Source organism: Macaca nemestrina, chromosome 5 (genome assembly GCF_043159975.1).
Source record: "Macaca nemestrina isolate mMacNem1 chromosome 5, mMacNem.hap1, whole genome shotgun sequence".
NCBI lineage: Eukaryota > Metazoa > Chordata > Mammalia > Primates > Cercopithecidae > Macaca > Macaca nemestrina.
In genome coordinates this window covers 133,396,953-133,541,131 of record NC_092129.1, presented here as the reverse complement: position 1 = coordinate 133,541,131, position 144,179 = coordinate 133,396,953, and positions in this window count along the sequence as shown.

Genomic DNA, 144,179 nt, shown 5'->3' with positions numbered 1-144,179 from the left:
TTTATAAATTACTTAGTTTTGGGCATCCTGTTATAATCACACAAACAGACAAAGACAGCTCCTTAATTATAATAGGTTGCTTAAAGCCTAAACTGCTTAGGAACATGCTGATTTTTAAATTACATGGAAGAGATTAATTTTTATATATTATGTAGTAAGTGAGAAACTAAATGAAAAATAATTGGATTTTTTTATAAAAATAAATTGTGTTTATTTACCAAAATCATCTCTCCTAAGAAATAAAATAAGATACATTTTATAGCAAGTATGTTAACAACATCAATATCAACAACTATTAATACTTTTCTCAACATGTACCAAGAAATCTCCTAATCACATATTCATTTCCTCCTCTCGACAGCTCTAGGGGATAAGTGCTGTTACTACCCATGTTCCATATATGAGGAAACTGAGACACAGAGAAATTAATTTGTACCATGTCACTCAGTTAGTAAATGGTGTGGCATAATTTGATTTCACGTAGTTGGATTTGAGACATTATGTGCCACGTGGCACTGCCTCTTAGAAAAAAATGTGAACTAACAGACCTAGATGCTTATTAGTTTAAAAAATCAGTTGCTAAGGAAAACTGTGCAGCATTTCTTAATTGGAATTGTTATTCCTTGAGATAATTAAACTCTAAAGCCCTAAGTTAATGTTTATGTAATGAATTACCTTCTTTCCTATGCATTTAGAATGATACTAATTATGTATCATCTTTGGAATAAATTGAGAAAATAGACATCCAAATTACTTCCTGTGTTCTGTGACTCAGACAAATATTCCTCATTAAGAAAGTTAACAGGATCTTTTGAATCAACTTATAATTCCAATCCATCTTTTTGACTGACATGTGTCAGGAATCTTTCAGTTGCAAGTGACAAAAATCCAAAGGAAAATATGCAAAACTGGTAATTATTTGGTTCATATAGCAGGGATTAATATAGTAATTGATTACAGAATTAAATGTAGAAATACAACATCCAGAACTTTTGGGCCTGAAATGAGAAATGTAATTCAAAAGAAAATTAACTCTTTCCTACCATTTCTCATTCTCACTTGCCTCTGATCTCCTTTATATGGGCTTGGTAATTTACTATGTTGGTTCCACCACAACCTGAGATCAAGAAAAACATTTACAGCTTACTGTAGAGTATCAGTGTACTCACATTTTTGTAGACATTTTCAAAGGTCAGGTTTACTTTTACAATAAAACAATATATGTTTCCTTGTGAAAAAAAAATATGGGCATCAAAAGCAAATGGAAGAAGTTGTTTAGGAACATTCTATTTGCTGTGAATTTATAACCTCAATGAGGCCAGTACAGTTCCAAGTAATGATAATACTTCCATATAACTTCAGTACCTTCTTGCCTGTAGGTTCCAAAAATAATACTATTTCCACTGATAAAGGTTTATTTATTTATTATTTTTTACAAAATTTACTGTGTAAGTCTACATTCCTTGTAGACTTATACAATGTTCACTTTTGTAAGTTTAATATGCTGAGGTTCATATCTGAGACTATGGACAATAATGGTTGACTTAACATTTTAGAAACTGAGAATTTGTTTATGCTAAATGATTAAAAAGGGCTTAGTTTGATTAGTATCTGAATATATGTAATTGAATAAGTTTAAGATTGATTAGAAAAAAGTTATGTTGTCAAACCATCTACTTGTGTCTCTGGGGGGCTATGAATTTACAGAATAAAACATATGATATTAAAAAATCACAAGGAAACAGAGCAGATATAAAAGTAGGCTGCTATAATAGCATAGAGGCATTAGAGGTGAGGGATAGATGTAATCTTGGACCTCAAAGAAAATTGTTTTATTCTATCCAGCTCCAAAATATAACTCTAATTGGCTTGGTGTTAACTCTCTATGTTTGTTCATTTCAGTTCATATTAATAGTATTTAGGAGAAGCAATTCAGCATCTTAAATCTTTGTAAATTTAAAACAGTAAATAGAAGGTAAAATAGACCTTAAAAGTAGAAAGAGTAGAGTTCTTGTACAATGCCCCTGGTAGAACTAATATAAAAAAACTACAAAATAAACTAATGACAAGGAAATTTTATTACAAATTCCTTATAACAGTGTACTGCTATAGGTTTGAAATACAGGGTGGTAGCAAGTTAGAGAACTCTAAGTATAATGTATACTAGAAACAAGTTGAGGGAAGGAAGTACATGACAGGTAGGTTGTCTTCAGTTCTTTGTATTTTGTATTTTAAGCTGAATATGTATCAATTATAGTTAATGCCCTTTTCGAACAGCCATCTTTCAAAATCCACTCTAGTAATAAACAGATAATTTATTGTGACAAGCTTGCAATTTCCTTCTAAACAAAATGGTTCAGGTGCTCCAAAAACTACATTGTTCTAGGTAGAAGGTGTTCCACCCACAACAGCAACAGAAGCAACAACAATAACGATAAACGTGAAAAACAAAAAATAAAGCCTGGAGGTAGTGGAAACTTATTTCTGGAGTTACTACATTGTATTATTTAAAATGTCAAATATTCAACAGCAAGTTTGAGATACATGAACAGAAAATTATGGCCCATACACAAGAAAAAACTAGTCAGTAGAAATTGCCCTTAAGGAAACCAGTATGGTTCATTTTGGACTTACTAGACAAAGACTTCAAATTATTACAAACATGTTTAAAAAATCATGTCTACAGAAACGTTTTGAAGTATGAGGACAGGGTCACACCAAATGGCCTAATATTATTAAAAATAAATAAATACATATTATAAAATTGAAAAACACAATAATTGAAATGGAAAATTCATTGAAGGGTTTAATAGCAGATTATGAATTACAGATTTTAAAAACTCAGCAAACTTGAATATAGGTCAAAGTCTCAATTATTAGTATTTTACAATATAATTTAAATATAATTAAATCTCAATTGAGATTTTAACTTATACTCAAATTTGCTTTGTTGAGTCCAAGCAACAGAAAGAAAAAAAAAAAGAATTAAGAAAATTGAATGAAGTATCAGAAGTCTATGAGACACTATCAAGCATAACAACTATGCATAATGGGAATTCCAAAGGAAAGGAGAGAGAAGGAAGCAGAAGAATATTTCCCCCAAAAAGTGACCAAAAGCATTCTAAATTTAATGAAAAAATTAGTCTGTATATACAAAGAGCTCAACAAATTGCACATGAGATTCATACCTAAACACATCACAGAAAAACAGTCAAAAGTCAGTTACACAGAGTGAGTCTTGAATGCAGCAGAAAAAACAAAACAAAACAAAAAAACCCCTTACTTATCACATATAGGGACTTTCAATAAAATTAAAAGATGGCTTCTCAGCAGAAATCATGGATGACAGGAGTCAGTGGGATGACATAGTCTGTGTTCTGAAAGAAAGAAGAATGGCAAACAAGAATATTGTGTCCAGCAAAACTATCTTTCAAGAATGAAGTAGAAATTAAAATATTACCAGATGAACAAAAACAGAGAATTTGTCACTAGCAGACATACTTTGTAAGAAATACAAAAAGCAGTCCTTTAGTAGTCCCTGAAGTGAAAGTTACTACACAGTAACTGGAATCCACAGAAATAAAGAGTACTGAAAAGGCAAATATAAAAACCAGTACAAATGTATTTTCATCTATATAATTTTAAAACCAACTACATAAAACAATAATTATAAAACTTTATTGATAGGCTTATCATGTATAACTATAATGTAGATGTATTCTAACACAGTAAGAACTTTTCATAAATTCTTATAAAATCATTACACAAAGGATGGGGAGAGAACAGAGCTATACTGGAGTGCAGTTCTGATATAATATTGAAGTTAAGTTATTATTATCCAAACAAGATAGTCTGAAATTAAGATGGTAATTAAAATCTGAAAGGGAACTACTAAACAAACAGCTTTTAAAATATATTGTAAAATAAACAATAAGGGATTTAAAATGCTACTAGAATAATATCTATTTAAAAGAAGGCAGTAATGAAGAAATAGAAATATAAGACAAAAGACATGTAGAAAACAACTAATATGATTGATAGACATAATCTCTATCTTTTATAATTACATTGAACATAAAAAGATAAATATTTTATTCAAAAGACAGAAATAGGCTTAATGAGATTTTTTAAAAAGCATTATGCAACTTTGTACAGTCCACAAAATGAGGTACTTTTCATTCAAAGACAAAAATAAGTTGAAAGTAAAAGATGAAAATAATATACAAACTGAAAACAAAGAGAACTAGAGTGGTTATACTAACATCAGACAAATTAGAATGAAATACGTATGTTACTAGAGACAAAACACGATACTATGTTATGATAAAAAGGTCAATCTACCAAGAGAGCATATCAATGACAAATATATATGCACCTAGGAGTCCCAAGATACATAAAGCTAGAACTGACACAATTAGAGAAATAGCCAATTAGACAATAATAGTAGAAGATATTAAATAATAGTAGAAGATATTAAAATATCATTTTCAATCCTAGATAGTTTATCCTGACCATAAGAAAGCAGAATACTTAAAAAGCAGTATAAAAAACCTGGACCTTACAGACATGTGTAGAACATTCTATCCCCAAAATCAGAATAGACATTCATGTACACATGGAACATTCTTCAAGATAAACTACATATTAGACCATAAAGCAAACTTTATTCATTAAATTTAGTAATAGTGTATATACAGAGTATTTTCTGACTATAGTGAAATAAAATTAAAAATCAATAATTAAAGGAAGTTTGGAATATGTGAATATTAAACAGTCACTACTAAATAAAAAATGGATCTAAGAAAAAATAACATGGGAAATGAGAAAATATTGTGAATGAATGAAAACAAAACCACAACATACCAAAACTTATGGGATACAGAAAAAGTAGTGCTCACAGGGAAATTTATAGCAATGAACATGTACATTAAAGAAAGTTTTCAAATCAATAACCTATTTCCAGTTTAATAGCTAAAAAAGTAAAGGCATACTAAACTCAAAGTTAGCAGAAAGAAGGACATAATAAAGAATATAGCAGAATTAAATTTTTAAAAGAATAGAGAAAATTTTTGAAAACAAAAGTTGGTTCTGTGGAAGGCTTAAGAAAATTTTTAATTTTTAGCTAAACTGATGAGAAAAATAAGTGAAATTCAAATTACTGAAATCAAGAATAAAAGAGAGGACATTAATAGTGACCTTATAGAAATAAAAATAATTTTTAGAGAATATTATGGGAAATTGCACGTCAACAAATTAGACAACTTTGACATATTGACCAATTCCTAGGAAGACAAAAATTACCCAAACTAACTCGAGAAGGAATAGAAAAACTATCTATAACAATAACAAGTAAAAATATTGAATTAGTAGTTTAAACACTTTCCATAAATTAAAGCCAGAGTCCAGTTGGTTCACGGATAAATTCTACCAAATGCTTAAAGAAGAATTAATATCATCCTTTCTAAAAAGTTTCAAACAATAAAATAACAGCAGACATTCTAATTCAGTCTAATGCCTCATGCTGATCTCTGTCTTCACCTGGTGTTCCCTATGTGTGTCTGTCACTGTGTCTGAGTTTCCTCTTTTTGTAAGGACACAGTCATATTAGATTAGGCCCCATCCTAATGACTTCATCTTAATCTGATTTCAGCATCTTTTAGGGGGACACATTCAGCCCATAACATTAGATATTTACTTGACTACAAAAATCTAAACGTTTATTGTGAATATTTTCAAAGTCTATTTTTCAGAGACAAGTCCAGATTTAAAGAGTAGGGCACACTGCATTTTACTGCTGCTGTGCTTGCATCCAGCACTCACAGCAGTAAAGAGATTGGTAAATCAGTTTGTGACAACCTGCTAAGTCTTTCTTCTTGATTTTCTAATCAGATGCCCTATCTTATAACGGATTCCAAGCTAATCAAGGTCACAGCAGGTTAAACTTTTAATGGAATTTCTCTAGCATGAACTCAAGTACACTAAAATCTTTAGGCAGAAATGGTCACATTAACATTATATTTTCATGAGTGCATGTTTTACCCTGAGTATGAAATGTACACATAAGTACCCCAGAAGTTACTATAGCTGAGTATGTCTACTCATAAGATAGTTGAAAAATGAGTGACTTCAGAATTTAGGTGATTAAAATTCATGTGGCTATTTGCTTCAATCTGGAGTCATTTATTACAATACTAAGTAGGTTCACTTCTATTTAAAAAGAAAAACTGATCTTTCCACCTCTCCAAATAAGGATAGAAAAAGTATTCTTTTGTCAAATATTCACGAGAAGCTTACTCTTTAATCATTCTGAGATTTCCTTATTTAACTCTTATGTAGTAAATCCATGAAGCTCCCCATTTCAGAGGTTATTATAGGAATATGGCATTAATCTCCCATTCCTCCAACCAACATCTCCTGCAAGAAATGCTTAACTTGCACAGGAAATGTGGATGGGCAAATATACAAATCTGAAAAAAAATTATTTCAATTTGAATACTGATAAATGGCCCTAGCTTATTAATGGGTATGCATTTATAGTGCAAAGGGAAGAGAAATTATTGCCAAGGGAAGAGAAATATTATAATGCAAAGGGAAGAGAAATTATTCTTTTAAAACTGACTGCATTGTCCCAAAGATCACAAAATCCAGGAGATAGCTGAAATTTTTAAAAAGCTCTTAACCTTAATTATCTAGGAAAACTCGTTGTATTTGGTTTTTATGAGTTCAAGTATTTCCTGATTCTAGTCCTAAACTGTTCCTCTATGAATGTGTCTAGTAAGAAATTATCTTTTCTAAGTCAGAATGTTAAAAAATAGTCCCTATGTGTAGTCATACTGGGCTTGGAAATATTCATTATTCTTATGGGAAATTTTCTAATGCCAACTAGAACATTTTCGTTTTCTTACTAACATTTCTTTGTCCCCCCTGCCCCCCAAAGCCCCTAGTATTTAGAATAATGTAATACTGAAGCTGGAACTTGCATAAAAATTATCTGTCGCGGTATTTCTGTTCCATCAGGAAGTGTTCGCTCATTGTATAGTCAAAATCCATTTCCAACTTATGTCTATTAATTTAGCCAGGATATTTGACCACCCTTTCATTATTTTAAAATTGGGAGTGAGAGTGCAAAAGCAAACTACAAAAATGTAAGCTCATATATATTCACTCTAACAATGAGAAAAAGATCAGACGAACCCAAATTGATAGGCATTATACAAAATATGTAACCAGGACTCTTCAAAACTGTCAGAGTCATGAAAAACAAGGAAAGGTTAATAAACTATTAATAAGCTAACTAACAAGACATGATGACTAACATAAAGTAACATACTGGATTGGATCCCTGAGCAGAAGAAAAAGGATATTAGTGAAAAAAAAGAATGAAATCCAAATGAAGTCTTTAGTTAATATTATTGTACCAATGCTAATGTCTTAGTTCTGGCAATTGTATCATGGTCATGTACAATGTTAACATGGTGGAAATTGGATGAAGTATATATGAAAACTGTGTATTATTTCTGCAACATTCTAGAAATCTAAAAATATCCCAAATAAAAACTTAAAAAAAAAAAGAAGTCCAGACTCAAAGTTTCTTCAGAATCCTAAGAATGCCATTACTTTTTTTTTGCTCTGGATATTTATCCCCATAAAAAGTATCAGGTTGTTGCAGATCAAACAGGTGGACAGAAGATGGGATAATGAGCAAAAGGTAAGTGTTCAATCTTGTTTCTACTCTGCCCAAAAATGATACACTTATGTTTAGGCCTTTATTCTTATAATAATATGTTCTTTTTTGTAGAAAAGAGGAGATAAAAATTCTAGATAATTCAAAACTATCATTATTCCTAAAAAATAATGCAAAGTAAAATGTAAGCACTACTGATAATAGGCTTAGAATGTCATCTGTACACGGAAAACACAGCATCCATTCATAACATGAGACACGACACATTGGGAGAAATTTTAAAATACAATTCCCAAAAGGATAGGAAAAAATCTCAAAACACTAGAAACAAACCCATGAGCACATAACAGGATAGACCATCTTTATTGTTCACAATTATCTAACATAAGATTATTATTATCAATAATTATGGGAAGATGACAGCAATGGTTTTGTTTTTGAATCTTTCAGAATACTCGCACATTTTAAATTTAACAACTAGATTGTAAAACTAAAAAAACATGGACAACATTTACAACAATATTTGGTGACAACATCCTCATGAACACCAAACTGCAAGTGGGTGGGCCAAACTACCAATAGTGACAAGACCTGTGTCATATTGGAATCTGCTCAGATGAAAGCAAAGAGAAGAAACAAGAAGGAATGAATCTGAGAAAAACGGAAACAGGATGGAGGGGGAGCTTCTACCATTGAAGGAGACGTAAAAGAAATATCAAAAACCCAAAACTGGCAACACTAAATTATAATACTCAGGAATATATTTGTGTAATAAAACTATAAAGAAGCATATGGGAGTGATTACATGTGGATCAGCATAGGGTTTACTTTGAGAGAAAAACAATGGGACAGGGAGAGGAGTTGGGGTGGCTGGTAAACAGAATACAAACTGGGTGATAGAGATACTTAAGGTATAATTTATTTTGTGTGGTTTTTTATCTGTTTTATTTTACAGTAAAATTGTTTAAAATTTAATTCCTATTGATCTCCATTTAATTAAAAAATAAAATGTATAGAATGGAAATGATGGGTATTTTTTTGGACCCACCCAACTCCAGATTTTAGAAGAGTGACATAACAAACAAGACCCACAGTGTAAAAAGGTATGTGCAATGTTACATAGATAGATAAGAGCAGACACAAACCTTGTTTCCAGTTCTTGCTTCAGCGCTTTTCCACCTGCCCCATGTTTCTCCTCACTACAACCTTACCTTGATAGGGAAAGAAAGATTTTTCTCCTGGCTTGTATGTAAAAATGCCTCCAAGTTCAGGAAAGCACAATAGGCATCAAAATACCAAGGGCGGTCACCCACCACTTATCACACTGGCACAGTAGAAAACCCAAAGGGGTATTCTAATTCTGCAGAGCCCAAATCAGCTTTACAGACTAATAGAAAATGTGTAGCTGTTTTAATCTATGTAACCTCTGAAGCAGGACCGTACTATTTGTGCAAAATGGCAACTTTGCAGAGAAAGCTATTTCCACAGGTCAGTAGGGGAAAAAAAAATAGATAAATAGTCATCAGGGAAAACATGAGTGAAATAGGAAGTGAATGAGAAAATGCTAGATGGTTGCAGTTTAGCAGCTCTAAAACTTATTTTTTAATTTATTTTTATTTTTATTAAAGTTTTGATAAAAGAATAATCCCAATCCCCTAATGTGGTGATTTGAATTAGTCTCTAGATTCTCCATAATAATGTACAGATGCTCAATTGCTTCTGTCTTTTCTGAAATTACCTGTCCTTTGGAATTTATCAACTTTCCTCTATCCCTCTGTTTGTGTACCAAGAAGAGTACATATTTCTATGGTAACCCCTGAAAATCCACTCTGAGCCAGTAGACTATACACTTCTACCAAAACATAAACACTTATGGGGAGTAAACTCTGTTATATTTCTTATATTTCCTATGTTACCTTGCACTATTACTGGAAATTAGAAGGTGCCTCATGAATTTGTACTAGTTTTATTTCAGTAAATATTTAGGAAAAAGTGGACAACTCAAGAACTACTAAGACTAGAGCAATAACCCTTCTTTCCTGAGACAACTCCTGGTGATTCCATTCATATAAAGAACTAAATGGTTTCCACCAGAAGGTGCACAAGGGCCTGCTCCTGGTTGCCTTCAGCTATCCCCTCCTCCTAGAATAAATCAGCAGTTATGCATCAGTCACTTAAGCCTGGATCCTGATTTTCACTGCCATTCTAGTGCCTTCACTTCTAAACAAAAGTTATCTTTCCTATCCTAAAAAGCTTCATTTCTATTCATTGAATAAACTTTTTTTTTCATTCCTTTGGTGTAATTTTCTCTTTTTTCTTCTAAACCTTGCCAGATTAAATATATTTTATGTGGTTTATTTGATGCCTCTCACACTCTTTTAGCACTCTTACTGTCTTGACCCAAACTTGCAGTAACTCACACATAAACTTTTGTAAGTATGTTCTCAAGTACCCCTGCCTCCAGCGTCCCATTAAACCCCAAGACTTCCCAAATCATTCCACACAAAGTTGCCAGATTAATTGTCTTAAAATGTTTCAGTGTTACATTCTAATCTTGCTTAGAATATGAAAGCGGTTTCCTACAAAAGTCTTTGTAACTATGGAATATTTTAGAGTCTCCCATTGCTTACCTACAAATTGCCTTTTCATGTTTATTCTCTAGTACTCCCTTTTTCAATCTATCTGGTTCGTCACACTAATTTTCTCGTGGTCTCCAGGCACACTCTAGTCATTCTTATCTTTGCCCATGCCCCCTTTCTCCATCTCTGCCTATCAAAAGCTTTCTCTTCTTAATATTCTACAACGCAAGGTAGTCTATGTTAACCTCCTGGTTCAATGGGAAGTGTTTCATGATTCATTGAAAGTACAGAACAGAGACTAGTATCTTGCTTAAATGTGGACATTTAAAAATTTAAGTTTTGCTTTTCCATGGATGAACAAAAGGCTTTTTCCTACCATATTTATTCTAGATAAAGAATATAATTTACTTTTTTACAATGACCTAGAAATCTTGGGTGAGTATTATAGACAGGAAACATATAGCTCTGGAAACATATAGTCTCTTATCTGTAACTTAGTCCTCAGTTAATTGAAGCTGAAGAAATCATCCTATATGATAAAAATGATAATGTAAAACATGGAGAGAAGCAATGATTTGTTTAATTCAGCTGCTTATTCAAATTATTGCCATTGGAATCCATTCCTATAGATAGCCTTTAAGAAATAATATTCCCACACAGTCTACAATAATCAGTTGGATTATAATAATTCATAAACCTAATTTTTGATATCCTGAAAGCTTTTTAAAATGTATCTCTTCAGCTATTTAAGTCAATTCATAAAATAGCTGTCATGATTTTAAAAACTCTTCTCAGGTATGTATATATTCACCAATATTAATATTTATTTGAATGTGTGTACACTTCAAAGTAAAAGTGGGCATATATTCACAAACCATATACTTATGAGAACTGAAAGGGTGTAAAAAGTAATTTTCTCCTTCTTAAATAAATTATTCCAAAGGAACCAGAACATAAAACAGAACCAGAAGTGTGACCATCAAATTCAGTAACTACCACCAATGGGCTATTGGCTATTTTCTTATCCAAAGCACTAACATAATAGTTTGACCAAAATGATTGTTCTTAATTTCATGGGGATCAAGAATACTTTTGACAATCTACTGGAAATTAGGAGTCTTTCTGCCCAGGACATCGTATGCCTTCACTTATGCAACATTTACATGAAATTTCTGAGAATTACTGGAATTAGCTTAAAATTGTCTTCTCTGTTTTTTATTCTGCTATCTTATGACTAGTAGTGATATTTTCAGGTTATCTATGATGGCAGGAGTTCTATTCCCTAACAATATAAATTAATTAGGAGTTAGAGTCACTCAAATTGTCATATTTATCTTTTTAAAAAGGCAATTAGATCCTAGAAAATTGACCTCTGTGATCTACTCCTTTCCCCAGTTGTATTTAGTGATTCACCAACCATTGTTAATGGTAACCAGAAATAGCACTGAAGACTGCAAAATAAGAAAAAAAGAGAAGTTATTCTGAATATAAGCTAAGTATATTAAGGCCATGTTTTCTTTGCAACATAATGAGATTTGACGTATACTCATTGAGAGAATACACCAACAAGAAACACGAACCCACTAGGTGGCATGAAGGCAAATGTCACTATTGACGTTCAGAAAAAAATAGATTATATTACCCACTGTTAAGTATCTATTGCTTTTGAAAAACTAACAGCTGTTCCTGATGTTTTAGAAGATAAAATAAGTATACAGGAAGATAAAACCATCACTAATTCTAACAATAAAAAATGTAAAAATAATTTAAAAATGCAAACAATTTATCCAATGGAAGCTGGCTTACCAAAGAGACAAAATTCTAATGCCAGTGAGTCATATTTTGCAGACATATAATGAAATGTCAGCAAAATAGATTAATCATCCTCATTACAAAAATAGTATTAAAAGAGGATTGAGAAAGAAGATATGCTAGTGATTAAAGTAAAAGCACAATTAAAATGGCGAATGAGTCAGGACGTAACAACAAAAGCTCTGAAGAAGGGCAATGATTGAAAATTATGTTACCCTCACCACTCATTATACAAATGTTCTTGGTAATGAGTAAAGATTAGAAAAGCTAAATTAAAAAGAGCCAAAATTTTGCAAACCACTCACAACTATTTTTAAATAGAAGTCTTAAAAATGCACAGATTAGATATACAAGCGTGTTAATTCATCATCATTAATAGATAATTGAATGTTTGCAGAAAAAAAAAAACATGAGAGAGGGAAAAGGAAGGAAGGAGAGTTCAATTCAGTAAAAGGTTATGAAAATCTACCTTATTTTCAACAATGCTCTAGACAGGAGTATCATGTCTAACTTATTCCTGACTATCCTTATGCCTAGCATACTGGTGGGCTTAAATGTGTCCTTAATAATTCAGTGAATGAATGTACAAGTAAAAGGAGTTTAACAAAATGAAAAGCTATGTACTGTGCTCTCAAGTTGTTTACAGCCTTGGCATCGGAACACTTAATGTAACACACTGATAGATTTATTTGCACAGTCGGTGTCATTCCTATCTTTGACATTTTTCAAACTATGTGTTCATTTTTGTAGAGTTCTGAGCAGTTTAATTTTAGCTTTTCAGTTTTAAGTTGATTTCAAATTTTCTATTCAAATTTATCAGAATGCTTATATACATATACATTTTATATAATCATTGATGAAGAAATATTCATTGTTAAATTGTCTTGCTTCTTGGATGCTGTGAACACCGCGTGGTCTTAGGCAGATATCTACCTTGCATCTAGGGATGTGCTCACATTTCAGGCAGAACCAGCACTAATCTCAAGGAAATGGTTATCTGAAATATTTTGACAAATTGCTAGTGTTCTTAAAACTGCTTCTACTTTGGGTGATCAATAAATGAACACTGACTTGGTTGATTACTAGTGTTCAGAAAAATGCTGCTGTTTTGGGTGATCAGCAAATGCACATTGACAAGGATGTCCTACTAGTCCATTATCTCTTGTCCAGAAAGAGGATGATCTAAATGATTCTGATACCCACCTTCCCACGCTGAAAATCACCGGCTTACATGATGCCTAAAGTCCCTTCCTTGGAATGCGGGTTAAGAAGGCAGATATCCTAAAACTCAGTTTAACATATTTTACTTAATAACAAAGTTGTGACAGTTCCCAAAGTTTAGGACTTCCTAGATCAGTATAACTCCAGAGACAGAGAGAGAGGAGAGAGAGAGAGACACACACACACACAGAGAGAGAGAGAGAGAGAGAGAGAGAGAGAGAGAGAGAGAGCGCAATCTTTATATCATATTGAAAACACCTGCAAAGGATTTAGGAAATTTTCTTTTCAAAAAATAATAATAATAATAATAAGCTCAGTCTTTTTCATAGCTTCTCATAAACAGGTTTAGAACCCACAGAATGACGCAAATATTTCAAAAGGAATTGCTAGGATTAAATGAGAAAAATAATGGTAATCAAAACTGTATCTCCTGGTACCCAGATGCAGCACAGGACTACTCTGTCACTTCTCAGCTACAATACCTCTCTGACTCTTGACTTGTTTGTTCATTTTTGTTTCTGCCAATTCAAGTCCTCTGAAACTCTGAAACAAGGTAAATTGGAAACGGACATAAGAAGTGGGTAGAAACACATTATATTCAACAAAACGTTACTTATGCTCTCAAGTGTTATATTCAATATTTATAAGCTCTAGATCTTATTCTATTCTTTCTGGTAACAGAAAAAGAAACACATATGTAATTTATGTTTCTCATATGAAACAGTTTCCAGGTACAGAAGTATCATAACAATAATAAAATTAGATTATTTTGTTGCAGAGCCCAGTCTGGGGAATTTTAGCAAGGCTAACATTCTTCTAAACTAGCTCCAGAGGACTCTAAGAGTTACCTTCCAGGTGATCCTGGGCCTTATAGCTGTCCCAGAACATCTAACTTTTTCCTTTTTCTACTCCCCATGTTGTCTTCGTAGGAGCCTAGCCAAGAAGTTGTTATGCCTCTATCATTCTCACAATTCCTTTCTCTCTGTGATTCAAGACATATTCTGCTACTCCTCTATTCTACGTCTTAATTTATCGACTCATTTGAGGCACAGCAAATGCCATCCACCTCTACTTATGTAAGTGGCTGAGAAAGCAACATTGCCCAGATCACTCAGATCTTAAGAACATACCAACAAAGATGTGGCTCTTTTAGTCTTCTCTGAAGTACCCTCACCTGAGTGCTCAGGAGTAGCTCAGGGAGAGCTGGATTAGAAAGTAACTCAAGTAGCACACTCTATAGTCAACATCAGTTCTCCTCTTGGCTAATGGCCTATTGTTCCAGGCCAAGCTTATATGTTTCCATTCTGATTCAGAAGAAGTTTCTTCTAGAATTCTCATTCTTTCATAAAATAAATGAAATGTATTTCATTTATTTAGGAGATGTACCCTAAGAGTCTTCCAGATATCCTCGGAATTTACAGTGAGTGTAGCTTCCTCCCTTTAATATACTTCAACATACTTCTTTCAACATATTTACTCCATTGCATATACAGCTGACAGAGAAATAACACTGAAATAAGCCCATTGCCTAGTGATCCTCTAGATATTTAGATTACATAATTTACGTCCACAATATTATCCTAGCTGCATTAACCAGCTAAATCTAGAAAACTGAGCTCTGGTCCCATTCTAAATACTGATCTTCCATACATAATAAACAGAAAAAAGAAAACATATAAACTTAACTACAAAGCAAAATAAGCTCAATTTCTAAGAAAAAAAATCTATTTCTGACAAAAATTTAATGTAAATATAACTTAAATGCTCACAAATATTTGGATAACCAATATATCAATTTCAAAATAGCCCCTGGCCTGCATGAGATGAGATCAGATAAAGGACAGAGACAGATATTTTACAGAATGGTCAGAAAATATTTCTTATTGCCAGACAACTTAAGAATCAGAAAACACTAATATGTTTCAGCAGTGTGTGAGGGGAAACATCAAATTGTTTTATTTCTGTGGCAGAAATGGCACAAGATGTCAGATTTATTATTGAACATCCCTAAAAATAAATAATAGCACAAATTTCTGTAACAACTTGACAAGAAAGGAAGACAAAGCACAGTTTTAAGCTTATGACCCAATACCTCTGTGCTTTTAAATATCAATTATTGTGATAAAAACTTGGCCTTGTGCGTCCTTTGAATAGAATGTTTTTAGAAACCAAAATATTTTAGAACAACTGTTTTATAAAAGATATTTCTCTTTTCCTCCATCTTTTCTTCTTCCTTTCTTTCCTTTCTTCCTCCTTTTTTCTAATTTTTCTTGGTTCTTCCCTTTCCCCTTCCCTTCACTCTTTCCTTTTTTTCCTTTCTTGTTTCCATTTTTTCTACCTTGTTAGAGAAAGAATACAAAAATTATGCAAAGGGGACCAGATTGCATAATTGAAAATGCAGGAAAGATAAAGGAAAAAAAATAGATATAAGTTTCTGGCTCTGCATAATAGGTTGTACAAATGACCCTGCCTCTCCCAGTGGATGTGCAAACCAAAAAGTATGAGACAGGTCTCAATCAATTTAGAGGTTTATTTTGCCAAGATTGAGGAACTTCATAGAATAAAGGAACACAAAACCCATGCTTTTCCCAAAAAAAAGGATTTGGGGACTTCAGTATTTAAAGGGGAAAGAGTGGGCAGTAGGAGAAAGAAGAAAGAAAAAATGTGGAAAGGTAGATAAAGGAGTATGGGGTTGCATTCTTTTGAGGCTTTGACTAACATACACTGAATCCATATTTTACAAGTGAAAGGGGGGCAATAGAGGAATGGTTAATTAGATTTGTGTTCAATGAATCTGCATTTTTACATAAAATAAACATACAGTAGATGAAGCAATCAGATATGCATTTGTCTCAGGTGAGCCTTATCAAGGGATGACTCCCAGTTCCTTCTTTGTCCTATACCTGTGAAGATAAACTGTTAAACTATAATTATCAGGGTGAAATTCAACAGAACTGTTTTAGAATGAAAATCTTGGAGCTCACAACATATATCCTTGTAAGCAAATTGAGAGGGAGGTCCTCTGAGGAGATATGTAGCCTTCTATCTTTGTAGCTATTTATTTAGGAACAAACTGGGAGGCAGTTTTGTGTGACCCAGTTCCTAAGCTTTTCTCTTTGACTTAGTGGTTTGAGGTCCTGAGATTCTTATTTTACTTTCACAGATACAACCATAATAACCTTCAGATAATGCTTGAAGCAGCAAAGTGAGGACTGGAAAATAAATCATAGTAGGTAGATTGGTGAAGAGCAGAATTCTAGGTACCACAGTACCAGTGGTGTGTGTAGTGTTTTCCCTTCCCTTCCCTTCCCTTCCCTTCCCTTCCCTCCCCTCCCCTCCCCTCCCCTTCCTTTCCTTGTGTTCTGAGACTTCCACTCAACATGTGCTACAACCTCAAAGCAGACATCAGTGCCAACAGAGATCCTAGAGCAGCTTTTAGAGCTCATTTAAGCCCATTGCCTAGCGATCCTCTAGATATTTAGATTACATAATTTACGTCCACAATATTATCCTAGCTGTATTAACCAGCTAAATCTAGAAAACTGAGCTCTGGTCCCATTCTAAATACTGATCTTCCATACATAATAAACAGGAAAAAAAAAAAAAACAAAAAACATATAAACTCAACTACAAAGCAAAATAATAATAGAGAGTGGGGGAAATCTCTTTTTTTTTTTTTTTTTTTTTTTTTTTTGTTCCATTCCCTAGTGCCCCAGTCCCCAGTCAATCTTTTGGTGGTAGCAGCAGTGACAGCAGCAACAACAGAGATACACAGGTACATAAAACAATAATGAAGCGAGTGACTCCTTTCCTTCTGATTAGGACAACTGTAATCCCAGGAGAGTGGCCTGAAACCATATTGCCCCTGTCTATCTCTTTCTTTCTCTTTCTCTGCCTACCTCACTCTTTCTCTTCAAATGCTTCTCTCCAGCAAAAAGGCCTTTCACACTAGATAAGTTCTGCCTCAGCTTAAATACAGGTAGCATCACAAATGGGGTTTTCCAGGGAACCACTAGACAGATCAAGTGATTATAATTTTCTGGGAATGAGGCACTGAACTAGCTCAAGTTTGGTTCCTCTCCCTCCAGTGGCTTCAAGGCTGCTCATTTTCACCATGAATGTTGGCTGTTAGTATTTTAGGCTACTGAAAAATCTGAAAATGGGATGAAACCAGGGCTGGTTACAACCCCACAAAGCTCATTGTGCAATGATGCAATATGCTGACTATAACAACAGTAGGCAGCCAAATGCCTAGGCAGATAGGTGTGGGTACCAGGTGAAGCCACACCTCCAAGACAAGGACAGTTTACAGCCTGAAAGCCAAGCTACAAGTTAAATCTTTGGACCAGTTTGAGAACCTATCTTCCTGTTTGGCATGCTTTCCTCTGATTGATCCCCACCCTTCACCTATTTCACATATACGCACCTTTTTCTAATTAAGTTTTCTATACTGTCCTGCCCACCTTTGATTGGTGTCTTTGCTTTAACCTTTTGTGCATACTCACAAACCAATCAGCATGCATTCCCCATCCTGTGCTTATGAAGAACTCAGACTCATTCAGTAGAGGAGGAGATGGCCTGACTTCAGGGAAGAGACAACCTGACTTCAGGGAAGATGACCTGCCCTTTCCATCCTCTCTCCAGTTCCCCTCTCTGCTGACAGCCATTTTCATCACTCAATAAAATTCTACACCTTTACCATCCTTCAATTGTCCACATGACTTCACTCTTCTTGGACACGGGACAAGAACTTGGAACCCACTGAGTGCAAGTACTCAAAAAGGCTGTAACACCAGTCCTTTGCCCTTGTTGGGGGAAGGTAGCCACCCCACGTGATGAAGCAGCATTGAGCTGCTAAAGGAGCATTATAACTCGCCCTCTAGGGCTTCGGGGTCACAGGCACCCTCACCTGGACACCACTGCATTCCTCTCTAGGTGACACATCTAGACTGGCTGTGGGCCCTGCATGGAGTTTGCTGCAATGTAGGCACCCGGAGCAGCTGGCCAGAACCTCCTGAGAAAAATCCTACATCACTGAGGCAACCAGTTTTCTTGAACAGATTCTGCCTAAATTGTTGCAAGCTTTTGGTTAACTTCTAAAGCTCTGATAAAGTTTAATTTTATCATATTTGCAAGTTTTTGTTTTTGCTTTTATGGAGGAAGACATTTTTAGACATCCTTCTCTAACCATTTTCACTGATATCACATAACTAAAGATTTATATCTGCCATATAATTTAATGTTTTTATTTACTTTAATTTGTCTTTTTTTCCCTTTTCTCTCTTCCTTCTCCTTTTCCTTCTCTTCCTCTTTTTCTTTTCTAATTTCTGTTGCTTAGATTGAAATCTCTTCCAATAGCTCAAAATTTATATATATTTTTTTTCTTCTGGTGGTTACCCCTAATTTACCAAGAATCCACAATAGGACACTTTGTCCTGCCCTTTTCCTAAAATTTTTAAATGTTCATTTCTTTCACACACACACACACAAAAATGACAAATGTAACACAACTATATCAAACTACTCTTGTCAGTTGACTCTTGTCCCCAGATACTCCCATATAATGTTGTTCATCTGGTGGGACAATAACACTGACGACCTGATTAAAACTATGCCTATGCAGTCACAGGTATCACTGAAAGCTCTAGCCTAAGCCACCCTCTTTGCTGTTCTTTCCCACCACCCTCTTCTTTACTCATGGCACTTGATCACATTACTATTCCAATTTGATGGTCAAACACACTTAGTTCTTTACTTCCTCATGATTCTTGCACTTCTTTTTCTTTTTCTCTTCTTCTGTTCTTAAATATTTTCCACTATACCACTGTTGTCTTACTACATGATTCTGTTACCTATTTTAATCCTGAGGTCTGACAGTGTTTTTGGAAGGTGAAAATTTCCCCATTCGTTATACTTACGTAATAGCACTATGCAAACCATAAGATGTTCCATGAGATGTAACTGAACTCTGTGCATTTAGTTACATCCTGCATGAAATAGACTATTTCATAGTTACTTTGCTTAAAAGATTATTGTTATCAACATCATGTTTTCAATAAATTTTTGCTTAAAATTAAAATAATATATTTAATTTGTTCTGTATCACCAAGATGCATGTCTTGTCATGTAATAAATCTGATTTTAGCCTTCTAAAATTGGAATAAACATTTTTGTGACTTTTCTCCTTAAACTTCTATAAGAAATTGAAGCATGTATCTTTTTGGATGCAACTTGGTTTTAAATTCCAGACAATATAGATTATTTTCCTCTATTCATTTTTTAAAACTTGATTATGAAACTAGAAAAAAAATGCAACTGACTGATAGTCTTCTCTTGACAAATGTATACAAACAATAATTAACCTGAACAAGAGATATATAGCTACATCCAGAGAAGATAATTCTTTCTATATATCAGAGAAATACAAATCCTTCATTATTTAGAGTCATCTCTCTATTTTTTAAGGCCTGAAAACATTAATTTTAAACACTAATGGGAATTACTAGAATTCTCCTAGATACAGAATAAGTTCCAAATTTAGTCTTAGCAGCTGTAAGCAATCATCAAACTGAATTACCTGGAGGAAAATAGAAAGAGGGCAGATGCTGGCCAATTACCATAAACTAATTGTAGCAGGGCACCTGGTATGGAAAGAAGAGTAAAGCTTTTATTAGGCTGGAAAAAAAAAAAAAAAAAAAAAAAAGCTATTATGTGGGGGAAATTCAAGCTGTTTCTGTCTACCAGGGAGGAAACTAAAATTTGCTTTCAGGAAAGACTCTTCTATTATAAAAAGGACCCTTATAGTAATGCGAGCAAGTACCTACTTATTATTTGGGGGGAACCTTCATATACAGTGGAGAAGTCTAACTATGGATGCCTCTGAATGAGCTTAATAATATGAACTGAAAATCTTTGACAGAACTGTGACACATTAGAGTTATAGATTTGTTTTTTTCGAACCTGGATTATAACTTACAATTACCTTAGAATTATTACTTGCTCTTGATAGGTTTTTGATTCTTGTCCAAGAGAATTATTCACAAGAGATCAGAAATACAAATAGTGGAAGGAAATATAAAATATACTTGCCCTGACACTGAAAAGTCTAATTGCAATGTTGTCATTGAAGGCTGAATAACTAGGATCTGTGAAATGTACCTCAGTGATTATTCTGTCTGGGTCATTGGGAACTATCTCACAGTGATGGATGAGGTATAAGTTTCTCTGAGAAAGAACAGATATTTTATTGTCAGTCATCCTCAGAAAAGTTTGATTATAGGGCAGAAAATAAAGTGAACATTGAACTAAGAAAGAAATTAATTTCTTTTTTGTTATTGCTGCTTGGGAACATTTTAGCCAATACTCTTGGATGTAGACATGTTAGAAGCATTCCTGACTGTTGGGATTTCCTGACCCTCAACTGAAAGCAAATTAAGAAGAGAAAGGGATGTAAACTCTTAAAATATTCCAAGGTCAGTGTATTAGTCTATTTTCACTCTGCTGATAGACATACCCAGGACTGGGCAATTTACAAAAGAAAGAGTAGTTTAATGGACTTACAGTTCCACATGGCTGGGAACTGTAAGTTAACAGTTATGGCAGAAGGCAAGGAGGAGCAAGTCACATCTTACATGAATGGCAGCAGGCAAAAAAAAAAAGAGCTTGTGCAGAGAAACTCCCATTTTTAAAACCATCAGATCTCATGAGACCCATTCACTATCATGAGAACAGCACAGGAAAGACTGGCATCCATGATCCAATCATCCCTCTGTGTCCCTCCCACAACTCATGGGAATTATGGGAGCTACAAGATGAGATTTGGGTGAGGACACAGAGTCAAGCCATATCATTCCACCCCTGGCCCAAGTCATATATCTTCACATTTCAATCTTATATTTTATATCTTCACATTTCAAAACCAATCATGCCCTCACAACAGCCCCTCAAAGTCTTAACTCATTTCAGGATTAACTCAAAAGTCCACAGTACAAAGTCTGATCAAGACAAGGCAATACTGCCTATGAGCCTGTAAAATCAAAATCAAGTTAGTTACTTCCTGGTTAAAATGGGGGTACAGGCATTGGGTAAATACAGCCATTCCAAATTGGAGAAATTGGCCAAAATGAAGGGGTTACAGGCCCCATGCAAGTCTATAATCCAGCGGGTCAGTGAAATCTCAGTGCTCCAGAATGGTCTCCTTTGACTCCATTTTCCACTTCCAGGTCATGCTGATGCAGGAGGTGGGCTCCCATGGTCTTTGGCAGCACCGCCCCTGTGGCTTTGCAGGGTATACCCCCCTCTAGGCTGCTTTCACAGGCTAGCATTGAGTGTCTGTGGCTTTTCCAGACACATAGTGCAAAGTTGTCAGTGGATCTGCCATTCTGGGGTCTGGAGGATGGTGGCCCTCTTCTCACAGCTCTACTAGGTGGTGCCCCAGGGGCTCCCACCCAACATTTCCCTTCTGCATTGCCCTAGCACAGATTCTACACGACAGCCTCACCCCTACAGCAAATTTCTGCCTGGGCATTCAGGTGTTTCTATACATCTGAAATCTATGGAGTGGTAACAAAACCTCAGTTCTTGACTTCTGTGCACTTGCAGGCTCAACACCATATGGAAGCTGCCAAGACTTGAGGCTTGCATCCTCTGAAGTCATGGCCTGAGCTCTACATTGTCCCCTTTCAGTCATGGCTGGAGCAGCTGGGACTCAGGGCACCAAGTTCCTAAGCTGCACACAGCACAAGGACCCTTGGCCTGGACCATGAAACCACTTTTCCCCTGGGGCTGTGATGGGAGGGGCTGCTGCAGAGCTCTCTGACATGCCCTGGAGACATTTTTCTCATTGTCTTGGTGATTAGCATTCAATTCCTCATTAGTTATGCACATTTCTGCAGCCAGTTTGAATTTCTCTTCAGAAAATGGGATTTTCTTTTCTATTGTGTTGTCAGGCTGCAAATTTTCCAAACTTTTATGCTCTCCTTCCCTTATAAAACTGAAAGCCTTTAACAGCACCCAAGTCACATTTTGAATGCTTTGCTGCTTAGAAATTTCTTCCACCAGATACCCTAAGTTCAAGTTCTCTCTCAAGTTCAAGGTTCCACGGATCTCTAAGGCAAGGACAAAATACTGCCAGTCTCTTTGCTAAAACATAACACAAGTCACCTTTGGTCCAGTTCCCAACAATTTCTGCATTTCCATCTGAGACCACCTCAGCCTGGACATTACTGTTCATATCACTATCAGCATTTTGGTCAAAGCCATTCCACAAGTCTCTAGGAAATTCCAAACTTTCTCACATTTTCCTGTGTTCCTCTGAGCCTTCCAAAATGTTTCCACCTCTGCCTGTTACCCAGTTTCAAAGTCACTTCCACATTTTCAGGTATCTTTTCAGCAGCACTCCACTCTGCTGGCAACAATTTACTGTATTAGTTTGTTTTCATGCTGCTGATAAAGACATACCTGAGACTGGGCAATTTATAAAAGAACAGTTTATTGGATTTACAGTTCCACATGATTAGGGAGGCCTCACAATTATGGCAGAAGGCAAGGAGGAGCAAATCACATCTTACATGGATGGCAGCAGGCAAAAAGAGAACTTGTGCAGAGAAACTCCCATTTTTAAAACCACCAGATCTTGTGAGACCCATTCACTATCACAAGAACAGCATGGGAAAGACCTGCCCCCATGATTCAATCATCTCCCTCCAGGTCCGTCCCACAACATGTGGGAATTATGGGAGCTACAAGATGAGATTTGGGTGGGGACACAGAGTCAAACCATATCAGTTAGGTTTGGCCAAGAGGGCCTAAACATTCCCCTCAGCTTGGCTAAACCTTAGACAGGCTTCTTCCTGACTCTAAGTCACACTTCTCCCTTTTCTTAGAGCATTCTCTTTAGAAAATTTGTGATCATCAATTGTTTTTCTGCCTCTTTCTGAGTCTCTTAAAAGTCTCTTACCAGTTTTGTAACAAAGAACTGTATTTCTTAGGTCCTTGGGAGCCATTCCTTTGAAATGTAATCACCAAGAGAGATAGCCCCACTTTCTGCCAGTTAGTGTGGGAGAACACAAACCTGACTTAGATTAGCTCCTTGCTCATAGTTTTACAAGAACCTTCTGTCATGAAGACAAGAAAAAACGTTTACTTTTCCTTTGGGTAAGGTCAGTTAGCAAACACAGAAAGCCAGTGATCCTTCTCACTACCAGTCACACACACACACATACACTCCTCTTCTACCATTTGTTTCTGTGGAGCTGAGCTCAGACTGAGTTCTGGTGTTTCCATTTTATTGCAATAGCCTTGAAGAAAGTCTTCCTTACTTGTGTAACTTTGTCCACCGCAATTTTTGCTTTTGACACAGATAGTTGAAGAGGCAGGGATTTATATAAGTGCCTACCAGCGCCGAAAACACCTTTTATTCAAAATTAACAAAACAGAAATTGTTTCCCATTTTGCGGGGTTATTCTTCCTCTGTCCTCAATTGAATAAACAATTTTGTCTGCTATTATTAATTTCCTTTCTTTGTAACTGAAGGAAGTAATTTATAAAATAGGTCCATGTGTAGTAGTATGAGGGCTTTATGAATTTTGTTGATTCGGGGGCATACCTATAGTTTGATCATGGCTAAAATTTTCTTAGTAATGTCTTTTCATTTTGTAGGATGTAGTTAAAGGCATGATAGATGTCATTTTTAATTTCATATACTACTCTTATGTGTCTTTGATTATTTTCAGCAAGGCACGATATTCTCTGTATTTTTAAAAACTGAGATACAGAAATTTTAAACATTAGGAGGCTCAATGAAATTGCATCATTAAAAATACTTATACTTTTTATACAGATCAAAAGAAGGCTGCATTTTTTTATTTTGTTTGCAAATACATATAAAACTACCACATACTAATATATTTTGGAGAAAATATCGTACAATAGGATTTCAGGTTTGATGACTAAGTATTTAACTCCTCTCTACTGATATATGTAGAGAAAAAACATACGAATTTAAGAGTATAGCATAAGGTGTTAAATAAGATGCAACCAGAATATTGTGGGAACCATATATGAAAAACATTTGACAAAATTTGAAAGAAGAGAAGACATAGGAAGAGTGGACATAACAAAGAGACAAATTTGTTCAGTGTGAACACAGATGGTCGAATTAAAAGAAATGAGTTTAAGTTATAGGGGAACAGATGGCAGCTCAATCAAGGAAGAAGAAAGGAAGAGGAAGAAATTTTTAACAGAGTTGTCCAAAAATGGAAATGGCAGTCTTGAATGTTAGCAAATTTCCATACATTTGCTAATGAATTTGCCATAGGTAAAGGTGTTCAAGCAAAGTCTGTATTGCTGCTTATGGGGAAGATTGAAACTTTGAATTCTGAGTAAGAGTGTGTTAAACTTACTGTTAGCCTTCTAACAACCTCTCAGGCAGGGTTACCCATGCTCATTTGTGCAATTGCCCTGAAACATTTTCTCCCTGTCTTGGAGACCGTGATTAAAGATCTTTGGGCCTTGTGTATCATCTGAGAAAGAAGAAATAGCCTTGGGCAATATAAATGACAGCAGATTTACCATCTCTCTTCTCTGCTCTCAACTGCATAATTCCATGTCTCTTGTGATATTTTCCATCCCTTTCTAATTAAGGAGTGACCTGAAAATGAAAGTGCAGTGCCCATAGTTTGGCAATTAATCTAAAGAATAATTTAGATTATTCTTTTTAAATAGAATAAGTAGATATCGGTTTCCATATTAGCTGCAAGTGGCATGCGCTACCTTTAGAAATGACTATTGTTTGTACATAAGCTCAGTATATTTGATTGTCGGGTTCACCCAAACCTGATACTTAAACATGACCCAGTATCCTGTTGTGTTCCTCACTCATCACTCTCTATTGCAGTTCTCTTCCTTTCCTTTCTTTTTTTTTCTTTCCTTTCCTTTCTTTTCCTTTCCTTTCCTTTTCTTTCTTTTCCTTTCTTTTTTCTCTTTTCACCCTTTTACAAGTTCATAATTTAAACCAAGGAAAATATATAAGAGACATATTTCTTCCTACATAGTATTCCATTTCTGGCTCATTTGCTCCTTCTCTATTTATGTTTCTTCACAATTCCTTATAGCTTTTCCTATACTGGACCTTATTTCCTTTATTTCTGCCTTCCATTCTTGAACACTTACTACCACCTTTTAGATACTTAAGGCTACAAAGTGAAATAAAACATAGCTTCATCTCCCAGGAAGATCACAGTGCCTTTTTATTTTCTCTGTTTTCCTTCTGTGAAGAAATAGGTCAAAAAGTTTAGGATGTGAAGAAGCAAGCCTATGAGTAGCAAAGTTTGGACTGAGATTCTAGTACAACAAGCAGTGATTAGCCCCATGCCTGCCCTATAAAATAATCACTATTTTTCATAAAATCACCATTGTGTCTTTCCTCAGAGAAGTAAGTTCCATGTTGAAAGTACAAGATAATACATTCTGTGCTTAATTAAAAAATCATTTTAGGGTATAACAGATATGTTGACTTATGGCCTGCCCTGTCCTTAACTTTTAGATCTTTTTAAGATGACATTTATTTATTAAAATCACTAAGCTTCTTTTTCAACAAGATGGTAGATTGGCAGCTTTTAGCATGCATCAGCCACTTAGAAACATAAAAATGTTCAGAAAAATTAACTCTGAGAGTTTTAATTCAAGAAAGAAGATGAGAATTCACCAGAACAGCAAAGGACAACCAGACCCCAGAGAGGAGATGGTGGACAAACAGCCCCTATGACAACATTTGGCTCATAGAAGTAAGTGAAACACCAGTACATGAGAGGGGCAGTCAGTCTCTCTCTGTAAATCACCTATCCACTAAGAATCTGTGCAACCCAAGCAAAGGGAGAGCACCCTATCTCTCCCAAGCCCTGGAGCTAACTTAGGGAGAGGTGAAAAGAAGTCAAGAACTGGGGAAAGCTGCAGCCATTTTCCTAGACTCAGGAACAAGAGGAGGATGCCCTTTTTAATCTGGCCTCATACAACATCAGTCATTGTTTGGCGACCTGACAGTGGCAGCTAAGTAGGCATTTTAGTCTCAGGCCAGAGATTACAGAAAGCACGTGTAAGCACAGGCCTCATGGACTCTATTAAACAATTCCACAATCAAAGCTACAAAGTAAGTAGCTAGCAAAGCTGCAACAGGAACAAAACCTCACATATCAATATTAACCTTGAATGTAAATGGCCTAAATGCTCCACTTAAAAGACAGAATGACAAATTAGATGAAAATATAGCACCTTTCCTTCTGTTGTTTTCGAGACCCATCTCACATGTAATGACACTCATAGGCTCAAAGTAAAGGGGTGGAGAAAGACTGTCACTCAAATGGAAAGCAAAAAAGAGCAAGGGCTGCTATTCTTGTAACAGATAAAACAGACTTTAAACCAACAAAAGTGAAAAAGAACAAAGAAGGACATTAGATAATAATAAATGATTCAATTCAACAAGGTTGAAACATCCTAAAATTACACATACCCAAAATTAAAGCACTTGGATTTAAAAGAATAATAATTGCTTGAAGACCTAAGAAAAAGACTTAAATATCCACACAATAGTAGTGGTGGACTTCAACATCCCACTGACAGCATTAGAGAGATCATCAAGGCAGAAAACTAACAGAAATTCTGGACTTAAATTTGACACTTGATTGGACCTAATACACATGTAGATAATAGTCCACCCAACAACCACAAAATACACATCCTTCTCATCTGCACATGGAATGTACTCCAAGATTGGCCACAAGGTTGGTCATAAAGCCTTGATAAATTCAAAAAAATCAAAATCATACCAAGCATCTTCTTAGATCACAGTGAAATAAAAATAGAAATCAATACCAAAAGGAACTCTCAAAACTACGAAAATACATGGCAACTAAGCAACTTGCCCTTGAATGGCTTTTGGGTAAAGAGTGAAATTAAGGCAAAAAAAAAAAAAAAAAAAAATCTTTGAAACAAATGAAAACAGAGACATAACACACTGAAACTCTAGGATATGGAAAAAGCAGTGTTATGAGGAAAGTTGATAGCACAGAACACTTAAATCAAGATGGAAAAATCTCAAATTAACAACCTTCCCTGAAATTAATAGAAAGAAAATAGAAAAGAAAGTGGAAAAAACAAAAACAAACTAATCTCAAAGCAAGCAGAAGAAAAAAATAACTAAAATCAGAGCAAAATAAAATGAATTTGAGATTTAAAAAGCACAAAAACATACATAAATGAAATGAGAAGGTGGTTCTTTGAAATGATAAACAAGATTGATATACCACTAAATAGATTAACAAAGACGAAAAACGAAGATCCAAATAAGCCTAACCACAAATGGGAAAGGTGATATCACATCCCATCACACAGAAATACAAAAGATCCTCAGAAACTACTATGAACATATCCATGCACACAAACTAGAAACTCTAGGGGAAATGGACAACTCCTAGAAACACACAACCTCCCAAGATTGAACCAGGAAGATATAGAAAGCCTGAACAGACTAGTAACAAGTAATGAAATGGAATTAGTAATTTAAAAAAAACCTTCCAACCAGAAAAGCCATAGACCAGATAGTCACAGCCAAATTCTACTAGACATTACAAAAAACAGCAAATCCAGCAGCACATAAAAATATAATTCATGAGGATCAAGTGGGCTTTCTTCCAGGGATGCAAAGATTGTTCAACATATGCAAATCAATAAATGTGACTCACCAGATAAATAGAATTAAAAACAAAACTCATATGATTATCTCAATACATGAAGAAAAAGCATTCAGTAAAACTCAAAATTCCTTCATGATAAAAATCCTCAACAAACTGGGCATCAAAGGAACATAACCCAAAGTAATAAGAGCCATTTATGACAAAGCTATAGAAAACATTATACAGAACAAGCAAAAGTTGGGAACATGCTTTTTAAGAACTGGAACAATAAAAGAATGTCCACTCTCACCACTCATATACAACATATTTCTGGGAGTCCTAGCCAGAGCAATCAGGCAAGAGAGAGAGACAAAAGGCATGCAAAGAGGAAAACAAGAAGTCAAATTATCTCTCTTCTCTGATGATATGATTCTATGCCTAGAAAATCCTAAAGATTCTGCCAGAAGACTCCTAGACCTGGATAAATGACTTCAGCAATGTCTCAGTATGAAAAACCAACATACACAAAGAAATAGCATTTCTTTAAACCAATAACATTGATGCTGAAACCAAATCAAGAACACAAAATTAACAACAGCCACAAAAAAACTAAATAAATAACATACCTAGGAATATGTCTAATCAAGGAGGTGAAAGATCTCTACAAAAAGAACTACAAAACACTGATGAAAGAAATCATAGACAATACAAACAAAAGGAAAAGCATTCCATATTCATGGATTGGAAGAATCAATATTGTTAAAATGGCTATACTGCCCAAAACAATTTACAGATTCAGCACTATTCCCATCAAATTATTTATGTCATTTTTCACAGAATTAGAAAAAAAATTCTAAAATTCACATGGAACCAAAAAAAGAGCCCAAATAGTCAAAGCAATCCTAAACAAAAAGAACAAAGCTAGAGGCAAACCTGACTTCAAGCTATACTACAAAGTTACAGTAGCCAAAATGGTATGTTACTGGTACAAAAATAGGCACATAGATCAATGGAACAGAAAGAGAATGCTGAAATAAAGCCACACCACCTACAACCAACTGATCTTTGAGAATGTCAACAAAAATAAACAAAAATAAAAAATGATGCTGTGAAAACAATGCTGAAGAATGAAGCTGGACCCCATATACAAAAATTATCTCTAAATGGATGAAATACTTAAATGTAAGCCCTCCAACTATAAAAATCCCAGAAGAAAACCAAGAAAATACACTTGGGGGCATTGACCAGGGCAAAAAATTTATGACTAAGTTCTCAAAAGCAGACGCAACAAAAACAAAAATTGACAAGTAGAGCCTAATTAAACTAAAGAGCTTTTCCACGCAAAGGAAACTATCAACAGAGTAAACAAATAACCTAGAGAAAGGGAGAAAATATTTGTAAGCTAGGCACCCAACAAAAGAAAGATATACAGAATCTCTAAGGAACTTAAACAAATTTTTGAAAAAATAACCCCATTAAAATGTAGATGAAGAACATGAACAGACACTTTATAAAAGAAGACATACAAGTGATGAATAAACATATGAAAAAAACTAATCATCAGAGAGATGCAAATCAAAATCACAATGATATACTATCTCACAGCAGTCAGACTGATTATTATTAAAAGTCAAATAAATAACTAATGTTGGCAAGGTTGTGGAGAAAAAAGAATGCTTCAGACTGTTGGTAAGAATGTAAATTAGTTTAGCCACTGTGGAAAGCAGTTTGAAAATTTCTCAAGGAACTGAAAAAAAAATAATAATAATCACATTCGACCCAGAAATTCCATTACTGGCTATATACCCAAAGGAAAATAAGTAGTTCTACCAAAAATGCATACTCATATGTTTATAGCAGCATTATTCACAATAGCAAAGGCATTAAATCAACCCACATGCTCATCAACAGTGAGTTGGATAAAGAAAATGTGGCACATACACACCATGGAATACTATGCCAGCCATAAAAAAGAAAAAAAAATCTTGTTCTTTATGGCATCAAGGATTCAACTGAAGGCCATTACCCTATAGAAAACGAAATACTGCATGTTCTCACTTATAAATGGGAGCTAAACATTGGTCAAATATGGGCATAATATGGGAAAGAAAGGGATAAGAAAAAAGGGGGGTGTGCGTTGAAAAACTACCTATTGGGTACTGTATTTGTTGTTTGTTATTTTTAACGTGATCAATAGAAGCCCAAACCTCAGCATCATGCAACATACCCATGCAATAAATCTGCAAATGTATCACATTAATCTAAAACATAAAAATAATTAATAAAAATTTAAAAATTGCTAGGCAAGGTAGTTAAACTATTTTTATCCCATACCAAAGAAATAATTACATTATTAGACATAGCCTTGAGCAAAACAACAAGTGTTAAACTTCCCTAATTTTCTAGCTATTTTCCAGCAAAATGGAGGGTAAATAAAATCCCAAGACAGAGTTAAAGTTCATTAGGGAAAAACCTTCACTTTTATTAACTTCAGTATTTGTCATTTTCCTAGTTATGAAATATTTTGTTTACCTTCCACATTCAAAACTCACTAAATTATAGTACATTTTCCTCTCCAACTTTTTGTGTTTCCATTCCCTTTTCTTCATTCCAATTCATGTACTAAATTATCTTCACTGTCTCAGTTCTCTACACAATCTGTTGCATTACTAAGAATTCTAAAGTGATACCAGTGCTGGAATATTTCATTCTAAGCACAAAATATTCAATGATTAGTTGGGGTATAAAATTATAGGTCAAAATCCCTTACAATATTTATATACCACTACCTCAACCCATCTAATGTTTATGATCGTTTTAATAACTGTCTCACACTGTGTCAGTCAAAGGTAATACAATAGAGAGCAAAAATAGACATTATGCCACTTGCAGCCTAATTAGGAAACAGACATTAAATGATTGCAAAATAAAATTCAACTAGAGAAAGAGCTATGTGAGTTTACAGTAGGAAAATTGGACTTAGGAAGGTTTTCCTGAGGAAGTGATGCTTGAATGTAGAGCCCAATGATGATTATGGGTTATACAGGGCCAAAAGAAAAGAAAAGAATTTTCTAGTATGAGGTGCCATCACACTGCACACTAAATAAACTCTCCCACCAACCCATCTAGAGCTCTGGTGAAAAGATTATTTGTTAAAGAAGTTCTGTATTGATAGAAATGGTAAGACTCCTAAACGACCTCCTTATTCAGTATTAGTCAAAGGCTGCTCCCAAGAAGAATGGCCCATGGCCCCAAAACTGAAGTAGATCCTAAAAACATAAGCATCTAAAGGAATGACATCAGCAAAATTAAAGAATATTAGTTGTCTACCATCATCTGTCCACAGTGCACCAATTTGAAAATTACTCATAGACAAAAAAAAAAAAAAAAAAAAAAAAAAAAAAACCTTCCTGCCACCCAAGAATGCTATTCCTAGCAAGAATATCCTTCAAAAATAAAGGAGAGACAATGAATTTCCTAAACAAACAAGGTGAGGAAAATCATCACCATTACACCTGCCTTACAGAAAATGCTAAAAGTTCTTCAAGTTGTAATGAAAGGACACTAAATAACAACATGAAAACATATAAAAATATACAACTTATTGTAAAGGTAAAAACTTAGTCAAATTCAGAATATTTAATTGTATAGTTGTTGTACATAAATCACTTTTTAACCTAGTAAAAAGGTTAAAAAATGAACTGCTAAAAATAACTATAGCAATAGTATTTTGTTAATTTAAACCCAATATAAAAAGAAGCAAATTCTGACATCAAAAACACAAAATGGACGGGAATAGAAATACAGAGGTTTTTTTAATGAGATTGAAGTTAATTTATCAGTTCAAACTAGACTGTTGTGACTATATGATGTTTTCTGAAAATCACATGTTAAAAACAAAGCAAAAAGTAGATACAAAAATAATATTGAGAGAGAAATCAAAGCATACCACTACAAAAAATTACCAAGTACAAAGGAAGACAGAAGTTGAGGAGGAAAGGAACACAAAAACTATGAAACAGTTGGAAAACGATAAACAAAACGACAATGCTGTCATTACCTATTAATCATTACTTTAAATGTAAACGGACTAAATTCTTCAACCAAAAAACACAGAGTAGCAAAAAAGATTAAAAAACAAGACCAAACTATATGTTGCTTATAAATGACCCATTTAGCTTTAAGGACTCAAATTAGTGAAAGTAAAGGTAAGGTAAAAGATATTCCATGCAAATGAAAACCAGGGGTAGCTATACTTGTAACAAACAAAATAGATGTTAAGTCAAAAACTGTAGCAAAAGCCAAAAAATGTTATGTAATGTTCGAGTGGCCAATTTACCAAGAAAATAAAATAATTGTAAATATATATATATTTACATATATATGCATCCATAAATGCATCCACATATATATACACCTAAACATCATATATACCTATATAGTCTATACATATACACATATGTATATATGTGTCTATACACATATAAGTATATATTGTATAGACTACATATATATACACCCATATATACATACATTGATATATACACACACAGACACATACATATACGATGAATGCATATATATGCATATATGTGTGGGCATATATATATATGATGCATGTGTGTATATGCACTCATCACTGAAGCATCTAAATATAAATAACAAATATTAATATATATAAAGAAAAAGACAGCAACACAATATTAGTAGGGAATTTCAGTACCTTACATTAAATAACAGACAGATCTTTGAGACAGAAAATCAATAAGGGAACAGCATGCTTGAATAATTCTATACACCAATGAACCTAACAGACATACACAGAATATTTCATCCAGTAGCAGAAGCATACACATTCTTATCAACCACACACAGAACATTCTGATGTATACATCATATGTTAGGCCACAAAACAAGTGTTTATATATTTAAGAAAATAGAAATTACATCAAGTATCTTTTGTGACAACAGTGGGTCCTTTAAAAAGTAGGAAACTGGAAAAATTACATATGCATAAAAATTACACTCCTGAAAAACCAATGTGTCAAGGAAGAAGTCAAAAAATATTTTAAGGCACATTAATATAGAAACATGAGATACCAAAACTGATGGAATGCAGCCAAAGCAGTTCTAAGAGGAAAATTTATAGTAATAAACACCTGTTAAAAAAAATTAAACAGAATCTAGAAAAACAACGAAAATGACCAACAGAAATAAGTTATTTTGTAATAAAGATAAACAAAATTGGCAAGCTTTTCGCTAGACCAATAAAAAAGAAGATCAAGCAATTATATAACCAGAAATGAAAGAGAAGACATCACAACTGATACTGCAGAAATAAAAGGATTGTAGAGGACTACTATAGACAATTATATGAAAGCAAATTAGATAACTTAGAAGAAATAAATAAATTCCTAGACAGGTACAACCTAACAAGAGTGAATCTTTTAAAAAAAAGAAAATCTAAACAAACCAGTAATAAGTAAAAAGATTGAATCAGTGATCAAGTATCTCCAAACAAAAAAAAAATCCCAGGAAGACTAGCTTTACAGCTGAATTCTACCAAACATTTAAAGAAAAATTGATACTAATATTTCTCAAATGTTTCCAACAAATTGAAGAGGAGAGGACACATCCCAACTCATTTATGAGTCTAGCATTACCCAAATACCAAAGCCAGTTAAGGATATTACAAGAAAATAAAATGACAGGTCCATGACTCTGATAAATATGTATGCAAAAATGCTTAGCAAAATACCATCAAACCAAATTCAACAACACATTGAAAGGATCATACACTGTGATCAAGTGGGATTTATTCCTGAGATACAAAGATGATTCAACATACACAAATCAATCTATGTGATATACCACATTAAGAGAATAAAGGACAAATCCATACAATAATCTCAATAGGTGTAAAAAAAAAAAAAAGCATTTGACAATATTTAGCATTCTTTTTTGATTAAAAATAACTTTCAACAAATTAGGTACAGAAGGAATGCAATTCAACAAACTTTGTCAGAAATGAATTCACTATAGGTGTGTGAATTTGTTTCTGGGTCCTGTATTCTGTTCCATTGGTCTATGTGTTTTCATGCCAGTGCCATACTGTTTTGGTTACTGTGGCTCTGTATTGTAATTTGAAGTCAGGTAATGGGATTACTCCAGGTTTGATCTTTTTGTTTAGAACAGCTTTATTCTTGGTCTTTTGTGCTTCCATATAAATTTTAGGATTCTTTTTTCTATTTCTATGAAAAATGTCATTGGTATTTTGACAGGGAATGCACTGAATCTGTAGATTGCTTTGAGTAATATGGACATTTTAACAGTATTGATTCTTCCAATCAATGAACATAAAATATCTTTCTATATTTGTATGTCCTCTTCAACTTCTTACAACAACGTTTTGTAGTTTTCATTATAGAGTACTTTCACTTCTTTGGTTAATTCCAATATATGTAATTTTATTTGTAGCTATTGTAAATGGGATTACTTTTTTCTTTCTTTTTCAGATTGTTTGTTCACTGTTGGCATATAAAAATGATACTGATTTTTGTATGTTGATTTTGTATCCTGTAATTTAATTTACTAAATTTGTTTATCACTTCTAACAGTATTTTTGGTGGAGTCTTTAGGTTTCTCCAAATATAAAATTATGTCATCTGCAAATAATGATAATTTGAGTTCTTTCTTTCCAATTTGGATGTCATTTGTATCCTTCTCTTTCCTGATTGCTCCAGCTAGGACTTCCAGTACTATGTTAAATAACAGTGGTGAAAATGAAGCATACTTGTCGTGTACCAAATCTTACAGGAAAGGTTTTCAATTTTTCCCCATTTAGTATGATACTAGATGAGGTGCTGTCATATGTGGTTTGTATTGCGCTGAGATATGCTCCTTCTATACTCAAATTTGGAGTGTTTTTTATTATGAAGGAATTTTGAATTTTGTCAAATTTTTTTTAGCATCAGTTGAAATAATCATCTGATTTTTATTCTTCATTCTGTTTATATGATGTATCACAATAAATGATTTGCATATGTTGAACCATATTTTTATCCCAGGGATAAATTCTACTTGTTCATAATAAATGATTTTCCTAATGTATTTTTTAGTTAAGTTTGCTAGTATTTTGTTGAGAATTTTTGCATCAATATTCATCAGAGTTGCTGGCCTGCAGTTTTCTTTTTTTGATGTGTCTTTGTCTGGTTTGGGTATCAGGATCACACTTGTCTCAGAATGAATTAGGAAGTATTGTCCTTTTTTTTTTTTTTTTTTAATATTTTGAGTAGGATTGGTATTAGTTCCTTAAATGTTTTGTAGAATTAATTCAACAGTGAAGCTACTGGGTTCCAGGCTTTTTTTTACTGGGAGACGTTTTTATTATGGATTTGAAATTGTTACTTGTTATTAGTCTGTTCAAGTTTTGAATTTCTTTCTGGTTCAAACTTAGTAGATTGTATATTATCTAGGAATCTGACAATTTCATCAAGATTTTCCAATGTATTGGCATAGAGTTGCTCTTAGTAGCCATTAATGTTCCCTTGAATTTTTGCAGGATCAGTTGTGATGTCTCATTTTACATTTCTTATTTTATTTATGTGCACATTCTCTCTTTTTTCCTTAGTGTGGTTAAAGTCTTGTCAATTTTGTTTCTTTCTTCTCAAAAAAACAGCTTTTTTTTTTCATTAATCTTTTGGATTGTTTTCTTCATTTCAATTTCATTTATTTCTGCACTGATTTTTAATATTTATTTTCCTCTACTAATTTTTGCTTTTTTAATTATTTAATATGAATTATTAGATTGTTTGTCTGAAGTTTTTACTCTTTTTTGATGAAGGCACTTACAGCTATAAACTTCCGTCTTAAATACTTCTTTTTCTGTATCCAATAGGTTTGGGTACGTTGTGTTTCCATTATCATTTGTTTCAATAAATTTTTCAATTTTCCTCTTAATTTATTAATTGATCCATTGGTCATTCAGGAACATATTGTTTAACTTCCATGTATTTATATCATTTTCAAATTTCCTCCTGTTATTAGTTTCTAATTTCATTCCATTGTGGTCAGAGAAGATGATTGATAACATTTCAATTTTTTTCACCCACAGTGGATATTGCAAACACTTTTCCTTATAATACTCCTTTTTCACTTAAAATTAATCCCTTCCAGGGTGTGGGCTTATTTCAACAATTTTTTTTTTTCCCTTTAAGTTCCCAGATGAAGTGCAGGTTTGTTACACAGGCATACATGTGCCACGGTGGTTTACTGCACCTATCAACCCGTCATCTAGGTTTTCAACCCCACATGCATTAGATATTTTTCCTAAAGCTCTCACTTCCATTGCCCCCCAACCCCCAACATGCCCCGGTGTGTGATGTTCCCCTCCCTGTGTCCACATGTTCTCATTGTTCAGCTCCCACTTATGAGTGAGAACATGTGGTGTTTGGTTTTCTGTTTCTGTGTTAGTTTGCTGAGAATGATGGCTTCCTGCTTCATCCATGTGCTTGCAAAGGACATGAACTCATCCTTTTGTATGGCTGCATAGCTTTCCATGATGTCTATGTGTCACATTTTCTTTATCCAGTCTATCATTGATGGGCATTTGAGTTGGTTCCAAGTCTTTGCTATCGTAAATAGTGCTGCAATAGACATACGTATGCATGTGTCTCTCCCTTAGTGGAATAATTTATAATCCTTTGGGTATACACCCAGGAATGGGATTGCTGGATCAAATGGTATTTCTGGTTCTAGATCCTTGAGGAACCACCACACTGTCTTCCACATGGTTGAACTAATTTACATTCTCAGCAACAGTGTAAAAGCATTTCTATTTCTCCACAGCTTCGGTAGTATCTATTGTTTCCTGACTTTTTAATGATCGCCATTCTAACTGGAGTGAGATGCTATCTCATTGTGGTTTTGATTTGCATTTCTCTAATGATTAGTGATGATGAGCTTTTTTCCATGTTTCTTGGCTGCACAAATGTCCATATAGCTAAGACAATCCTAAGCAAAAAGAATAAAGCTGGGGGCATCATGCTACCTGACTTTAAACTATACTATAAGGCTACAGTAACCAAAACAACATGGTATTAGCACCAAACAGATATACAGACCAATGGAACAGAGCAGAGACCTCAGAAATAACACCATACATCTACAAACATCTGATCTTTGACAAATCTGACAAAAACAAGCAATGGGGAATGGATTCCCTATTTAATAGATAGTGCTGGGAAACTGGGTAGCCATATGCAGAAAACTGAAACTGGATGCCTTCCTTACACCTTATACAAACTTTAACTCAAGATGGATTAAAAACTTAAATGTAAAACCCCAAACCATAAAAACCCTAGAAGAAAACCTAGGCAATACCATTCAGGGCCTAGGCATGGGCAAAGACTTCATGAGTAAAACACCAAAAACAATGGCAACAAAAGCCAAAATTGACAAGTGGGATCTAATTAAACTAAAGATCTTCTGCACAGCAAAAGAAACTATCATCAGAGTGAACAGGCAACCTACAGAATGAGAGAACATTTTTGCAATCTACCCATCTGACAAAGGTCTAATATCCAGAATCTACAAGGAACTTAAACAAATTTACAAGAAAAAAACAAACAATGCCATCAAAAAGTAGGCAAAAGATATGAACAGACAATTTTCAATATGTCAAATTTTTAAATGTTTAAGACTTGTTTTTTGCCCTAGTATATAGTCTTTGAGAATGATGCATTTGCTGAAGGAAAGTATATGTTTTCTGTAGCCATTGGATGAAGTGTTCTGTAAACATCTGTTTGATACATTTGATCTATAGTGCAGATTAAATCTCATGTTTCTTTGTTGCTTTTTTGTACTTTAAGTGGAGTGTTGAAGTCTCCAACTATTATTATTTTGGGACCAGTCTCTCTCATTAGCTTTGATAATATTTGTTTTACATAGCTGGGTGCTCCAGTGTTTAGTTCATACGTATTTAAAATGTTATATCCTCTTGTTTAACTGACCCCTTTATCATTATATAGTGACCTTCTTTGTCTCTTTTTATAGTTTTTGTCTTGAACTCTATTTTGCCTAATATAAGTATAGTTACTCCAACTCTTTTTTTATTTCCATTGGCATGGAATATATTTTTCCACTACTTTATTTTCAGCATATGTGTGTCTTTATAGGTGAAATATGTTTCTTGTAGGCAACAGATTAATGGGTCTTGTTTTTTCATCCAGCTGGCCACTCTATGTCTTTTCATTGGAAAGTTTAGTCATTTACATTCAATGTTAATATTGATAAGTAAGGACTTACTTTTGCCATTTTATTATTTGTTTCCTGGTTGCCATGTGGTCCTGCCTTCCTTCTTCCTTTCCTTTCTGTCTTCCTTTAGTGAAGGGGATTTTCTCTGGTAATAAGATTTACTTTCTTGCTTTTTATTTTTTGTGTAACCATTGTATGTTTTTTGGATTAAAGTTACCATGAGGCTTGCAAATACTATCTTATAATCCATTATTTTAACCTGATAACAATTTAACACTGTTTGCATAAGCAAACAAGCTAAAAGAAAACTAATAAAAACTTTATGCCTTAACTTTGTCTACCTACTTTTTAACTTTTTGTTTCTAGTTATATCTTATTGTACTGTCTACATCTCAAAAAGTTGTTCTAGTTCTTAGTGTTTGACTGGTTCACTGTTTAGTCTTTCTACTTAGGATAAGAGTGGTTTACACACCACAGAAAGACAGTGTTATAATATTCTGTGTCTTTATGTGTACTCACTATTACCAGTGAGTTTTGTACATTCAGGTGATTACTTACTGCTTAACATCATTTTTTTCTGATTAAAGTACGCTCTTTAGTATTTCTTATAGGACATGTCTGAGGTTGATGAAATCCCTCAGCTTTTTGTGTCTGGGAAAGTGTCTATTTCTCTTTCATATTTGAAGAATATTTTGAAGATATACTATGCTAGAATAAAAGTTATTTTCATCCATGACTTTAAATTTGTCATACCGCACTCTCCTGACCTGTAAGGTTTCCACTGAAAAATCTACTGCCAGACATATTGAAACTCCATTGTATCTTATTTGTTTCTTTTCTTTTGTTGCTTTTAGGATCCTTTATTTATCTTGATCTTTGGGAGTTTGATTATTAAATGTCTTGAGGTAGTCTTCTTTGGGTTAAATCTTCTTGGTGTTCTATGACTTTCTTGTAGTTGTCTATTAATATATTTTTCTCGATTTGAGAAGTTCTCTGTGATTATGCCTTTGAATAAACTTTCTACACCTCTTTCTCTACCTCCTCCTTAAAGGCAATAACTCTTAGATTTGCCCTTTTGAGGCTGTTTTCTAGAATCTGTAGGTGTGCTTCATTGTTTTTTATTCTTTTTCTTTGGTCTTCTCTGTTAATATATTTTCAAATAGCCTATCTTCAAAGCTCACTAATTCTTTTGTCTTCATCCATCCTGCTATTAAAGAACTCTGATACATTCTTCAGTGTGCCAATTGCATTTTTCAGCTCCAGAATTTCTGCTTGACCCTTTACTATTTCGATCTCTTTGTTAAATTTATCTGACAGCATTCTGAATTCCTTCACTGTTACGTTGAATTACTTTGAGTTTCCTCAACACAGCTATTTTGAATTCTCTGTCAGAAAGGTAACATATCTCCATTTCTTCAGGATTGGTCTCTAGCGCTCTATTTACTTCATTTAGTTAGGTCATATTTTCCTGGATGGTGTTGATGCTACTAGATGTTCTTCAGTGTCTGGGCATTGAAGATTTAGGTATTTATTGTTGTCTTCACAGTCTGGGTTTGTCTGTACCCATTCTTCATGGGAAGGCTTTCCAGATATTCAAAAAGACTTGAGTGTTGTAATCTAAACTGTATCTGCTTTATGGGGCACACCAAGACCAGTAGCACTGTGATTCTTGCAGACTCACTAAGGTACTACCTTGACCATCTTGGACAAGATATGGGAGAATTCTCTGGATTACCAAGCAGGGACTCTTGTTCTCTTCTTTTACTCTTTCCCAAACAGAGTCTCTGTCTCTCTCTTCTGAGCCATCTAAATCTGGGGGTGGAGTGACACAAGCACCCCTGTGGATACTATCACTATGACTGTGCTGGGTCAGACCTGAAGCCAGCACGGCCATGGGTCTTGCCCAAGGCCTGTTATAACTACTCCCTGGCTATTGCCTATGTTCCCTCAAGGTTCTGGGGCTCTACAGTCAGCAAGTGGCAAAGCCAACCAGTCCTGTATCCTTTCCTTGAGGGTATCAAGTTCCCCCAAGCCCTGTGTAGTTGTGAGGTGCCATCCAGGAGCCAGGGACTAGAATGAAAAAAACATAGACGTGTACCTGGTTTTCTATTGTACTGTAGCTGAGCTGACACTCAAACCATAAGATGCAGTCCTTCTCATTCTTCCCTCCCATTTCCAGAGGCATAGGAGCCTCCCCTCATAGGCCCTGCCACCACAGGCAACAAGGAGTGCTGCCTGACTACCATAGATGTTCCCTTAAAGCTCAATAGCTCTTAAGTCAGCTTGTGGTGAATGTTGTCTGGTCTGGGACTCACCGTTCAGGGCAATGGGCTCCCCTCTGTCCCAAGGCAGGTACAGAAATGTCATCTGAGAGTCAAGTCCCAGAACCAAGGGCCCCAAAAGCTCCCTTGATTCTCTACCCCACTGTGGTCATGCTGGTAACTAAAGTGCAAGAAAAAGTCTTCTTACTTTTCCCTGTTTTTATCAATCAGAAGTAGTTTTAACCCATAGCCACCACAGCTGGTAATGTGCTGAGTCTCACCTGAAGGCAGCAGTTCTCAGGGTGTCACCCCAAGTTCCTCAACGTAGTACCTGGGTATCACTGCTGGTTATTCGGGGTCCAAGGGGTCTTCAGTTATCAGGTGATGAACGCTGTCAGGACTGGGTGCATCCCATCAAAGCATCTGATTTCATTCTGGGCCAGGGTGTGTATAGAAATGTCATCTGAGAGGTAGGACCCAGAACCAGAGCTTCACAACTCTGACTGGTGCACTATTCTACTATAGCTGAGCTAGTGTCCAAGATGACAGACAAACTCATCCCCCCCCTTCCATTTTCTCTCCTCAAATGGAAAAAAGGGGTGTCTTTTGGAGCTGCGAGTGTGCAGACTCTGTTTAGGGGAGGAGTGATGCCAGCACTCCCTTAGCTGCCCCCTCATTAGGTCACGTGCCCCCCTAGTCCACTGTCTCTGTGACCATTTCAGCAATAGGACTCATCTAAGGGTTGCAGTCCTTATGGCCTAGATTACCTTTCAAGTTTACGTAGAGACACAGAGCACTGTAGCCCTTGATGGTGAGGTATGCAGGCATGTAAGTTTAGACCACTGGGATCAGCAATTGTCCTCTGGCTAGGGCTGGTTTAAATGCTCTCTCCATGGGCATCAGCTAAATTTGGTCTGCTTTTCCTTTCTGCTCTAACAGGCCAGTACTGAGTTCAATGTCTCACAATTACCCAGAGAGTATCTCTGGGCACTGGGGAAGGGAAAGCACAATTGTGAAGCAATGAACTCAGACCTGTCCTGTTAGAGCAGAAAGGGAGGAGGAGGTTCCAAGGGAGGGGGTTAAGAGATGGAATTGACAATTCAGGACTGTTTTTTCTACCTCTTCAGTTCCATTTTTAGTGATATGAAGTTAACACCAGGTACTATAAGGGCTTATCTGATTTTTGGATCTTATGAAGGTGTTTCTTGTGTGTAGACAGTTGTTAAATTCGTGTCCTTGAAAGGAAGACTATGAGTGAAGCCTTCTATTCTGCCATGTTGCTCCACCTCCCCTAAAAAATACTTCTTAAAATAACTTTTCTATTTTCTGGTTCAAGGAAAGAAACGAAAATACGGTAACACATTTAGAGAATGCTTTCTCTTTATTAAGGACTATATTAAGACTGCTTTAAATATGTGATGTCATGTAATCCTTACAGCAACTCTGTGGACAAAATACTATTATTTCAATGTTACAAATGATGAAATTGGACTTTGAGTAACATAATCAAGTACAAGCAGTAACTGTAGAAGTAGCAATTGAACCCCAAATTATCTTTTTCATATTATGTACTATGTTAATTACCACCAGGAAATCCTTCTTTAGGTAAAAAGTATCCCACAATGGAATGACCCCAAGGTATAAATTATTCTATTGCTTAAAAGGAATGCCACGCTATTTTTCTACAAGAAAAAAAAAATGTTCAAACCTTTTATGGTCAATTTCATATTTGTGTAGGATAGCTATCTTTTGTGTATAAAATCTGTTCCTCCAGAAATAATTCACTGTAGTAGGAAGATCCTGCTCCATTAGTCAGGAAGATCAGGTTCCAACTGTGTTCTGACATGAATATGATGAGTGACATTTGACTGACTACCTTAACTCTCTGTGACTGTTTCTTTGAAAAATGATGAAAATGAGCAAGACTTGAGTATTTTTCTGTTTTTTGTTTTGTTTATTACTGCTGGATGAATCACCTAGAAAGATTTTTACAAAGTACTATGCTAGGTCTCAAGCCAAATCAATAAAATCAGAAGCTCTGGTGGTGGGTTGTAGGCATCACAGGTTTTAAAAGCTCTTCAGCTTTTACTATTGAGCAGCCAAGGTTAAGAATTATTAGGTGGCTTAAATAAATAGATGCATGATGGATAGGTCATTTTCAGTACTAACAATTTATAATTCTATGACCAACCCAGCTCTACCTTGAACTATTTCTTTTGTCAGGGTAAATTTATTGAGTGCTTATTTTAAATCTGTCAGTGTGCCAAATAAGAAAGACATAAAGATAAACTTCCTGTGCTCTCCAGGTTAACTTGCAGTCCTGAAGAAACTTGTGACTTTCCATTAGCATAGTGGGTGAATACTATGACCTTACATTTTTTATTAAACTCTATTAGGGAAGATGCTAGAGGTCATTACACCTTGATATCAATTTATATACTTGTTCTGCTGCCAAAAGACAGGAGACAGAAAAGATTCCTTCTTCATATCTTTGCATATCAACTTTTAGAGCAAATATTTACTTTTTTCCTGTATTTTGATCAGTGATAAATTTATATTCTTTATCCACACTAATGTGAAAAATTTAACCCAAAACATTGCTTTGATGTGGCAGGTATTTAGAAGTCATTTGTGCAATTCTTCCATTCCAACAGTAAAGTGATTTGAGTGATTTGCTTACCATGATACTTATGGCTTATACCTTATTTTATTGACAGATTTCAAGTGTCATGTTCTCAGTTCAGTGATCATCCTACTAGAGTCACCATTTCACCTATTATATTTCACTCAATATATTCAGGTAGGTAATATTTTGTTTGCTTAAGTATCAGAAGATGTGGAATGGTGTGTTATGTTTGCTTGATGCAAATCATAATACTCTTTGTCATACTCATAATAAATACAATTCAATATTGTTTGAGAAACCACTTCTTTTCAGACATTTATTTGACCTTGAATTTTGAATAGAGTAACATTTTAAATCAAGGAGGAAATATTACAGATATTGGCATTCCTCATGGGTTTTCTTTATTATGCATTTTATTTTATCTCACTAAATTGGTAATACAAATTTCAACTTTTTATGCAAATATATGTTAAAAAGTGACTAATTATGATTCACAGCTAACAAAGTAAACCTTCTAAATTGACACTTCTTTTTTCTGAGATGTCTTGAGTTTTATAGGCATACTCCTATTGCAGTAGGTTAGGAGGTAAACAAATATTTTGTTTATTTGTGTTTTTTTTTTCTACTGTGCAATTAACTTTTTCTCCAAATCACTGAAGAAAATGGTTTTGTAGCTTGGAACATTAAGTTCGTGTTTTGCTCATTAAAGTAATTTAACTCTTAACACCAATGATAACTGACCTGGGAGGTGTAGAAGTAGCAACAAAGGAGAATGCAAAGGAGAAACTAAAAATATTGGAGGAAAATAGTAAGTTGAGACCTGAGAACTGATCATTATTTTTAACAGTGACTTCACTGGTGGCTTTTGATGGGGTGCAAGAAACACTGCCCCCAAATTATAGCTCACTGGCATTTGAGAAAACAGAAGAGGCAAGGTCTCTGTGACCTTTTCCTGCTGTTCATTGAAGCAGGTCATAAAACCTAGGAAGTTTATATTCTGACTTCCTTCCTCCTTTTTCCCATGAAGACTCTAATGTGAGAGTTGTGGAAGTAAAGAATAAAAACACAGAGAAGAGCCAGGCGCAGTGGTTCACACCTGTAATCCTCGCACTTTGGGAGGCCGAGATGGGCAGATCACAAGGTCAGGAGATCGAGACCATCCTGGCTAATATGGTGAAACCCTGTCTCTACTAAATAAACAAATATGAAAAAATTAGCCAGGCGTGGTGGTGAGCACCTGTACTCCCAGTTACTCGGGAGGCTGAGGCAGAAGAATGGTGTGAACTCGGGAGGCAGAGCTTACAGTGAGCTGAGATCGAGCCACTGCACTCCAGCCTGGGCGATAGAGCGAGACTCAGTCAAAAAAAAAAAAAAAAAACACACAGAGAAGAATCTGAACAAACAGTTTATTACCATTACATCACACCCCCTTTTTTTCCAATAATACTTCTATGCAACTGTCCGTTCTTCAATACATTTAGGAATAAAACACAGTTTTGGAGGGGGGGCTTCATTTCTGGTCTCCCGTGTCCAAAAAAAAAAAAAAAAAAAAACCTTATCTTGAATACATGTGTATACTTTTCTCTTATTAATCTTTTTTTTTATAGGAGTGTCACCATGAACTTTGCAATGGGTGAGAAAAAAGGTGTTTTCTCCTCTACACCTTGATGAGAATATATTTTCAATTGAGTGATGAGTTCAAAGATTGATCAAAGTGGGTTCAAGGAGAGAAAGTTGAGATAATGATTATAGACACCTATGTTGAGGTGCTTTGCTACAATGGGGAGCAAACACATGAAGCAGAAATTGGGGGAAGAAATGGTGTAATGAAGGTGAGGTTTTATTTGTTTGTTTTGTTTTATTGCTATTTCAATAGTTTTTGGCAAACAGGTGGTGTTTGGCTACATGAATAAGTTCTTTAGTGGTGATTTCTGAGATTTTGGTGCACCCATCACCTGAGCATTGTACATTGCAACCAGTGTGTGGTTTTTTTTCCCTCAAGTCCCTCTCACCCTTCCCCAAGTCCCCAGAGACCATTATGTCATTCTTATGCCTATGAGTCCTCATAGCTTAGTTCCCTGTTATAAATGAGAACATACGATGTTTGGTTTTCTATTCCTGAGTTACTTCATTTATGATAATGGTATCCAACTCCATCCAGGTTGCTGCAAATGCCATTATTTCATTCCTTTTTATGGCTGAGTAGTATCCTGTGGTGTATATACACACATTTTCTTTATCCACTCATTGGTTGATGAGCATTTAGGCTGGTTCCACATTTTTGCAATTGTGAAGTATGCTGCTATAATTATGTTTGTGCAAGTGTATTTTCCATATAATGACTTATTTCTTTTCCTCTGAGTAGATGCCCAGAAGGGGAACTGCTGGATCAAATGGTAGTTCTACTTTTAGTTCTTTAAGGAATCTCTGTACTGTTTTTCATAGTGGTTGTACTAGTTTACATTTCCAAAAGCAGTGTAAAAGTGTTCCCTTTTCACCACATGCATGCCAACCTCTATTATTTTTTTCAGACTTAAAAACAGACAGATTTTTTCAGCATAGTGATAAATATGACTCTTTATTTATTTTTTGTTACATGAATAAGATCTTTAGTGGAGATTTCTGAGATTTTGGTGCACCCATCACCGAAGTCTTGTACTCTGTACCCAATGTGTAGTCTTTTATTCTTACCCTGCTCCCACCCTTCCCCCGAGTCCCCAGAGTTCATTGTATCATTATTATGCCTTTGCATCCTCATAGCTTAGCTACCACTTATGAGTGAGAACACACAATGTTTGTTTTTCCATTCCTGAGTTACTTCACTTAAAATAATCGTTTCCAATTCCATCCAGATTGCTGCAAATGCTATTATTCCATTCCTTTTCATGACTGAGTAGTATTCCATGGTGTATATATATAAATTTTATATATATTCCACATTTTCCTTATCCACTAGTTGATTAATGGGCATTTGGGCTGGTTGCATATTTTTGAAATTGCAAATCATGCTGCTATAAACATGAGTGTGCAAGTAACTGTTTTATATAAGACCTCTTTTTCTCTGGGTAGATACCCAGGAGTGCGATTACTGCATCAAATGGTAGATCTACTTTTAGTTATTCAAGGAATCTCCACGCTGTTTTCCTTAGTGGTTTTACTAGTTTACATTCCCACCAATGGTGTAGCAGTGTTCCCTTTTCACAACATTCATGCCAACATCTATCATTTTTTAATTTTTTGATTATGATCATTCTTGCAGGAGTAAGGCAGTATTGCATGGTGGTTTTGATTCGCATTTCTCTGAAAATTAGTGATGTTGTGCATTTTTTCATATCTCTGTTGGTCATTGGTTTCCATCTTTCTTTCTCTGGAACCTCCTTGAGTAGCTTAATAACCAACCTTCTGAATTCTTTTTCTGGCTATTCAGAGATTTCTTATTGGCTTGAATCCATTGCTGGAGAGCTAGTGTAATCGTTTGGTGGTGTTATAGAACCTTGCTTTTTCATATGACCAGAATTACTTCTCTGATTACTTCTCATTTGACTAGACTGTTTCAGTGGAAGGATCTGGAACTCAAGAGCTGCTGCTCAGATTCTTTTGCTCCACAGGGTTATCCTTTGATGTGATGCTCTCCCCTTTACTCTAGGGAAAGGGCTTCCTGAAAGCCAGACTGCAGTTATTGTTATTGTCTTTCTGGGTTTAGTCACCCAAAGGGACTACCAGGCTCTGGGCTGGTGCTGGAGAATGTCTGCAGAGTCTTGTGATGTGACCCATCTTAAAGTCTCCCAGCCTGCACCTGCTCCAGTGGAAGTGGCGGGGGAGTGAAGTGGACTCTGACGTGAACCATCTTAAGGTCTCCCAGCCATGGATACCTGCACCTGCTCCAGTGGAGGTGGTGGGGTGGGTGAAGTGGATTCTGGGAGTCCTTGGTTGTAGTTTTGTTTACTGCACTGGCTTTCTCAAATATTGATTATGCTAGCAGTGACATTGTCATGTGGATAGACTCAGGACCTCTGGTTAGCCAGGGTGTTGCAGGAGGTGGAATTAGCTGTTGTTTTCTCCTTCTCTGGAGCAGGTTTGTTCTATTAGGAGTTGCTGTAATAGCTTGAGTTGGTTGGCCTCCAGTCAAGAGGTGGCACTTTCAAGAGAGCATCAGCTGCCATAGTAAAGGGGGATATAATCTTACCCTACTTTGGCCAGGATGAGTACTCGTGTTTCTCAGGCGGTGGGTGGGACCATATAGCTCCCAAGAGATTATGACTTTTTTTCTTCAGAGTTTTTCAGCTGTCTCACAGCACTTGCAGCAGCAAACCACTTCTTTCAAAGGGTCTGTGAATTCTTTTGGTTTTCCTGGTTTATTCATGCGGTAGTACTTGGAGCAAAAGTTCACAATGTGAGTCTTCAGATGCGGTTTTTTTTTTCTGTCTACGTGGGAGCTGCATATTAGTCCTGTCTCCTATCTTCCATTTGTTTTTACAGACAGTTTTGTTTGTTTTTACAGACAGTTTTGTTTGTTTTGTTTCGGATAATAAAACTAGCAGTATACTTATAATCTGATGATTTGATAGAGAGAAAGAAAACAATGACATCGGGGACAGAGAGGAGATTTGCTGGAATGATTAACTGAATTGAATGTGAAAACTTCTAGGACTTAAATAAGGGCAAGCTTATTAATCTCTGTAATGTGATAGAACGCAAAGTCTATAAGGGCAGATTATGGTAGGTAGAGTGGTAATGGAAATCTGTGGAAGTTTTCTTCTGATTGTTTCCATTTTTTTAGGTAAGTAGAAAAGAAGATCATCTTCTGAGAGAATGATTGTGAGAGAAAGTGTCAGAAGTTTAGGAAGATTGAGAAGGTGTGAAGATATACTAGGGGAATACAGTATGATTGTCATGAACTATAAGAGCTCATTTGGCATGTCATAGGTATGAACTCAAACAGACATCAGTAGGCTAGTTTTATGTTTTCCAGCAACCTGTCTACACAAGCACAAGAGCAGAGTTGATGGAGAAATGAATAAAACTGTGGTTATAATTTTTGCCAAAATAATACAAAAAAATACAATAAAGGGGTAAGGATGTTGACAGCACAGGCAGTGGAGTAACTATAGTAATTGAATGTGGACTTTACACTGGGTAATTTGAAAACAGTACATCAGGTGAGAGGCATTGAAAGGGTGACTAGATCAGAAGATTGGCAGTCTTATGAAATTGAAGTAATGCTAAGGTAGGGGTATTCAAGGCAGTAAACTGGAAAGGCATGAGGTGTAAGTAAGAGAATAGGACACACAGAATTGAAATTTGGAGACTTTGAAATTTTTGGCCTTGGCAGTGTCTGAGCCATAGGATTCAGTGGCTGAGGTTGAATGAAAGCAAGAACATTGGAGTACAGGATCTGAAGGCTGGTGAGGAAGGTTCATCCACCTTCTATTGAAAAGTTCCACTTTCAGTGAAATCAAGAATTAACACAGGAATAGTATTAAAGACAATAACAATGAGTTTTAGGAGCTAAAACCTTGGAGAGCTACAGGAAGTGGCTTGGGTCAATATATGACTGTAAAAATGAGTGAGAGTAGTTGATTTAGGAACTAGGAGGAAATAACAGAAACAGTAAAGGGAAACAAGAATATCATCAATGCTACCTATGACCAGTAATACATAAGCTGAAGAAGAAAAGTATAGTTATACTTGAGGGGATTACAGAATAAGAAGCATCCTCAGAAAAAGTCCAGGCTTCTGTGAGAACAAGGAGCTTTCCTTTATAGCTAAAAGACATTGGAAATTCTGCTGGTGGTGTACAATGAATTTTTAAGGGCAACCAAAATGTGTCTTGGAAGTTGAGTACAGATAAGAGATGGAGATAGAACAGGGCATGTGCAGAGCCTTATAGGAAATAGAATCCCAGAGATGAGAGGTGACCTGGGATTCTAGGACTTTCTACAGAAACTGGCATAAACAATAATATGACAGTGGTCCTGGTAGAATCAAAGGTAGGAAAGGACAATGCTGTGAGTGATTGTGGAGGAGAGGAAGAATGAGCGGGCTTGTAACGACACCTCATGACTCCTACAGAAAGATATGGAAGCTTTGTGGAGGCAAGCCCTTTCTCAGAACAGGCCCTTGCTGCTGACCTCTCCAGAAAAATCGGTAGGCCTGCTCATTGATTTATTCAGTGCAGTTAGGAACCTGACATTGCCTAATCTGGATTAAGGTATGCAACCTCTTTTAATCTTTGTAAATTTAGTAATCACGTAAATTTGATTATGTTCTTGCCCACTTTAAAATGAAATCTTCTCTAATATCATCCCAAAGGATAATTTTCAATTTTTAGCATGGCATGTACATGCTTAAATATTGATTCCATTTCCTCCTTTTCTATTTACCATTATCTCCCACCCTAGATTAAACCATCCTAAAGGAACTGTTGCCATCTAAACAATCACATTATTTTACCTTCCCAATATGCTTCCCAGAGCCACAAGTCTGCCAGCATCATGTATCCATTTGGAAGCCCCAGTCCCTCTTCTCTGCTTCTCAAACACGCTTTTCTATAACATGTTTACCTACCTCTCCCAAACACTCCTCTGTGCTCACTAAGCACTATGCACACAATTATATCATAAAACTTACTCATTTCATAACAATCACTGTTTATATGCCTAATTCCATCACTAGACTCTGGATTCAAGGGAAGAGTTCTCATTTTATATTTCTTTGGATCCCCAGTGTACAACATGACACCTGTCACAAAGCACCAATTCAATTATTGTTTGTTTAGGTTAGTTAAGGGTTAATAATAAATTCTAAAATGATAAAGAAAAAATAAATTTTAATCAAAAAATTAATTTCACCAATTGAAGATTCATTTAGTTTCCAATTCTTTGTAACATGCAAAATCCTTTTGAAGTTTAAGCATATTAAACATTCATCACTGAAAATCACGTAAGGCACTCAAGATTAGCAGAGAAGAAAAACTGTATTCTAATTATAACTACAGCATCTACTGCTGGAAATACGATGTTAAAACTTCACATAACTTTTTTTATTTCATTTCCTCATCTGTACCAGAGAGAGATAACAATATCTGTCCTGGTATATAAGGGCATTGTGAGACTAAAACAAAATAATACATGTAAATATCCTTCATTAAACATGAAGTGCCACATACATGGCAACACTGAGAGACTTATTTCCATGTCTAACTGGGATCAGGTCTTTTAAAACATCAGAAGTTAGAGGGGAAAGAGGATGCTGATGAGGAAAGGTATTAGAAGAATCAGAATTTCTTTAAAAGAGGCCCTTCAAGGGAAGTCAGGTCCACATCAGGTGTGATCTAAGGTAGCCTGGCTCTGGGTTGTTCAGCTACAAGGCACTGCAAAATCAAGGGCCCTGGGGAATAGAGGAAGAATGGAAGAAGGAAGAGCAAAGCAGCAAAGAATGAGCAATTTCATTTGTTTAGCAGTTTTGCCTAGATGAATATGGCTGTTTTACATATTAATTTAGTCTAATATATTTCAGGAAAATATGCTTTCTAGAATTTCACACAAAAATGGAACTACTTAAGAAAATTTCTGCATGTAAAAAAGAATATGATGTTAGTTGAATATTATCTTAGTTTCGGATATTTGCTAAATAAAATGTTTTACTATTCTTTGCCAGCATTACTTCAAACTGACATATGTGGCAATTTATTTGTTTTGAAAAGTACAAATGTTCAATAAATGTCATTTTAAAAACAATCTCAGCATACAATCTAAAGTTGTTAGCAGATACAGAAAGTGGTAGATCTTTGAGAGGTTTAGATTTATTCTCCCTTCATAAATAGTTTCTGCTTTAAAGAACCACATGCAGGCTTTGACTATGACTTATATAACTTCTATAAAAGAAATAAGTTGATTGATAAACATGGCTGGATTTTCCTTGTAATGTTCTATCAGGATTGCCAGAAATTTATTTAATTGTTCAAAAGTTTGTGAATCCTTTGAAAACATTGGTGTTAAAGTGATAAGCAAATTCAAACTATTTTAGCATTATGACTTAAACAAATTTAAATAATCTCAAAGGCAAATAAGTATCCAAAAGAGTGTAGTGCATAACTGTGTTAAGGCTAATTTAATTCTCTTACTATGCTATCTTTTGATTTAGGTTGGTTTTAATGTCATCATGATTCTATGTGTGGGGTGGGGGAGACAGAGACAGACAGAGACGGAGGCAGAGAAAGAGTGAGAGAGAAAGAAGAATTGAATCTGCCAGCCCATATTAAGTATAGCTCCATTGTTGGACCTACACATTTTATCATATGGCCTTATCGTCAAAAAATTCTTGAAGGTCTCAGTATTAGAAATTAGTATTTTTACCAAAGTTTAAATTAAATCACATCAGAATGATAAAGGAAATGTCCTATGTTTATATGTATGTAAGGGGAAAAATCCAATATTTTCTGAGCTATCTATTCTAGTACTCTGCAAGCCTCTTTTTCTGTATCTAGGAATAGTGCAGTCTATGAGATATTTGTCTTATTTTAAAAACAGAATTTTGTCTTTTTACTAATTTTTATTCCATATGGCAAGCTATCCATTCATGCCTACTGTTAAGACCAACCTTTCTGTTTAGTAGTGCTCCTTCTACATTTGGTTTATTTTTCACCTCCTATTTAAACAGAGAATAGATGGATGATGTACCAGTGACATGGTAGAATGAACTGTCTTTGGGGCTGAAAGCTGGACTTATTAAGGTACTTCCAATCCTAAGAAACCTTGCACAACATAAACACAAAACAAACTTTAGTCACACATTTTCCTATACAGTTGTATAACGGAACTTAGACTATGATGGTTGCCAAATCATTCTCGGTATCTTAAAAAGAATAAATAAGATCATGTTTTAATTTGACCTTTTGTCAAATACACTGTGAATACTACGAAAAGTTTAGTTATAAATATTTTCTCTCTCCTGAGTTGCAAAGTCATGAATAATAGTTATTAATTTTATATTGAGAAGTTTCATCATCTTTCATAAGCATTTGGATAATTTACTTCTCATAGATTTTTAAAGTATGTATCTTTTATTTTCAGAGACAGTGTCTTACCCCTGTTACCCAGACTAGAGTGCAGTGCCATGATCGCAATCCACTGCAGCCTCAAACTCTAGGCCTTAAGCCATCCTTTCACCTCAGCTGCCTGAACAGCTAGGAACACAAATGCATACCACCATGCCTGACTAATTTTGATTATTTTTGAAGAGATAGGGTCTTGCTATGTTGCCCAGATTGGTCTTGAGCTCCTGGTCTCAAGCCATCCTCCTACCCTGGCCTCCCAAATGGCTGGGATTACAGACACGAGCCCCTGTGTTGGGCCTATATCCTCTTATTCCTTCATAAAAACACAATCGTGTCACATTTTCTTCCATTTCAGACTATGTCTATCTTGATTCCTTAATAAGCAAAACCAAAACCAAAAATGTTTCTAGCATTTTAGCTTCTAAGAAGATGCAATAGATGTGGTATTTTCCTATTCCTCCCACTGAGTGCAACGGAAAAAAGACAGTTGGATGTTATATATAAAGCAAGCATAACAAGACTGTTAAAGATGAAGAGAGAAGAACCTCGGGATACATGGAATAACACATGAGTAAAATATTTCTGTCATCTTTTTGCCTCCTATAGTCCAGGGTTACAGCTGATGAAGATGACAACCCAGAAATGCCAACTATCAGAGAAAAATAAAACCCCAAGAATAGCCTCTCTCTAGTCAATACACCAGGAAAGGGGCAGGCTAGCAAGACAGAACTTTTAGACAACATACCTCTGTACTCCAGCCAAAGACCACACAAAATGGTGGTCACACCCACACCATCAAAGGCTGAGTAAGGAGCCTAGATTTCCATCATCACTGTTCTATAATGATGCACCCTAATCTTTCCACCAAGCCAGTGTCAGAAAAGACCTATCAGAGAGCCGGGATGTTCATCTCCATCAACAAGTAACAAGAGTCCCCCCTCATGATGTATGTGGAACAGTGGCAACCACAGGGACAGCCTAAACTCCCACCTCCTCCCAGTAGTAATAAGGTACCCTCTGACTTGCCTCCCACTGGAGTGCGGTTGGTGGAGGCACAGTGAAGAAGCAAGACTTTCACAACTGCTCAGCACTAGTGAAACCATCCCCCTCAGTGTGCTATGAATAGAGGCTGGGGAACAGTTAAAAGGCACTGCTGCACTTTCAGCCAGGGTGATAGCAACGGAAGCTAAGAAGGAAGCTGAAACTCCCAAACTCGCCAAGCAGTCATTACTAGCCCCCCACCTAGAGTGTCAATGGAGGTCAAGTGGAGAACCTGGACTTCTACTTCACATGGCAGTAAGAAGGCAGTGCCCACCCCCTCCAACCCTGGAGCAATCTCGGAGGAAGCCAGCTAAAAGAGAAAGTTTAACTAAGATTCAGAATTTTCTGGCATAAAATTTAAAATGTCCAGGTTTCTGGTTTTTTAATTATAATAAAATGTGATATTTATACACAATGGAATGGTATTCATCATTGTAAAATATGCCCATCATTAGTGACGATATGGATGAAACTAAAGGACATTACATTAAGTATATGTCAGGCATAGGTTTACTCATATGTTGAACTTAAAAATACTGATCTCAGAAGTAGAGAATAGAATGGAGGTCAGCAGAGGCTGGGGTTCTTGCAGGGTGAGAGGTGGGAAGATGTTGGTCAAATGATACACAATCATAGTTATATAGGAGGAATAAGTTCAAGAGATCTGTTGTATAGCACAACAACTATAGATAATGATGACATATTATATTCTTCAAAAATGCTGAGAGAATAGATGTTAAATGTTCTTATCACAAAAATGGTGACTGTGAAGTAATGCATATATTAATTATCTACATTTCACCTATGACACTGTATATATCAACACTGTCTGTATGGTTTAAACCATTGGGACAGGCGCGGTGGCTCACGCTTATAATCCCAGCACTTTGGGAGGCCGAGGCAGGTGGATCACAAACTAAAGAGATAGAAACCACCCTGGCCAACATGGTGAAACCCTGTCTCTATTTAAAAAAAAAAAAAATTAGCTGGGTGGGATGATACATGTCTGTAGTCTCAGCTACTTGGGAGGCTGAGGCAGGAGAATCTGGGAGGTGGAACCTGGGAGGCGGAGGTTGCAATGAGCTGAGATCATGCCACTGCACTCCAGCCTGGCGACCAAGCGAGACTCGGAAAAAAAAAATCGTGAAATACACACAATTTTATCTGTTAAGTTAAAAACTAATTTGAAAATTCATCATGTTCATTAAAATGTCACCTTGCTAAGAATTAGGAAGATGAATGACAATAGATTAATTCAAGATTCATTTAAGAGAAAGAAAATCGATTCCAACACCAACATGACAGATAACAGAATTATGTGACAAAGAATTTCAAAAAGCCACCATAAAAGTACTTTAATGAGCAATTGCAAACATGTTCGTAATAAATTTTAAAAAATAGACAGTCTCAGAAAAGAAATAGTAGATATATAGAGAGGAATGAAGTGAATATTTAGAATACAAAAGGTACAATAAATGAAATTAAAAACTCAATAGATGGGCTCAGCAGCAGAATGGAAAGATCAGAGAAAAGAAAAGAATCAGTGAACTGGAAGATAGAATCCTTGATACTACTCAATATGGTACATATGAACACAAAGAAAGGAACAACATACACCAAGCCGACATGAAGGTAGAGAGAGAAAGGAGGGTGAGAATCAAAAAACTGCCTATCAGGTACTATGATCATTACCTGGATGATGAAATAATCTGTAAGCCAAATCCCTGTGACATGAAATTTATCTATAGAACAAACCTGTACATGTATCCTGAACCTAAAATAAAAGTTAAAAATAAACAAGTATAATAAAAACTTAGATTCTTTTTAGTTTTGCTAAGAAGAATACATTACTCAATATGAAGAAGAGAGAAAAAGTAGACTAGAACTGAAAATAAACAGAGCCTCTGCGACCTGTGGAGGCCTGATAAAAGTCACACACCTACCACCATCTGACCTCTGGCAAAGCTGACAGCAATAAGCAAGGAGGAAAGGATTCCATATTCAATAAGTGATGCTGGGATAACTGGCAGGCCATAAGTGAAAGACTGAAACTGGACCACTACCTTTCACCATATACAGAAATCAACTCCAAGTAGATTAAAGTCTTGAATATAAGACCTAAAACTCTAAAAACCCTAGAAGAAAACCCAGAAAATACCATTCTGGACCCAGGACTTAGCAAAGATTTCATGGTGAAGTTTCCAAAGGCAATTGCAACAAAAACAAAAATAGACAAGTGTGGCCTAATTAAACTAAAGAGCTTCTGCACCTCAAAAGAAACTAGCAACAGAGTCAATAGACACCCAGAGAATGGGAGAAAACATTTGCAAACTATGCACCCAATAAAGGTCTAATATACATATCCGTAAGGATCTTAAACAAAGCCAAAACCAAACAACCTCATTTAAAAATGGGCAAAAGACATAAGCAGACACTTCTTTAAAAAAAAAAAAAAAAACAAGGATATATACATGGCCAGCAAGCATATGAAAAAATGCTCAACATCCCTAGTCATTAGAGAAATGCAAATCAAAACCAGAATGAGATTCCATTTCACACCACTCAGGAGGGCTACTATTAAAAAATCAAATAATAACAGATGTTGGTCAGATTGTACATTGCTGGTAGGATGGTAAATTAGTTCAGGCCACTATGGAAAGCAGTTTGAAGATGTCTCAAATAACTAAAAATAGAATTAGAAATCACACCAGTAATCTTGTTACTGGGTATATATGCAAAAGAATAGAAACTGTTCTACCAAAAAGACACATGCATATGTATGTTCATTATAGCACTGTCCACACTAGCAAAGATAAGGAATCAACTGAGATTCCCATCAGTGGTGGACTGGGTGGATAAAAATATGCTACATAAACATCATGGAATACAACACAATCATGAAAAGGAACAAAATCACATCCTTTGCAGCAACATGGATTCATCTGGAGGTCATCATCCTAAGTCACTTCATGCAGGAACAGAAAACCAAACACTGCATGTTCTCACTTCTAAGTGAGAGCTAAGCATTGAGTGTACAAGAACACAAAGAGGGAAACAAGAGACACCAGGACTTACTTGAGGGTGGAGGTTGGGAGGAGTGTGAGGGTTGAAAAAGTACTTATCTGATACTATGTTCACTACCTGGTTGAAAAAATCATTTATACAACACACCCTTATGACAGGCAATGTATTCATGTAACAAACCTGTACATGTACTGCACACTGCCCCCCGACTGCCGAGCCTAAAATAAAAGTTGAAAAAGGAAAAAAAAAAGATCTAATACTTGCCTAAACCAGAGTCTGTGAAGAAGAGGAGAGAGGTGATGAAACTGAAAAAGTACTTGAAAAAATAATGGCTAAAAATTATTGAAATTTAACAAAAGATCTACATGTAGACATTCAAGAAGCATACTAAACCCCAAATAGAATTAAAGCATAGCAATACATATGAGAGTCAAAGTCATGAAAAAGCAATTTAATTAGAAAATGGATGAAAAATATGAATAGACATTTCACCAAATAGGTTACACAGATGGCAAATAATCAATGAAAAGATGCTTAATGTCAATGGCCATTAAGAAAATGCAAACTAAACCTATTGTGAGATTAAAATTACTCACTTATCAGAATGGCTGAAAAAATGATTAATGACAAAGAGAAATGCTGCCAAAGATTCACAAAACTGAATAATTCATACATGACAATACAATTGCACAAGCACTCTGAAAAACAATTTGGCAGTTTCTTTAAAAATTAAAAATTAAACATGCACCTATCATATGACCCAGCAATTGCACTTCTGGACATTTATTTTAGAGAAATGAAGATTGTGACCATGCAAAAACCTGGACAAAAATGTTTATAGCAGGCTTTTTGTTTTGTTTTGTTTTGTTTTTGGTAAAATACAAAAACTAGAAACAACCCACATGTCCTTCAGTGGGCAAATAGGTAAAATAGTGGAACATCCATACCATAGAATACTACTCATCAATTAAAAGAAACAAACTATTGATAGCAGCATTAACCTGAATGAATCTCCATAGAAATATACTTAGTGAAAAAAAGTCAAACCCAAAAGATTATATGTTGCACAATCTCATTTACACGGCAATCTTGAAATGACAAAGTTATAGAAATGGAGACAGGGTTAGTGGTTTCCAAGGTTTGAAAAAGGGTTGGAGGCAGAAGGTACATTAGTATGACTATAAAAGGGCAATCCGAAGGTCCTTGTGGTAATGGAAATGTTCGGTATCTTGACTGTATCAACGTAGTACCCTGGTTATGGTGTTGTAGTTTAGTTCTGCAATATATTACCAGTGGGAAAACTGGGTAAAATGTACATGGGATAACTCTTCACTATTTCTTACAACTGCAGGTGAATTTACAACTACCTAAAACAAATTTAAAAGAAGAATCCCTTCCTCCAAACAAACATAAATTTAAAAGAAAAACTGGTATCTGAACATTCTTATGTTGTCTGCAAAACTCCTTTTCTCAAATCCCTAATACAATTTTAATACGATATATGCACTAATAGAAAATTGAGATGAAAGACACTGGAACCAAGCATAGATGGTTGGACAAGGAAATGAAGAAGGAAGCAACAGTTCCAAGTAAAAACTTAGACCCAAGAATATCATAGAGAAAGCAAGTGAATTGTAACTATGAGGAATCCAATATAACACTCAAAGACCCAGTCCAGACACTGCAACAATGACTAATGCAAACATTATTCCTTTTCTTATCGATCAAATTTTTTGAAATTATAAAAACAAATGATTCTGTTACCCCCAAGAAGGTACAAAATAAGTTTCTATATTATGAGGAATCAAATTTAGGATTCATGTTTTTTAAATGTTAAGCATATGTATGAAAATGAATTTTGTGATTATTGTCTTGATTACTGTTTATCTTATCTAAGTTTATGTTGCTAAATACACTTAGGAAAAGTTGGATATAAGACCCACACTTGTAATTTCAGAGCTAATCTTAGCACTTTGGGAGGCCAAGTCAGGGCCAGGAGTTAAATACCAGCCTGAGCAGCATAATGAGCTCCCATTTCTTAAAAAAAACAAAAAAAATTTTTTTTTTTTTTTTTTTGAGACGGAGTCTTGCTCTGTGCCCCAGGCTGGAGTGCAGTGGCGCGATCTCGGCTCACTGCAAGCTCCGCCTCCCGGGTTCACGCCATTCTCCTGCCTCAGCCTCACGAGTAGCTGGGACTACAGGCGCCCGCCACCTCACCCGGCTAATTTTCTTGTATTTTTAGTAGAGACGGGGTTTCACCGTGTTAGCCAGGATGGTCTCGATCTCCTGACCTCGTGATCCGCCCGTCTCGGCCTCCCAAAGTGCTGGGATTACAGGCTTGAGCCACCGCGCCCGGCCTTTTTTTTTAAATTGAGCATGGTGATGTGTACTTACAGTTCTGGCTACTTGGGAAGCTGCAGCAAGAGGATCTCTTCGGCCCAGGAATTTGAGGCTGCAGTGAGCTATGATCACGCCACTGCACTTCAGATTGGATGTACAGAGCAAGACCCTGTTTCTTCAATTTAAAAAAAAAAAAAAGCTCATAATTTTATTGATATGTTTTAAAAGATTTAACTAATCATGTTGATAATATTTAAGTTCTTGAGTAATTTAACTTTATAAAATATTTGTTTTTATTTATTAGTTATATCAGCAATATTAAGTACCTAGAGAAAAAATTTCAGCTAAAATACATTGAGTATCAAAGCAAAAACAAAAAGTCAAAAGCCCTTTGTCTGTTTAAAATTTCAATAATATGGCAAAACCAGCCAGGCGCAGTGGCTCACACCTGTAATCCCAACACTTTGGAGGCTGAGGCGGGAGAATCACTTGAGGTCAGAGATTTGAGACCAATCTGGCTAGCACGGTGAAACCCTGTCTCTACTAAAAATACAAAAAAATTAGCCAGGTGTGGTGTCACGTGCCTGTAGTCCCAGCTACTCTGGAGGCTGAGGCAGGAGAATCCCTTGAACCCAGGAGGCAGAGGTTGCAGTGGACTGAGGTTGCACCACTACATTCCAGCCTGGGTGACTGAGTGAGACTCTGTCTCAAAAAAAAAAAAAAAAAAAGGAAAGAAAGAAAGAAAGAGAGAAAGAGAGAGAGATGAGAAAAGAGAGAGAGAGAGAGAAAGAGAGAAAGAGAGAGAGAGAGAGAGAAAGAGAGAGAGAGAGAGAGAAAGAGAGAAAGAGAAGAAAGAAAGAAAGAAAGAAAGAAAGAAAGAAAGAAAGAAAGAAAGAAAGAAAGAAAGAAAGAAGGAAAGAAAGAAGGAAAGAAAGAAGGAAAGAAAGAAGGAAAGAAAGAAGGAAAGAAAGAAAGAAAGAAAGAAAGAAAGAAAGAAAGAAAGAAAGAAAGAAAGAAAGAAAGAAAGAAAGAAAGGAAGGAAGGAAGGAAGGAAGAAAGGAAGAAAGGAAACGAAACGAAAAAAAAAAGAAAATGGCAAAACCAAGATTAATACTCCTACCTGCTGAGAGAGCATTTCTAATACCCTGGGTGCCTCTTTTCAGGATTGAATGTCTTGTACAAAATTAATAATTTGTATTTCTTCAAGTGTTAATGTCAGAGCCAGCACAGCTCCTGGCCCAAAGGAACTGCTCGATAAAGGTTGTGAAATAGATTATTGGACATAAAATGTAGCTGAGCTTCTTATTTTGAACTAGAACTTAAACATCAGTTCTGAGGACTTTTCCTCTGCCCTTCGTCAATATGCAGCCTGTGACCAGCGTCTGGGAAAGCAGTGGTCATCGGTTGTGTAATTTGCTTTCAGGCTTATGGGGAAAAGGACCCAAGTGACTCTGATGTTTACAAAGCACTTATGAAACCCTGTACACACCTAGTTCATAATCCTCATAATTTATGAACAAACACCACAAAATTGCAATAGGTGCATAGTATTCCATAGTGTCAATGTGCTACATTTTCTTTATCCAGTCTATCATTGATGGGCATTTGGGTCGGTTCCAACTCTTTGCTATTGTGAATAGTGCCACAATAAACATACGTGTGCATGTGTCTTTATGGTAGAATGATTTATACTCCTTTAGGTATATACCCAGTAATGGGATTGCTGGGTCAAATGGTATTTCTGGTTCTAGATCCTTGAGGAATCGCCATAAAAAAAAAAAAAAAAAAAAAAAAAAAAGGATGAATTCATGTCCTTTGCAGGGACATGGATGAAGCTGGAAACCATCATTCTCAGCAAACTAACACAAGAACAGAAAGTCAAACACTGGGGAGTTGAACAATGAGAACACATGGACACAGGGAGGGGAACATCACACACCAGCGCCTGTCGCGGGGTGTCGGGGGTATGGGAGGGATAGCATTAGGAGAAATACCTAATGAAGATGAAGGGTTGACGAGTGCAGCAAACTACCATGGCATATGTATACCTATGTAACAAACCTGCGTGTCCCGCACATGCACCCCAGGACTTAAAAGTATAGTTTAAAAAAAAAAAATGCAATAGGTGGGGAAAGTATCATCACTGTGAATCAAAACGTTAGGATTAGCATTGTGTGATCAAAAGTTACTCCTGTGATAAAATATAAGGGCAGAAATAATCAGCTTGATTCTGAAATTATGCAGTTGAACTAAAGTTCCATGAATTGTTCATTTATTTTGGCTTTGAGGTATAATTTGCAGTCAGGTCAAGGGATGGCTCCAGACTTTTTTGTTTCCATTTGAATTTTAGGATTGTTTTTTCTAATTCTGTGAAAAATGATGTTGGTAATTTGATAGGAATTGCATCTTATTATATTGCTTTGTGAAGTATGGTCATTTTAAAGATATTGATTCTTCTAATCCATGAGCATGAGACCTTTTCTCATTTCTTTGTGTCATGTTTGATTTCTTTCACTGTTTTTTTGTACTTCTTGCAGAGATCTTTTGCCTCATTAGATAAATGTATCCCTAGGTATTTTATTTTTTGTGTGGCTATTGTAAATGGAATTGTGTTCTTGATTTGATTTTCAACTTGAACATTATTGGTGTATAGAATAGCTACTAATTTTTGCACATTGATTTTGTATCCTGAAACTACTGAAGTCATTTATCAAGTCTAGGAGTCTTTTAGAGGAGGCTTTAGGGTTTTCTAGGTATAAGATCATGTCATCAGCAAACAGAGATAATTTAACTTCCACTTTTCCAATTTGGATTCCTTCTATTTCTCTCTGTTGTCTGATTGCTCTGACTAGGACTTCCAGTACTACGCTGAATAGGAGTGATGAGAAAGCAGGGACCTCCTATGCTGGTAACTGGGAGTGAGTAAGCTCATTATGTACAGTTGTGCACAAGTCTAGGCAACTTCAAGAGCTGTACACCGTACAAATTACAGAGACAGAGCTGGGGATCGGGAGTGAGAGAGAATCTCTAGCTGGATGCTGGAGGTGACAATGGAAATAAGAGAAAAAACAGTGTTTTTTTTAAAAAAGAGTTTAAACCTGAATCAAGTGAAGTAAGTAACCTGTGACTGTACCATTGTAACTCCCATGATCAACCATTTGTCCTCACACTGAAATAAAAATTTAATGTGCATTGGCATAGATTCTGAATGCCCAATGGCCAATGGAAGAAGACAAAGATAAAATTACTGTGAAATTTCTCCCCATCTTAAATTTTAAATTGTAATTGTCCTAGGGACAGAATCCCAAGAGTAAAATGAAGCCCTCAGCTGACAATCTCCCCCTCTAAATTTTCATTCCCTCCCACAAGAGCCAGCAAAAAGTTACTTGAAATAAATCCGGTGGAATCTGGAGTAAAAGCTTTCTGTCTCCTGGCAGCCCTGTGAGTGTAAGAAGATATTTCCTAGCTTATTTACCTTGTGTTATGAGACAGTTACAGATGTATCACAGCTCTTCTCAATCACCTAGCCAAGAGTTTATTAACTTTTAGCAGCTGGAGTGATATCTCACTCTTTGAGAAAGGGAGGGGATGTGCCAGTAGTTAAGTGACCTAATAAATAATCTGTCACTTCACGGTTTACTAAGCCGGAGCACATTTATGAAGGACAAGGAAGTAGATTCCTTAACACATTTGATGTGAAGCTTTTGAGAGCTGAGTAAAGAATAATTTCAGGGTACCTCAGGTTCTCTTCCTGATTTGCATTTACTCTCTGATAGAGAGATATGAGGCCTATTTAGAAAAAGAGGTCCCATATTGGCAATTGAGCATATAAAGAAAATTAAAAATCATATACACTCATATTTCATTTCATTTCATTTTTTATTTTATTTTTTTGAGACGGAGTCTGTTGCCCAGGCTGGAGTGCAGTGGCGTGGTCTCGGCTCACTGCAAGCTCCGCCTGCCGGGTTCACGCCATTCGCCAGCCTCAGCCTCCCCTACACATATTTCTATTACACACACACGCATACGCATGCATATTTTATTTGAAGTGTTAAAAATGAAGAAACTGGCCAGGCATGGTGGCTCACACCTGTAATCCCAGCACTTTGGGAGGCCGAGGCCGGCGGATCACGAGATCAAGAAATCGAGACCACCCTGGCTCACACGGTGAAACTCCCTCTCTACTAAAAATTCAAAAAATTAGCCAGGCGTGGTGGCAGGAGCCTGTAGTCCCAGCTACTCGGGAGCTGAGGCAGGAGAAAGGGGTGAACCTAGGAGGCGGAGATTGCAGTGAACTGAGATTGTGCCACTGCACTCCAGCCTGGGCGACAGAGGGAGACTCTGTCTCAAAAAAAAAAAAAAGAAAAGAAAAGAAAAAAGAAAGAAAGAAAAAGAAACTATTTGTTTTAGCTAAGAGGAAACCGCTGGCTCCAGACTGCTCAAATCCCAGCTCTGCCTGTGTGACCCTGAGAAGGTTATATAAGTGCTTATTATCAGTTTCCTTCTCCATAAAATTGGATTAATAGTAGTACTTACCTTTTAGAGTTATTGTGAGGATTAAAATTTTTATAAAGATTTAGAACAGTGTCTGGCATGTAGAAACACTCAGTAAGTAGTAACAATTTTAATCAATCAAAGCTGGCCCAAATATTAACTTTGTTAGGCAGTTTAGCGTTTAAGTAAATTTACCATTAATTTGTGTCCATTGAATAGGAGAATATTTATTTATTTACAACATCCTTGTTGCAACTGTGCTAATCCTCTGTGATGGGATAGACCGGAACAACAAGAACTGGATTGGCTCTATCAATAAGAAATTATCAGGGAATCTCCTCTGCTTCTTTCTGCACCAGAAGATCCTGGTAGTGTGAAGCCAAGAGAAAATATAATATTCCACCTTCTCATACTCTTTGGTAAACCAGGATTTTTTACAAATCTGCTATCTTTGCTGCAACATCTTTGTGAGTCAAATGAAAAAACAAATCTTTCTTCTTAAGCACATCTTCTCTTTTTCTTTCTTCCACAGTTGAACTGTTTGCTAACACAGAAAGAGCTGAAATAAGGAGTCTTCAAATTATGACACCTCTTTGTATTTGTAAGGATATTTTCCTAACATTGACAACAACCACGAGGATTTTAAATCTGGTTTTAGTGAACACATTGGAGAATCTCGAGGGTCTAAATTAAGCTGATTGTTAGTTTGAATAAGAAAAAATATTAAAAAACTATTAATCATATACATTATTTCCTGCAAAACTTCCAGCTGAGTTGTGGAAACACTGCTGGGTCTCCTTTTGCGGCTATCGTTTTCACCCAGAATGTGGTCAGTACATCACTTGAAGCATAAAATTCTTCGCTATGCTAATTGCAGAGCCTGTGATATGATTGCCAATATAGGAAATAGGATCAAAATAGCATTGCGCTGTTTCATGTTGCATAAAATCTTGATTAGTGTAAAACCAAATCTTGAGAGTCGTATCATAAAAGATGATGCCTGTCTTTTACAGCCAACTTAAAATCACCATGTTTTTTTGTGTTCATCTGCATTTGACAATTCCTGACAAATCTGTTACTCATCATTACCTAGTGCTGTGTTGTTATTTTGTAAAATTCAGATTATTTTATGAAACATAAACCTTAACCACTTTCTCAAATTCCCTTGATTCCAGTAGCCCCCTTGATATTGGTAGATGTCTGAAACTGCCATGAAAGAAGTATGCTGGGGTCATTTGAGGCGTCTGTCTGGGGCCAGCCAGGTCCTTACTCTGGAAATGCCAATGTTTATACCCTTGATTGCCTGTGCACATCCAGGCCAATGTGCTGCGTGACCAGATTTTCTTCCTCCTTTTCCCACTTTCCAATTCATAGAGGTATCACGTCACAGGAGGGGATTCTACATCTTGAGTTTCTACAGAAAGCGCCAAATGATACATCCCAGAATATATTGGAATTAACTCCCACAGCTATTCCTTTCCTCACCTATGCTTGCTGAGTTTTATCTTCAAATTGCTGCATTATCATTTTTGTTCTTGCCTCAGAGTTTCTTTCCTAGGGAAACTGGGCAATGACAATTATATTTGTCTTGTGTTTTGAGACTGGGAGTCCTATCTTATCATTTTATTATTTTGTCTTCTTGAAGAAAACTATTATTTTTTAGTATTAAAAACATTAGGTTTTACAATGTCTAATAAAAGTGAGCTAAAATATTGGTATTAGCAATATGAGCAAATAATTTAATAGGGCTTGGTAAAAGACGATTAACTAAATGTCTACTTTTATCTTGTAAGAAGTTCAAGATGGCTCAAAGCAAAGGACTGCATCTATTTGTAATTACTCTTAGGAGAAACAAAAAATACAACTTGCTTAACAAGGCTCCTGCTTTTTATTTTCCAAGAAACACAGAAAAAGGCTAACCTTAAGAGGTCAGTAGGATAGTTGTTGAGGCAAAGATAATGACTCATAACATAGAATGAACCCACCAAAGGCAGAGATAGAACATGTGATTCTTTCTTGTTGTTAGAAAAAAATAGTTGAATTCATGAGAAACGTTTAACAAATTTGAATGATTATGCTTTTGCAAACTTGTTCTCAAAATATTTGTGGAAAAAATTAATGAACATATAAGAGAAACTGACAAGTTTACCATTATAGTCTGAAGTTTCAACAACCCTCGCAGTAACTAATAGCTGAAGCAAAATTACTAATAGTAATAATAATGATAGTATATAAACAACATGAACAAATTATCGTAAACAACAGGACATGTGATTCTTAAGGGAAGTAAATATTTTTTACGGAAAAATTTGTAAGTCCAATTTACTGCCTCTATGACAAGAGACTGGATTTATATAAACCTGCAGGAGTTTATTTGCTTATGTGTTGTTTATTTGCTTCTTCTGTTTCTGATTTGTTTCAAGGGAAAGGAACATAATGGGATTTGCAACCCTCCTTTCTGACAACTTCACTTCTTGAAGAAGGTAGGAGATTCTTGAATATAGTCTTTATCCCAACTTGCCCACTCCCCCATCCCTACAGAGAGGACCTATAACAGAGCAGCCCAACAATGACCTTTTAAAATATTTCAAATGTATGATTTAAAATGGGATAAATAAATATATCTTGACTATCAACTCTCTTGATAGTCACAAACTATAATGAATCTCAGAGAAGAGCAAGAGGAAAACCTTTTGGATTTTCAGGTCCACATTTGTTCCCTACTTATCTAACAAGCAGCGACTCTGCTGAATGAGAAAGGTTTCATTTCCCTTCACCTTCTTCCCAGCATGACTTGATTCCTGCTCAGCACTGCTTGTGACAGAATCAGTGACAACAGCTGCTACTACTGTGAGCAACTGGGATCCCCAGCAGCTAATCTGCATAGAAGAGAAAGTAATCAGTTGACACAGGATGCTGCAATCAACAAAATATTCTTTTCCAATCCTGCGTGGGCTGTTTAGTACTAAGGATTACCTCATGGTTCCAGACTGAAGAGGAGAACAACAGAGATATAAAAGAGAATAGTTAGGCTACATTTTCACATAAAAACAGAATATGTTTCTAACCATCCTAAATGATAAATACTTGGTCATCTTGTTTAAATAACATCAATGAAGTGTCTGTCACACCTGTATGATGTCTTAGTCCATTCAGGGTACTATAAGAAAATACCTTACACTGGGTACTTTATGACTAGTATAAATTTATGTCTCACAGTTCTGGAGGCTGGGGAGTCCAAAATAAAGGCAACAACAGATTGGGGGTCTTATGAGAACCTGTTTCCTTGTTCATAGATGGCACCTTCTTGTGTCCTCACATGGTAGAAGTGAATGAGCTCATTCAGGCCTCTTTTACAATGACACTAATTTTATTCATGACAATGAAGCCCTTTTAACCTAATTGCCTCCCAAAGGCCCTACCTCCTAATACTATCAAACTGGGGGTTGGTTAGAATTTCAGCATATGAGGGGGCAGAAGAGGCAGTAAATATTCGGAGTATACCCAACTATGTAGACCATAAATAAGGTCTTCCTTTCCATCACTTCTCTTAAGGTTCTCCCCTCTCAGCCCTCAAAGGGCTTCATCACCACCAACTATTCAACTACCTCCTCCATGAGGAGCCTGCAAATCCTTCTTCGGTACCAAAAGCTCTATCAAGGCCCAGGCCCCTCAATGTCTTCTAGACACTTTCTCAAAAGCTTAAAAGTCATGTCAATGTCGAATTCCACCAAACTGTAATATTTATCCCCACGGAGGCAGGAAAATAGGATCTGGAGGCAGGGAACTTAAGGCCAATTCACACTTCAGCTATGACAGGAAATATCCTCTCCATGGGGCGCAGGCCAAGTAAATGACTTTGTAATTTTACTTCATCCTCTTCATTTACATAGGGCATACCCCAAGTAACCAGTGGAATCCTTTAGAGGGTATTTAAACTCCCAAAAATTCTGCAAGAGGGCCTTTGGGCCCCTATGCTCAGGCCCACTCCTACACTGTAGAGTGTACTTTCATTTTCAGTAAATCCCTTCATTTCTTTCTTGCTTTGTTTGTGCGTTTTGTCCAATTCTTTGTTCATGACACCAAGAACCTGGACACCCTCCACTGGTGACACCCACTCCCTTCAGAACTTTCCCTCTTCTGTTCTTCTTATAGCTATAGAAAGCGTCATAATTTTGTTGCCACTGAAGCTCTAAAGATTAATGCCTTTTTATGTTCTCTTGTTTCTTCTTCTTTCCTTTTTTTTTTTTTTTTAGTACTACCAGTCTACTTCTTCGGTGAGCAATTTCTCACCAGGACAATTTCTCCCAATGCTTACCTGGCTTTCTGTCTTCCTCAAATTCAATGTATCCATCCCGTTGATGAGAATTACATTTTTATAATTCTTTTCATATCATCCCATGCTCAGAAGTCATCTATAGCTTTTAATTGCCAGCCACACCAGATCTCTACTTACTATGCTTGATACATCTGTGTCACAGCACCATTGTTGATGCAATTTACTCTTTCTAAAAATACCATTCTTCTAACTTAATAAAATCTTGTGTCACCATTGAAGGCCTAATTCAAATTTCTTCTTTTCATTGAAACTTTCCAAAACTTGTTGGCTTGGCCATAATTCACCACTTCTTTCTCTGTATTTCTGTGGTGATTCATTAAACTTTCTATTGATTTGAAGACATTTATACAATTAATGCATTTCAGTTTCCTTCTTCAAGTTCATCATCAACTTATGATTACAACCCTTACTGTATTATCAATATCTCACTGGACTATGACCAGTCTCCCTTCCTATGTTAGCTCCTTGAGAGAAAAGGCAAGATCCTTGCTGCATTCTTTCGCTCAGTGTCTGCATCTGACAGCAGTGCTTGGGTCATAGAGTCCTGGTAACACTGCTTCTCAGCAAGCTTTATTACCCAGTGAGCATCTCACTTACTTTTTGATAGTTCCTCTTGATTGCCTGATTGTGTATTTCTTATTACTCACACTTGGAATATGCAGATACCATTCTTTCCAGCCCACATGTATCTTGGGTAAGAATACCAATTTAATTGATCGTAATCCTTTGTCTCTTAACTGGAAGATAAGATAAAAATATTTTCCTGTACTGATTTTCTGTTGTATTTTTTTTTAATTTGATAGACTATAGCAAAAAACTGACAGTTAAAATATTACCTCTTTGTTTCCTTACTTAATTTTATTAGATATTTTCAATATTCCATATACTTATAGTTGTGAGAATTAAAGCACTCAAAGACAAATGAGACATTGCCCCTGTTCCCAAGAGTACAGGCTAATACAGAGCCCAATATATAAACAACTAAAATTCAAAGCCAAATGAATGAAGTCAAATAGAGGTACAAGAAGTGCTATGAAAGGCCAAAATTGAAGAATTAGTTCATCCTAAGAGACTAGAACATTTCATGAAGAAGCTGGCCATTTACCTAACCAAGCCCTGCCTCTTGGCCCATTTATAGCAGTGATTGGTTCACTTTGAATTCTTTCATTGAGGTTGGTTCTGTTTGTTGTTGTTGTTTTCCTCAAACAACTTATTTCTCTTTCATCCATTCTGCCATCTCATAAGATGGTAGATACTGGCACATCATTTTCAGCTGTTAATTGTTGTTTAGCTATTACTGAATACAGTTATTTGAAAAGTTAGGCACTATTAAGCACCACCTAGCAGGATATATAGAGCTTTCATCAAGTTAATTCCCCACAGCAATGCTGTTAACCTAGCATTTCTCAAATCATGGTCATTTGCAACAGCTGCCTGGAAGATAGATCTACAGAAACACTGCACATTTCATTGATCATGTTTCATAAACAAATGTCAGTTTTCCTCATGAATTCTTAGATGTTATTACATTTTTAACATTGTTTTGAAGTGGTTCAATCCACCTTAAGTAAATATTATATATGATACCAATCTGGAAGTAAAAATTAGGTATATATAAACAGATATTTATTGATTGGTTATAATTGGGATGCTAATGAACTCATCTCTTTGTAAACTACGTAAAACTGCTATGCAAAAGAAAAAGAGAAAAAAAAACACAAAACAGATTTCTCTAATGCTGATTTCAAAAGCAATTAAAGTATTTAATAGTGAAAATACTTTATTTTGTATCTTATGCTATTAGTATAAATATATACTAATGTTTTAGAATGTTTTAAAATATCTCAATACTTACAAATTCTTCCCTGCATCCCTGACACTCTCCTAATTCCCGCAATATAATTTACAACATTTTTTCCTAAAATTAATGGACTTGGAGCATCTCATTATTAGAATAAATTTATTCTTAGAATAAATTAAAATCTAGAAATTTATCAATGCTCATGTAATTACTACATTTATAGAAGCAGCAGCCTGTTACAACCTTGAAAGAATAATCAGTGTAGTGGAGAAGATGGAGAATAGGAAAACTATGCTGTGCCCTCCAAGTGTTCAATTATACATTTTTAAGCCCCTGAAATATTAAAAACATTCTCTGTATCATTAACATTTTTAAGACAATGAAAGGTAAACACATAAACCTCCTAGACAACATCTCCTACCCACAAGCAATATAAAGCATATAAAATAAAGCATTAACTTTTCAGTAGAGGCAGTGTTGATTAATAGAATTGTTGTTTGAGTCTAATTTAATAATTCTGTATGATTGGGTAAGATATACTACCTCTCTGCCTCAGTTTTCTTAAACACAAATAATACATACAGTGTTTCCAAAAATCTTCCAAGAGTGTAGCACTTTGTATTGGTTTTCTAGGAATGAGCTGTGAATGATACATTAGAGATCACGCCATTTACAATAACATACTTTACATTTCTTTATTTCCACATATTCTATGCATTTTAAATCCTCCTTATAAGCTTTGGAGAACTTGGGGTAGAAAGGAAGGAAAGGTGCAGTTTATGAATTATTTCCTGTACCTTACATCAGTCATTTGTGCTTTTTGTCACCTCATTCAGTTGGAGAAAACAGTAGAACAAATAATACCCTATTTTCCTACTTCACTTTTCACAGACCAACAAGAATCAAGAAACCTAAGGAGTATTATACTGCTTCCACAGAGAGAATGCAGAATCTGTGATCTCACTGTTAATGAGAAAGCTTCTTGTTGGTTTCTACTGGCCCTGTTATCAACTCACTGCTATAAGTCTATCTGGCTGTAATGATGGTAGTTAACATGTATTGAATGTTAGCTTTGCACAGTCATTGTGCTGTATACTCTTTTCTGCCCTTCATAAGCTGTCCGCAAAGTAGGCATCATTATTATTCCCATTTCAACCTTATTTTATAGATGAGAAAAATCACTTCGGGAGAGGTCATTTACATATCTAATGTCATAGATCAAGTAAGTTAATAGCATTAAAACTGTAGGTCTCGGAGCTTATGTATCCAAGACGTTCTTACCTGCCAGAAGGTCCTGTCCATTGACCCCATTAAACTATTTATTTAACTTCACATCATATCTGGTTTCAATTATCTAAAGTTTGTCTAAAGGTGATATCAATGACAATGGTGGGGCAATTTTGTGAGCACTGTATCCATCAATCCTGCTTTGTTCACTCCTAGCTTCCTGATTCCTCCTTTTCAAGTGGTGCTATAATAGCAGGCTCTTTTACAGACTTTCACATACCTGGTGGAAGAGAAGGAAAGGCAAACAGATCTCTATTTCCTTTAATGGACCTCAGAAAAGAAAAATAGAAAATCAGTAATAAAAGAAAAATATAGTCAAGTTTGTATCCTGATATTCCCCCTTTTCATGCTGTCTATTCTGAATTACATTTTCCTAGGATGGCAGAAATATTAATAACTTAAACAAAGTCACAGATAAAGTTACAGGGACAGAGAGAGAGACAGGAATAGAATGCAGTAGGCCCCACCTTTCATACTCTCAGCTATAAGAACATTCCAGAAAAAGAAAAAAAAGTCCATTATCTATAAACCATTATTCTTATTATAATCCATATTTATAAGGCTATAAGCTCCTGCAAATTATTTGAATTGAAGTCATTAGTTATCATTTTTAAAATTAAATTTGAAGATAAATTAGGATATTCAAATTTCCTAGCTAACCTAAAGTTAAACAAAGGGAAATAAATTTTAAATGACTCAATTTCCTGTTTGAACCATTTGTCTTAATTCTGGAGAAGAATCATGACCTAGAAAACTAGAATCAACTAGTGACATTAATTGAAAGGAGGGAGAATGGATATCTCCCTTAGTTTTCAATAATTTTTCATATTCATTTTAAATTAGTATCTTGAGATGTTTCAGAATAGGTATGCATAAAATTATTATCTGAATCTAATTTTTCCCATTCATGGATGAGAAGGCCTGTTAAAAGGGCACATGACTTGACTTTTCTGCATTCTTTTTGTTGTTGTTGTTGTTGTTTGAGACAGAGTCTCACTCTGTCACCCAGGCTGGAGTGCAGTGTTGTGATATCGAATCATTGCAACCTCTGCCTCCCGGGCTCAAGCAATTCTCCTGCCTCAGCCTCCCAAGTGTGGCTGAGTCTAGGGATTTTATAAGCTCAGAATGAGTAAAGTGCAGGCTGTAGGTAACCATGGAAAAGGCAACATTCAATTGGTTAAAAAGCATTACTTAGAAAGAACCAATCAGGAAAGAGTGGGCAAACAGGAATAGAAGTTCTCGCTCTGGTTGCAGACACCATCTGGAAGTGGCAGCCTGGTTTTAAGGCTTCAGGCTGTTTTTGATTTGAAGGTTTGGTTTCACTGGGAACCTGCCCCTGTCTGCCTAGGAATTTGCCTTGTGCTGCTATCATGAACAATAGCAAATGGTTTTCTTGAAATATTTGAAAGACTCCTGAAGCAAGGAATAGATTTGAAGTTCCCTTGCCATGTCGAAGGCAAAGAAATTGTGAAACCATTACGTGAATATGTCTGTGTGTGTGTGTATATATATATATAAAAATAATTTTAATCAAATAAATATGCTAATGACGTGGGAATAGAAAGACAACTCAGCGGAACAGAATCCAGAAATATGTCTTTTGATATATGGTAATTTAATAAATGATAAGAATGGCATTTTAATTTGGGGAAAAAGATGGATTACAGGACAAGTAATATTTATATGAATATTTATATGAATTATATTTATATAAATATTAATATTTATAGTCCTATTTCTATGAAGAAGAAAATATATATGGGACCCTGAACCTGTTAGGATTGCTTTCAACTTTAAGTAACAAAAACTTTGTAATAAAGTAGCCTAAACATAGGAAGGTTTGTATTTTCATGGAAGTCTAATGTAGTGTGATTCAGCCCAGCCAACTGCTCAAGTACACAGTCCCCTTTCTATCTTTCTGCTCCATCGTCTTCAGTATGTGATTTTCATTCTCACCACTGCAAGACTGATACAAAAACTGAAGCCATAATATCCATATTTCATTCATAAAGAAAAGATTATAGGGAAAGGGAGCCTCATGAGCTTTTTCCTTTGTTTTTAACATGATTTTGTGTTTACTCAGAAAAGGATGCTTGCCCTATTACCCAACCAGGGTTAGATGGCCTCAAAACTGCAAAGTCTGAGATCTCATGTATTAGTTTCTACCCTTGTTAACAGAAAAATGCCAGGAGGGCAGGATTTAGGGCAATTGTAGAATAAGTCAACCCACAGAATCTGCCACATATAAAACAACAAGCTAGGTATATTAAGGTATTAAATGTAATATAAGCTAAAATAAAAGCTTATAAAAATGTAGGATATTACAAGTCCATCAAGGATCTGGTGAGACATTCTTATGTAAGACTGGAAAATTATATACAATAAAGGGAGAAAAATTGCTTAACAATATATTTTATTTACAAAGGAAACACAAGCAGAGTTAAATGAGTAAAATATTCAGAAGAAAATTATGCTATGCAGGTGGTAAGCACAGACACATGTACCAACACATGTGTGTGCATACACACATGCATGTGCAGACATATACAAGACACAAAGAATTTTTATAAATTTACAACAAAGATTAAAAGCCCAAAATGAATAAACAGGCAAAGTATTTTAGTTGAGTAATTCCTGGAACAATAAATTGAAAAAGCAAAATGACATATAAAAAGATGCTCAGTTTCTCTAGTCATTGGCAAAATGCAAATTAGGTTAAAACTAAAATATTACCTTACATTTTTAGACCTGAAAACATTTTCTAAAAAGAGAGAGAGAATTATATCTCCTATCATGAGAACCCTGGAATATAATACATTTTTCCCCTGATAGTGGAAATGTCAAGTTTTACAACCTTTTCAGAAAGCAGTCTGGCAGCATCCTTTAAAATCCAAAGAAATAGCCTTCCTAGGAACCTATCCCATAAAAATAAAGGCAGTAGTACATCAAGATATAACTATAAAATTATTAATGGCTATATTGTTCATAGTGGCAAAAACTGGGGAAACTTTAATATCGATCAGTAGCAAAATGGTTGGCTAAATGTGTAGCTCAGTATAAAAAAAATAAAATTTTTTAAATTTAGCTAGAAGGATTTCTGTAATTTTTTCAAAGAGAAAAAAATTTCACAAAAAACAAATATGACCATCTGATTTTGAAAAATAACAAATATATAAAGAGATAGATGACTGATTGATAGGCACTTATGTGTGTACATGCACATGTTTCCATGTGATTGAAACCAGAGGGTTAATTTGATCAGATCTGCCTGTCCTGCTTCCTTCTGATTGCTTGATTGTGTAATTCTTTTGTTTCCTTTTTCATGAAGCTGAAGGCCATAGTAGCTGATGACTTCCCCACTGAAAGCTGAAACTTTACCTTCATTGGCTACTTTTATAGACAGCATTCATAGGTCACCATAGTAATAGTTGATTCAGCTGTTTTTCAGGAACTTGGGCCAGGTCCTGTCCAGTTCAAATTGGTTGGACCACCTACCCTTCAGCTGGGCTGCTGTAAGTGCCGGAGAGGTGGCCTTTTGTTGTCAGGGGGCCCAAAACTCCACCCTCAGATCACACTAACACTGCCATTTTCTATTCATGTGTCCTATATAATGCTGCAAACCCAAACTACACTTGGGCAGAATGAACCGATTACTTCATTTCTCCCTACTGCCAATCACTTTTCCTCATGCATTAGACCACTCAATTTCTCTAACACATAAATATCCCTCAGCCTATCTTCAAGGAGGTGGATTTGAAAGCATTTTCCCACCTCCTTGCTTGGTGGACTTGTGAATAAATCTTTTCTCTTTTGCAAACCCCATGTCATGGAGATTGAATTATTGCACAGGGGCAGAACAGACCTGGACCTGAACAATAACATGATTACATTAAAATGAGGAAAAAAATGTAGGGATATATGCTGCATTGTTAACATAAGTGACAGCGTTGGAGAGCTGGAGGAAGGGTGGGAGGAGATGGAGCATAATGAGCCAAGCAAAAAGGAAAAAGAAAATAGTGCACCAATAACAATATGACAATAGATAAAACCTGCTACTAATTGTACATTCATGTAAAATTACATTTGTTCACACAAGTATTTGTAGATACATTTAATTTAAAACAGCAACATGGCCACTTTGGTATAGAGTAATGGTTGTGATCATGCTTGGAATATTGTGTGTGGTTCCAGACAAATGTCAGAGACAATTTAGAAAATGCAAGAGAATTAGTAGAGCAACTCAAGTCATCAGTCAGTGGAGAAGCTTCAATTTGAAAAGTCTAGGAAAGTAAAGATGAAGATGGACAAGCTTCCTCCTTTTCTCTTCAACAAGCTTCATACTCTCTTCCACAAGCTTCATACTCTCTTCCCCCTCAAATTCAACATATGACTTTACTACCTGTTCTACAGAAAATGGAAATCAATAGACAAAATTCTTCAACTTCCCACTGTTGTGCCTATACACTTGAACCTGTCTGCTTCCACACATTCCTCCTTCTCACCTCCTAACTATAGGAAAGCCCTCATTCCAGGATCTGGGGTTCGATATACAAGCCCTCTTCTCAGAAAAGGCCTTCTATTGGCTGGGTGCAGTGTCTCACGCCTGTAATCCCAGCACTTTGGGAGGCCAAGGGGAACAGATCACCTGAGGTCGGGAGTTTGAGATCAGCCTGACCAACATGGAGAAATCTCATCTCTACTAAAAATATAAAATTAGCTGGGCATTGTGGTGCATGCTTGTAATCCCAGCTATTCGAGAGGCTGAGGCAGGAGAATTGCTTGAACCTCGGAGGCAGAGGTTGCAGTGAACCGATATCGCGCCATTGCACTCCAGCCTGGGGAACAAGAGCAAAACAATGTCTCAATAAAAAAAAAAAGGCTTTTTATTTATTGTCTCTCCTTTCCCTTTCACATCTTCAATGTCTCCCTCATGGGGCTTTTTATTTTTTTTATTATGTGTTAAATATAAATCTTTTATTTTAAAAAAAAATCATTACAGGTCTGGTCTGGCAAGTGAAGAAAATGTGCCTATAACCTTTTACATGTCTCAAAACAAGAAAGTAATCAGACTCCTGAGGGTTTGTCAGAATGACTCAGTAACTTTAAGTAATTTATATGATTCAGGCATGGTACAATTTGAGAATCAGTAGGAATAACCACTGCAATGGATAAAATCTGTCAAATAATTTTTAATTATAGTGCTCACAATGATCATTTTATAAAAACGAAAATTAAAAATGCTCTGGTCATCTTTGAAAAATGTCTGGCAATTAACTCATAATTGTGACAATAGTCAATAAAAGAAACAAACATTTATCTTTTGTACAAATTGTACTTAAGAGTAACTAAATAGTTAATGAGAGAAAGCCTTTCTTTATAGACTTACTCCAGCTAATGACTGAAAATAGAAATACCGAATTGGAATATTGCATTTTGCAGCTCTTAACGAATTAACAAATCTAGGGAATAATTCTTAATCACTACTAATTTCCCAATAATACAAACAACCAGACACTCTGTGCCTTCAGATGAAAGAATGAACCACTGTCTATACAGCAGTCTTCAAAAAATGGAACTAGACTAAAATCAAGATTATAGATTTAAATGCCAATTTACAGAAAACGTGAAGGATATAGGAACACATTATACAGTACTGTTCAGCAACCAGTAAAATTTAAACCACAATAAACTCTGAAGGACAAATAACCAATTCTTTGAATAAATCAATATAAAGGAAAAAAGGTGGATAGGAAAAAGGAAACCTATATTGTAGTTTAAAAGAGATTGTGAGATATGACATTCAATCACAATGAATTGATTTCAATTATTTCAATCCTGAATTGAATAACAGTAATCTTCCTAGTCCAGAACTAGGACTTCTCTTTGCATTTTGTATCAACAGTGGAGGTTTTTCAAGGAATATACTCCTAACCCTCCCATCAGTCTGAAATCAGAATCTTATCTCTGGGCATTATAATACTCTCTTCTTTGCTTAAAGCTATTTTCAGTTTTCATTCCTACTCTTCCTACACCTTACTCAGAGGCTTATTAAATACTCATGTTAGTTATTAAATTATATTTTTCATTAAATTCTCTATGAATTCTCTGAAACCAGGAACCTTCTCTATCTTCTGTGTGGCAGGATCTGAGCTGCTAGCAGTACTACCTATCTTGGAACAGTACCCCAAAATATTTGTCAAATGAACTGTTTGACTCATTGTTGGCCTTAAACAGAAGTGACTTTTTCTGTGTTTGTGTTGTATTTCAATCCTGAATTGAATAAATTAATGGTAAAAACAGCTATGGAACAAGAGTAAAAATTTATATACTAACTAGGTATTTAGTAATAATAAAGATTATTGTTCATTTGTAAGTAGGATAATGGTATTGTGATTAATTTAAAAAGAAGATTCATTTCTTAAGAATGCATGTTAAAATATATGCTGATGAAATTGCATGATATTTAGGATTTACTGCCAAATAATATGGAGGAAGAGAGGAATTGGTTTGGGTACAAATGAAACAAGATCAGAAACTTGATAACTGTTTAAGCTGAATGATGAATACATGGAGTTCATTATGTTTTCTCCTTTTTTGTTTATAGTTGAAAATTTCTGTATTGTATTTAAAAAAAAAAATCTTTCCTTGATTCCCCTTACATGTTCAGCAAATGTCCTATATTCCTCCTTTTTATCAAATTTTCAAATGTTATCCAGACTAATATTATCATTTTCTTACCGTCAATTTCTCTTCAACCACCATCACCTGGCTTTTACTGTTACTATCAGCAAAGACCTGAGTTTATTGAAATTCAGTGATGGTTTTTAGTCCTTATCATGTTTACCTCTTTTCTTCATTCACTGTTATTCATTCCCTTCTATACAACATTTTCTCCCCTTAACTCTGTGACATTCTACTCTCTTGGCTTTTCTCACCTCACGCAGAGGGTTCCTTAACTATCAATGACTTCCTAGTCCAGACTTAGGACTTTTCTTTGCATTCTGTATCAACAATGGAGATTTTTTTCAAAGCATATACTCCTACCACCTTCCATCATTCTTTGAAATCAGAATCTTACCTCAGGGCATTACAATATTCTTATTTGCTTAAAACTTCATTTCTAATCCTCCTGCCTACCCTTACTGCACACCTACACAGCGACTCCTACATACTATTCATGTCCTACTTATTAATCAAACCATTTTTACCGCAGGGAGTCTCCCTTTGTTTATATTCAATTAAATCTTTGTGCTCTGTTCCAATAACAGAATATTATTTCTCTAGTAAAATTCATCGCGCACAGTTTGATTGATTATTAAGTTATCTTCTTCTCTAAAAGACTATGGATTCTTTGAAACCAGGAACCTTCTCTAACGTATTTGTTGCAGAATTCTGAGCTCCTAGCAGTACCTGTCTTGGAACAGTACCTCAAAACATTTGATAAATGAACTATTTGACTCATCGTTGGCGTTATTGGCCTGAAGTGATTTTTCCTGTGTGTGTTTTGTTCTTTGTTCTAGTACCACAGAAATTCATTTTTACTTGTATCCAAAACTCCTGGCTCAAACCCAGTAAATCTTTAAAGAAAACCAAAAACATATTTAAAGAACAAATTAGGGAAATGCTTTAAATTTCAGCCATACTCCTACACATTAGGGATTGTTGAAGTCAATTTAGAGGATTTTTAATGAAATATAATAGAATGTAAAGTATCAAGATGTATTGTGCAAAGAGTAAGCATTACTTTTAAATTTTAAAATCAAATGTCTAAATTTTCACATATATGTACATGTATGTATCTGCATGTATGTGTATTGGATTAAGATCTAAAATGTACCTGTTCTTTTCTGTGAGTCTCAAACAAAATAGCCATCCACTTAGGATTTAAGCAACTAGGGACATTAAAATAAGAGTGATCTCACAGCCAGCAGGTATACCTCCAGTGATGGCAAATAACCCCTGAAGAAGCAGTCCTCTCTGAAAATGGAAGGTGATAGTGTCACTTTCTAACCTGGTAGAAATAGGTGACAGGTGTCTTTAAAATCCACCAAGGAAAATTTAACATGCAATTTCCTTAAAAGCACTTTGACTCTAAAACGATGCATTTCTTACTTGAGGGCAAATTAACTATACAGAAGAAACTATATGCAAGTCTATGCCTAAATGCCAGTGAGGATGTCCATCCTGAATGTTTTCAGACCTTTCCAGAAAGGAAGTTTTACAGAGTTCTGATAAGCTTTTCATAAGTATGTAAAATTTTTCTACCCCATTTTCAATCCCATCCTAGTCACATCTTCCTGTTTCCCCAAAATCATTAATTTAATCCTTTTTTTTTTTTTTTTTTTTTCCCACTTCCCAAGCCCCACTTCTATGTATAGACCTATTGGTCCATGGCTTTTTTTTTTTCCTACTCTGGTCTCATGACTTTCAAATTCTGACATTGTTCTCAGTCATTTGAATCTAGTCATTTTAAAGTCCTCTTTCTGGGGTTCCAATCAAACATGGACTGACATCAAAGGACAGATGAAGAGAAAGGACACAAAATCAAATGCCCTGCCCTTGGTAACTTTTTACTAAGGTTATTCCTTATTTTTAAGAATGCAAAAGAATCACAGATGACAAGGAATTGCAAAGTAATCTTACAATTACAAGGTTAAAGTTATTTTTTCAGCTGTGATAGTTAAGCAAATGCTGCCTTCTTACCTTGCTCATTCAAATAAGTATTTTGTTGAAAGGAAAATGGTGGTTCATGAAAACTGTTTTATTATTTTTATTATATTTTATTATATGTTGAGGGGGAAAAAAGTCCCCAACCTAAGAATTGGGTCAAATGTGTATTGCATCTTTGTGGCTTAAGCAGAATCGCTGGCAATTACCTGTTAAAAATATCACCTTGTTACTTCTTTGGAGCTCTGCTTTTGGCTTCTGCTTGACACTATTTCAACACTTGACATTTGTTGACCCAATAAGCAGGAGACACTGACCTGAATTATTTTTTTAGAAGGTCATTTTTTGCAAGCTAAATATAAGAAACAGAGGCAAATGAACTTTAGCTTCTTAACACATCTAATGTCTTAGCACAGAAACTAAACTGTTAATGTTTTGAAAACCTCCAACACAAAAATCAAGGTGAGAAGGTCATGTTTTAAAACCAAAACTTATAAAATTCATGATTTAGGTAGAAATTGGTTTTTATGTGAACTATAAAAAGAAGAATCATAACAATCACTCTGCATATGTTTATGGCATATAAACAGGATGTGACTTTTATGGAAATCCTAGGATAAATGGAATGTGTTCAGTTTGCTACAAAGAACATCTTCAGAAGCAGCAGAATAGTGGCAGAATGAGCCCAGTGGGGACAACTTGTGGTTCCAACAGTCCTACCTCAGATTCTGCATCTGTACAGAGAGCAGACACTAGCTTAAACAACTGTGAAGGTGCTGCTGGCATGCCATAACCTTGAAATCTATGAAATGAAACAAACATATCAGAAATATATCTACGGTGAAATCACCATTTTGTTTTGTCAAAGGGAAGTTATTTTCTTGGCTTCATATGCTGTTTATAACCAGTTTTCATCTTATGGACGTATTTTTAAAAGTGCTTTTGCCTTGCTGGCTTCTGACCTGAAGGAGTTGCTGTTTTTAAAACAAATGCACAGTTTTTTATCCCCGAAACCAATTCTTATTAGAATGTCCTCTGTCTTTCAAGTGTCTGATTGTCAAACACTCACTGTCCTTTGCGCATACAGGACACTCTCTTCATATTACATGTTGATGTCTCTCCAAAGAGATCACAAGAAATAACAGAATCACAAAGGATAGACACTTCAAAGAGTTAGTGCAGCATTTCAAGAAATAGAAAGCACATCTGACAAACTACGTAAGGACTGCCATCATGGGCACTAAATGATCTTCATTCTGTACACTTCATGACATATTTGATTTAGACTTCTGATTCAGTATGGATCCAATTAATGATTTCTGTTGATATTTTTATCTTTAAAAAATAATTAATTATATGAAAATTATATTTTGCTTGATGTCTTATAAATAATGGATTCACATATACAACATGATGTTATTTTTTCTTGTGGAACTTATGGTCTTCCCTAAGCTTTCTGAGCACCTTACAGATACACAAAACTATAAATAAGGGTCACATGGCAAATTACAAGTTAAAAAGTACCTGTAAAACATATCTATACATATTATATCATAACATATATAATAATAGTATAATAGTATATAGTATTATATATTATATATTAGTATAGTATATATAGTATATAGTATGATATATAATATACTTACATATTATATACAATTATATATTTTTATATATGAAATGATTCTGTTATAGTATATATTCATATATTATTTATATATTATGCACCATTATATATTTAATATACTTATGTATATTATATATTATTATACAAAATATATTAATATAGGATATATAATAGTATATATTAGTATTTTATTACCATCTATATCATTTTTACTTCCTAAGCCTTACTTCTGTGTATAGACCTTTTGGTCCATGACTTTTTTTTCTACTCTGGTCTCATGAATTCCAAATTCTGACATTGTTTTTTTCTCTCTCTCTCAATCATTTGTTAATTAGTAGTATAAAATATTTATACTATATAATATTATACTACATACTAATATATATACTATTGTATTATATATCAATACAATATCCATAATATAAATGTTATATGATATCTATAAATATTATATATTATAAATACATTCTCATTAATTATATCAATAATATAATACTTATGTATCAATTTTATATATGAAAAAGATAATATTACCATTATTATATCATTACTAATGATATAATAAAATATATTTAATATACAATATATGATACTAACTAGATATTGTAATATTAATATATAATACTAATAGCATATTATAAATAATTATGTAATTATAATCACATAAATATAATTATATATAATATAATAACATATATTATTTTATTTAATATATAAATTGTATAGTATGCTATTATACTATACTATACCATATATATTATATCATTATATTATGTTGTAATATAATATAATTGCAGCTCATTGTAGGCAGCAACCAAAATAACACTGAACATATAGATATTTGATTCAACTTCTTGTTCAGTACTTTACATAAGTTGCAAATAGGAATGGTACTCTGTTGTTTTTCACTCCACCACTAAGAATTATAAGCAAACCATACCATAATAAAAAATACTTTATGAAATATATAAAATATGTAATCATTTCATATTCAATCTAAGAAGTCTATCTTTCATAGTTTTGTGAAATATATTCTTACATGTCTCACAAAGTCTGATACTATGATCTGGGAAGAAAATAAAATTGTGTGTCTTCATATGAAGGGTCACAGTTCTATTTTAGTCTAAATTTGTAGAGCTACATGCTTACTATGTGCCTCAAATATATTTACATTAAAAATAATACTCATTTTACTTTAAGGAATAACCTATGTTCCATTCACCCCAGAACTTAAAGCAGGAAATTATGAATAAAGTACTCTAGTGGGGTAGATATTTTCATTTTAGAGTAGTTTGCTCTTAAATAGAAGTTTCTGTGGTTATTTACTCCTTGGACCAAGTTATGTGTGCATAGGAAGCTATTCCCTAATTTGAACCTGTGATGGGCCAAGGTGACAGTTGACAATCTCTTGTTATTTAAAATTCACCTAATTTCTTTTAGTGTCCATACCTTCCAAGTTCTCCATTTCTTAAAAGTAAATCAATTTTCTCTCTTCTACCCTGATCATTCCAGTCAATCAAAATAATTCTTTATGGAGGTGGTGAAGTAAGAGAGTTTTTCATGTTAACAGAATTTCATTTTTTCCTTTTCATAGAAATTTTCGGACTGAATCTTCTAAGAACTCTGGTCTCTTTTACAGCATGAGAAATAAGTTTGAGTTATGGCAAGTTAATGCCAATTAAGTTTAATGTGACCTTTGTCTGAAAACCTTTGCTTTAATGCCTTTCAAGATCTCAGACTTGTAGAAGAATTCAAGTGACAATTTTAAGCACTGGGTCAAGGTATTAAACTCATTTATGCCTAGTGTTATATTATTAGAACACTAAGCTTGTGGGAGTTATTTATATACTACTGCTCAAGGTCATTGTTAAGCTCAGATTTCTTTTTATTGTTTACCCAGATGGGATAGAGATAGAGTAGATAGATAGATAGATTATAGAGATGAACATATACAAATATTCAGACACTAATCAATTCATATTTATATATTCATTCCATTATCTTGGCTCTAATATAAATATATCTGTTTTTAAATATTATGATAATCCACAAAAAAATAAATTTTCCACCAATGGGAATATTTAAAGTCTATTGCAATAATGCTTTACAAAAAAAAGTCATGAAAGTTTTAAGGCAATAATAATGTGTTGGGATTCATGCACAAATTTTGAAAGTGAAAGCTTTTAAGTGTGACAGCACTTGTAATTTCTGCTGTGTTTATAAAATTGATTTCATTCAAGTCTTGATGATAGACACTTTAAGGACCCAGGGGTGCCTTCTGAAAGCTGTAATTCAACAGTGCCAGGCTAAAAGTACTCAACTGACTTGTCAAATACGACTTGCCCTGCTGTAATTGCTATCATTATGACATAAATCAGTATTACCAAAAACAATTTACATTAGTTGGTTACATTTGGAAAGGACACAGGAGTTGTGGATAACAGCAGGAACTGTGAATATCCCTATAAAAACCTACGTTATGGCTTCTTCCCCACCCAATAAAATGGAAATGACTGGCTTTTGCATTTCAATTATTGTAAAAAAGCGTTTCTTAGCTATTAGCAACCAGCTGGTAATGGCCTTTTTCTATTTTGTGACATAATATAGTTTAATTTTAGAATAATAATTACATTTTATGTCACTTTTCACCATTAGTTTTTCCCTCTGGCCTCCATCAATCTAGGTAATTCATATGTAAAAATATACTTAAAATCATGGCTTACTGTATAAAACATAAATGTAATAGTATTTACATGCTATAGAACATTAATAATTATTAACTATATTAATTTTGTTAATACAAAGTTAAAAAAAATTAGGAAAATTGCCTTTTTTAAATTTATTTTGTTATATGTAAATTTTACAATAATTACATTACTCCAAACACAGAAAGCTTTAGATGCCTTTGATGTATCTTCCTTCATTTAATATTTGGCTTCAAATTTCAAGTCTGTCCTAGAACATAGGACCTAGAAGTAGAGTTCACTGTTTTCGCCTCTACATATAACTTTAAAATATTTGAGTCAGCTAGATAAAAGTAACAATTTATTTTTAAAGTTTTATTTTATTTTTGATTTACACATAATTGTACATATTTATTGGTTACATTGTGATGTTTTGATATGTGTATACATTATGTAATGACTAAGTCAGGGCAGTTAGCTTATCCATCATTTCCAACATTTATTATTCTTTGTGGTGAGATCATTCAAAATACTTTCTTCTAGTAATTTTGAAATATATAATACAATATTGTATATTTCAGAATGCCAAAGGTTATTTATCCTATCTAAATGTATTTGTACTTGTTGACCAATCTCTCTCCATCTTTCTCTTTCTAGACTCTAATGAATATTATTCTATTCTGAACTTCTGTGAAATCAACTATTTCAAATTGTGCAAATGAATAAGAAAGTGTGGTATTTGTCTTTCTACTCCTGGCTTAGTTCATTAACATAACGTCTGCCAGATTCATCAGATTTTGGAAATCAAAAGATTTCTTTCTTTTTTAAGGTGAATAGTATTCCATTGTGTAAAAATACCACATTTTCAAAAATTTATTTATATGATGAACTCTTAGAGTGATTTCATATTTTGGCTATTGTGAATACTACTTCAATAAACATGAGAGTGCAAACATCTCTTCAACATACTGATTTCATTTTCTTTGGATAAATACCTATAGCAGGATTGCGAGATTATATGCTAGTCTTATCTGTAATTTTTTGAGGTTCCTACAGACTGTTTTTATCATAAAGTTTGTACTAATTTACATTTCTCCAACACTGTACAAGGGTCCCTGTTTTTCTTCATCCACATCTATGCCTATTAAAAAGACAGTCAATATATGTATTGTCATTTTGGTAATAGCCATTCTGAAAAGTGTGAGGGGATATAGCATTGTGATTTTGATTTGCTTTTCCCTGATTATTAGTAATATTGAAGAGTTTTTTCCTATACAGACATACCTTGGCGGTATTGTGGATTCAGTCCAGACTATTGCAATGAACCAAATATGGCAATAAAGTGAATCAACCATTTTTTTGGTTTTCCAGTGCATACAAAACTTTTCTCTACACTATATTGCACTCTATTCAGTGTATGACAGCATTATGTCTTTAAAAATGCATGTACCATAATTTAAAAATGCTTTTTTGCTAAAGCATGCTAATAATCATTTGCGCCTTCAGTTAGTCATAATATTTTTGTTGGTAGAGGATCTTGCCTCTATGTTGATGGCTTCTGACTAATCAGGATGATGATTTCTAAAGTTAAGGTGGCTGTGGCAGTTTCTTAAAATGAGATAATAATGAAGTTTGCCAAATTTATTGACTCTTTCTTTCACAAAAACATTTCTTAGCATGTGATGTTTGTTTGGTAGCATTTTACCCACAGTAGAACTTCTTTCAAAATTGGAGTCAGTCTTCTCAAACCTCGCTGCTGTTTTATCAACTAAGACTAAAGAATACTCTAAAACCTTTGTCATCATTTCAATAATGTTCACAGCATCTCCACCAAGAGTGGATTCCATCTCAAGATACATTTCTTTGCTCATCCATAAAAAGCAACTCTTCATTCATTCGGTTTTATAATGAGATTCCCATAATTAAGTCACATCTTCAGGCTCCACTTAGTTCTCTTGCTATTTATATCACCTCTACAGTAACTTCCTACACTGGTGTCTTGAACCACTCAAAGTCATCCATGATGGTTGGAATCAACTTTCAAAATCCTGCTAATATCAATGTTTTAACTTCTTCCCATGAATCACAAGTGTTCTTAATGACACCTAGAATGATAAATCCTTTCCTGAATTTTTCACTGTACTTCATCCAGATCCATCAGAAGAATTGCTATTTATGACAGCCATATCCTTAATGAAACATATGCAAAATTACTCCTTGATTGACAGGCTGTAAAATGGATCTTGAGTTAACATATATAAAAACAGCATTAATCTCCTTGCATATCTTCATCACTGGAGCTCTGGGGTGACCAGGTTCACTGTTAATGAGCCATAATATTTTGAAAGGTATTCTTTTTTTCTGAGCAGTAGGCCTCAACAATGAACTTAAAATATTCAGTAAACCATGCTATAAACAAATGTGCTGTCACACAGGCTTTGTTCCATTTTTAGATAATAGGTAGAGTAGATTTAGCATAATTCTTAAGGGCCCTAGAATTCATGGAATGGTAAATCCACATTGGTTTTATCCTAAACTCATCAGCTGCATTAGCCTATAACAAGAGAGTCAGCCTGTCATTTGAAGTTCTGAAGCCAGGCATTGACTTCACCTTTCTAGCTGTGAAAGTCTTAGATGGCATCTTTTTTCAATATAAAGCTGTTTCATCTACGTTCCATCTTTTGTTTAGTGGACCTACCTTCATTAACTATCTTAGCTAGAGCTTCTGGATAACTTGCTACAGATTTTATATCTGCACTTGCTGCTTCATCTTGCGTTTTTATGTTATGAAGACACCTTCTTTCCTTAAACCTCATGAACCAACCTCTGCTGGTTTCACACTTTTCTTCCGTAGCTTCCTTACCTCCTCTCAGCCTTCATAGAATTGAAGACAGTTAGGATCTTGCTCTGAATTAGGCTTTGGCTTATGGAAATGTTGTAGTTGGTTTGATCTTCTACCCAGACCACTCAAACTTTCTCCATGTCAGCAATAAGGCTGTTTTACTTTCTTATCATTCATGTGTTCCCTGAAGTATCATTTTTGTTTTCCATCAAGAACTTTTCTTTGACATTCACAGCTTGCCTAGCTGACACAAGATGCCTAGCATATGGCTTTTTTCCACTTTCAACAAGTCTTCCTCACTAAGCTTTATCATACCTTGATGTTGATGTAAAGTGAAAGCCTTGTGACTCTTCTTTTCACTCTTGAACACTTACAGGCCATTGTGTGCTTATTAATTGGCCTAATTTCAATATTGTTATGTCTCGGAGAATAGGGAGGCCCAAGGAGAGATAGAGAGACAAAGAAACAATCAGTGGAGTAGTCAAAACACACAAAACTTTTATTGAATAATTTTGTCATTCTATATGTGTATGGTTAGTGGCACCCCAATACAATTACAACATTAACATTGAAGATCACTGATCGCTATAACAGATAAAGCAATAATTTTTCGACATTTAAAATATTGTGAGAATTATCAAAATGTGACATAGAAATACAAAGTGAGCGCATGCTCTTAGAAAAAATGGTGTACAAAGACATGCTTAATGCAGGACTAACAAGAAAATTCAATCAGTAAAAAATGCAATATCTGAGAAATGCAGTTAACCAACGTGGGCCTCTACCTATTGGTCATTTGTATATCTTCTCTTGAGGAATGTATTTAGATCTTTTGTCCACTTTTTATCAGATAATGATGATGATGATATTATTATTGTTATTTTATTGTTGAGTTGTTTCAGTTCCTTAGATTTTAACCCTCCATCAGATGCATAGTTTGAAAATATTTTTTTCCATTCTGTGTGTTGTCCCACTTTGTTGATTATTTCCTCTGTCATGCAGAAGCTTTTTGGTTTGATTCCATTTGTCTATTTTTGCTTCTGTTACCTGTGCTTTTGAGTTCTTACCCAAAAATGTCTCGCCCAGAGACAACATTATGCAACATTATGCATTTGCAACATAATGCAACATTATGCATTATGCAACATAATGCAACATTATGAAGCATTTCCCTTAAATTTTCTTCCAATATTTTTATTGTTTCAGGTCTCACATTTAAGTTTAATCCATTTTGAATTGATTTCTGCATAGGGTGAGAGGTGAGGGTCTAGTTTCATTTTCTGCACGTGGATTACCAGTTTTCTTTCCCAGCACCATTTATTGAAGAGACTCTCTTTTCCTTAGTGTATGTTCTTGGTGCCTTTGTTAAAAATCAGTTGGTTTTAAATGTGTGGATTTATCTTAGGTTTCTGTATTCTGTTCCATTGGTATATGTGATTGTTTTTATTCCGGTGCTATGCTGTTTGTCTACTATAGCTTTCTAGTGTATTTTGAAGTCAGGTAGTGTACAGCCTCCAGCTTTGTTCATTTTGCTCATGATTTCTGTGTATAAAAACGCAAGCTCAGGAAATGCACTGATGTTGGTATTGTCCCTATAAAGATCACACAGTTAGTCAAAGTTCTTTTCAAAGCACTACGAAAAACCTAACTGCTTTTTTTTTTTTTCTTTTTGTATTTTGGGTTTTTTTTTTTTTTTTTTCTATCCAGATGATATTTGTAGTTTTTCCTTTTTTTTTTTTTTTTTTTTAAGTTCCAGGGTACATGTGCAGGATGTGCAGGTTTGTTACATAGGTAAACATGTGCCATGGTAGTTTGCTGCACCTATCAACTTTTTAGTTATTTTTCTTCTACTACTAATTTTGAGTTCAGTTAGTTTGGATTTTTTTTTTCCTAATTCCTTAAGATATAATGCTAGGTGGTCTATTTGAGATCTTTCTAATTTTTATTTATTGCTATAAACTTCCCTCTTTGAAGTGCTTTTGCTGTATCCCATAGGTTTTAGTATGTTGTGTTTCCATTTTTATCTATCTCAAAAAATTTTTAATTCCCTTTCTAATTTATTCACTCATGTCATGCAGAAGTATGTTGTTTTATTTCTACAAATTTTATAATTTCTAGAGATCTTCCTTTTATTGGTTTCTAGTATTATTCCAATATGGTCAGGGGAGGCATTTGATATAATTTTGATTTTATACTTGTGTAGATTTTCACCTTCCCTCTTTCAAGAGAGCATAAACTCCGGACTAGTGCCTAACTGTTTCCATTCATTGTCTGGGACCTTTAGGTGGTTGTTTGCACTGTATGTCCAAGTTTTATTGTGTGTAGGATGGGTAATAATGGGAAATCATGCTGTAGTAGCTTAGTCTTTTTTACACAGAAGTTTGAGGATGGCCAGGAAGATGTAAATGAATTCTTAGATATTTTACTGGCAAGAAGCCTACTTTAGAACAATATATTTCTTATCTCTCTCCTTATAATACCTAACCATCATTGTCCATAATTAGTAAATATTTGCTGATAAATTCAATTGTATCAATAGATTTTAGAAAGGCAAAAGGGAAAAAAAGGGTAATTAAACACATTATTCCCCAATGTAATGTGTGGACATTTAAAATTTATCTGTATTGCTAATGTATCCTCTATCTCACTTTTTCTATGAAAAAAAACAGTAGGATATATTTCAGCAAGTCACTGATACCTTCGAGGGAACTAAGCATGCTCCAGAAAGTTTAAGAGAAATAAATAAAGTTTGAGAGAAAAGTAGAATAAAATGTGGGGTGAAATATACTGTTCCCTAATTTATCACCTCTGATAATGGACTACTATCTCATAATCAAAAGTGTAAAGGCAGGTTTTGAATTTCTCAAGTCAGGTTAGCCTCTTTTATGAGATTTTTAATAACTGTTCAGCACCTGCTTGCTGCATGATGGTTTTCAATGCAGGATCCCATTGGATGAAGGAAAGGATTTAACTATGCAGTGTCCTGGACCTTTGGCAGTTGTTCCACAGCAGCTCTGTTGTGTGAGAGAATACAGAGATGACCGATATTCTTACCAAAAGGCTTACACATTTAACTCTAGGAAAGTTTAGGGCCTCTGCTCTTAAACAATAAAGAACTCTAAAAACAAAAGAAGCAATCCATCTTTAACCAATAAACTTAACTTCTTTTTTTTTTTTTTTTTTTTGAGGCAGAGTCTCGCTCTGTCGCCCAGGCTGGAGTGCAGTGGCACCATCTCGGCTCACTGCAAGCTCCTCCTCCCAGGTTCACGCCATTCTCCTGCCTCAGCCTCCAGAGTAGCTGGGACTACAGGCGGCCGTCGCCACGCCCGGCTAATTTTTTGTGTTTTTAGTAGAGATTGAGTTTCACCGTGTTAGCCAGGATGGTCTCTCTCGATCTCCTGACCTCATGATCCGCCCACGTCGGCCCCTCAAAGTGCTGGGATTACAAGCATGAGCCACCGCGCCTGGCCAATAAACTTAACTTCCAAGAATCGCTGTCATATTAGAAAGATTATAAAATGAACAGAAACTTTAAAATGTTGAATACATTTAAACATTTTGGTTTTGTACTTGACTGCTACTGTTCAATTAAGTTCTGCAAGTTTTTTGTTTCTTACAGTAAATAAACGGTAATGTTTTGCATACACTAGATTGTATTATAATTAAAAATGTATGTTTAGTTTTTTCAGGGCCATGTTGAGAAAACACATTCCGCATAGATCATTTTCTAATTTCATCTCAAATTTTCACACTAAGCAAATAATGAAGCCATAAAACACCTTTCAAAACATATTTTCTCATAATCAGAAATTTAAAAATTCATATTTGTTCTGCAGAAAATAGTTTAATTCCAACTTCAAGTGAATCAGTTTTTGAAAGTTTTGTTCATGAAATAAGCACTCTAAAACTAGAAGATAAATCTTTGGACTTATTTTAAGTTGTCTAAATACAGATATTAAGTGGGCATTTGCAGTTGTTTCTTTCTAAATATATTTGGGATACTTAGTGATAGTCAATGATGACCACTGCAAAAGAAGTATATTCATCATTAACAGTTAAGTCTATGGGCACAGAAAAAAAAGATAAATAAAATATATTTATTTTGAGACAGTGTCTTTCTCTGTCACCCAGGATGGAGTGCATCAGTGTGATCTTGGCTCACTGCAACCTTCACCTCTTGGTTCATGCGATCCTCCTACCTCAGCCTCCCTAGTCTCTGGGATTACAGGTGTGCACCACCACAGCAGGTGAATTTTTGTATTTTTAGTAGACATGAGGTTTTGCCATGTTGGCCACACTGGTTCCAAACTCCTGACCTCAAGCAATGCACCCTCCTCAGTCTCCCAAAGTGCTGAAATTATGGACTTCAGCCACCACACCCGGCCAAGATAAATAAGATTTTAATTCAAACAGTATAGATACAAAAGCCTGTGTAATTTCTTTAAGTTCTTATTTATAATATGCTAATTTGAACTTGAGATCCTTCACTAAAATACATTTCAAATTAAAATACAATTTTATTTGTACAAATATTAACTTTATATATGTGAATATCAATAGGCTACTAAATATGAATTTCTACTGTATATGCTCAATGAGTTTTTTGATTCTTTAAGATAAAATTCCAATATTACCATGAAACTTATTATGCAATAATTTATGAGCGATATAAATATGTAAATTAAAAATTAATTACTAGAATTAGAGTATTAAGTACTATAATTTTTAAAAACACTTTTTAGATTTCAAGCTAGCTAAAATGTTGAAATCATATGGGTGAGCTCTTAAATAATAGAAATTAATTATTAAAACTCCAAAATCATAAAGTGAAAAAAAAAGGAATAAAAATATTTCCTTCAAAAAAGAAAACAAATATACTCAGGGAAAGGAAGACAAAGTAAAACCACATAGAAAGAAAATGAAACATGTAATATTATAGCAATTACATTTAATACAAATAACAAATTTCTAGATAAACAGATTCTCAAATTGGTTTTTAAAAATTAATTCAGCTATATATATTTTTAAGAGACACACCTCAAACATAAATGTACCAAAAGGTTGAAAATAAAACAATAGAAAAATATTTTAACAAAAGAAAACTGGGATCGCTATGTTAGTATCAGACAAAACAGACTTTACATAAAAAAGCATTTTGTGATATTGAATGTCATTCTATATTGAGAAATGATTTGATTCAATAAAGGAATGTAATAAATGTAAACAGATTTCTTTAATAAGAGCCTAAAATGATAAAAGGAATTTATAAGATTACAAGTAAATAAACTAATTCAGCATGTCAGTAAGGTTTTTCATGTACCTTTATAAATAACTAACAGAACAATCAAAAAATTTAATAAGAATATAAAGAATGGTAAGAATACTATTAACAAGATTGTCCTATGTAATTAGAAAATATTCATTCATTCTGTTAAAGTATAGATGAAATGTTTACAGACACTATATGAAACAAGTCTTAAAATGTTCAGTGAGTCCTATGGTAATATATTTTATCCTCAGGATTATCAATCCAAGTCACTTACCAAGTGCTTCAGAAGGCTAAGAGTTTTGAATGGGGACCTGATGATTTAGGCTGAAGAATTAGATGTTTTGTTCCTCACTTTGTAATCTTTCATCTGCATAATGGTGCTAGAAACAGGTGTGGCAAATAAGAACTCTGTGTGAAGCCTCCGGCAAGCCCCAGAAGGAAAATCAAGGGATTGTAGAGCAAGTCATGCCTTCTACAGCAGAAAATTACTTGCCATTTGAAAAACTATTCATGGTTTATCCTGAGTCCTAGAGTGGCTACCCAGCTACCCAGCAGACATCAATAGACAATGCAACCAAAAATGCCCATCATATCCTATGTATTGCTATATTCAACAAATCCTAAAACAGTCACAGCAGTAATTGTTGTGGGAAGTCAGGGACCCCGAACGGCGGGACCGGCTTCCGCGGCAGAAGAACATAAATTGTGAAGATTTCACGGACATTTATTAGTTCCCCAAATTAATACTTTTATAATTTCTTATGCCTGTCTTTACTGTAATCTCTGAACATAAATTGTGAAGATTTCATGGACACTTATCGCTTCCCCAATGAATATCCTTTTGATTTCCTTTGCCTGTCTTTACTTTAATCTCTTAATCCCGTCATCCTCTTTGTAAATTGAGGAGGATGAATGTCACCTCAGGACCCTGTCATTGTATCAACTGCACAGATTGTTTGTAGAGCAATGTGTGTTTGAACAATATGAAATCTGGGCATCTTAAAAAAAGAACAGGATAACAGCGATGTTCAGGGAACAAGAGAGGTAACTTGCTGCCGGTGAGCCAGACAGAACAGAGCTATATTCCTCCTCTTTCATAAGCAAATAGGAGAAATATCCGTGAATTCTTTTTCTCAGCAAGCGACATCCCTGAGAAAGAGAATGCGCCCTGAAGGTAGGCCTATAGACTGCCCCTTTTAAGGCTTCCCGTCTTTTATGCTCGAAGCCGATGGGATGAAATAAGCCCCCGTCTCCTCCAGTGCTCCCAGGCTTACTAGAATGGGAAAATTCCCACCTAATAAATTGTGGTCAGACAGGTTACCTGCTCTCAAACACTGTTTCCTGATAAGATGTCATTAATGACAATGTGTGCCCGAAACTTCATTAGCAATTTTAATTTCTCCTCATCTGATGGTCCTGTTACCTCACCCTGCCTCCATTTGCTTTGTGATATTTTATTACCTTGTGAAGTACCTGATCTCTGTGACCCACACCCTATTCGTGCACTCCCTCCCTTTTTTTTTTGAGACGGAGTCTCGCTCTGTCGCCCAGGCTGGAGTGCAGTGGCCGGATCTCAGCTCACTGCAAGCTCCGCCTCCCGGGTTCACGCCATTCTCCTGCCTCAGCCTCCCAAGTAGCTGGGACTACAGGCGCCCACCACCTCGCCCGGCTATTTTTTTTTTTGTATTTTTTTTAGTAGAGACGGGGTTTCACCGTGTTAGGCAGGATGGTCTCGATCTCCTGACCTCGTGATCCACCCGTCTCGGCCTCCCAAAGTGCTGGGATTACAGGCTTGAGCCACCGCGCCCAGCCTCTCCCTCCCCTTTTGAAAATCCCTAATAAAAACTTGCTGGTTTTACGGCTCAGGGCTCAGGGAACATCACGGATCCTGCCCACATGTGATGTCTCCCGCGGACACCCAGCTTTAAATTTCTCTCTCTTGTGCTCTTTCCCTTTATTTCTCAACCCAGTGGAGACACTTGGGAAATAGAAAAGAACCCACATTAAACATCTGGAGCGGGTTCTCCAGATAAGTAATCCATCACCTGATAAAAAATGGTACATTTGAAATTGTGGCTAAGTAGGTGTAGAGGACACAAGTTAATTATCTGAACAAGAAGTTCAGAATCCCTTGTCATCCAACTCTGTTTCTTATACCTATTATATGGTTTGGCTCTGTGTTGCCACCCACATCTCAAATTGTAATCCCCATGTGTCAAGGGAGGAACCTGATGGGAGATGATTGGATCATGGAGAAGGTTTCCCATATATTGTTCTTATGATAGTGAGTTTTTATGAGATCTGAGGGTTTAAAAGTGTGTGGCAGTAACCCCCCGCCCCCCGCCGCCTCCACCAAGCCTGCCCACGGTATATTTTGTGCTCTCTCTCTCCTGCCACCTTGTAAAGAAGGTGTTTGCTTTTCTGCCTTCCGCCATGATAGTAAGTTCCCTGAGACCTCTCCAGCCATGCAGAACTGTGAGTCAACTAAACCTCATTTCTTTCTCAATTACCCAGTCTCAGGTAGTTCTTTAGAGCAGTGTGAAAACAAATGAATACAATCTCTAACATACTTGTAGTATAATACAGTCCTAATGATGTAAATTCTTTGGAATGTATTGAAATTTGTTTTGTAGCCTCTACAAAGTCAACTGTAGTAATGCTGTGTGTACATATATTAGAATTCTTATTTTTTATGTTTGCTAAATAACTTTAATGTTCCCAACTTCAGTATTGTTACTATATTATTTTTCTATTTATTCAATCATTCACCAAAATAAGAGAGTTAGAAAATTTCCACTCTGTTGTGTCTGATGAATTTCGCTTTGTAGTTTGATTGCCCATTTTAACCAGCATTAGCATATTTGCTACAGCTGTCTTACGGTTAAGGTTTGAATGGTACAGGTTTTATATCTTTTCACATTAACATATTTGTGTCTTTGAATTCATAAATGCATCTCTAGAAAACCAATACTTATTTTTTTATCCAGTCTGGTTATCCTTGTCTTATAATTTGAGTTTCAACGGAGTAAAGACAGAACCTACAGAATGGGAGAAAATCTTTGCAAACTATGCGTCTGACACAAGTTAGCATCTATAAGGAACCTAAACAAATTTACAAGAAACAAAACAAATAATCCCATTAAAAAGTGGGCAAAGGACATGAACAGACACTTCTCAGAAGAAAACATACATGCGGCCAACAATCATATGAAACAAAGCTCAACATCACTGATACTAGAGAAATGCAAATCAAAACCACAATGAGCTACCATCTCACACCAGTCAGAATAACTATTATTAAAAAATCAAAAAATAACAGATGCTGGGAATGCCTACACACTGTTGGTGAGAGTGTCAATTAGTTCAACCATTTTAGAAGACAGTGTGATGGTAGTACTCAAAGACCTAAAAACAGAACTACCATTCAATACATCAATCCCATTACTGGGTATGTACCCAAAGGAATATAAAATGTTCTGTCATAAACACACATGCACATGTATGTTCATTGCTTCATTGCAGTACTATTCACAATAACAAAGACATGGAGTCAACCTAAATGCCCATCAATGGTAGACTAGATAAAGAAAATTTGGTGCATATACACCATAGAATACTGTGTAACCATAAAAAAAAATGATATCATGTCCTTTGCAGAAACATGGATCGAGCAGGGGGCCATTATCCTTAGCAAACTAGCAAAGGAACAGAAAACTAAATACCACGTGTTCTCATTTATAAGTGGGAGCTAAATTATGAGAACACATGGATACATAGAGGGGAACAACACACACTGGGGCCTACAAGAAGGTGGGAGGAGGGAGAACATCATGAAAAACAACTAATGGGTACTACCACTTAATACCTGGGTGATGAAATAATCTGTACCAGAAACCCCACAACACAAGTTTACCTATATAACAAACCTGCACATGTACCTCTGAACTTCAAAATAAAAATTAATAAAAGAAATAATGATTAAAAAATAAAATATTTATCTATGCCATAAAATAAAATTTAAAAAATACTATAACTTGGGTTTCCTCTGAAAGCTGGATGGTTCTAAGGCCAGTCCTAAAAGAATGGATTCCAGGACATCCGTTTCTTCAGTCACTTTCTAATCAAGTCTCATATGGCTGTGTCTGATGAATACAACCTAGTTCATACAAACGTGTGCCCCAACTGCTAGGAAATAAGGGAAAATGTTTCTGGTATCCATTTTGGGAAAGCACAGACAAGTGGCTCGAGAAATACCCCCTAAAATGATGAGTTTTCAAAGGTACTGGGAAGCCAAAAGCCTGGCACACTTCCATGAGATAGTAATCAGCATATGAGTGGAAACTGAAGCTGGGGATTTAGGTGCAACTACCCAGGAAAAATGGCTAGTACAACTATTTTAATTATTTCCTTTGCTTATTAATTGTAATTTAATTTGTTCCATTTTTTTGTTTGTTCGTTTGTTTGTTTTAGATGGAGTTTGTTTGTTTGTTTTAGATGGAGTCTTGCTCTGTCTCCAGACTGGAGTGCAGTGGCTCGATCTTGGCTCACTGCAATCTCCACCTGCTGGGTTCAAGCAATCCTCCTGCTTCAGCCTCCCGAGTAGCTGGGATTACAGGTGTGCGCCGCCACGCTCAGCTAATTTTTTTTTTTTTTTTTTTTTTTTTTTTGGTAGAGACAGAGTGTCACCATGTTGGCCCAGATGATCTCGATTTCCTGACCTCGTGATCTGCTCGCTTAGGCCTCCCTAAGTGCTGGGAATACAGGCATGAGCCATTGCCCCCGGCCTTCTTCTGTTATTTTTAAAAGAGATTTTGTATGTTATGCCATTTGTCAGGGTAAAGCAGAATATATAGCAATTTGTGAAGAAGATGTATATGCAAAGAGAGATTATTAATAGAGCTGTAGCCCATGCAGAAACCAAGGCAAACATATATTTTACATAGAATACTTTGGAAGTCTCTATGTTCATTAGAGTATTTCTACAAGAGGAGATACAGTAAAACTCCATTTCTGGAAACACTGGGAGCTAGAATAGGAATTGCAGTTATTACACTGCAGATTTCAGGAGCAGTTCCTCCTCTTGTATTTGTTATTCCCTTTCTCAAAAATATTCCACATATTTATAAAGGAAAGAGTGGGTTTTTACAAGCAGCAGGGAAGGAATTCTAAACAATGAAACTGAAAAAAGGGAGAAAAAAGTAGCAACAATAAAATTGGCTTATTTTGTCATTAGTTGAAGTAATAATGTCTCAGATATGCCTATTAAAAGTTGGGAAAATAGTTGCACTTTTTGAAGCCTTCATTATTTTATTAATCTTGAAGACAAAATTACAGTGAGAAGTTGGTATATTTACTTCTAATATGGAAAATATTCAAGGTATCCAAATAAAAAATGGGTTCCCCACCTCTGCAAGACCCTCTCCTACAGAGTCTTGTATACATGTTTTTTCTTTAAGGAAAAAGAGCATATGCATATACATATGCAATGTGAGCATATACAATATGGGAGAAAAGTTTAAAATTCCCTACGTTTTTTGTGGTTCTCCTTTAAATCTTTCATAGAAATTTCTGTAAAGAAAGCAATTACAAGGAAAATAAAAATAAATTCCTGACTTGCAGAATTTATTTGGTTAATTTTAGTGATTTCTTTTGTTTGTTTTATTTCATTTTGTTCGTGTTGGTCCAGTTATTTCAAAGACCCCTGAGTTTCTTTATCACAGGGATTTTCTTCCAATAAAAATCCTTCTGATGGGCATGGTGTATTACCTCTTTGGATCTTTGTACCTATCCATCTATACTGTCAGGAATATCTCTGACCCTTAATTGTGCCTATAAATATAACGTCTTTCTTATATTAATTCCTATATATAGGAAATTTATGGTGAATTTAGATCCAAACATGGGCAGACACAGAAAGTGGATACTCATAGTTAACTACAATGGGGAACAGAAAGTAACTCGCATCTCTTAGGAAAAAAAGTGGGGTCCTTGTTTTCTTGACCTCTTCACTACTGATAAAATGTTCTTCCATTTATGTCCAGAGATTACCAAAGATTATACAACCTTGCCTAGCAAACTGATATATTTCCCTAGTATTAAAGCAGGAAATTTTCCCTGACTCCTTCATGGGTGGGAATTGGAGTGCATGGGTGCCAGCAGGGGCAAACTCCACTCACTTGACCTGCTGAGCTCAACCCCTTGTGGGAAGAAGCATGCAGGGGAGCAGGCACAGAAGCCAGGGTGACAGCAGGAACAAATTCCACGCTAGCCTTACAACAGTATCTAGGGGGATCCCCGCAACCCCTAAACCCCAGAAGGAGTATTACAGTCAGTGCTTTTTTAGCTTTGCCATCTGTGTACGGCTTAAGTGTTAATAGCACCGTGGAAGGTCAGTGTGACAGCCTTTTGCACCCACACGCAAGTTCTTGTCGTGTCCAGGAGGAATGAGGTTGCATGAACAAATTGGAGATGGCAAATGTGGGGAATTTTATTGCTGATGACAGTGGCTCTCAGAGGGAAAAGGAGCTGAAAAGGGGAAGCAGCTGGAAGGTACAGCTACACCATCATGCCATCCCTACGAAGTCAAGCTGCTTCTCTTTGACATCCAACTGTAGTCTCCAACATCCAGCTGCTTCTCCTCTTCTCCTTCTTCCGCCAGTGGAGCCTGGGGTTTTTATGGGCACAGGATGTGCAGGAGGGCGGGCCATGGGTGGTTTGGGAAAGGCAACATTTGATCAGGAAAACAGGAATGTATGTTTTCACTTTGGGCCGTAGTTCCAGCACTGACGGTGGGGCCCTTGCTGGGGACCCGCCCTCTTCTGCCCAGAATTTCCCTGACTCCTATCCCTATCAATATGTTTAATTTTCCAGTAACCAAAATGATTATTTCACACTTTCTCTTCTGTGGACAATTCTACCTCTCAAACCCTCCTAGCAAATGGCTTTATCTCTTACTTTATTAAGAAAAAAGAGACACCACTACTAGTAAGCACACATCTAGCAGCTCATATGCAGCTCTGCATCTGTAACAGCTGTGCCTCTGTGCTGTCTTGATGAGTGCAGGGCCTTTGCTCCTCTCAAAGGCCCACACATCCTCTCTAATCAGAATCCCACTTTTTCTCACAGTATCTCTATTTCAATTATCTCCCTTATATCCTACAACACTATTTTCTGTCTCTAGTGAATCATTCTGAATGGCAGCATATGAACTTATTAGCTCCGACCTTAGAAAAAAACATTTAAAACTGTTCTTCCATATCACATTTAGCTACCATTTCAATTTTTCAAAATGATTTTTCCTAATGATAAATACATGTAATTGCAATATCTTCTTCTGCAAGATTTAAGGGCATCTCTCCTGGTTTTCTCTGACCTACTTTGCCTCTTTTGTCACATCCTCCTCTGCTCTATATGATATTGTTGGGGTGTGTCCATACTTGCCCTGGGCTTCTTTTTCTTCAAACATACTGTGGCTCCAAGGGAGCCTATCTAATTCACTTATTTTAAGCATCGGCCATGTGTCAATGAGCCCCAAATTATTCTCTCTAGTAATATCATATATATACCCACTATAATGTATCATTAGTAATTCTATATTATTGATGCTTTAGCTGATGCTTCATGTGGGTTTTTGCAAGCCAGATGGCTCCATCCATGCTTGTTCTGGAAAGTGGAATGAAGAGGACCTGAGATCACTCTAGAGGGTAGAGCATGCCACTCCCATTAAAACTCCCAAATACACTTTCATCAATGTGTTATAATTTTTATAAAACTTCTCACTCAATACTTTTATTGAAGATCTAATAGATATTTCTAACTTAACATGGCCAAATGAGAACTCCTTCCATCATCCACAAGCAGTATTCCTTCCTGCTCAATAAATACTAGCACTTACATGCAGTGTTTTTAGCCAAATATGCCTCAGTTGTTCTTGATTTTTCCTTTTCCTTTACCTCATTTGCATGGTAAAAGCACCTGTGTTAATTGAACTAGACTGCAGAAGAGCTTTATAAACAGTTTTGGGTCAAACTACAGGCAGCCATTAGGCTTAGATTGAAATCAGACTGACTAATACTGTTGGCCTCTTTTCCAGGCCATTCCTCTAGTATAAATCTTTGCAAACTGCCATCATGATGTGAGGAAGTGTTAATAAATGAAGATTGCAAGGAATATTATACCAAGTGGAGGAGAGTTAATTTCTTCCATTATAGGCTCATTCATTATAATATATGTATCATTGATAATTCGATATATTATTGTTACTTTCAGCTAATGCTTCATGTGAATGTGTGTAGGCCAGATGGCTCTGCCCATGTATGTTCTGGAAAGTGGAATGAAGGGGGTCAGAGATCACTCCAGAGGGTAAAGCATGCCATTCCCATTACAATTTCCCAAATACGCACACAAACACACAAGCACGTGCCACATCTAATTCTTTAAATTCATGATTTAATAGTATTTGCTGTTTCTAGGTTGTTTTGCGTGTTGGGCAGAGTAGTGGGAGAGTACATGTTGCCTCTACAATATTGCAATAAACTAAATATTATAATATGTTGGCTTTGATTATTCTGTATCCTAAAATGTGCTTATTTTCTATTCTTTTTTGTCCTTGTTTACATTTAAAATTATACAACTGTCAGTGTGACTTATAAGATAGAATGTACATATAAACTGGATCTCTGTCTCAGAGTAAGGAGGTGGAAAGAAAACAAAGAAGTCAGAAAGCTGTATTTCTGCCTCTCTATAGCACCAACTACTTTAAAGAATGAAACTGTTTCCATGTCTTGGTTGTCTCATCTCTGCCTTGACTTACATAAGGGCAATGAGAAATAAAAAGCAAATACGTAAGTAAAATGTGTCAACATAAAGATTTGTGTTAAGATTGCCATAAGAAAAGGCAACATTTGTTTTCCTATATGCCCTGACTCCAAGAAACCCAGACCTGCCCTAGTTCTTTATAACCAGGTCAAATTTGGGGACATATTTCCAAAGTAGTATGGAGAAGAGGGTGGAAGTCATGGGGACTTCTAGTGTCACACATAGGCATGTTTCATGTTCAATTTAGTAAAAATATGGCAAAACCTTTGTATTTAACATGTATTACGAACTCAGAAAACTCTCAAGTTCTGCACATGAGGTAAAAAGAAAAAAAGAAATGCATTTATTTATTTAGAACCAACTCAGGGGGCCAGGCGCAGTGGCTCAAGCCTGTAATCCCAGCACTTTGGGAGGCCGAGACGGGCGGATCACGAGGTCAGGAGATCGAGACCATCCTGGCTAACCCGGTGAAACCCCGTCTCTACTAAAAAATACAAAAAACTAGCCTGGCGAGGTGGCGGGCGCCTGTAGTCCCAGCTACTCGGGAGGCTGAGGCAGGAGAATGGCATGAACCCGGGAGGCAGAGCTTGCAGTGAGCTGAGATCCAGCCACTGCACTCTAGCCCGGGGACAGAGCAAGACTCTATCTCAAAAAAAAAAAAGAACCAACTCAAAGCATATTTTGTGGTTTGGTATATTTTATGCAACATTTTTGTCACCACTTTACTACAGTAAGTAAAAGCCTGGCATCTGTGGGAGTTACAACTGTGTGTGTCCCATCTCAGTCATTTCCTAGTTGTCTAACATTGTACATCCTATTTAACTTCTTTGAGCTATGAATTCCTCATTGGTATGTATTCTTATTAGTAGTTTCTACCCTGTAGGGTTATTGTGAGATTTAAATGTTATAGCGTATGAGGAAGGCCGTGGACTCTTAGACTTCAAATATTTCCTGATGTAAAATAGGAAACATTCGTCTTTCATCATACTGAAATAAAGCAATTTATAGACTTTTTAGACTTCAAGTATTTTAAATGAAAGCCATTTAAATTTCAATATATTGTTTTGTTTTCCTTATGTAATTTGCTTTTACATGCATTGCAATTTTCAAGTTTTTCAACCTTAGGAGATTAAAACTGTATGAAAAATTCTGTCAGACTAAAAGAGATAATGTCTTTTAGCTTATTTGCAGTAATCATCAATGAGCTATTTTGAGACCCAGTGTCATCTGTAAAAACAAAAGTCAGAATACTCAGGAGTGGATGTATTTTTAATGCACTCTATGAATGATAATGATTGACTCAATATGCCAGAGGGGAAAGTAGAAATCTCAGCATTCCCTTCCTCATGCTGTTTATCTTTGATATTATCATGTTTACATAATTTTTAAAAGGAGAATGATAAATACCATGTTTTATTTTAACAGTATAATACAACCAGTTGAAATGCTCAATATTTTTCAACTTTGGTATCACAATGACACGAAGCTAAGAGTAATGATCTAGGAGTATTGCACAGATAACTACTTGACTCTTATTTTCTCTGTCTCTATGAAAGCTAAATTTTATGTGAAAAGTAAGTGTAACATCATCAAATTGTCTCTTCATATAAATGATTCTTGAATAGTAAACTTTGATAGGAATTCTAACAGCTGAATTTGGAAAAGATCTAAATCTCAGGCAATTTTGAGGAGCAACTGAGCAAATTACATGCTTCTGTTTATTTCATGTTATATTTCAGTGATTTAAATCTTGAGTTAAACCTGATACACACGCAAGCCATTTAGGTTCATACATTTTAATCTCAAATATTTCAAGATTTATGAAATATATACATACATATGTATAAAATATCAACTCATGACCAGATCTACAGAACTACTAACTTATATTTAAATCAAGATAATATGTAATTCCCGTGTAATCCCTATAAAAAAATGTGTCTATGTAACAAATATTTTTAAAATTCAATTAACTCTTCAGGAAATTATTGACCACTTTTAAATATGAAAACAGCTGCAACCAGAGTAGTAAACTAACTTCAATATACAAAGAAAGAGTATGAACTTTCTGTTGGTCAATAAAAAAACTATTTCAGAAATTATCCCACTTACAGGTTACTAAGAACTGAAACTGCTTTGGGTACTAAATTTTAAAATCAAAAAATTCGGCCGGGCGCAGTGGCTCAAGCCTGTAATCCCAGCACTTTGGGAGATCATGAGGTCAGGAGATCGAGACCATCCTGGCTAACACGGTGAAACCCCATCTCTACTAAAAAAAATACAAAAAACTAGCCGGGCGAGGTGGCGGGCGCCTGTAGTCCCAGCTACTCGGGAGGCTGAGGCAGGAGAATGGCGTGAACCCGGGAGGCAGAGCTTGCAGTGAGCTGAGATCCGGCCACTACACTCCAGCCTGGGTGACAGCAAGGCTCCGTCTCAAAAAAAAAAAAAAAAAAAAAAAATCAAAAAATTCATTTAAATTTTATTTTATATTTTTATTCCCTATCAGACTAACAGGAAGATTTATTTAAGTTTTGCACAGTATTGATCTGTTCAGGTTTTCTGTTTCTTCATGGTTCAATCCTGGTAAGTTGTATATCTCCAGGAATTTATCAATTTTTTTTTCTAGTTTTTTCTAGGTTTTCTAATTTGTTGGTATATACTTGTTCATAGAATTGTCATGATCCTTTGTATTTCTGTGTTATCAGTTGTAATGTCTTCTTTTGTATCACACCTATTTTATTCACAATAGCCAAGATATTGAATCAACATAAATGTCTATCTACAGATGAATGAATAATGAAAATGTGATAGGTAGCTAGATAGACATGAACGAAATACTATTCAGCCATAAAACTGGATGAAATTATGTCCTTTGTGGCCACATGAATGAACCTGAAGGACATTAAATTAAGTGAAATAAACCAGACACAGAAAGATAAATACACAGAACCTAAAACAGTTGCTTTTATAGAAGTAGAGAGTAAAATAGTGCTTATCAGAGTCTGGGGAGAATAGGCAGGAGGAGGTGACTGGGATAATGGATACAAAGTTACAGTTAGATAAGAAGAATTAAGTTTTGGTGGTCTGTTACACATTAGGGTGAGGTTTGTTGGACAGTCATGGTGGACAGGAGGCAGGACTAAATTGCAGTTCTGACTCGGACTGACAGAGTAGGGTACAGAGGCTCACATTGTGAATTTTAGTTCCACCTCAACTACAAGAATGAACCAGGAATCCTGAGAGGACCCACAGACCCTCTAAAGGAAGTGGAGTGCTCCTGCAGGACCCAGAAGACATCCAAAATACTCAGCCACAGCAAGATCTGCCCAAGGAGAGTCTGAGCTCAGACATGCCTAGCCCTGCCCCCACCTGATGGACCTTCCTTATCCAGCCGGGCAGGTGAAGACAAAGGGCATACAATCTTGGGAGTTCTAGAGTCCCACCCACTGCCAGTTCCTCTCCATAATACCACAGCTGATGCTCTCTGGAAAGTGCCACCTCCCAGAAGGAGGTCAACCAGCACAAAAATAGAGCATTAAAAGCCATCAAAGCTAAGAACCCTCACAGAGTCCATTTGACCCCCTGGTCCCCTCCACTGGAACAGGTGCTGGTATCCACCACTGAGAGACCCAGAGATGCTTCACATCACAGAACTCTGTACAGACAACCCCCAGTACCAGCCTGGAGCCAGGCAGAGTTGCTAAGTGGCTAGACCCAGAAGAGAGGAAAAAAAAAAAAAAGAAAGAAAAGAAAAACACTGCAATTCAGCTCACAGGAAGGCACATCCACAGGAAAATGGGGAGAGTACTACACCAAGGGAACACCCCATGGGACAAAATAATCTGAATAGCCTTCAGCCCTAGACCTTCCCTCTGACAGAGCCTACCCAAATGAGAAGAAACCAGAAAACCAACTCTGGTAATATGACAAAACCAGGCTCTTTAACACCCCCACCTCCACCCTGCAAAAATCACACTGGCTCACCAACAATGGAACGAAACCAAGAAGAAATCCCGAGTTTACCTGAGAAAGAACTCAGGAGGTTAGTTATTAGGCTAATCAGGGAGGCACCAGAGAAAGGTGAAGTCCAATGCAAGGAAATCCAAAAGTGATGCAAGAATGAAATAGATAGCATGAATAAAAAACAATCAAAAGCTTCAGGAAACAGTGGACACACATACAGAAATGCAAAATGCTCAGCAACAGAATTGAATGAGTAGAAGAAAGAAATTCAGAGCTCAAAGACAAGGTCTTTGAATTAACCCAATCCAACAAAGACAAAGAAAAAAATAAGTCTCTAAGAAGTATAGGATTATGTTAAATGACCAAACCTAAGACTAATCAATGTTCCTGAGGAAGAAGATAAATCTAAAAGTTCAAAAAACATATTTGAGGGAATGAATGAGGAAAACTTCCCCAGCCTTGCTAGAGATCTAGACATCCAAATACAATAAGCACAAAGAGCACCTGGGAAATTCATCACAAAAATATCATCACCTAGGCACAGTGTCATCAGGTTATCTAAAGTTAAGACGAAGGAAAGAATCTTGAGAGCAGTGGGACAGAAGCACCAGGTAACCTAAAAGGACAACCTATCAGAATAACAGCAGATTTCTCAGCAGACACCGTACAAGCTAGAAGGGATTGGGTCCCTATCTTCAGCCTCCTCAAACAAAGCAATTTTCAGCCAAGAATTTTGTGTCCAGTGAAACTAAGCATCATGTATGAAGGAAACATACACTTGTTTTCAGAAAAACAAATGCTGAGAGAATTCATCGCTACCAAGCCACCAACTACAAGAACTGCTAAAAGGAGCTCTAAATCTTGAAACAAATCCTGGAAACACATCAAAACAGAACCTTTCGAAATCATAAACCACACATGACCTATAAAACAAAAATACAAGTTAAGAAGCAAAAACAAAAAAACCAAGGTACACAGGCAAGAAATAGCAGGATGAATGCAATGGTACCTTACATTTCAATACTAACATTGAATGTAAATCATCTAAATGCTCCACTTAAAAGATATAGAACTGCAGAATGGATAAGAACTCACCATCCAACTATCTGCTGCCTTCAAGAGACTCACCTAACAAATAAGGACTCACATAAACTTAAAGAGGTGGAAAAAAGATTTCATGCAAATGGACATCAAAAACGAGCAAGGGGTAGCTATTCTTATATCAGACAAAAAAAAAAAAAATTAAAACAACAGCAGTTAAAAGAGACAAAGAGGGACATTATATAATGGTAAAAGGCATTGTTACAGATTAGAGTAACTATAGCAAAAAACGTTATAGTATATATTTCAAGATAGCCAGAAGAGATTATGTTTCATGTTGTCACTACAAACAAATAATAAATATTTAAAGGGATAAACGTAATTACATCAATCTGATCATTGTACTATGTATTCATGCATGGAAACATGACATTGTACCCCATAACACTGTGTCAATTGTAAATTTAAAAATTAAATACAAAATAAAGTCACAAACCATACATTAAAAAGAAGAAAGGAGTAAAACATGGCTACAGCTGGAGTTAGTTTATACATTTGGTGACAGTTTAGACTTATTTTTCACTCCTTTGCAAATGATTTTCTCTTCCAATTGCGTACTAAATAGGAAGTTAAAATATTATTATGCACATTATTATGTACATATGATGAGATCTTAGCAGGAAAGCTTCAGGAAACTAAGCAAAAGCTGACATAATTTTTGATGAAAGACTAGATGCTTTTATACTTTAACATTGGATGAAATCAAATATATTATAAACCTAAAAGCACAATTATTCACCAAGCCTTTTAATTATTGCATTACAAAAATATTAAATTGGGAAAAGTTAAATTAAAGGCTACAATTTTCTATGTTTATGAAAAGCCAGCTTTTCGGATGCTATAAATTTATTATCCTCAACAAACAGCTTTAAGACCGAAAACTGATTGTTTTAAGATACGCTTTCATTTTTATTAAAGCCCTCTGAAGAACAATCAAGAGAAAACATTTGTAATCTATGACTGATATGTTGTACATTGTGAAAATAAACCCAGAGAGATTCATTACGTATTCAAAGCTGTCTAGAATACATAACTCTTTATGTTTTCTTATGCTTTATTTTTTTAGCTAAAAATGGAAATAATAAAATTCACTGCATTGTGTATGCTGCAGAAGGGAATATTTAATATTCTCAGAGCATCGTGTGGCTGTACGGATGCATGAGATATTCCAGTTAACAAAAAAAAGTTGCTTTATGTTTCTGGCATGTGAATGACAAAGAGAAAATTGCTTCCTCCTCCAAAGAGAAAAATCTTAGAAAATAATAGAATTTAAAACCTCAGGATGTCATTAAAACTCTCTACTTGTCAGAAGATGTCTAAGACTTTAGATTTCAGCAAAGCAATGATTTAGAACTACTCATCAGATAGTGACATCTCAAATCCCAACTCCAACACACAGCTATGACTAAACATTACATGGGCTGCTGTGACTCCTCATTTGATAAGCTATAGTACCTATTTTTCATATCGGTCAAAGGCAGAAATGCAATTAAGAATATAGACTCAAGAGGAGTAGTCCCTAGGTCAGCCTTCTGCTCCAGAAACTCATAGCTGTAAGATATTTCTGTGCCTCTGTTCTTTCATATGTCAAATAGAGATATTAATGTATTTACCTCAGAGGGTTGTTGAGGATTAAATTGGAACAGTAACTGATATATAGCAAATGCATTTTATAGAATTTAACCATTATTTTTAATCATGGTTTATCATCTATCTTCTTGTGCCACTTCTCTCATTTTTATATATTTGTATTTTTATGTTAAATCATCTCTCACATCCTAAAGACAAATATTTTCTTTTTTAACCACTTCAAGCCCAATACACATGGAGAATACTCAGCAAAACATTTTCTTAAAAAAAAATTCTTGGGTTTAGAAACCTTACTATGTCTTGGTAAAAAACAAGAAAATAAAACTTTTTACACAAACAGGTTTACTATAAAATAGACTATGAAATATTTCAAGGAATATGGCTTTCGTAATGTTTCAAGGAATATGGTTTACATACATAGTGAGGTAAACACTAGTTCAAAAATGCCAAGAGTTGAGAGAGTTAGGTCACAGTGCAAAGAAAACTGAGGGTGAGAATTTTTGCAAACTTTTGACATTAAAATATAGCATTATATTTTTCTTTAATTCTCTACTGGGCCCAAAGTTCAGTGAAAGGAAACTTGAAGCAGAAAATAACGTGTTTACACTGATAAATTTCTATGTCAGGAACATTTTAATATTTTCTGAGAGAAAAATAAAGATAATCAATCCATCGCTTTCAAAGAAGCTTTTAAGAAATTTGTCCTAAATTTCTGGAAAGTATTATGGTAGTGGATAAATATAAAGATATTTTCTTTTTAAGGTAAAAGATATCCGGTCAGTTAAGTGGAAGGGCTATAAAATTACCTCTAGCTCTATTCATATAATTTTGTTTGAATTTTAGATAAGCTATATTTAAAATTAGATGTAGTATACTTTATATCTATTTCTTACATAATTATTATATAATGTTTAGATAATCCATATGATAGAGTCCTCGTGATAGAATCAGGAAATCACTTGGCTGTCATTTATAAAATTACCAGTTTAAAATAAGAAAGGGTTGAAAATTAGTTTCAGAAATTTAAATTTGAATCTGAAAGCAATAATATATTCTAAAATTGGAATGAATGAAACCAATGATACATTTGCAGTTTAAATGTAGATCTATTGTCTGAATGTTTAGTTTCTTAATTATAAAATAAATCATGGGAATGACTAAAGAAAATGGTTGTACTAATCATTTTACTTTCAAATTTGATCTGCCTTTGGCTATACACATACCACTTTTATTTCTACATCATAATTGTTTCAAATTATTAAAGAGGCATTGGATTTAAAAACTGATCCTAAAGAGAAAGCAAAATTAACAAATATGTAAAGTTACCATTCTCCTTCTTTTAGGGTGAAAAATTACATCCCAAACTCATTCCTTGCAGTTTATCAATGGTAATTTCAGCATTTACAATTTTATACTTCAGATTTTGTCATATCTTTAAAATTGCCTTTGTTCTCTCTTTAGTGAAACAATTTGCATTTAGACATTATTGAATACTAGAACGGGGAGGAGATTAAAATATTCAAATAACATTAACAAATCATTGATAATTTCAATACAACCACCATTGCCTTAAAAAAAAAATTTCACAATGTCTTACTTATGTCTTGGTTATCTTTCAGTGTTGAGCAGGTATTTTTTAAAAATCTGTTTACTGCCCTCACCTTACTCTAGTATAGGCACTGGAGACAAAATTCTTCCACGTTCCAATAAGCATGATTATTTTTCTTCAGAAGTAGCTGAACACCATGCTTATTACAAGAAAGCTAAACACCTCTCTAACTTACACCATAGAATGACCCTGTATTATTTAATAATATAATTTAATTAGAGCAAAAATTATGATTTGTAAAGAATGTTTATTGATATTCTTATTAAGATTTCTATTTTCAGTGCTATCAGAGTATACTGGCAGTTTAATTGAAGGAAATAGAAATTAGCTTTAAAATATTTTTCTCAGAAATGTATTCCTGTAGGTTTAGAAGGTACTCCTTATTCAAACTTCCTATATAAAATCTCAGACAATTGTATTCCAAGAAGAACTCAGATACCTTAACGAGTCTTCCTTATGAAAACAATTAAAAGTGCAAATAATTCAGCAAAAGGAACTATCAGTAGAGTAAACAGACAAGCTACACAATGGGAGAAAATATTTACAAACGATGCCTCTGACAAATGTCTAATATACAGCATTTATATGAAACTTGAACAGGTCAACAAGCAAAAAACAAATAATCCTGTTAAAAATGGAGTAAAGAACATAGATACTTCTCAAAAGAATACACACAGGTGGGCAATAAACATAAGAAAAGATGCTTAACATCACTAATCATCAGAAAAATTCAAATCAAAACCACAATAAGATACCATATCGCACCAGTCAAAATGGTTTGTATCAAAAAAGTCAAAAAACAACAGATGTTGATGAGGCTATGGAGAAAAGAGAATGCTTATAGATTGTTGGTGAGAATATAAACTAGTTCAGCCATCATGGAAAGCAGTTCAGAGATTTCTCAAAGAACTAAAAAGAGAACTACCATCTGATCCAGCAATCCCATTACAGAATATATACCCAAAGGAAATTAAGGAGTTCTACCAAAAGAACATCTGCGATGTTCTCATTGCAGCACAATTCACAGTAGCAAAGGTATGGAATCAACCTGGGTGCCCATGAACAGTGAACAGTGGACTGGATAAAGAAAATATGCATATGCACCATGTAATACTACACAGCCATAAAAAGGAATGAAATCATGTCTTGGCCGGGCGCGGTGGCTCAAGCCTGTAATCCCAGCACTTTGGGAGGCCGAGACGGGCGGATCACGAGGTCAGGAGATCGAGACCATCCTGGCTAACACGGTGAAACCCCGTCTCTACTAAAAAATACAAAAAACTAGCCGGGCGAAGTGGTGGGCGCCTGTGGTCCCAGCTACTCGGGAGGCTGAGACAGGAGAATGGCGTAAACCCGGGAGGCGGAGCTTGCAGTGAGCTGAGATCCGGCCACTGCACTCCAGCCTGGGCGACAGAGCCAGACTCAGTTTCAAAAAAAAAAAAAAAAAAAAAAGAGTGCAGTAAAGAAAAAAAAACATAGGATGGAAGAAAATGAAAGGGTACAAAATAGGGCAGATAGTATAAAGTGTTCTAACATGTTGAAGGAGAGTGCAAGAAGTGATAATAAAGAAATGGAGAGATACAGAATCTGAATAGATAGTAGTTAAGAATTTCTGAGAAGATATGAAAGCACAGATTCAAGAAGTTGTCCAAGTGAAAACAATTTTTAAAATCCAATCTAGAATTCTATATCTAGAAAAATTATTCTTCAAGAATTAGAATGAAATAAAACTTTATAGAGGTACAAAAACTGACTTGGTGAACAACAGACCCCCAGTAAAAGACAATGGTGAAGGAAAGGGGTACAAATCAGCACCCTTAATTCCAGAAGGAATGTTGAGCAAAGAAACTAGGGCTTCCAGTTTCTGGCCTGACATGTAAAGAGCTCAGAAGTCAGTCCTGTTCACAATCATAATAATAATAATAATAATAATAATAATAATAATAATAATAAATAATTTGAAAAAAAGAGAATATAAACCACCATTTTTAGATCCACCAGAAATATAAACAACCATTTTTAGATTGCCCAGGTCACTGGGCAAACAACTGTCCTGAAAACTGGAGAGAGGTGCGGATGAAGAGAATCACAGCTCACCAGAAGCAGAAAGCAGCAGAAGCTGCTACTAGAGCCAGCGGCTGGTAGGAACACGTAAAGGGTAACTGACTAATTGCTGGAGGAAAAGCATGGACTATCTTGAGAGGCAAAAATTGCAGGCACAGCCTCAGAGGACACTACAAATTCATGACTTTTACATCCAGGAGCCCAAACTACATGCTCAGGGTAAAGGTCAGAGAAAGGTTCCTTTTGTGCTTCTGACAGTAGCAAGGGGAAAATAATCATTTTTAAATAGTCCCAGAGTATTCTGTTCTCTTTAACAAACACCTACCCTCAAGGGAAACTATTTATCAGTGACTGATTTGTTTTACTAAAGCCTAACTGATCTGGAAGATGAGAAATACTGAACTCCAGTTTCTCTAGTCTTCCTATCTCATCTAAGAGAAAACAAAAACAAAAACTCAGAAGCTCTTGTGAAAATCCCAGCTTAGGGGATCTTCCAATAAAAGATTAAATCTTCCAATAAAAGATTGAAACTTAATTACAGAATTAAAGGACATTTTCCCTCTCCCCACAATTTACCAACACATCAATCAGGGTGCCATAAAATAACCGGGAATTACATCGTAAGAACTGCAAGGCAGAGACCGAATTTAAGAAAGGATCTCTAAAGAAATTCAAAGACAACAGAGAAGAATAAAACAGACACTAGAGAAAACTTAAGCCTCTGACACCTGTTACTACAGCAAACCGTAAACACAGCCTAACTCCTAGCCAGAGAAACATAAAACTTCACACTGAAGACCTGTTTTCCTCAGTTCCTTATAGCTCATATGCCATGTCAATATTTCAAAAGAATTTTTTAAGGCATGTTAAAAGTTGTCTCTGAAATCAATCATGTTCAATTCAGATCTAGATACTAGTGGCAACACTGTAGTGAGTGTACCTACATCCAAGGACCTGGGCATCATGGTAGTTTTGTGTGCCTCAGAGCCCAGGATCCCAGCTCCACTGTCACTTTGAGTGCCCGCAACCTGAACACCAGCTCTACTTCTGGGAGAAGTGTGCCTGGGCCCCAGAATCTGTGCAGTTATGACTGCCTGTGTACCTGCACACCAGAGTTCACACAAAGAAGTATCCCTGCAGCCATGACTTCTCCTGCAAGGATTAAAAAAAGGAGAACCACAGCAGCCTTTGCCACTTTTTCAAACAACCCTTGCTACTATCACTGCTACCACAGATACCTACAGTTTAGAGTGTTGAGGACAACTCAGTCTTTGCCAATGCTGGTATCAGCTGATGGACATATACATAAGCTAGGCCACAATGCCCTTTCTGAAACCAGACCTGCTGTATCCCACCTAGTTGGTGCCTTCACACTCACCTGCAGGTGAAAGTCTTTCTCTACCAAAGCCAGTATATAATGTCTCAAGGAAGTGACTGCTTTCTCAAAAGCTCATACACCAACACAAAGCCACAAGAAACATAAAGAAGCAAGAAACATGACACCATCAAACACAATAATTTTCTCGATCCCTAACTCATTTTATGAGGCCAACATCATTCTGATACCAAAGCCTGGCAGAGACACAACAAAAAAAGAGAATTTTAGACCAATATCCCTGATGAACATCGATGCAAAAATCCTCAATAAAATACTGGCAAACCGGGTTCAGCAACACATCAAAAAGCTTATCCACCATGATCAAGTGGGCTTCATCCCTGGGATGCAAGGCTGGTTCAACATTCACAAATCAATAAACATAATCCAGCATATAAACAGAACCAAAGACAAGAACCACATGATTATCTCAATAGATGCAGAAAAGGCTTTTGACAAAATTCAACAGCCCTTCATGCTAAAAACGCTCAATAAATTTGGTATTGATGGAACGTACCTCAAAATAATAAGAGCTATCTATGACAAACCCACAGCCAATATCATACTGAATGGGCAAAAACTGGAAAAATTCCCTTTGAAAACTGGCACAAGACAGGGATGCCCTCTCTCACCACTCCTATTCAACATAGTGTTGGAAGTTCTGGCTAGGGCAATTAGGCAAGAGAAAGAAATCAAGGGTATTCAGTTAGGAAAAGAAGAAGTCAAATTGTCCCTGTTTGCAGATGACATGATTGTATATTTAGAAAACCCCATTGTCTCAGCCCAAAATCTCCTTAAGCTGATAAGCAATTTCAGCAAAGTCTCAGGATACAAAATTAATGTGCAAAAATCACAAGCATTCTTATACACCAGTAACAGACAAACAGAGAGCCAAATCAGGAATGAACTTCCATTCACAATTGCTTCAAAGAGAATAAAATACCTAGGAATCCAACTTACAAGGGATGTAAAGGACCTCTTCAAGGAGAACTACAAACCACTGCTCAGTGAAATCAAAGAGGACACAAACAAATGGAAGAACATACCATGCTCATGGATAGGAAGAATCAATATCGTGAAAATGGCCATACTGCCCAAGGTTATTTATAGATTCAATGCCATCCCCATCAAGCTACCAACGAGTTTCTTCACAGAATTGGAAAAAACTGCTTTAAAGTTCATATGGAACCAAAAAAGAGCCCGCATCTCCAAGACAATCCTAAGTCAAAAGAACAAAGCTGGAGGCATCACGCTACCTGACTTCAAACTATACTACAAAGCTACAGTAACCAAAACAGCATGGTACTGGTACCAAAACAGAGATATAGACCAATGGAACAGAACAGAGTCCTCAGAAATAATACCACACATCTACAGCCATCTGATCTTTGACAAACCTGAGAGAAACAAGAAATGGGGAAAGGATTCCCTATTTAATAAATGGTGCTGGGAAAATTGGCTAGCCGTAAGTAGAAAGCTGAAACTGGATCCTTTCCTTACTCCTTATACGAAAATTAATTCAAGATGGATTAGAGACTTAAATGTTAGACCTAATACCATAAAAATCCTAGAGGAAAACCTAGGTAGTACCATTCAGGACATAGGCATGGGCAAAGACTTCATGTCTAAAACACCAAAAGCAACGGCAGCAAAAGCCAAAATTGACAAATGGGATCTCATTAAACTAAAGAGCTTCTGCACAGCAAAAGAAACTACCATCAGAGTGAACAGGCAACCTACAGAATGGGAGAAAATTTTTGCAATCTACTCATCTGACAAAGGGCTAATATCCAGAACCTACAAAGAACTCAAACAAATTTACAAGAAAAAAACAAACAACCCCATCAAAAAGTGGGCAAAGGATATGAACAGACATTTCTCAAAAGAAGACATTCATACAGCCAACAGACACATGAAAAAATGCTCATCATCACTGGCCATCAGAGAAATGCAAATCAAAACCACAATGAGATACCATCTCACACCAGTTAGAATGGCGATCATTCAAAAGTCAGGAAACAACAGGTGCTGGAGAGGATGTGGAGGAATAGGAACACTTTTACACTGTTGGTGGGATTGTAAACTAGTTCAACCATTATGGAAAACAGTATGGCGATTCCTCAAGGATCTAGAACTAGATGTACCATATGACCCAGCCATCCCATTACTGGGTATATACCCAAAGGATTCTAAATTATGCTGCTATAAAGACACATGCACACGTATGTTTATTGCAGCACTATTCACAATAGCAAAGACTTGGAATCAACCCAAATGTCCATCAGTGACAGATTGGATTAAGAAAATGTGGCACATATACACCATGGAATACTATGCAGCCATCAAAAAGGATGAGTTTGTGTCCTTTGTAGGGACATGGATGCAGCTGGAAACCATCATTCTTAGCAAACTATCACAAGAACAGAAAACCAAACACCGCATGTTCTCACTCATAGGTGGGAACTGAACAATGAGATCACTCGGACTCAGGAAGGGGAACATCACACACCGGGGCCTATCATGGGGAGGGGGGAGGGGGGAGGGATTGCATTGGGAGTTATACCTGATGTAAATGACGAGTTGATGGGTGCAGCACACCAACAAGGCACAAGTATACATATGTAACAAACCTGCACGTTATGCACATGTACCCTACAACTTAAAGTATAATAAGAATAATTAAAAAAAAAAAAAAAAAGAAGTGAAAAAAAAAAATAATAATAATAATTTTCTCGAAATTTATGAATTGCCTGAAAAGAAATTCAAATAAATTATTTTAAGGAAGCTCAGTGACATATAAGAGAACACAGACAACTCAACAATATTTTTTAAATGAATAAAATTAGAAGTTCAAAAAAGAAATAGAATTATAAAAACTGAACTAAACAGATATCCAGGAGCCAAAATATGCAATAAATAAAATGAAAATGTAATAGAGAGATGCAAGAGCAGAATAAATCAAGTAGAAAAAGAATCTGTAAACTCAAAGACAAGGTCTTTTAAAATTACCAGAGGAGAACAAAGAAGAAAAGAATTGAAAAGAGTAAAGAAAGCCTATCAGATTTATGGGACACCATTAACAGAGAATAGAAAAACAGAGCTGAAAGCTTATTTAAAGAAATAATAAATGAAAAATTCCCAAGTCTTATGAGAACTATAGACATCCAGTACATGAGCTCAAAAGTTCCCAAACAGATGCAACTCAAAGAGAACTTCAAAAGACACATTATAATTAAGTTATTCAAGTCAAATACTAACAGACTATTTTAAAAACATTAAGAGAAAAGTAACTCATCACATACAAGGAAATCTCCATAAAGCTATCAGCAAATTTCTCAGTAGAAACCTGCAGTGCAGGAGAAAATGGGATGATGTATTCAAAGTGCTGAAATAATAAAACTTTTTTTTTTTTTTTTTTTTCTGAAAGAGTCTCGCTCTCTTGCCCAGGTTGGAGCACAGTGGTGTGACCTCGGCTCACTGCAAGCTCCGCCTCCCAGGTTCATGCCATTCTCCTGCATCAGCCTCCCGAGTAACTGGGACTACAGGTGCCCACCACCACCCACCAGGCCTGGCTAATTTTTTTTTTTTGTATTTGTATTTTTAGTAGAGAAGGAATAAAACTTTTAACCAAGAATACTTTACCTGGGGCATCTATCCTTTAGTAATAAAGGAGAGATTAATACTTTCCCAGTAAAGTAAAATCTGAAGGAGTTTATCACCACTAGACCTGCCTTACAAAAAATGCTAAAGAAAGTTATTTAAGCTGAACAAAAGGACAATAATTTATAACAAAATATATATAATTGATTGGTAACAGTAAGTATATACTTAAATTCAGAATACTTGAATACTGGAGTGATGATGTGTTAACCACCTTTAAATTTAGTATAAAGGTTAAGAAAAAAGTATTAAAAATTGCCTTAGCTACAGTTTTTTGTTAATGGAAACATAATATAAAAAAAGTAAGTTATGACATCAAAAATAGAAAATGTGGGGAAAAGGGAGTAAAGCATAACGATTTCTATGCAATTAAAGTTAAGATGTTAGTTTATAGTAGACTGCTATAACAATGTGATGTTTTCCATAAGCCTCATGGTAACCAATAAGCAAAAACTTATAGTAGATACACAAGAGATAAAAAAAAAAAAAAAAAAAAAAGGAATTAAAGCATACCACTAAAAGAATGTTTAAATCACAAAGGGAAACAAGAGAGGAACAAAGAAAGAAAATTAGTGCAAAACAGTCAGGGAACAACTAAGAAAATGGCAATAGTGGGTCTTTATCTATCAAGAATTACTTTAAATGTAAATGGATTAGAATGTCCAATCAGAAGACACAGAGTAGCTGAATGGATAAATAAAACAAGACCTAACTCTATGTTGCCAACAAGAGACTCACTTTATCTTCAAGGACTCACATAGGCTGAAAGTGAAGGAGTGGAAAAAGATATTCCATGCAAATGAAAACCAAAAAAGAGCTATACTTACAGGAGACAAAATAGACTTTAAGTAAAAAACTGTAACAAGAGACAAAAAGGGTCATTATATAATGGTAAATGAGGTCAGTTCATCAAGATGATATAATAACTGTAAATATGCATACACTCAATATCAAAGCCCCTAAATGCATAAAGCAAATATTAATAGATCTGAAGAGAGAAATAGCAACACAATTATAATCAGAGACTTCAGTATCCTACTTTTAACAATAGATAGATCATTTAGATAGAAAATCAGCATGTAAACATTGTACTTGAACAGCATTTTAAACCTAATGTACCCAAAAGACACATACAGAATCTCCATCCACCAGCATCAGAATATTTATCCTTCTCAAGAGCATACAAAGAATTCTCCAGGGCAGATCATGTGTTAGACCACAAAACAAGTCTTAATAACTTAAAAATGACTGAAATCACAGAAAGTATCTTTTCTGACCAGGATGGTATGAAACTAGAAGTTAATTATAGAAGAAAAAATGGAAAATTCACAAATAGGGAAAAATTTAAAGTACATAATCCTGAACAACTGAGTAAAAAAAAATAAAAGAGAAACAAAAAATATCGTGAGACAATCAAAAATGGAGACACAAAATACCAGAACCAATGGAATGTAGCAAAATAGTTCTAAGAGGGAAGTTTGTAGTAACAAATGCCTACATTAAGAAAAAAATAATAAAAGATCTCAAATGAGGACCCTAACTACACACTTCAAGGAACTAGAGAAAGAAGAACAAACTGAGACCAGAGTTAGCAGCAGAAGTAGAATATGACCAAGATCTGAGAAGAACTAAATGAGAGACTTGAAAAATAATAGAAAAGTCAATAAAACTAAGTTTCTTTTTGAAGAAATAAACAAATTGGCAAGCTTTTAGGTAGTCTAAGAATAAAAGGAAAGAAGGTTCAAATAAAATCAGAAATGAAAAAGGAGACATTACAACTGATACCACAGAAATACAAAATATTATAAAAGGCTACTATAAGCAATTATATTCCAATCAATTGGATAACCTAGAATAAATGGATAAATTTCTAGAAATGTACAACCTGCCAAGATTGAATCAGAAAGAAATAGAAAATCTAAACTGAAAAATCTAAATCAAAAAAACGTAAAGAGATTGAATCAATAATATAAAGTCTCCCATCAAATAAATGTCCAGGATCAGATTTTTAAAATAACTAAAACCGTTCTTTCTCAAACTTTTCCAAAAAAAAATGAAGGAGAAGAAATACTTCTAAACTTATTTTACAAGGCCAGGATTACCCTGATAACAAAGCCAGACTATGACACTACAGGAATGAAAATTACAGGCCAGTATCCTTGACAAACGGATGCAAAAATCTTCAACAAAATGTAACTGACCCATCATATTTATGGGTTCTGCATTCATAGATTGAATCATAGATTGAAAATATTTAGGGAAAAAAGAATAAATGCATTATTACTGAACGTGTACAGCTTTTTTGTTGTCATTTTCTCCTAAGCAATACAGAATAACAACCATTTACATAGTAACTACATTGTTTGAGGTATTTTAAGTAATCTAGAGATGATTTAAAGTATACAAAAGAAAACATATAGGTCATATGCACATACTATATCATTTTATATAGAGACTTGAGCACTCATGGATTTAAGTATTGACAGGAGATCCTGGAACCAATCTCCCATGGATACCAAGGGACAACTGTACTAGCAAGCCAAAGTTAACAGTACAAAATGCAAATCTTTTTGTGATAATAAAACTCTCAATAAACTAGATGAAATAGAATGTACCTCACCACAATAAAGGCCATATCCGAGAAGCTCACAACTAACATCATACTCAATGGTGAAAAGTTAAAAACTTTTCCTTTAAGATAAAGAACAGAGCAAGGATACCAACTCTTGCCATTTCTATTTGGCATGGCACTGGAAGTTTCAGCCAGATTGATTAGGCAAGAAAAAATAAATAAAAGGCATTCAGTTTGGAAAGGAAGAGTTGCCTCTGTTCACAGATAACATGATCATATGTAGAGAAAATCCTTAAGTTCCAACCCAAAAAAAACCTGTTAGAACCAATAAACAAATACAGTAAAGTTGTAGGATACATAATCTGCATGCAAATATCATAGCATTTCTATCTGCTAACAGTGAACTAACCAAAACCATAAAGAAAACTATCTAATTTACCATAACTACAAAAAAATGAAATTCTTAGAAAAAAATTTAATCAAAGAGGTGAAACTGAAAACTAAAGTGTACACTGAAAACTATAAAACACTTATGAAAGAAATTGAAGAAGACACAAATAAATGAAAAGATACTCCAGGTTCATGGAGTGGAAAAATTAGTATTATTAAAATCAATAATTTTATAATAAATTATGAATTAGTTAATAATATAAATTATAATTATGCTACACAAAAAATCTACAGATTTAATGCAATCCTTACTGCAATTCTCATAAAAATTTTCACAGAAATGGAAAAAAATTCAAAAATGTGTATAGAGCCCCAAGACTCCAAATAGCCAAAGCAAGGCTCAGCAAAAAGAACAAATCTGAAGGCATCACATTACCTGTCTTCAAAATATACAACAAAGCTATAGTAATCAAGACAGCATGGTACTGGCATAAAAACAGATCAATGTAACAGAATAGAGTGTCCAGAAATAAATTCACACATTTAAAGTCAATTGATTTTCAATAAAAAGGCCAAAAACATGCAATGAGGAAAGGACAGTCTCTTCTTGGTCTTGGGAATACTGGGGATCCATATGCAGAAAAAAGAAATCTCACATCACATATGAAAATCAACTCAAAATGCATTAAGGACTTAAACATAAGACTTGAAACTGTAAAACTACTAGAAAGAAACATAGGAGAAATGCTTCATGACATTGGTCTAGGTTAAGATTTTTTTGGCTCTGACTCCAAAAGCACAGACAAAACCAAAAAATGGATAAATGGAATTACATCAGACTAAAACATTTTTTCGCAGCCAGTGAAACAATCAACGGAATGAAAAGACAACCTTTGTAATGGGAGAAAGTATTTTCAAGCCATACATCTGATAAGGATTAACATCCAAAATATACAAAGAGTTCAAACAACTCAATGGCAAGAAAACAAATAACCAGATTTAAATATGAACAAAGGAGCTAGACAGATACTCCTCAAAAGAAAACATACGATGGCCAACAAGTATATAATTAATTTTTTCAGCATCGCTAATCATCAAGGAATTGCAAATTAAAATCACAATGAGGTATCACCTTACACCTGTTAGAATGGCTATGAACAAAAAAAAAAAAAAAAGAAAGAAAGGTAAGTGTTGGCAAGAATGTGGAGAAACAGAAACTCTTGCACACTTCTGGGAGAATGTAACTTAGTGAAGCCATTATGGAAAACAGTATTAAGGTTTCTGGAGAAGTTAAAAATAGAACTACCATAGAATCCAGCAATTCTACTACTGGGTATGTATCCAAAGAAAATAAAATTAGTAGATATCTGCACTCTCATGTTCATAGTAGCATTATTTACTATAGCCTTGACATGGAATCAACTTAAGTGTCCATCAGTGGATGAATGGATAAAGAAAATGTGGTGTATATGTACTAAATGGGTAGTATTCAGCCTTTAAAAAGAATGAAATCCTGTGAATAGATCCACAGGACATTAGTTAAGTGAAATAAGCCAGGCACAGAAAAACAAACACTTTATGATCTTACTTACATGTAGAATCTAAAAGTCAAATTCGGCCGGGCGCGGTGGCTCAAGCCTGTAATCCCAGCACTTTGGGAGGCCGAGGTGGGTGGATCACGAGGTCAGGAGATCGAGACCATCCTGGCTAACACGTGAAACCCCGTCTCTACTAAAAAAATACAAAAATTAGCCGGGAGCGGTGGCGGGCGCCTGTAGTCCCAGCTACTCGGGAGGCTGAGGCAGGAGAATGGCGTGAACCCGGGAGGCGGAGCTTGCAGTGAGCTGAGATCCGGCCACTGCACTCCAGCCTGGGGGACAGAGCGAGACTCCGTCTCAAAAAAAAAAAAAAAAAAAAAAAAAAAAGTCAAATTCATAAAAGCAGAGAATAGAATAGTGGTGACTAGAGTCTGGGATTAGGAGTGGGGAATAGGGAGATGTTGGCTAAAGGATACAAAATCTATTATAAAGGAGTATAAGTTCAAGAAATCTATTGTATAACATGGTGACTATAGTTAATAATATTTGTATCCTAGAAAATTGCTGAGAGGAGATTTGAAGTGTTCTTACTACAAATAAATATGAGATAGTTATATGTATATATATAGTTGATGCATATGTTAATTGACTTGGTTTAGCCATTCCAAATATATACACATTTCAAAACATCATGTTGTATACCATAAAAGTATACAATTTTTAGTTGTCAATTAAAAATAAATAAGAAGGAAAAAGAAATACATTGTCTTCAAGTACTTTCAATAACCAAATCTGATATAAAAAATATTGCCTAGTTTGTGTTATCAAGGGTCCTGCTTTGATAAATAAATATAACATTATAGTCACAAAAATTGGGAATTTAAACTATGGAAGTAAATAGGCTCATCCAATGTATATAGATAAAAATAACAAAAGAAAAATTTAAGGCAGAACTCTAATTTTAAGCCTGAATACAAGGACAAATAGTTGATTACTTCTAAATTTATATTTCTAGACTTAACTATTTCCTCCGCTCCAACTGAAAACATTCATCCGGATTTCTGCAGTGCATCAACTAAATTATTTCTCAAATTTAATTAATTGTCTTACATGCTAAATAACTCCTCTTTCTCTGTGCCCTATTTCAGGAGTTCTATAGACTACCTCACCTAGGCTCCCTTGCCTCCCGACTTCCTATTGGACTTAACCAATAGGAGTCTCTAAGAGGAAATCAAAATATGAGAAGAGAGAGGCTGGATATTTACTGACCCGCATCCCATTATACTCAGAGTTTAATTCTGGTGGTGGCTGCTGCAACTCTAGCTCCTTCCTGCTTAGCAATTGTAACTGCCTCTTTTGTTGATAGTGTCTGGCTGCCTCACAATGTCTTACTGGTTTCCTTCACCCTGGACGCACTTTTGTACGTAGTTTTTATTAAATTATTTCTAAGTAAACCGTTTTTAGTATGCCATCTGTTTCCTGCTAGGTGCTGACTGATACATCATCCATAAATTCCAGATGTACTTCTTAGACAAATACAAAGGTAGTCATGAGCATTTAGTAAATAGAAGCTAGCAGCCAATCTTCAAAAATAAAAACATAGTATTATTGAAAACAGGAAATTTTTCTCACAGGGGGGCATAAGTAATTTAGAAATTATCCTTGAATAAGCAAGTCCTCAGTGGCAAACTGTCATTTATATTCTCTTGATTTTTCCATACAAGCTTCAATAGAATAATGTTACCTAATATCCTTTATGTGGTCTGTTTAAGTAAAAGATAAAATAGTAAAACAGTCTCCTGATGTTCACACTATTCTCATTTCATCTCTAAAGATGTGCATCTTTGAAGAGCAATTGTGAACACCAACGCCATCTTCCATGGGGTTTTATTTCTTTTAGACAACTACCTCAATTTTTTACTCTTTACGTTGTTTATTTCTCTTTCTCAATGAGAAACCTCTACTGCCATTTCTTTTTGAGAAATAATTTATTTCTAGTCTGCTGTCAGGACCCTTATCAACTGTTGAGTGAAATCCATGCCTCCCATAAATCAACTTGATTTAAAATTCCCCTGTTTGCTTTCCGTTCTCTTTGCTTCTTTTCTTACTCTTTTTCTTATCTTCCTTTTTCCACTGCCTTATCTCCTTTTGACTATTCATGGAACACATACTTAGACTGGCCATAAACTTAGTGTTAAGGATAATTGTTCCAAGTGGAATTATCTTAGCCATTCAGTGTGATATCCCCAAAGTTCTAACAAGGCAGCACTTCAAAGTCTTGTTCACTAGCTCTCTCGGTAGAAACATGATAGGTCAACTATGTAAAATCCTCAAGACTTCAGAGTGGCTTATTTCTATTCCTTTGAGAGGTGAAGATAATCAGAGCAGCTTGTGGAGGTACAGGTAGATTGGCTCTGATTACCATCTGCCAGTAGGAAAATGGTGAAAAACCAAAATTGGGTTGGCCTACTGCACTGACAACTAGTCCATAAAAACAGAAGAAACGTGGAGAAAGGCTGCGAACATTTAGAGATCTCTTTTATCTTCTCTCTAAGGAGAAGGAATTTTTCTACTATTGGGCAGTATCCATTTTAAATTCACACATCTGAAAATCGAACATCGAATAGATAAGCATAGGCCGGGCGCGGTGGCTCAAGCCTGTAATCCCAGCACTTTGGGAGGCCGAGGCGGGTGGATCACGAGGTCAGGAGATCGAGACCATCCTGGCTAACACGGTGAAACCCCGTCTCTACTAAAAATACAAAAAACTAGCTGGGCGTGGTGGCGGGCGCCTGTAGTCCCAGCTACTCGGAGGCTGAGGCAGGAGAATGGCGTGAACCCGGGAGGCGGAGCTTGCAGTGAGCCGAGATCGCGCCACTGCACTCCAGCCTGGGCGACACAGCGAGACTCCGTCTCAAAAAAAAAAAAAAAAAAATAGATAAGCATTCTACAAAAACTCACAATTCTTCTGTTAATTAAATATCGCAAAAGGACAGAATTGATCATTTTTATTGCCTAGGAATTTAACAGTAATGCAATATATGAGCCAATGAGTTTGAATGCTTTAGTTCAAACCTTTATTGACATGGTTACTCCTTTAGATCCACAGAAGAAATACACACCAGAGGATATCATCATACATTCCAGACTATTTGTAACAAAGCCCTTAGGCTGGTAGCTACAGCTTTAATCATTAGTTCTGTTAAAAGTGATTTTTACTTCTAAGTTACTTCTCATTCCAAGATTTCAAAAAGCATTAGTATCAATGAGCAAGAGTCATATTTGTTGCATTTAATAATGGTCTCATATGGTTTCCTACTTTTTGAAGGATAATTTGTGATTTTCTCACCTAAACAAATTCATCTGTCCTATGTCTTCCTCATTTCCACTGCAAGTTTGGAAATTATGACTGTAATGACGTGAATCTTGTTAATAGTAATTTGAGGTTCTGGACACCCAGTACAGAAATCAATAGAAACAAAGTCTTCATTTCACCCTGCAAAAGCCTTCCTATCCCGGGCAGAGACTCAAGATGGAGCAGCCAATCTCCTGGGTTGATGCTAAAATCTTCCACTGTTGCTGGGGAGGCTGACATCCTCTCCCTGCATCTCTGTACCCTAAGGTCTGTTGCTCTGTGATAGCTCCACCGTGATGTGGGCTGACATTGGCATGGTTTTCATTTATTTAATGACTTTTCCAAGGCATTCATATGATTTCTTCAAAAAGTTTGTCCATGTGCCATTTTTCTTTCCTTGTCACCTACTTTATTCTAGCTGAGTGGTCTTGACAGTATAATAGGTTTTGTCACAAGTCCAAAAAATGGCCTCTTAGTTTCTTAAATGATAAATGTACAGTTCTTTTTATTGACTCTTCCAGTGTCCAAGCAAATAATGTAGACATATCTACAAAGGCTGGACCAAAGATCAAAGCACAGTGGCTCTTTCAAGAGTGCTGTTTTTTACTTCTAATCAAGGGGTCATTCTGGATAGAAGTCTTCCTTATCCCATAGCCTTCTGGTGATGATTAACTAAGATAAAAATAAAACACTTAGCCCTTAACATATGGTAAATCTATAACAAATATTATTATCATTCTACATGTATAATTATACTCATTATAAATAGCTTGTTGTAAAGATAAGAATAGCGAATTTAAATCAAGATTTGAACTCTGCTACCTATGAAATAATATACAAACCACTTAACCTCATTTTTTTCCACCTTGATTCTAAACAAACTTCACCTACATAAACATTTTAATAGTTTCCCCTGACACCACAATAAAAGTCCAGATTCCTGTGTATGGTGTATAGGACCCTTAACAATATGAGCCCTGATTTTCCATTTGTATACCTCTGTGCCATACTACCATCAACCCATCACGCACTCTAAATTGCAAACTCCATGCTGTTTCATATCTGTGACCCTCATGGCATCACCCACTTAAAATGCCCTTTGACTTTCCTTTTCAAAATAAAATCTTAGTCACTGAGAACCAGTTGAAATATTCCATGACACTCTATCAGAATCCCCTAGTCAGTTAGTACCTGTAATATGCTCAAATACAATTCTAGGACATTTATATTTTAGTAACTATGTTGCTCTGGGCATGTTTATTTACCATTTATATCCCTACCAAAGTTAAGGTTTTCACTTCAGGGTAGAGATTTTATCTTGCCGTTTTTATAACCTCAGCAACTGGTACTTTTTATAGCATAAAATTGTCCTAAACACTGGTAGGAGAAAAAAAGTGAGTAAATAAAATGCATTGTTCCAGGCCTCAAAACTCTCACTTGCAAAATTAAGAGGTTATAGCTATGATCATTTAGGTACACTCTATGATGTCACTTTCTTAATAGTTTTGTTTTAAAAGAGAAATGTTTCAATTTGATTATAATCCATATTTTATTCAACCTAAATAGATTACTAACACACAATATTAATTTTACTACATTCACAGTGTTATTGCTGCAGAACAGACAATATTGAGAACATTTTTAATAAAGGTGTTGATTTAAATAATATAACCCAGAGACCTTCCACTTCAAAGTGGGATGAAGTAGTTTGTGGCAAACTAACACTCTTGCAAAGAGTGTTAATTGTACCTGCACATAAATCCAGGTACAATTTACGAAGTCCTTGATTTCAAGACACCTTTGAGCAACAGAAGCAGTGAGTAATGGAGGGTCTAAAATTACAGAAAAGAAAAGCCTTAACGAATTATCTTAGGAACAGTTACCTTTTCCCTGTGGGCACGCATTATCCAGTTCTGAGAATGGGCTGGAATCTGAGATTCAGACTTTGCTAGGAATAGAACTGTGTGTAGAGGGATATAAAACCCAACAAAGCTTTGGTGATCATGTGGAGTCAGAGTGACTTAGCTGTAGAACTGACAAATCTTAAGAAATGGCAGGTTTCTTGAGACATCTGGTGAATGTTTAAACTATGCAGAACAATAATTAAAAAATTGAGCTGGAACTCCTCTGAAAAGCAGAATGGAATTTCCCACAATCTCACAGGACTAAAACAAGACTTTCCAGGGAAACGAGCCCTAGTTACCACACCACATTATCCGTTGGATCTTGTGGAGGGCTATGCTCTGAGAGCACAGAATGAAACAAACATAGATTGAGTCTTACACAATCTATAATCACAATCCTGCTTTAATTCAAGCCAGTCCCTGATTGAATTAAGGTGGTCAACCTCCCTTCTTTGTGCCAGAAGCATGGTGAATCCTCCCTGGTAGAAGATACCATCTAGATTCACTACAGTATTTATACTTGTTGTTCAGCATTCAATCAAAAATTACCACCCAGGCAAAGGGCATGAATAGATATTTCTCAAAAGAAGGTATACAAATGGCTAACAAACATGTGAAAAAATGCTCCACATCACTAATTATCAGGGGAATGCAAATCAAAACCACAATGTGATACCACCTTACTCTTGCAAGAATGGCCATAATTAGAAAATTTAAAAAAAAAAAAAATAGATGTTGGCATGCATGTGGTAAAAAGGAACACTTTTACACTGCTGGTGAGAATGTGAATTAGTACAATCACTATGGATATAGTATGAATATTCCTTAAAGAACTAAAAGTAGAACAACCATTCGATGTAGCACTTCCACTACTGGGTATCTACCCAAAGGAAAATAAGTCATTCTATACAAGACACATGTACACACATGTTTATAGTAGCACAACTTGCAATTGCAAAAATATAGAACCAACCTAAGTCTTCATCAATCAACGTATAGTTAAAGAAAATGTGGCATACACACCCTATAGAATACTACTCAGCCATAAAAAGAAACAAAATAATGTCTTTTGCAGGAACTTAGATGAAGCTAGAGGCCATTATTCTCAGTGAAGTCAGTCAGGAATGGAAAACCAAATATTGTATGTTCTCAACTATAGGTGAGAGCTAAGCTATGAGGATGTGAAGGCATAATAATGATATAATGGACTTTGGGAACTCAGGGGGAAATGGCTGGGGGGACGAGAGATAAAAGACTACATATTGGGTACAGTATACACTGCTCGGGTGCTCTGGGTATATGAAAACCTCAGAAATCACCACTAAAAACTTATCCATCTAACCAAAAACCACCTGTACCCCCAAAAACTATTGAAATAAAAAATAAATAAATGTATAAAAAATTACCATCCATGATTTAGAAAATACCAGATATACACCATATATACAAGTGATTCATGTACTGGCACTAGCAGACAAGGACTTTAATTATGAGTGGTAACACCAAGAATATAGAGACAAAGATAGAGAAAATGGAAAAAAAAAAAAAAAAAAAAAAGGACAATGTAAGAGAATTGAAATGTATAAGAAAAAAGAAGAAGTTCTAAAGCTGATTTAAAAACCATATTGATTTAACAAATCAATGAATGAGATTAATAGCACATTAGATACAAGAAAGATTAGTGTTACCAAAAATTCATAATTAAAAATATTAAAATAAAAGACAGAAGTACAAAAATGAATAACACATAAAGTAGCGTAAGCAATATGTGAAATAAAGAGAAAAGATCTAGCATACCTATAATTGGAGTCTCAGAATGAGAGGAAAAAGAAAATGAAGCAAACACAATATTTAAGATAAAATGACCAAGAGTTTCCAAAAACAGATGAAAGACACCGACACAGGGATTCAAGAAATTCAGCAAAACATAAATTTAATACATAAATGTAATATGACTAGGGAAAAAATAAAATTACATTTAAGACTTCTGTCTCCTCTCTTTCTTCCCTGTTTCTCTATTTTCTTATGGTTTTCACCAGATTATTTTTATTTTCTATTTTAAAGTTACTCACATATTTTAATCCCACTAGACATTTTTCAATTTCAGTTAAAAGTTTGAAAGGCTTTAAGGGTAAGCAATCAAATGACCCTCAACATCCAATCAAATAGCTATTAACTAAAGCAATTACATTTTATCCCTAGTATTCTTTCAGAACATTTAGGAAGCTAAATTAATCAATATATAATAAGTGCTAACATTTTTAATGCAAAACTTTTGGAGTAATCCAAGTTTATTAAGACAGTTTTGCAGCCCAGTTACTTATGACCTACAAGTTGGGATAGGCTGCAGGGAAAAAGAAGGAGAGTGGGTAAGGAACTGCACTCCTCACTTGAAGTTGATAATTATGCTTATAGTCCTGAATATCTCTGTATTAGTTCATTTTCACACAGCTATAAAGAACCACCTGAGTCTGAGTAATTTATTTAAAAAAAAAAAAAAGAGGTTTAATTGACTCACAGTTCCACATGGCTGGAGAGGCCTCAGGAAACTTATAATCAAGGCAAAAGGCAAAGGGGAAGCAAGACACATCTTACATGATGGCAGGAGGGTCAGGGGCACAGGTGTGACATTTTTAAACCATCAAATCATGAGAGAACTCACTCACTATCATGAGAACAGCATGGGGGAAACTGCCCCCATGATCCAATCACCTCTCACCAGGTCGCTCCCTCAACACGTGGGGATTACAGTTTGAGACGAGATTTGGGTGGGGACACAGAGCCAAACCATATCAATCTCCTATGGGGATAATAGCAGAGCAGAGGAAAATCTCAGTGCTAAAGGAGGTAAGATTTCTTCATAATATACTCTACTGATGAGAGGGTATATTGCGTCAACTTCTTAACTTATACAGGTAACTGAGTGATGACACAAAGAAGCTAATGCTATTGAAAGAAAGTTTTTAATAATCACAATTTCCCCTGGTAATGGGAGGCATAGCTAGCCAAACAGGCTACCCAAAGCCTGTCATATGGGTTGGAAAGCAGACAAACAGAAGAACTGGGACTATACCTGTATGACAATCGTGGTGTAAAGTAACTGGGTAGGAATGTTCCCTACTGGGTAGTAAGAGGAAACAGGCAGGTCAGGGTTAGTGGTTTGGAGGACTGTAATACGACTTCTGCCATGTCCACAAAAGCTAACTTGCAGTAAAGATGTAAATGACATTGGTTGTTAGTTTGGCCCAGTGATCCAGCAGGTTATGGAGAGGTTAGGAATAATCGATGTCAAATAGTCAACACATAATCTGAAAATATGACTAATACAGGAGGAAATGGCTCACATTCCAACGTTCATGATGCATGTTTTCATACTTCTTCCTGATTTTGTCAGCTTCCTTGTGCATGCTATAAATCGAGAATAATGAGTTTGCCCTTAAAAGGAGAACGGTTTCACAATATGTACCTGGTGCTTTACTGATAAGGTCAGTCCTTTTTTTGTGTATGTAGTTCTGGTATTAGTGACCTTCATTCATTAATTCATTTATAAAGTATTTATTAAAACCTACTATGTGTCAGACATTGTGCTAGATGCCAGCAATACAACAGACACAAAACATCACCCCTGTTTTCAAAAAGTCTCTTATCTAGCGAGAATAGAGATAAGCATAGAAGTGATTGGCGTATAGTTTGGTTAAGTGGTCAAACTTAGAAGAACAAAAATTAACATGTAGAGGCCTTTGTAAAAGTACTTTATGAGGATTGGTGCGGTTGGATCCAGATTATTATGGGCTTAATATTTGATGGTCATATAAAAGTAAAAACCTTAAAATTCAGATAGTTTTGGCTACACTCTCTCTCATTCATACAGTATATTTGTTTCCACAATATTGTTGATCAGTTGTAATCTCTCCTAATAATGGTCTTGCTCATGCTAGTTTGAAGACTTTCAAAAAGCTTACACAAAATGAGTCAACTATAACACAATATGAATCATAAAATATGTAAAGTGAAAGTACTACAGAAACACAAAAGAACTATTTTATGACTATGTCTTTTGCTTAGAAATGTAAGAAATCATCCCATATTTTTTATGAGTTTTTTGCAAGTCTCTGCACTAGGAGGTGAATAGATAGATTTTATTTCATCCTTCATTCATTTTAACCAGCTCACCTGGGTTGATATGTTTTGTAGTGCCTAGACCAGCTTGCTCTGCCTAATGTGCATGATTTTAGGTGGCCCTCACTGGTTATCACAGGACTTTCACTTTCAGCTTCAACATGTAAACAGTTTCAAAGTTGTCACTCCCATTATTCCAACAAGAAAAAGGCTGAACAAACTTGAAATCAACAAATTTTCAAGATGCATCAGAGAATTGAGGTAATAGGGCAAACCCCAGACTCGGGAGAGATTGGAGAATACAGAGATTCATAGCCAAATAGAAAGAATCACAGTCAAGATCAATTTAACAGGAACAGAACTGTTAGGCCACAAACTGGTGTGAATACTTAAATAGTAATTTTGATGAATTGCTGGAGACTAGTGTGAGAGTGGCAATTCCTAGGGTTTCAGTCCTAGAGCGACTCCCACATTTTCACAGGTTTTACCTAACGGAGTCTCACTCTGTAAAGATTTTTTTGAAATCCTCCTATTTATGGCAAAGGAAAGAATAAAGTAACCATTTTGAATAAAATCCCAGGGCATTTTCCATAAGAAAGTCCTACTCTCAAGGAAATCTTTACCAGGTCCATATCTGAACTGGGAGAAGGCCAATTACCCAACTCCAGCTCCATTTAACCTTCTTACCTCATCTAAGCTAAGAAATATTCCTGAAAGGCAACAGCTCAGGGATGGAGACACACAAGAAGATTGAGTCACAATTATAGTATAATAGAACACTTCCACACACACAGAGACACACATACACACACACACACCCCCCTTACTATGACATCAACAGGACTGCTGTATAATAACAATGAATACAACTAAAGGAACTGCAGATTCTAAATAAAGCTCAGATCCTAAATAAAAAGGAATCTCTATGGAAACACAAAGACTACAGGGGATACAAAAACCAGGACTCTAGAGGAGTCTGAAGCTCTGGCTCCTACAGCCACAGCAAATATTGAAAACAGCCTACCTTCTAACCAGATTAACATAACTTCTTATGCCAAAGACCTGTATACCTCAGTTCATGTCTGGCTTTCATTAAAAAAAAAAAAAAAAAATACAAGGCATGATAAAAGGCAAAAAAAAGCACATCTGAAGAAACAAAGCAAGCATCAGAACCAAACTCAGATATGACACAGAATTATCAGATAGGTATGTCAAAATTACTTTGATTCTTATGTTAAGATCTCTAATGGAAAATATAAAAATAGATATGTAAGAACAGATGGATAATATAAGCAGAGAGATGGAAACTCCATAAAAAAAAATGGAAAGAAAATTCTAGAGATCAAAAACCCTGTAACAGAAATGGAGAATGTCTTTGATATGCTCATTAAAAGACTGGACATGGCCAAGAAATGAATTAGAGAGCTTAACCAATTTCCCATTTAGAGAAAAAAAAAAAGGGCAGCCTGCTGCCAGCACTCATTTAATTTTATATAAACACTATCTTTGAGGCTGAAGCAAATCTCAGTGATTTTCAATGTGAAAATAATGTATAAAAACTGTTTTTGGAGTTATTTCTAAAAAGAACTTGTCTCTAATCCTAACATAACAGAAATGTATATGATGATTACAGACAATTCTTGGGGCAAATGGAAACTGGGTTAAATATATGTCAATATAAACTTGCCATACTGAATATTCTAATTGCATATCCTCAATCAGCAACACCAGTTCATGGGCCCAGACAAAGAACTTAAAAGAAATGAACTGGACACAGATTTAGTGGTGAGAGAAAAGAAGAAAAAGCAAAATTGGCAATTAAGAGTATAATAAGGTTAAAAATTTGGGAAATAATATAAGATTAAATCAAGTAGGGGGGAAATGGTATTTATATGAATAATTTGTAAAAAAAGTTAAATGCACTAAGTAATTACACAAAATACTATGCTTCACTTCTTTGGAGAAATGAGCCTAAGCTAATCTTTCTTAGATGATAACGTCAAGGCATTACACTTTAGGCCATTGAAAAATATTCTGGATATATTATCTGTTGATGGCTATGAAACATTTTTTAATTTATTTTAATTCATGACATGTTGTTTCCGGCAGAGGAAGGAATAAAGTAACCATTTCGAAAAAAATCCCAGAGCATTTTCCATAATGAAGTTCTACTCTCAGAAGGAAACCTTTACCAGATCCAAACCTTCTCTCTCTCTCTCTTTCTCCCTCTCATTTCCCTTTTTTCCTTTTTGCCCTCTCTCTCCCATCTATTCCCTACCACCAAAGAAATCAGGGGTTTACCTTCATAAGACCATATCTCCTTTTCTCCTCTTGTACTTTACATTTGTTGGGCTTTCAAATACTCAAAAGTCCTAATTTCTAGTTCTTCACAGTTAACAATAAAATCTTAATTATACATATAAAGACACTAAGAAACAAAGAGATAAAATAGCCTCTTTAAGATTATACAACTGTAAATAGAAAAGCTAGGACTCAAAGCTAGTAGTCTTCATATAAAATTCATGTAATTTTTATCTTACTATGTTGCAGTTCATATCTGCAGGGTTACTCCTGCCACTTTATCATCCTAGTATCATATACCAAATGTAGATTTCAGTATGCATGACTAGCAGAAATGAATTTTGGGTTTTATGTTATGAAACTCCAATCAACCTGTGTAGCTTAGCTACCAAAGTCAAGCGTTTCTTGCTATTTTGAAAAAGGTTATTTAAATACTAAGTTTAACCCAAAATCCTTCTTGTACACTAAGACAGCCTAGATGACTCCTCCTCTATATAAAGGACTGGGCATGTTTAACATCACTAGGACGATGCTATTTAGAGTTTAGGAGAAGCTAGCAGGACACTTTGACCTGGTGCCATCCACATTCCAAACACACTCAACTATTTCACATAGACAGAAATATAGTTTTAACCCCTGAAGTAGTGGCCACATCTTTTCTCTCCTGAGGCTGAATTACGGATCCCTCACTTCTTATTTGAAACACATTTTTACCGCCCTTTGTTCTGCTCAACTCTTTACTTTCTATATTAAATTATTTATTTCAGTTAACTATATCACAATTTATAGCCTATATTTTTCAGTTCATCTTGCCCCAGGGTCCCGGAGAGTTTCTCTTATTCATTATTTTATAAAACACTCACTATATTCTATACCCTGCGCTCAGTGCTGTGTAGAAAATACAAACAAAGCTCAACTCTTGCCCAGAGAGGTCGAAATCTGCTAGAGAAAATGGGCATATGTATAGATAATGCTAGTACTGGAATATAGATTTCCTAAGAGAAACAGAAGAACTCAGAGTTTTTCCCCAAATGTTCTTATTTCCTTCACTTTAATATTTACTACCCTTAATGGTACCAAGCTTAATTTTACATGCAAACTTGTCTGGCTATTTCAGCATCCGAAATTATTTAGTATAAAATGACCATAAATAAAAACCAAGTAACATTTTCAGTATTTCACTTCTTAACCAGAATAATCTTCATCCACATAAGGACATTACAGAGAGAAAGAAAACGTTTGCCATATAGACATCACATTTAAGCTTCGGAAATAGTTTAAATTAAAGAAATACTATTATCTCCTAAGCCCGGCCAATTAAACTCTACCAGAGAATCCTGGCATTGTTTTGCTTAATAAACACAGTTCCTAAAATATGTGCAAATTAATTGAGTGTATTTAGTTTATACATATGTTGCTGCAATAGAACTTTAGAGTAATAAGTATAATTAACAAGAGAATAGCAGCAAGGCATAGAGAACCCTATAATTTCCACCCATTTGCTATTATTACCCATAAGAAATACCTCAAAATTCATTATCTCAAATTTTCATGAAACTAAGTGATTATAATTAAGAGCTCAGCAGCTCCTCCATTTGTTTGTTAAACAGGGTCTCATGAACCTCACTGAAAGAGGCATAATTTAAGAATGTTTTATTGGAAAAAATGTCAGGCTAAGCAGATTTTTACACCCAAAGTGTTCAGAAAACATACATACCATGTGCAAAAGATGAATAAATTAAAACCTAAAAAGATAATGATGTTTCACTAATTTTAACTTCATTAACTATTAACTGCTACTAATATCTAAGATGTTCCTCCCTTTGAAAAATATGAGTATTTTCAAAAGAGGTCTGGACTCAGCAAAATTTGTGCATTGCATATTATTTGAGTTAACACACAATGCTTACAAAACTGGAAATTTTACAAAATAAAAATTCAAGGCTGAAATTCATCTATAAGACAATGGCCTTATTGGAGATTCATGACTAGTACTTTGAAATGCATATGGTCTTTCGTCACAACTCATCTCAGGTTTCAAGTGTCTTGTGTTTCTGAGGGTTGCTCCTGGACTATTCCAATATTCAGTAGATGCCATTGCCTCCATATTGTGATTGCTGTTAAGCTAAATACAAAACAGTCAAAGAAGGGACAGACCGGCAAGCACAATATTCAGGAAAGTGCATGACTAGAAATCATGGATGAGAAACAAAGAGGTAAAAATAACCTCTTTAAGGACATATATGTATATATATATACACAAACAAATATACATGCACTTGGTAAAATGAAAAACCAAGGCTCAAAGCTATTAACGTGAATCCAAAATTCATATGACAGTCTCCTCAAAGATGGCTCCCAAAGATCTTTGCCATCTAGGATTTGCAATTTTTTTTAATTCCTGCTCATATTGTGGCAAAGTTGGTCTTTGTGATCAATAGAATGTGGCAGAAATGATGGTATATCATTTCTGATAATAAGTGTTACCAAAAAAAAAAAAAAAAAAAAAACCATGGTCCCATCTTGGTTGCTCTCTCTCTCTCTCTCTCTCTCTCTCTCTCAGATTATTTAAACTGAGAGAAGCCAACTGTCCTGTCATGAGCAGCCCAGTAGAGAAGCCCATGTTGTAAGGAACCAAGGTCTTTAGCCAACAACAGTGTAAATGATCTTAAAAACAAAGCAGATCCTCCTGATCCAGTCAAGCCTTCAGATGACTTCAGCCCTGATCAGCTGCTTGACTGGAATCTCATCAGAAACCCTGAGCCAAAACTATGCAGTAGATTTCTGACCTGCAAAAACTATGAGATAATAAATATCTATCATTTTAAACTTCCAAGTTAAGGGAAAATTTGTTATGCAGCAATATATAACAAATAAGGTAACCACGGGCCAAATTTTAATAGAAAGCTCTAATAAATGTGCTGGGTGACGTTCATATTATATACTAATATTAGAAAAACAAGAGTTTTAAAGACAGAGCTGGATCGGTCTCCAGGGTACTGAGCCACGTGGGAAAACATGGACAAGAACCAGTATTTGCAGCCTTAAATTCAAGCTGGGGAAGTGAATTTTTTAAGTGGATTCTGATTATAAGAAAATAGATCTAAGTTTTATGTTCATAGGAGATGAGGAATCAGGCATGGAGAGGTGTAGACTAATCCTTTTGGAATAGCATTTCTAGGCCCTTTTGGAATGGGCCTAGAAATCTAAGCTTGTCTCATGCCAGGTCTCCCCCGGTTCATACTGTTATAGTCACAATGGCTTTCTACTGGTTTTTAGGAAAGGCCAAGCCTATTCCTGTCTCAGGACCTTTGAAAGACTCTTCAACCAGCTCTTAGCATAACAATCTCCTTTCCCAACCACACTCTGAAAGTACATCCACATGCTGGTATTCCTCTCCCAAAATTTATTGCAATAATTTATATATTTATTTACTTGCTTCTTAACTTGATGAGGGCAGATGTATTTTCCCTTCTGTTCACTTCTGTATTCACTGAGCCTTGCATATTTCCTGGTATGTTGAAACTACTCAGAAAACAACTGTGGAATCTTATTAAAGTTCAGAACAGGTGATTCCTCACAACCAGGAGTATAATAATTGCTAATCTCAAAAATGGGGGGTATTTTTGCCCTTGGCCTGCTCTATAATACTTTATAGGAGCAAATGACATTAGCAGATCATGTGTTTCCCAAATTCTCCTGTGCTGAGGATTTCAAGGGAGTACTGTTTTCTCTAAGGTAAGGTAGTGGTTCTCAAATGGTAGTGAGTATCAGAACCATCTGAGGGGCTTGTTAAAACACAGATGGCTAAGCACCATCCCAGAGTTTCTGATTCAGTTGGTCTGGCATGGAGTTCCATGAATTTCTATTGCTAACAATTTCCCCAGTGATGCCAACGCTGCTGATGCAGTGATCACACTTGGAGAACCACTGATCCAAGGAACCTTCACCATACCCAGTAATATTTATATATGTTCTTTATTACTCCCATACTTGTTAAAATGGAGATAAGCAAATAGTAACATCATTTACGCAGCCACAACTTATGCTTTCTCCTTGTTAAACCTGGAAAAATTAATGGATCTCTGAAAAAGGAAGACGTGGAAAAAATGTAACTTTAAGCCAGGAAAAAAACGTTCACAGGTTATGTCATCTCTCAGTAAAATAAATAAAACTCATATTCCAAGAAAGTAGCTTACATAGAATTTGTGTCATGCCTCTTGGAAATGCCAACAAAAGACATCTGTGAGTTCTTCCATGACCAAATTGTGTGTGGGATTCGGAATTTGGGTAGACATGTGTTACAGAAAATTCCACACATTTCTTTAAAACCTATATTTCTATGTCTTAAAATTCTGGAGTTCTGTTCTAATTGTTACGGAGATTTTACTATTATTAAAATTTACACATTATTCATCTTTAAGACCTTGGTCTTTAACACAATTTTTTATTTATTTATTTAGTGGGTTATTTTATATTTTAATTGATAAAATTGTATATTTTATATGGTATAAAATTAAAACAAAATTATAAATTTACAGTTATACTAAGACAGGAACATTGGGCACAGTAGAAGTGTGAGTAGGACCTATATTATATCAGTAATAAGTATAGTCTTAGACATGAACCACTAAGGATAATAAGGATAGTAATAATGATAATCTTATACACGAACCATTCTGTAAATGCCCATTGTTATTATTTCTGGGGTCTCTAAGGAGGACCAATATATAGCATACCTTTTCCCTTACAAATTCTGAAAAAAAGAAGAAAGGGAATCTGGTGGAGGCCAAAATCACTGTAATAAATAATAAAAACAAAATTAGAGTGGAGAGCTTAATGCGAGCAAAAAAAGCCTTTCATACAAAAAGAACCTGCTCAGGTTAAGATTTACTGGATAGAAGATTAGCAGATACTCACTCCTGGTTTAACCTTATCACAAACTTGCCGAAGATAAATCACTCTTTTACACTGGAGTAGAGTAATTAAAAAGATGGGAAGAAAACCAATGTTGCACCAGTTCAGTCCCCTCAGCAGGAAACATGAGAAGAGAGAGGTACCCCCACTACTGATACTTCTACTAATACTGTACTTTTCAGAGTAATTCATTTTTTTATTTGAAAAGACATTTCTGTGTTTAAAGGTTAAAAAAATCTGGCCTCAATAGTTCACACCATGATATTTGTTTCCCAAAAACTCCTTAGCATGTGTTCAAGGTTCCTCATGATCTCATCCCCATTTACATCTCTAATACCATGGCTCATCCTTGCTTTGTTCCTTCCTCAGGACCCAATGTCTCCTCCCATTCCGGGTCTCCTCACCAAGGAACTACAGAAAAGGTTGATTGACCTTCCCCAGGCTGAAGCATCTGTATGAGCCTCACGCTGCACAGTCCTACACTTCCTTAAAATAATAGATTTATACAAGTCCTCATGCCAGCTCCAATCTTGTGAGACTAAACCTCTATAGCAAGATCCAGAAACCAGAAGTAGAACATATCTATCAACTGTGGTTCTGCCACATTGTCAAAGAGCTCACAATTTATTTCAAATATAAATCGTGAAAAGTTGACTAACAGTACTAGACTGTAACATCAATGCTTCTCTACTATTAATATTATACTGTGTAATGAAACATACTAATCTTATCAACATAAAGTCTGTTCCATGACATTAGCCCATTCTCCTATTTTCCAGTTTCCCGCTTCTCATATCTTGTATATTGCAAATTATTTTATGGGTTCTGCTTCATAATATTGTTATAACTGTTTTCTGTAATTTCAACATATTTTAGAACAAGATGAAAATTCATATTTTCTTCAAGCTCACATGGAATATTTGCCAAGATATATTATCTTCTGGACCATCAAACAAACTTTACCAAAGATAAACAATTGAAATCAAAAGCAAAAAGGTATGTTCTGTGACTATATTGAAACTGAACAAGAAAACAATACAGAAAGATATCAGAAACATTCTAAAATACTTGGAAATTTTAATAGAAAATAACTTCTAAATAACTATGAGTCAAAGATAAAATGTCTGGGAAAATTAGAAGGTATTTTAACTGTAAAATAAAATAAAAATACAAATAACATATCAAAATGTGTGAGAAGGAGATAGAGAAGTACTTAGAGAAAAATTTATAACATTAAAGATTCTAAACATTTAATAATTATAACATTAAATGTCCTAAACAGTTAATGTTATAAATGTATCAAGCAATCTAAAATTCCACATTAATAAACTAGAAAAAGAAGAACAAATTAAACACAAGCAGTCAGAGCAATGATACTACCAGCAGTAGAAATAGTAATCATAATAAATATTAGAGGGAAAAACCAATGAAATAAAAAATAGAAAACAAAGAGATCTGGTTCTTTGAAAAGGCTAATAAAATTAAAAAGCTTCTAGCCAGAGTAACCAAAATAAATAAATAAAAAGACACAAACTACCAATATCAGGAACAAAAAAGAGACTATTACTACATACCACATGGACATTAAAAGAACAATAAGGAATAAAAACTGTGAACAACATAATGCGGCTAAATTTAGCAACTTAAAAGGAATGTACCCATTCCTTAAAAATTGCAAACTACCAAAATACATTTATGAAGAAATAGGTAACCTGAATTTTTCTATATCTGTGAAATGAAATAAAATTGAATTAGTAATAAGGAAGTTTCCACAGGAAAATTTCAGGCCCAGACAGTTTTTAAAGGTGAGTCATTCCAGACACATAAGAAGGAAATAATACTAACACTACATAATATACTCCAGAAAGCAGAAAGAAAGGGGCCACTAGCCAACTCATAGGTCCAAGATTGCCCTGATACCAATGTAAGAAAAAAGACATCATTAGGAAATAAAACGACAGACCAATATTGCTCATGAACATATATGCAAAAAACCGCAACAGATATAGAGTTGAATTCTGCAATAGAGAGAGGTTAAAATACTGTTGCAGGCATCAGGAGAGTAGAGAGACCAGATGGGTGGAAAAGGAGAACTTTATTTAGATGGCCACTGGCTCAGCAAATTAATATCCAGAGGCTGAAGACAGGGCTTGACTTTTATTCGTGGAACCCAAGGAGGGTGGCTTGCCAGTGGCTTGAAACTTGTGGCACGGTGAAAGTGAGCTTACAGAAGCAGAACAAAGGCAGTTAATCAAACTGTGAAAGGTTCCTAACTCAGGCTTACATATGACTCTTGCTATGCAGACCAGGTGGCCGCTATCTAGGTTTGCTCAAGATGCCTGCACAGCCTTATCTCGTGTCCTTCGCTATGGTGCCCAGATGGCTGCAATCTAAGCTTGCTCAAGCATGTCTCATGACCTCTGCTGTGCTACTCAGATGAAAAACAGACTTCCAGACACTAGTTACAGAAAACAGGAAACCATAAACTCATAAAAACTTGCAGAGCAGGGTACAATCTCACAGAGAGGATTGGGATTCGAGGGGAAAACGGTTCATACCAAAGGAAAGAGGGAAAATTTGTTTTCCCTCACATCTCCTGCTTCAATATCACAACCAAATAGGATATATCCTAGGAATACAAACCTAGTTAAACATTTGTAAATCAAATATGTAACTAACAAACTAACAAAGAAAAAACAGTCATCAAAAAACAGAAAACGCATTTGACAAAAGTCAACATCATATTCTGGTTTCTCTTCAGATTGTATAAATCTTTTGCCTTTTACAGAAGTCAAAATCTATTCATAAGAAAAAGTCTTAGCAGCTAGGGATAGAAGGCAACTTCCTTAACCTGATAAAGGAAATCAAAAATTAACTGCAGGTATTATATTTAATGTGATAAGACTAAATGTTTTCTTTCTAAATCTGGAAATAAAGCAAGGATGTCTACCCTCAACCCTTCTACTCATCATCACACTGAAAGTCCTCATCAGCACATTAAGGTAAGAAAAAGAAATAAAAGTCATGTATATTAAAGAGGAAACAACAAGTGTCTTTTTTTTACATAAGAAATGATGGTCCAGGTCAAAAATTCAAAAGAAATTTTTTAAACTTCAAAAATGAATGAGTATGTTTATCAATATCATAGGCTATAAGATCAGTATCCTAAAGTATCTAAGCTAAAAATTGTAAACACAGAAAATAGAATCAAAGATCTAAGTAAATGAAAATATATATAATTATCATTGATTAGAAATATCAATATTGTTAAGATGTCAAATATTGCTGAACTGATCTATAGATTCAATACAATCTCAACCAATATCCCAGTAGAATTCTCTGTAGATATATACAAGGTGATTATAAAATATATGGACAAGTAAAGAAACTAAAATACAAAAATAAATTCTGAAAAAGAAGAGTACCATATGAAGACTACAACTACCTGATTTCAACACATAGTAAAAAATTTCAGAAATCAAGACAAGGTGGCATTTGTGAAAAGAGAGACAGATAGATCAATGGAATTGAAGAGGTCCAGAAACTGACATGAATATTGCCAATATTCCTTTTAAAAAGTTACAAAAGTAATTCAGTAGGAAAGAATAGCCTATCATTAAACAAATAGTGCTGAAACAATTTGACATTCATAAGCAAGAAAAGAAAAAGAAAAAAATCTTAACCTACACCTCACATCTTATATACAAAAATTAGCTCAAAATGGAACACAGGCATAAATCCACAAGTTTCATAGAAATATAAAACGTTTAGGAAAAGAATGAAGAGAAAATCTTTGTGGCCAAGATATTTTTAAGTACAACATCAAAATACAATCCATGAAAGAAAAAAATATATGCATTGACTATTATAAAAAATTAAAGCATCTTATGCTGTGAACAACTCTGTTAAGAGCAGAGAAAAACAAGCTATAGGTTACTAGGAAAATACATTTAAGTCCAATACCTGACAAAGCGCCTGGATGCAGAATATGTAAGGACCTCTCAAAACTCAATAATAAGAAAATAATACATATTTTTTAAACGGGCAAAATATTGAAAAGCGACTTCAGAAAGGAAGATATGTGAATGTCAAAAAATATATACAAAGATGATCAATATCCTTAGTCATGAGAAAAGTAAAAATGAAAATCACAAGATATCGCTATACATATATTAGAATGCCTAAAATTAACAGCTAAAACATGATACCAAATTGTGCAGATGAAGTGTGGTGAACTCTCAGACATTGCTGGTATGAATGTAAAATGAAACATCCACTTTGTAAAGCAGTTTGAACATTTCTTATGAAGTTAGACAAGAAAGTTCAGAATTTAGTGTCTAATGGAATGGTAAAAGGAAAACTAAGAAAGTAAAGACTCAAAATACATTTCAGTCACAAGTTACCATTAAGATATAGCAATAATATAGGAGTTTTGTAAAAATTACTTTTAGGCAGCTAGGAAGGGTAAAAGAGTTCTGGGTGGAATTTTCCTTTAATACAAAGCAGCCCCAAATCATTTCTTCTCTAACAGAAAACAGCCTGAAGAGTCAGGCATAAATATGCAAACTAGAAGCTTTTATATGTAAATGTAGGCAGCTGTACCAGGAAGCTAGGTACATTAAAAATGGTGTTTTCCTTGTCACCCCATGTGCTAGTATCGTAGTGACCACCAAGTAAAACCACATGTTCAGGCATCATGATGACTGCCAGGTAGAGGTCGCATTTACATAATAATAATAAAGACTAGTGTGGGAGGGCCAGTCTTTACACGGGCTATGTAAATGGTACACGTGGTCAAACCAATCCCCTGGGCCCTATGTAAATTAATCACCATCTCCTCAAGCCTCTGCCCAAAACAATTGCCTTCCACTCAAAAAAGAGACCTTCTCTTGGGTGACCCACTTCTCAGTATGAGGAAGCCTTTCCTCTCTCTCTATTTTTTTTGTCTATTAAACTTTCTGCTCCGAATTCCATTCCTCATGTGTGTCCATGTCCTGAATTATTTCTCAACAGATACAACGAACCAGGGTATGTACCCCAGACAATGAGCACTTCAGCAAGATGTAACAGGAGAAACAGGAACTCAAGTCCTGTAGGCTTCCTCTTCCTTTAGGTGTCCTTGGCCACACTGTGCCTATGTTTATATATCTACAAAGTAGAACTAATACTACAAGCCCCAAGAATGTAATAAGATTCAAATAAGTTAATCAATTTTAAATACTTTCAGAGGATTTTATAATCAAATATCGACTTATAATGCATATATGATTATACTGAAAAAGTTGAAACCCTCTTCAGAGTCACTTTGCAGGGGTTGGCGAAGCTGCTCCCATCCACGTACCGCTTACAGTCTACTGATGTTTAAGGATGGTCTCGGAGGTTGGGCCTGCTAGAATAAACTGAGTCCAACACCTCTACACAGTTATGTTCACCTGCGCTCTCTGATACCGGGAACAAGGTGGTGGGGTTTAGGGTGTTGCAAACTTCAATGGTTATGTGGGGATTTTCATATAGCAAGCTTTGGTACTTAGTTAATCTAGCATTTGTTAATCAATGATGTCCTTTGGTATTTATTAAAGTTACCACAGCATGGGGGGGCCTTATATTCAGGTTTTGCCTAAGGGTTAGTTTATCTGCTTCTTGTGATAACGGGGCCTTTGCTGCCAGGGCCTTTAGACCTGGGGGCCAGCCTTTGGAAACTCTGTCTAGTTGTTTTGAGAGATAGGCCACTGGCCTTGGCCAGGCCCCACAGTCTGGGTTAAAACTCCAACTGTCATTTTTTCTCTTTCTGACACACAGAGTGTCAAGAGTTTTGTCAGGTCAGGTAGCCTCAGGGCTGGGGCCGACGTGAGTTTTTCTTTTAACTCATGAAAAGCTCGTTGCTATTGGTTGTAATAGACGTAGTTTATCTAATCTACATTTTTATTAACTGTCACCTACTAAAGTATTGACTCAAATCCTGCAGCTATTTGATTTCAAGCTTTAAATTGATCTGGTATTCCTCATGGGACTCCAGTTGCGTCTAAATAGACATGAGAGTTGAAAGACCCATAAGGGGCTTCTCTCGCTTTATTATGTCTTATTATTATTTTTTTCCTTCTGGTTGATGAAATGCCAGGGTGAAAGGGATAACCAATTGGACTAAAGTACAAGTGCCACTCCAGTTATTCAGCAGAGTGCCTAGTAAAGGTCCACCACAATACCACCACACATCCGCTCAGGGATGAACAAGGGCTAACTGATTGATAAGCTCTTGAAAATTCTTAAGCTCACTGCATCCTTTCAAGTCTCCAAGGAATGCTAAGTTTCCTCCCTGTCGTGAGAGACACGAAGTGAACTTAGTGTTGGGAGATAGAAGCTGGATGGCCCTCGGAGGCTGACCCGCAGGGACTTTAGGATATAGCAGAGAGAGCTTGGCATGACTTATTACTCCAGGCTGTAGAATCCTGGAAAAGAGCTACCATGCAGCCTACGCCTGGTCCACTGGAGGACCACCTTAGTGGAAGGGGGACAATCTGGGCCTCTGGCCTGCCGAGTGCACAAGCATAACAATTGCTTTTGTTTAATGTGCAGATGGAATATTTGATCAATTTTAACGAGGCATTTGCATCTTGGTATCCTGTCTTAATTGCTAAAGTTTGTTTTTAGTCTTTCACTTCTATAGTCCTCTAGTAAAATGAATGTATGGTTTTAGGGAAATTACAAAAACCAGTTGGGGCAGTCCATCCTTGCTCTTTAGTGGTCCACAGAACATTGGACCAACTATGGCATAAAAGCTGTACATCGGGGGGTAACACTCCTGGTTGGCACTGGGGTCTTTATTGAAATCTCCCCGGATTAAATGGTCCTAGTTTACAAATGTCTAGTCTGAGGAGAGTCAGGAGGGACAGAAGTACTTTTGTTGAAGTAGAAAGCTGTCTTTGACTTGGCAAGTCCTCACAGGGTATGACAAAGCAAGCACTAAATGCAATAGTCTGAGGCGAAATTGACTTGGTTATATTAATAACTAGATGGTCTGCAATAGAATGAGGCAAGAAAAAAGTAATAGAATAGACTAAAAGAGTTAAATTTTTCTTAGCTTTAGTTTGGTAGGGTTTTTGTCAGGCCTCTGAGCCCAAGCCAAGCCATCGCATCCCCTGTGACTTTCATGTATATGCCCAGATGGCCTGAAGTAAATGAAGAATCACTAAAGAAGTGAAAATGCCCTGCCCCACCTTAACTGATGACATTCCACCACAAAAGAAGTGAAAATGGCCAGTGCCTGTCTTAAGTGATGACATTATCTTGTGAAATTCCTTCTCCTGGCTCATCCTGACTCAAAA